This window comes from Heptranchias perlo, chromosome 9, assembly GCF_035084215.1.
Source record: "Heptranchias perlo isolate sHepPer1 chromosome 9, sHepPer1.hap1, whole genome shotgun sequence".
NCBI classification, from domain to species: domain Eukaryota; kingdom Metazoa; phylum Chordata; class Chondrichthyes; order Hexanchiformes; family Hexanchidae; genus Heptranchias; species Heptranchias perlo.
In genome coordinates this window covers 69198529-69342707 of record NC_090333.1, presented here as the reverse complement: position 1 = coordinate 69342707, position 144179 = coordinate 69198529, and the positions used below count along the sequence as shown (strand labels likewise).

Genomic DNA, 144179 nt, shown 5'->3' with positions numbered 1-144179 from the left:
TCGAAAACTGCTTTTGGGGAATCAGAAGAATGGTATAATAGTTGTGGGTTTTCGTGCATCTCCACTTGCTGGTTTGGACTGCCAAAGAGTGGTCTGTGAAAAGTCTTTGATTGTAATATATTGGCAAAGGGACAGTTATTTTTGTACACTATAATTTTTGGAACTTTTTAAGTATGGTGTGAGTCAAGTATTACATTGGTGTTTACCTGTCGTTTTCTCTTACTTCTGTATAATTACATTTCTTCTAAATAAATATAATTATTAGCTTTAGCCTGTGATATGGCCTGGTAGCAAAGCTCCCCCACCCCCCACCCCCTCTTTTTTTGGACTGGACGGGAGAGCATGGTAGAGAAACCATGTAAACTGCAGAGAGAAATAACAAGGTAATAGGATAATTTTCAGTCCTGTTATTTCCATTCACATCACATATCTCAGCTCACATGGAAATTGCATTTTCCTACGAACCCATGCTTAAAGTGTTGGAAGATAGTCTGAATTGTAACTGTGAACTTGAATGAGGCAAAATCTTACTCAAGTATTGTTTTTGAATTTGCAAGTGGGTAGAGTTGACTTTTCTTGGCCACATTGACTGAAGTTGATGATATGCATCAAGCGGTCCTTTAAGTATGCACGCAAACAGATAATTACAAGTCAGAACTGGTAACTGATGAGCATCAGGCAGATGAGAGAGGGCCCATATAAGATTGCTACCATTCCTTATCTACGCTGAACCACACGTAGTTTTAACACTCTTAGTTTATTTTTTGTGGCGAGCTGTTGCTGTGCAGTGTCACACAAGATGTTGTGCTTCAGGCATATGTCAGAAGAATGAAAAGGTCCCGCCTGCTCTGAATACAAGTCGTCTCCTCGAGTGCTTGAATCCCACCCAGCACTGCAACTCTCGATGCTTTTGTATGGTCATTGATGCTGCTGAAGGCAATGGGGTTAATGAGTTGTTGAACACAAGTGATGGAAAGTCGCAGAGAGAATAGCCTCATCTATATTTTTGGCGAAGAAAGAGAAGAGATAGGAGAGGGCAATGTTTAGTATTAAGTTTATGCATCCCAGCAGTTGTACTGAATTAATATATGTCTACACCGAGGCACCGATCTAAACTGGTAGCCATGCCTCAATCCAACCCCTGCTCACAGCTCACACACTCACCTGAATGAACATCGCCTGACAAAATTTAGCCACAAGTTCATTTGTTCAAGTCCGTGTGGGATTAGAGGAGGCGGGTGGGGAGAAGAGAGAGACACTAAAGAGAGAATTTGTACTGCTATAATTCTTATTTGGACAGTTTTGTTAATTGAAAATAGTCATGGTAGTGAGATCACAACATTGAGGGAGCAGAAAAGCTTTAAACAGTGCTGTAAACTGAACAGTTTTGCTATTTTTCTTATCTGGGGCTACCGAGGCGATAAAATATTTGAAGTACTATTTTCTGCTGTGTCACGTTGCCGTATATGGCTATCGTACCGCTTCATTTGCGACAGCAAATGTTGCAAACTTAGAATTTGGCCAACAACTATAGATATTCTCGATAGAATTTTGACAAAAACTTCCTGTTGCAATGTCGTTCTGTTTTGATTAGATTAGTTTTCAAATGGATGTTTGCCTACCTAGCTTTGCATTTCAGAATTTTTCTGTTTTGATTGAGGTAGGCTGGAAAATATCCTATCGTTTAATCATTATCCTCTCTGTGCCCAAGAATAAAGCAGTGTTTTAAAATGGTGTCATATAACAACAACAACTTGCATTTATATAGCGCCTTTAAACTTAGCAAAACGTCGCAAGGTGCTTCACAGGAACGATTTTCAATCAAAATTTGACACTCAGCCATGTAAGGAGATATTAGGACAGGTGACCAAAAGCTTGGTCAAAGAGGTAGGTTTTAAGGAGCGTCTTAAAGGTGGAGAGAGAAGTAGAGGGATGAAGAGGTTTAGGGAGGAAATTTCAGAGCTTAGGGCCTAGGCAGCTGAAGGCACGGCCGCCAATGGAGGAGTGATTAAAATCTGAGATGCGCAAGAGGCAAGAGTTGGAGGAGCGCAGAGATCTCGGAGGGCTGTAGGGTTGGATGAGGTTACAGAGGTAGGGAGGGTCGAGGCCATAGAGAGATTTGAAAACAAGGATAAGAATTTTAGAATTGAGGCGTTCCCGGACCGGGAGCTAATGTACGTCAGCAAGCACAGGGTGATGAGTGAACATGACTTGGTGGGAGTTAGGATACGAGCAGCAGAGTTTTGGATGAGCTCAAGTTTATGGAGGGTGGAAGATAGGAGGCCAGGAGAGCATTGGAATAGTCAAGTCTAGAGGTAACAAAGGCATGGATGAAGGTTTTAGCAGCAGATGAGCTGAGGCAGGGGCGGAGACGTTATGGAGGTGGAAGTAGGCGGTCTTGGTGATGGAGCGGATACGCGGTTGGAAGCTCATTTCAGGGTCAGATAGGACGCCGAGGTTGGGAACAGTCTGTTTCAGTCTCAGACAGTGGCCAGGGAGAGGGATGGCGTTGGTGACTAGGGAATGGAATTTGTGGCGGGGACCGAATACCATGACTTCGGCCTTCTCAATATTTAGTTGGAGGAAATTTTTGCTCATCCAGTACCGGACAAGCAGTGTGACAAATCAGAGACAGTGGAGGGGTCGAGGGAGGTGGTGGTGAGGTAGAGCTGGGTGTCATCAGCGCACATGTGGAACCTGTCATTGTGTTTTCAGATGATAGCAGCATGTAGATAAGAAATAGGAGGGGGTCAAGAATCGGTCCTTGGGGGACTCCAGAGGTAACGGTGACGGAGTGGGAAGAGAAGCCATTGCAGGCGATTCTCTGGTTACGACTGGATAGGTAAGAATGGAACCAGGTAAGCGCAGTCCCACCCAGCTGGATGACGGAGGAGAGGGGTTGGAGGAGGATGGTGCGGTCAACCATGTCAAAGGCTGCAGACAGGTCAAGAAGGATGAGGAGGGATAGTGCACCACAGTCACAGTCACATAGGATGTCATTTGTGACTTTGATAAGGACCATTTCAGTACTGTGGCAGAGGCGGAAACCTGATTGGTTTCCATTGGTGGCCCCACCTCCCCTTATCCCGCTGTGGTAAGGCTGTACAGGTTGCCCTGTGGTACCCTTGTCCCAGTGTCCATTCTTCATGTATGAGGCTGGACACTGAGTGCTAGTATGCTGGTTGACTGTGGTGTCTATCAAGGTGGGCCCACTCCTGGTCTTCAACCTGATTTCAACATTCACACTGTTCCAGTGGGAGTCATTTGATCAGAAGCAGGAATGCTGGTTATTAATTTAGAGCATTCCTAACTGGGGAACGTAGAGCCTCTCAGGCGGAATCAGCTAACTCGCGAAGCACTGAACCAGGAACCTTCACAGTGACTCAAAACCAAACCCCATCAGTGCATTTGCCCACTGAGCCACTTTCTTAACGCTTTAAACAACAGTGATGCGGAGATACCGGTGATGGACTGGGGTGGACAAATGTAAGGAGTCTTACAACATCAGGACGAAGGAGGAAGCCTCCGAAAGCTTGTGATTTCAAATAAAACTGTTGGACTATAACCTGGTGTTGTAAGACTCCTTACATTAAACGACAGTGTGAGTGCGACCAAGTCCACCATCGCTGTGTGACTTGCTGGTGGACAAACTTTTCATTCAAGGGAAGGTATCAATGAGGCCTACCCGAAGTAAAAATTTTTTTATATATATATCGGGCCAAAATTTGCCGGAGTTTAATGCGCACGCCGTTATTATTGCACAAATCATCCTGCAATTAGTGATGGGGAAGAGATATCCCTGGGTTGCGAATCGCCACAAGTTGCTGGACAATTTGCTCCACTCCGCCATTAGCCTCTCAAAAGCTGCAGCTCACCCTAAACCGCCCCGTGAATTTCAAGAACTTGCTGCATTTGCACATTGATTAGCAATTAAACTCACCGCTGAAAGTTAGGGATAGTATGTAACAGCATAAGTATCTTTTTAATGACATGATAATTGGTAGTGACTGCCAATCAACCTCTCCAGCCCAGAAAGTGAACAATTTAAACTGTGACATCTCGTTCCTTCGGGTAGTCAATTGTTTTAGGAGATGTTAAAAATGTCAAATTTTTAATTTTTTTCTTACTTTTCCTTTCTGTTTCTTTTTTCTCTCTCTCTTTTAATCCAATCTTTCCTTCCCTTTCTTTATTTCTCTTTCTGTACCTGATTTGACTCGAATTCACCCTCCTTATCAGTCCTTCCTCTGTTTCATTCTCAGTCCTTAAATCTCCTTGGTTGAGGAGATACACTGTTGGTCCCGTCGTTCACCAAGATCCCAGATGCCCCTGTTAACAGCTCGCACTTCCAGCATTTTGCGATGCAAAAAATTTTTGAACTGCAGGGTGAGGGGAAAAAGTCTAACTAACGGGGCACACCGCAAGATACCCCACTCCAGCAAACCCTGGGCCATTGTTTCTGGAATTCCCTACTAGGTATGTCACTCACTTATATAAATCCAGATCTATACAGCACTGAGTAGAATTCTTTGGCTACCTTATAACATTATGTCCTCTGTCAAAACTTAATGTGATGAGCTGAGGAATATTTAAGGATTAATGTAGATTAATCAAGGTGTAAGATAAGAGATGGTCTTGCATTTTACATTTTCCTCAGACAGTTTTTCATCTTGTACTCCCACTACTGTGCAATCATAAATCATTTGATCATGTGGATTAGCATGGCCTCTGTGTTGGGCTGAACAGAATAAGACTATTAGAAAACTGTTCACTGATTTGATTTCTTGGTTCCTTTGATTGAATTCTAGTTCTTTCAAAAAATTAGGTTTCTGTGGTTTATAAAATGTTTCGTTGATTTGATCTTGTATTATAAATATTCCCAGCATTCCTGGGCAGTTGAAAAGAGCACAACATCTCTTCCGTCTCTTTGCCCATTGGATATCAGTGTGTTAATTTGATTCAGTTCTTCTTTCTTACCTCAGCTTGATGCAATTCTAAATCTTTCAAGCTGCTTTATCCATCTTGGCCATTCGGCTGGCTTATTGAAATCAAACATGAATGTGGAAAGAAGCCAATTTTATGTGCCTTTAACTCTCTTCCTTATCTATTCATTAGTTTTATCTTTCCCAATACCATTCTCCTGGTCTTCAAACCTGGCAACTCATTTTCTGTTTCTTATAGTTTGTGGCCAATTTTGTTTTAAAATATGGAACAACTAACATGCGCCTGTGATGTGTTAAGGGGTTCTTCTTGAATGGATTCAGATGCAAGAGATCTACAGAACACAGCTTTATTTACTTGTTTCTCAGGAGCCTTCTGGCTTCCAGATAGGTCATAAAAACTCTACAACTGCACTCCTCCCCAAGCTGGATTATACCCATTTTATCTTTACAGCGACTCAGCAGTCCTGCTTACCTTAATTCGCATTACACATACAAAACATACTACAGACATGCATGGAGCAGCTTGCAATACTCAGTGCATTGTTTTTTTTTGAAGAGTTGTTGGAAAACCAGACTTTTAGTATCCTGTTCTAATGAACTTACTGGACAGTCAGTAACCCTGAGTGGGCTACTTGGGGTGCTCATTTTAATTGTCTGGAGATCCATGATCTGATCAGAATAGCAGCTAACTATCGTCACATGGTAAAACAAAGCTGATAGATGACATTAATGGCTTTAGAAGTGCAGACTAAGGAAAATAGAAGGATTAAATGGACAATAATCTGGGACACAGGATATATTTTAACCTCTCCACCATCTACAAGGTTTAAATCAGGAGTGTGATGGAATACTCTCCACTTACCTGGATGGGTGCAGCTGCAACAATACTCAAGAAGTTCAACACCATCCAGGACAAAATAGTCCACTTGATTTGCAACCCATCCACCACCTTAAATACTAACTCCCTCCACCACCGGCGCACACCATGGCTGCAGTGTGCACCATCTACAGGATGCATTGCAGCAATTCGCCAAGGCTTCTTCAACAGCACCTCCCAAACACACGACCTCCAGCACCTAAAAGGACAAAGGTAGCAGGTTCATGGGAACACCACGTTCCCCTCCAAATCACATACCATCCGAACTTGGAAACAGATCGCCGTTCCTTCATCGTCGCTGGGTCAAAATCCTGTAACTCCCTACCTAACAGCACTGTGGGAGAACCTTCACCACACGGACTGCAGTGGTTCAAGAAGGTGGCTCACCACCACCTTCTCAAGGGCAATTAGGGATGGGCAATAAATGCTGGCCTTGCTCGTGACGCCCACATCTCAAGAATGAATTTTTAAAAAAAATCAGAAGGCTACCAAATCTAAATGAGCAGACAGGGTGATTAGCTCCCAAGGCAAATGATCAATTATCTTGACCTTGAGTTCTGACGGAAGGTCATCGACCTGAAACGTTAACACTGTTTCTTTCTCCACAGATGCTGCCTGACTTGCTGAGCTTTTCCAGCATTTTCTGTTTATATCATGATCGATTATTACTTGTGCTTCAATGGCCACCTTTACATGGCGGTTGCCATTGTCTTTACCCGGTGAACAGTGTGACTTGCCCTGCTTTAGCAGTGTGTGGGTTTCCTTTACATGGCGGTTGCCATTGTCTTTACCCGGTGAACAGTGTGACTTGCCCTGCTTTAGCAGTGTGTGGGTTGCCTTTACATGGCGGTTGCCATTGTCTTTACCCGGTGAACAGTGTGACTTGCCCTGCTTTAGCAGTGTGTGGGTTTCCTTTACATGGCGGTTGCCATTGTCTTTACCCGGTGAACAGTGTGACTTGCCCTGCTTTAGCAGTGTGTGGGTTTCCTTTACTACATCACAACCTTCGTTTTCACAGCTGAAAATGCCCAAATTCTACTGACAATGTTACAAAATAGAGGCCCAAAATGACAAGTTTAAAGGAACCAACAAGATGAAAAGAGAGACTTCAAAGCATCTTAAACCTTTGACCTCCTCGGTTAGACCGCCAAAGGTGTCAGCAGAAGAAAAAAAAATTCAAGAAGAATATTTGATTATTATTGACTTCTTTAGTCCCTCAATGGCTATTTTAGTCAACGAATCTTTCCACTTTTTTTTACTGGGACACAGGATATTTTTTAACCTTTGAATAGTGCTTAATCTGATTTCTCTCTCATCAGTAGTTCCCCAGTGTGAATCCCATTGACAGCTCTAGAAGTGATCATTATGCCATTGAACCTAAAGTGAAATGCATTTGAACCTTTAATAACTGCGCTATAAACTGATTAAGGATTTTAAAATAACCTTTTAAAGTCACCGCCATCAAAGTAAGTTTTATACAACTCCATCTTTGTTTCTGGATGACAATGACCCAGGGTTAAATGTAGTCACAGAAAATACTGGAAATACTCAGCAGGTCAGGCAGCATCTGTGGAGAGAGAAACTGTTTCTTTTTCCACAGATGCTGCCTGACCTGCTGAGCTTCTCCAGCATTTTCTGTTTTTATTTCAGATTTCCAGCATCCGCAGTATTTTGCTTTTGATTCAATGCAGTCATGCGGGATAAGGTGAACAGATAGTCTCAAGTATTTCCAGTGATATTATAAATCAAGCTTTCTGGGAAAAGGATTCAATATCTCTCAGAAATATTTCCACTGAAAAGAATTTGAGATAAACTGCTCACTTTGTCTTTAAGTAAATGCTCTTCCATCATTTGTTTACATTGTGTGTGAGTCATGCTGTAGTTATTTTGTTCAGTGAGGGCAGCGAGATGAGCAAGTTATTTCACTAACAGTCATTGAGAAATTACAAGGAAACTTAATCTAGTTTTGCAGGAGATATTCAGTCGCACAATTCTATTGGACCTGGATTTGGCCTGGAAAGTCAAGCTATCTTACTCGGGTAAGCGTTTTTTCAAAAGGCAACATGCTCATTCTCTGATAGATTATGGTGGGAAAAGCATCAGCAAGATATATGGTACATTGAACACCCTGTCAAGCAGGAGAAGGTAGAAAGAAATGGAACGAGTCTCAGCCACTAGACAATGCTGCATTCTCTAACTGATCGATACAGAGGATTATGTAAATGGCGCACTATATAAATATTTGAATGAATGCTTAACATTATAGATTTTAGGCTCACAAAAACATTATACCACGCCCAATTAAACAGTCATGTCTGGGGAATGAGAACAGGTGTGTTTTTGTCGCACTGACAATTTTTGTGATCTCGTTCTGAGATTGTGGCCCTGTATTTGGCAAACATTTTTTTTTTGGTGAGCGCAATGAAGAGAAAGCTTTTGAAAGTAGCAATGAACAAGATGATAGCATTTATTAATGGGAATAAATTGGTAGACTGATGTCAAAATGCATAACTCTGCAAGAGAGTGATAGATGCTTGGAATAAGTTGCCAGGCGGGTAGAACAGATAAAAACTTTAGGGAAATTAGGGGTGGGTGTATTTTATGCACAATGGGCTAATGAACATGGTACATATCACTGGCAGTCTAATCAAGAAACTTGGTGTATGTGAGCATAAGCATTTAGTCCGAAACAACTAACTGGAGAGTGGATGTGGGAGGGAGAATTGGGAGTTGAATCCTTAGTGTGCTGAAGGGCAAGTATTAGTTATTTCCCACTGTTAGTGTCAGGATATGTTGTCTAGTGATAGAGTATGGATCTGGCCCCTGGTGCGGTGGGGTAAGTATCGTGCCCCTGGTGTGTTGGAGTTTGTAACGTGTCCCTGGTGTGGTAGGGCATGTATTGTGTCCCTGGTGCAGTGGGGTATGTAACGTGCCCTGGGTGTGGTGGGGTATGTAACGTGCCCTGGGTGTGGTGGGGCATGTAACGTGCCCCTGGTGCGGTGGGGCATGTAACGTGCCCCTGGTGCGGTGGGGTATGTATCGTGTCCCTGGTGCGGTGGGGTATGTAACGTGTCCCCGGTGCAGTGGGGTATGTAACGTGCCCCTGGTGCGGTGGGGTATGTAACGTGCCCTGGGTGTGGTGGGGCATGTAACGTGCCCCTGGTGCAGTGGGGTATGTAACGTGCCCCTGGTGCGGTGGGGCATGTAACGTGCCCCTGGTGCGGTGGGGCATGTAACGTGTCCCTGGTGCGGTGGGGCATGTAACGTGTCCCTGGTGCGGTGGGGCATGTAACGTGCCCCTGGTGCGGTGGGGCATGTAACGTGTCCCTGGTGCGGTGGGGCATGTAACGTGTCCCTGGTGCGGTGGGGTATGTAACGTGTCCCTGGTGCGGTGGGGCATGTAACATGTCCCTGGTGCGGTGGGGCATGTAACGTGTCCCTGGTGCGGTGGGGCATGTAACGTGTCCCTGGTGCGGTGGGGCATGTAACGTGTCCCTGGTGCGGTGGGGCATGTAACGTGTCCCTGGTGCGGTGTGGCATGTAACGTGTCCCTGGTGCGGTGGGGCATGTAACGTGTCCCTGGTGCGGTGGGGCATGTAACGTGTCCCTGGTGCGGTGGGGCATGTAACGTGTCCCTGGTGCGGTGGGGCATGTAACGTGTCCCTGGTGCGGTGGGGCATGTAACGTGTCCCTGGTGCGGTGGGGCATGTAACGTGTCCCTGGTGCGGTGGGGTATGTAACGTGTCCCTGGTGCGGTGGGGCATGTAACGTATGTATCTGGGTCATTGTTGGTGTGATGTATATATAAAAGGTGAGGAAACATTTATCCTTCAACCAGCATCACCAAAACAGATTAACTGGCCACTTATAAGAACATAAGAAATAGGAGCAGGAGTAGGCCAATCGGCCCCTCGAGCCTGCTCCGCCATTCAATAAGATCATGGCTGATCTGATCCTAACCTCAAATTTAAATTCATGTCCAATTTCCTGCCCGCTCCCCGTAACTCCTAATTCCCTTTACTTCTAGGAAACTGTCTATTTCTGTTTTAAATTTATTTAATGATGTAGCTTCCACAGCTTCCTGGGGCAGCAAATTCCACAGAACTACTACCCTCTGAGTGAAGAAGTTTCTCCTCATCTCAGTTTTGAAGGAGCAGCCCCTTATTCTAAGATTATGCCCCCTGGTTCTAGTTTCACCCATCCTTGGGAACATCCTTATCTCATTGTTGTGGGCAAATTGGCTCCGTCTTTGCTTACATTCCAATCGACTACACTTCAAATTTGATTCACTGGCTGGGACATCCTGAGGAATGTTAACTATATAAACGCAAGTTTGTTCTTTATTTAGTTAATTATTTTTTTAATAGCAGGCTCGGTCATTTACTAATGCCTAGCTACTGAGTTGCAGCTGTGAAATTAGATGAAATAAGGCAATAAAAAGATACTAACATCTTAATATTTTCAATATATTTGCTAAACATCCTTGCTGCGGAGAGTCTGTATCTCTCTGTTACTAGTTCATGGTAAGTAAACATGGTAAGTAAAGTTAATTTATTTTAACATAGTAGGGACAAAGTACTGCTTCCATTGTGCCAGTGCCAATCAAGCACTTTTCTTTAAATCTGCAGATCAGCACAATTCAATGAGGTTACATGCTGAGCCGTAGAAAGTACCTCACTGCTACGACCTCCAGTACCCTCTCCATTCTCTCGTATTGAATCAATATGCTGTGGTGTTTTGAGTGAAATATAATGACATGCAGGTTCATTGTGCAACTGCAATTTAAATGCAAAATAACATCAGGCTTTCGAGCAGAAGGAAATATGTCCTCCTGATTGAGCTATAAAAATAGCTGGGGCACTTTTATTTCCACATGAAACCCACAATACTTTGGGGAATTTTAGATCAAAGAATTTAAGCTGTGGTGATTTTAAAAAATATTCAATTCTGCGGAAGACTTGGTTAATCTGCAGTAGCTCAAGCACCCAAAACGTTTTAAGTAACAACATCTTGCATAGCTGTTACTGAATTGAATGGATTTTGTTGGTGTGCGGTATATCACATCATGGAGGTTTCTATGATGATAGTGAGACATTTCAACGGATGTCACACTTTAGGGAAGTTTAGAAGATTCAACAGGCATAGACTACCTCCCCCACTCCCCAATCACATTATCACATTCCTCGCACTATCATCCGTTTTGTCATTTAATCACTCCTGCCCTCCACCTTATCAGAAACCTTCCCTTTTGTTCTTTCCTCCCCTTTCCCTCACTCTGTACTTGCTTTAAAAACTGTTAAATCTTCAACTTCTTCCAGTTCTGACGAAGGGTCACAACCTGAAATGTTAAACTCTTGTTTCTTTCTCCACAGATGCTGCCTGACTTGCTGAGTATTTCCAGCATTTTCTGTTTTTATTATAGACTACCCTACGACTGGTTTCTCAAGATTTGAGTATCAGATTTGAGAGGTTCAAAAAAGTTATTTGTATTCTGTAACCTTCGCCTCTCTTGGGGGAGGGGAATTTTAACTCCCCAGGATGGGCGGGAGAGAGGGGGCTGGGGGAGATTAAAAATTCAAAAATGGGCAATCCGACCCCAACCCACCTTCACTTCCTGTTTTAACAAGGGTGGGCGACTAACCTGCTCTCCAGAGGCGGGTCCGTCATTTAAATATTTCAATGAGGCTGCGTGCATTAAATTTTAGCACAGATTTACATTTAACGGTTGCGGGCCGGGATTCCCAAGGTTTGAGAAACCTGGCAGCCGAAGGGAGCCGAAAACAGCTGGACCCAGCAGGTAAGTGCTTTTCCAGCACTGCTTGTGGGCCATGAGGAGCAGGAGTACTTCCCCCCGGCCCCTTGAGCAAACCTGTCGCGATCGAACCCCTGTGATCCAATGCCCCCCGCCCCGATCTCCCCCCAACCCGCGATCTCCTCCCCTGCCCCCCCCACCATGTCCCCCTCCGACCTACGGTCTCTCCCTCCCTCCTGTCCGCTCCCCAGCTGCGGCCCAGTGCCGCAGGTCTTCCCACCCTCTCGATCTGGCTGGCTGCCGGTCGGCAAACGGAGACAAAAAATTTAAATGAGGTCCTGCCTTTAAATTCGGCAGAACCTCCGGGTTACCCGCGGCTCCTGGTCCGCTATGATTCCCCCAGCCTGCTCCCTTCCCGCCTCCCCGTAAATATTGGGGCCACGGTTTAACTCTGCCATTGGTCAGCGAAGGCTGCTAAAGCCCTTCTGTAACTTGGTGTCGAGGGATCCACGAGACTTGCCCTCCAATATTCTTTCCCTGTTGGGGGATGCCAGCTGCCCTATGCTTGACACCTCCCCACACAGACACAGCTCAGATTGGGAATTTGCCACATGGCTTATTGTGACATGAAATTGAGTCTGACCACTTTGTGGCACAATATGTTGGTCTCCTGAATCACCCTAGATTGTCCGTTTAGAAAATATATGGAGTTGACCTGTTGTCATCCGTTCGATAACATTGCCATTATATGGCACAAAGCGATGGCCATTTTCTTTGAAAATCATGCCTAAAGTTTCTAAGCTTAAATTCAAACACAATATGGCACAATGCATTCAGAATGGTCTCCTTTACAATTGTACTTGTAGATGGACAGCATTGTATACCAAAACAAAAAAAATCCTGCGGATGCTGGAAATCTGAAATTAAATACAGAAAATGCTGGAGACACTCAGCAGGTCAGGCAGCATCTGTGGAGAGAGAAACAGAGTTAATATTTCAGGTTGATGACCTTTCATCAGAACTGTATACTATTTTGATTTCACTTGGCTTTCTATGAAAACAAATAGAGCCATCGAAGTCTATTTTCACTCATTTCAGATCTACATTCCAAATCCTACTGCTGCCAAGTCTGCAATTGTATTTACATTATATTTACATTACATGTTTATTCATTCAAAAGTAAAAAAAAAATTATTCTAACTTTACCTTAGTAATATCGGTGATGATTGTGACCCACAGGGATTGTGTAACATTCTAGAGTTGGTTTGAAAGTGGTTACATCCAAAAGAAATATTAAAATGGTCAGATTTAAAGTTTAGTCATAATCATTAAGTTAAAGAAAAAACAAGATTCAGGAGCTAGACCATTCTTGAGAGAATGTAATCAAAATATCACCATAAAGTCCAATATATGAATTAGAGAGTTTAAGACGTATGTAAAGTGCAGGTACAAACTTCACTTCCATATTGTTTGAGACCTACAGTACAGAATGGAGGGCACGAGTCCCTATGGAACTTCAAACAAGGAATAAGTTGATATAATAGCCCATTTCTCAGACAGCAGGTGCTGGTAATGGTTCTGCTGTTGCCATTTAACCTCCTCTGGTCCCCTCTTTTGATTCTGAAACTATCCCATTACCACCCGCTTTTGCCTTGCACCATCATCCCTTTTATCATTTAATCACCCCTGCCCTCCACCCTATCACAGACCTTTATTCTTTCCTCCCCCCTCCACCCAACTTTCCCTGACTCTGCACTTGATGATAAACTGTTCAATCTGTAACTTCTTCCAGTTCGGATGAAAGGTCACCGACCTGAAACGTTAACTCTGTTTCTCTCTCCACAGATGCTGCCTGACCTGCTGAGTGTTTCCAGCATTTTCTGTTTTTATTATGTTAATATATGTTATGGGGAAAATGGTCCACGGGTGAATTGCGAGAATTAAATTCACTGGGAGAGTTCAGCACATTCAAGGGGAAGGAAAGAGCCTCTTGAAAATGATTGAATTGAGCATTGATCACACTAAGTCCTTTTTACCATATTCATTCCCCTCCTCCTTGAGTCCTAGTATTACATCTTTGAAGTCACAAGTTATACCCTTTTCTGAATAGCAAAAGAAAAACACAGCGGTGGTGCAATTGATTGTACACTCTGTTTCTGAACAGCTCGCAGTTTCAGTCTTAGTGTCTGCAGGTTTTAAAGGGCTGTTATTTTGTAAATTTTTTTACCTGAATTAGCAGCGATGGAGAATTTTAAAAAAAATCTTAATCACAAGTTACCAGAGAGCTCCCAGCTTCAAACAGCCTATTTGCTGAGTTTACTGGTTTAAAGTAGGGCAGTCTTAAGGCCTTTAAAATTGGCCTCTGTGCGAAAGGGGGCGAGGGGGGAATGAAATCAGCCAGCGCTCCTGCTTCTCACTGCGGCCCAGTGACTCCCTGCTGGAAAGTGCAGGTAAGTGGGGGAGTTTGGGTAAGGGCGCGATCTGGCTTGGCTGTGCTGTCCTCCTTAATCAATTCGCCAGTCAACGCTCACTCCCATATAAAGAATGCGCACTTAGTTAGACAAGGTACCGGGGGATAACTGATCACCTGTGGACTCATACACCAGCAAAATTCAGAGGTGGGAAGAAAATTAGTTAAGGGAGCAATAATAGTAATAATTTAAACTGAAGTCGACCTTTGACCTATCTAGCTTACCCATCCAACTTCCCACAGGATTATATTGATGCATTTCTAATTCTAATAATTGCTGATTCCGATATGCTGACAGGGATTTGTTTAATCCCTTTCTGAACCCAGTCACCCTTTCTGTCCCTTGTTGGTAATCTGTTCCGTATGCTTATTACACATTTTTTTAAAAAAACGATGACTGAATTTCCCATTTTTTTTTGTCTTCCTTAATTCGAAACCATCACCCCTTCTTCTTGAATTTCATAAATGTATATTTAACGGCTGCGGGCTGGGTTTCCCAGGGCTCGGGAAACCCAGCAGTTGAAGGGAGGCGGGAATGGCTGGATCCAGCAGGTAAGTGCCTTTCCAGCACTGCTTGTGGGCCACGAGGAGCAGGAGTGCTTCACCCCGGACCCCCAAGCAAACCCGTCGTGATCGGCCTGCTTCCCCCGCGATCCGAAGCCCCCCCCCCCCCCCCCCCCCCCGCTTCGCCCCCGACCCGCGATCTCCCCCCGACCTGCCATCTCTTCAAACCTCCCGTGAGCTTTCCCTCCCTCTGTCCTTCCTCTCTGCTCCCTGGCAGCGGCTTTCCAGCGCAGTCTGGCTGGCCGCCGGCCAGAAAATGGAGATAAAAAAAATTCGAATGAGGTCCTGCCGTTAAATTCAGCAGGACCTCCGCATTACCCACATTTCCAGCTTTCCCGGCCGCGAAGGAACCCCCCTCCGCTCCCTCTCCCTCTCCATCACCCCGTAAGCATCAGGGCCGTGGTGTTACTAAGGCCAGGTATAATTTTAGAATTGCCTCTCGCTACTTATAAGTTATGCCTCTAGCTCTACATCCCACCATTTCTGTTCACTTTCCTAACTGCCTGCGACCACTGTACCAATAGTTATAGTGCCTTTGCAAGGAAGATCTGGAGAGAGATGCAGTGGTATCTGTCCAGGTTCATCCCGAGCAGTTCCGTAACACAGGATTCTGTGCTCTATGGGCTGTTCCCGGGGACGCACACCGAGACGGACATCAACTGCTGCTGGAAGACCATCAACTCGGTGAAAGACGCCCTCTGGTCTGCCCGAAACTTGCTGGTCTTCCAGTGCAAGGAGCTGTCCTCGACCGAGTGTTATAGACTGGCACATTCCAAGGTCCAGGACTACGTGCTCAGGGACGCACTGAGGATGGGTGTGGCCGCCGCAAAGGCTCTGTGGGGAAAGGCAACCATTTAGAACCTTCCCACATTGTATACCGAGGGGCTGCAATCAGGGAAAACCCCCTCGGGCAGAATGTAAAATTCAAATTGATGTAATGAATCTGTAATCAATAATCTGTATTGACTGTAATGCAATGAGACACCCTAGAGTGTCATGAACTGTAATTATGTACGATGTGTTCATTGAACTGTACTTGATGTAACCTGCAAATTGTATAATCTGTATTGTGTATGTTTGGAATGTGATATGACAACTGTATTGTATGTTTTGCTGCAAATTTTATAAATAAAGTATATTTTATGAAAAAAAGACCGAAGCAGCACTTCACCTCAGGTAGGATATATTGACCTTGAAGAGGGTGCAGCACAGATTCACCAGAATGATACCAGGGTTAAAATGTGAGGACAGGTTGTGTAAACTTTGCTTGTATTCCCTTGAGTATAGAAGATTGAGGGGTGATCTGATTGAGGTGTTTAAAATGTTAAAAGGATTTGATAGGGTAGATACGGAAAAACTATTTCCTCTGGAGGGGGAATAAAGAATGAGGGGACGTAATCTTGGAATTAGAGCCAGGCCATTTAGGAGTGAAATCAGGAAGCACTTTTTCCACACAAAGGGTAGTAGAAATCTGGAACTCTCTCCCCAAAGGCTGCAGATGCTCGGGTACAATTGGAGCTTTCAAGCCTGAGAAAGACAGATTTTTGTTAGGTTAGGGTATCAAAGGAAATAGAGCTAAGACAGGAAAATGGAGTTGATGTACAGATCAGCCATGATCGAATTGAATGGTGGAACAGGCCCGAGGGGCTGAATGGCCTACTTCTGTTCCTATGACCTGTCCACTCAAACCCCAAATCTTTTTCTTTTTTCATTGTACGACGCTGCGTGCACATTTCTGTTTACCACACTATCCTTTTCTCCGCTGAATCTCATAACTTTACACTTCCCTCTATTAAATTGCACCTGTCACCTCTCTGCCCCGCACTTAGCCTCTCGAGATCCTTTTTAAATTTGTGCACATTGATAATCATCGTTTGCCACTGTTCCCAATTTGGTGTCATCTGTAAACTTAGATGCTTTGAAAACAGTTCCACCCTCCAAATCATTTATAAAAATTATAAACAACAGCGGTCCCAACACCTCTGTGCCAACAACCAGTTACCCCCCACATGCCTCCCCATACACCACAACGAACTGCTGCCTACCAACACAAACCAACCCAATACATTGTCATCTATCCCAAAGGCCCAAACTTTATGTAGTAATCTATTGTGTGGGACAGTGTTAAATATCTTTATGAAATCTAAGTATACAGCATCCACTGCCTGACCTCTATCCACTAGATCCATAACCTCCTCCAACTGGTTAAACACAACCTTCCACTCCTAAAAGTATTCTGATGAAAGGTCATCGACCTGAAACGTTAACTCTGTTTGTCTCTCCACAGATGCTGCCTGACCTGCTGAGTGTTTCCCGCATTTTCTGATTTTATTTCTGACTCCTTAAACTAAGTTGGCTTTCTCTAATTCACCCCTGCCTCATTATAGTTCCAAGCAATTTCCCCACAACCGAGGTAAGCCTTATCATAATAGGTACAGCACATAATATAATTTAACAGTTCCTTAGCCCCTTTTTTGAAAATAGGGATCACATTCGCTGCTTTCTAAACCTCTGGGATGTGATCCAAGTCCAGAGTTCTCCTGAAAATATCGATGAGGGGATTCCCAAACTCCTGAGTCAGTTCCTTCAGTTGAAACGTGACAGCATCTGTATCTCCACCTTCAGCATGTCCTCCCTCCACTTGGGACTCTAGAGGTTTCTAGCCTACACTCAGTTAATTTTTGGCATTTCTCCCCCTATTTAATTTGTGAATGCTACTGCCAAGTTTAGTGTTCTGGCAGCTTCCCTGTCCTCCGTCACCATCTCTCTCAGAAGCCCAGTGTCTCTCTATACTCTGCTTGCTTTTGACATATTTGAAGAAGACATTTCTGTTTTCCTTTGTTTTCAGCCTTGCTTTGCTTATGTTCACCTCAAATTTCTTGACATTTCTCTGCCTGTCTTTATGGATTTCCTTGTCCTGTTCCTTTCCTGAATATCTTAAAATTAATGTGAACTTTGTCCTTCTCCCTAATCCCTTCTTTAACTTTCTTAATTAACCACTCTGGCTTAACTTTTATTTTGCCCACAACTTATTTCAGAGATCGGTAGGTTGCTTTTGCATCTTAAAGAACTATCTGTTTAAAACTCTCCAACTTTGCTTTCGCGTCGTAACCTCTGAATACTGCCTGCTATTTTAATGTTTTCATTTATTCCATCATACGCTCAAACTTAGTGGGGTCCATTCTTACCCCCAGGCAGGAACACAGCCTATTGAATGACCAGCTCCTGTGGGAGCAGCAGCAGGGAGGATCGGTGGATTTTAACAGCTGGACCTCCTCAGCAAGCCCCTTGCTGATTTTCTGGCCAAAGCGGCCAGGGAGTGGGCGGGAAGCAGCTGTCCAGCCATTAAAATCAAGCGACTCGAAGGCCCCCCACCAGGGACCTGAGGGAAGGATCCCTAGCATAAAGTAAGTGCATTGGAGGGCTCAGGGAGGGGAATCGTGGGGAGGGGAGGGTGGGCAAGCCTAGGGTAGGGGAGGACCAAGGTTTCCTTGTGGAGCCTGGAGGAGCTCACCTGGCCCACGAGGAAACCTGTTAATAAATAAAAATGTAAACTGTTTACACTTATCTAGATCCAGATCCCAACAGCATTCTCCTGGTGGGTAAACCACCACTGAGCTCCCCCGCTCAGGCCTCGGGTAAAAATAGACGTCAGTGCCCAATGATGCCATCGGAACCCAATCTGCATATTTAAAGAAGATGCTCGCTGGCTTTGGACAGGTGTCCTTGCCGACTACGGTTTAACATTGCAGCCGGTCAGTTCGGGGCTGGCACGGAGTGGGTAAATACCCCTGCTCCATTTTAGCTGTTATAATCAACACCAGCTTGTCTAAATAGGCGTTCTTTAATGTTCTGTCCTCATCTCTACTCAGAGATTAATGACGTTAGAGTTACCTGATGCTCCCTTACTATTCAAAAGCAAAATCCTGCGGATGCTGGAAATCTGAAATAAAATCAGAAAATGCTGGAAATACTCAGCAAGTCAGGGAGCATCTGTGGAAAAAGAAACAGAGTTAACGTTTCAGGTCGATGACCTTTTAGAACTGGGAGAAGTTAAAGATTTAACAGTTTTTAAGCAAGTACAGAGCCTGGGAAAGCAGGGGAGGAAGGAACAAAAGGGAAGGTCTGTGATAGGGTGGAGGGCAGGAGTAACAGTAAGTGCTCCCTTACTATTATTTCGCTTTTCACACACTCCTTATTAGATAAAGCCATTTCCCATGTTGCAACCTCCATTGTAGGTTTATCTCACGTGCTGTTTTAGGCAGGAACTAGCACTCATCTATTTTAACGAGTGTTCTGAATTTTCTTGAGCGTATCGTCCCAAAACCATCCCAAATGTTTTATTACTGTTAGTTTTCTAACTAAATATTATTAGGAGCAGACGGATAGGCATCTGGGGAACATTATGTACTGTTGTGGCTGCTGGAGTTAAAGGAAGTCACAGCATACAATTAAGTACTCAAAGTGGGTTCAACCAGTTCTACGTTTGCAGTGTTTTAGGTTGTGTTTTTTTGGCGAAGCATTGTTCAGAAATAGACACACCGAGCAATAAGGAGCTGACTAAATATTCTGCAATTCATACATCCACCTTCAAATGATGTGTGGATATTAATACATGAGCACTTAACACGGACATAAGGGAATTCTTCTATCTGCTATTTTAACATGTTAAAATTGCAGACAAAGAAATTTTATATGAACTGATTGGGGTAGATTTTGACTTTGTGCCATTGTGTAAAACGGGTGATAGCGAGTCGGCAGCCCATTTTACATTTCTCCCCATTTTTATTTCTATTGAAGTCAAAGGGGAGAGATGTACAGCGGGCTGTCGATTCACTGTCACCTATTTTACACTATCATTCAAAGTCAAGATCTACCCCATTAAGTGTTTGTATGCTAATATTTGCACAGTGTAATTTCAAGGTATCATTACAGTGTTGGTGCATTTCAGTTTCATATAGTTGTGAGAGTCAAACAGCCAAGAACCCCCTCTACAACAATATAAAACCATCAGAGAATACCACGAGCACTATCATAATATCCTTTCCAAAAGGGCTCTCTTGGATTGCTGCAATTATTTAATTTCTTTGCCATTAATGAATGACAGCTGCAATCAAGTAAAATTCTCATGACTAAAAGTTCACAGGAAATTGAAAGAGAAACAGAATCTGCCGTTGTGGACTGCCTGCGACCCCACACGCATTGCTTACTTTACCTCCGTCACTCCCATCCCCTCGTTCCTTCCGAGGTTTCCCTGAGGCCTCTTCATAGCTCCGTCTTCTAGGTAATTTAAAATTAATCTACCCTTCTCCTGGTGTGCGAGATACTGAGACACAGAAGAACGTGCATCAGTGATGAAGGAAAGACACTGAAGAAAAGGCCTGTATCCCTCATGGTTTGTCTTCCATCGCTTGCTCGCTCTGATTCTTCCTTTCTTCCACAATGTCATCGATGAATGGAGAACCAGCAATTGGATCTTCTTTCATTTCCATATCGCAGCAGTGCTAGGCATGTATTTTTATACTCTAGTGCAAAAATTGCTATTTCACATTGATTGGGGGGCCAATTATCACTTTGGTAAGGACCTAAAAATGGGGTCGGTATCCTTACCACCCCATTAACATTGTCAATCAGCCTGCCACCATTTTGCATGGGGCCTACTGCCGGGCGAACATCGGGCGGTAGGCTCCTTTCAGTATGCAAATCAGAGTCCTTTGACATATATAGGACCACTGATTGCCATTTTAGGAGAGAACTGATCGGACTGAGCATGCTCCGTACACTCTCCCATCAGTTCCACAGAGAAGATGAGGCCCATTAAAGGTAAGTTTGAAATTATTTTTGTGGGGCAAGGAGGAGCAGGAGTGCCCCCCTCTGTGCTTGCACTCCCCACCCCCCCAATTACCTTGCTGGTGGCCCGATATAGGCCAGCCTTAATCCAGCCAGGTGCATCGGAATGCCAGTTTGGTGCCCTGCAGCTCGCCAGTCCGATGTAAATGACCCTGGGTCCGCAAAATCGTGGATACCAGGACAGGCAGCCAACAGGCCACCCAAAGCTCAAAATCGAGCCTCTTGTTTTCAGATTCCTATTCTTTGATACCATGGTTTCTGATGTGCTTCTGAGCAGAGGCTGCTGTTTTTAGCTAAACTAACACTTTGAGCCAAGGTGGCCATTGTTCCCCAAAACACACAACCCGACATTGAGTTTTTTTTCCAAATAAAAAAATTGGCATTTTATTTCCAAAAGTGTTAGGCCACAGGAAATAAAAGTCTTCTATGCACAATGATATTTAACGTAACACAGTGAATAATAAGCCAGGATTATTTGCACTTTTGACGCAACGTCATTATGACATCAAGGAAGACATCAAATTACTTTAGGGACAGGAGGTGGCATCAACAGGTCCAGTTTTTCAAAAGAGCTCTTTAGGGGAAGGGAAAGAACGTACCTACGTGGAAAGTTGAATGTTAAACATATTCTTTTCCTTTTGATGACAAGCCATTCTTTCGATTAAGAAAGTTCCCTATTACTGTCAGGCCATTTCTTTTAAAAGAAAAAGAAAGGACTTGCATTTAGCATCTTTCACAATCTCAGGACATCCCAAAGCTCTTCACAGCCAATGATGTACTTTTGAGGTGGAGTCACTGTTGAAATGTAGAAAACATGGCAGCCAATTTGTGCACAGCAAGGTCCCACAAACAGCAATTAAATAAATGGCCAAATCATCTATTTTAGGTTTTGGTTGAGGGATAAATTTTGGCCAGGACACCTCCCCTTCTGTTCTTCAAATAATGCCGTGACATCTCTTACGTCCACTTTAGACGGCAGACTGGGTGTCGGTTTAACATCTCATCCGAAAGACAGCACCTCTGACAGTGCAGCACTCCCTCAGTACTGCACTGGAGTATTAGCCTAGATTTTGTGCTCAAGTCTCTGGAGTGGGACTTGAAGCCGCATTCTTCATGACTTAGATGCAAGAGGGCTACCCACTGAGCCACAGCTGACACTTAACCTTTTCCAGGTTGCTATGGTTCTCTTGACCAGTCAGGATCGCTGTCACAAGTGCCTCACTGGGTGGAGAAGGGGGGCTGGTGGCCAAAGTGGCTTTAACCAGGTTATATTTCAATCCCATGCCACTTCCTAATAGTTCTGTGTATATTTCTTTTTTTGGTCGGAACTTTGATTCATGTCACTTGAAAGTAGCTTGTGGAGAGTGCCTTAGCCAGGGTGCCTCAACTGCAGAAGAACTGCTTGATCACCACCTTGAAGCTCCAAAGCGTGCGATGGAATCATGCAAAGGTGTTTGACGAGTAACGGTATTGGGTACGGTAGCATAGTGGTTATGTAGAGGGCTGGATGAATAATCCAGAGTTATGAATTCAAATCTCACCATAGCAGCTGGAGAATTTAAATTCAATTAATTGAATAAAAAAAAACTAGTATCAATAATAGTGGCTATGAAACTACCAGATTGTTGTAAAAACCCATCTGGTCCACTAATGTCCTTTTGGGAAGGAAACCTGCCATCCTTACCCAGTCTGGCCTATATGTGACTCCAGACCCACAGCAATGTGGCTGATTCTTAATCACCCTCTGAAATGGCCTAGCAAGTCACCCAGTTGTCAAGAAGGTGGCTCACCACCACATTCTCAAAGGGGCAATTAAGGGATGGGCAATAAATGCTGGCCCTGCCAGTGGCGCCCACACCCCATGAACAAATTTTTAAAAATTTGCTCCCAGTGCCCCCATAAACATTATAAATGGAACGGTACATCATTCCATTCTGAGTTTGAAGCTGTTACTACAGCCCTTTTGCTGAGTGTTGACAGTGCTGGTGCAGTTTGTACAAAATTATAAATGGAACTGCATCCTGAGTCTAACATGTTACAGACCCACCATTGGGTGTTGACAGTAGTGGCAGCTTGTACATTCCCCATCAGGGATGGTATCATTTACTGTTTGCACTGCAATTTCAGCTGTGGGAATGTATTAATTTCTTTTTCTCCACTTAACTTGAGAATCAAAGCAATGTGTCCTCAATTTTGTTGTAAAGTGCTGTGGCATTAAATTCATTCAGTTAGTGAGCAAATTGAAATGGATTTTATGGTCATGAAGATTGGGAAGGGAACAAAGTGTGTTACTGTGCTTGAGAAAGCGAGAACTTGCATTTACACAGCACCTTTCATGACCCCAGGACGTCCTAAAGCGCCTTACAGCCAATTAAGTACTTTTTGAAGAACTGTTATAAGGTAGGAAATGCGTCAGCCAATTTGCACACAGCAAGGTCCCACAAACAGTAACGTGATAATGACCAGATAATCTGTTTCAGTGATGTTGGCCTGGACACCGGGGAGAGATCCCCTGCTCTTCGATCTTTTATGTTCACCTCAGAAGGCAGACCGGGGCCTCGGTTTAACCTCTCATCCAAAAGACGGCACCTCTGACAGTGCAGTACTCCCTCAGTACTGCCCTGGAATGTCAGCCTAGATTTTGCACTCTAGTCTCAAATGGGGCTAAAACCCATAACCTTTTGTCTCAGAGGCAAGAGTGATACCAACTGTGCCACGGTTGACACCCTATGCTGTGAGATATGGCAAAAGAGGATTGGGTGAGTGGAATAAATCAGCTACAGTAAAAGGAGACTGACTGCAGGAGAGATTAAAAACCTCTCCCTCTACCCCCCAGACAATTGTTTCTACATTTTTCTCCCCTCCTCTTCCAGTGCTATGATACAGTTTGCTGCATGCTGACGACTCACGCAAGTGGGCCAGGCAGTGAGTGGCTACAGGCTGCTTGGTCACAGAAGGCATCACAGCTGAGGCCTGATCTTGTTCTCAACCAACCTCTGCAAATGTTTACTTTTGAGAAAGGGTTGTTGATAATAATCAGGAGTGGGAATTCTGGCTGATTAATTCCCTTCCTTAGCCCAAGAATATCCTGAAGCCACCGTCATTCCAACTGAGATGGAAGGCCAAGGATCTTGAGGTGCTTTTAGGCTTGTTTGTTTATTTTTATAGGTCAGGTAGCAGGATGCAAGCAGGAGACAACTGCATAAAGGACGGATGTCTCATGAATTTGACCACGGTGGTTGCTAGAAGCACAAAAGAAATTGGAGAAATTATACCGGGATAATGATGGACAAATCATTGATTTCCCATAACTCAATGTGTGGTTTAACCTTCTCCTTGCCTGCATAACAACAGTGACTATACTTCAAAAAGTAATTCAGTGGCTAGAATGTGCTGAGGGTTTTAAAGACATGATATAAATTCAAGTTTTTTCTTTCTTAAGGAGCTGCGTACTTGAGACAGGCAATGGCACTGACTGGGAGAGAGTTTCACCAGCAGAAGAAGTCCTGTGCGAAGCTTTGCTGCTGGTATTCAGCGGAGACATTGGGAATTGATACAGAAATTGGAGGTTCAGCTCTACATCAGCTCTGGAGTGACTTGCATAAACTTTGTAAGTCTGGCTTAAACTTAGAAGCTCTCCTGGTGCTACTTCAGTCGTAAACTTGTCGAAGTTTTATTCATTCACCGATCCTGTCCTTATCCACCCATTTGCAGGTCCAGCAAAAGCAAGAAAATTGGATGATTTTCCCCTTCTTAAATCTGGGAAGGCTGAGTGACACCCCAGTGATATCCTCCCACTGAGCCGCATAGGCTAAGGAATGAACCTTGGATCTTGAACCTTTAAGATCGCGGATGATTTAAATGAATTTTATTTCTTTTTTTTTATTCGTTCACGGGATGTGGGCGTCGCTGGCAAGGCTGGCATTTATTGCCCATCCCTAATTGCCCTCGAGAAGGTGGTGGTGAGCCGCCTTCTTGAACCGCTGCAGTCCGTGTGGTGATGGTTCTCCCACAGTGCTGTTAGGAAGGGAGTTCCAGGATTTTGACCCAGCGACAATGAAGGAACGGCGATATATTTCCAAGTCGGGATGGTGTGTGACTTGGAGGGGAACGTGCAGGTGGTGTTGTTCCCATGCGCCTGCTGCCCTTGTCCTTCTAGGTGGTAGAGGTCGCGGGTTTGGGAGGTGCTGTCGAAGAAGCCTTGGCGAGTTGCTGCAGTGCATCCTGTGGATGGTGCACACTGCAGCCACAGTGCGCCGGTGGTGAAGGGAGTGAATGTTTAGGGTGGTGGATGGGGTGCCAATCAAGCGGGCTGCTTTATCTTGGATGGTGTCGAGCTTCTTGAGTGTTGTTGGAGCTGCACTCATCCAGGCAAGTGGAGAGTATTCCATCACACTCCTGACTTGTGCCTTGTAGATGGTGGAAAGGCTTTGGGGAGTCAGGAGGTGAGTCACTCGCCGCAGAATACCCAGCCTCTGACCTGCTCTCGTAGCCACAGTATTTATATGGCTGGTCCAGTTAAGTTTCTGGTCAATGGTGACCCCCAGGATGTTGATGGTGGGGGATTCGGCAATGGTAATGCCGTTGAATGTCAAGGGGAGGTGGTTAGACTCTCTCTTGTTGGAGATGGTCATTGCCTGGCACTTATCTGGCGCGAATGTTACTTGCCACAGATGTGAAGGGCTAGGTATTAGATGGTGCTTTACTTTCTGAACAACTAGGTTTGCACAAATGCATGTCCCTAAACCCCTCCTCCTCCGCACTTCCATTTCCTCCTTTAGGCTTTTACCCACGCCCCCTCCCCCAATAGATCCTTCTTTGGCTTGGTCAATTTTTGTCTGATTACACCTCCGTGAAATGCCTTCGGACGTTTACTTACATTAATGATGCTACAGTATATAAATGTAAGTTGTTATATTAGGAAGGGTGACTTACAGTGTGGCACTAAGTCAAACAAACCAGGCTTGAAATTCAATCGCTGTTCTCTGCTGAGTTAGCGGAGGCAGCGATACAGATGCTAAAGTCAGCTTGAGTTGGCTAGAGAAGAAAAAAAGAAAATCAGCTAGGTCCTTGCTTCTGATCGCTGACGTGTGCTGGAAGATGCATTCCGTGAGGATGTTGGGTAAGAAATGTATCTGAGCACAATTCAGCACCTTCAGGACAAGAGGGGAGAAGTTGAGGGTAAAATTAAAAGAAGAAACCCTCTTGGGATTCACCAGCTCACGGTTGTGTACCACTAAATTGCTAAATATAAGTATTTACGACATTGTATAGTGACGATTTTACAAGAGTCCAAATGTGTCACTTGTTGGCTGTTTGTTCATCAGGAAAAGTGATTTGAAGCCTTATGGAACAAAATTGATTGATTCATGCTCCAGATGTACAAGGAATGCAGAATGTTCTTTAATGATATGCACACAGGGATGGAGAGTGAGAAAGGGGAATAAAATTATTATTTTTCCCTCTATATATGAAGTAGACTCCTATCAATGCTAATTAATGCTATGCCAATTAACTCCTTTAAAAATAAATTGGACAAGTATTTGGTTATGAAAGGGACTGGATTCCAGGGGGAAAGATATAGACTATGGCTGCCAACCCTCCAGAATTGTCCTGGAGTCTCCAGGATTGAAAGATTAATCTCCTGGACACTGCTGCGAGCTACCCAAGAGAAACATCACAGGAGAAATAAAAATAAATGTGTTTTTTACATTTTCTTTGAACGCTTTTGTTTATTATTTCTAAAAATATTAGAGATGGGGGAAAATAGGTTGTTTGACTGGGTCGAGGCGGGAGGGTCATGTGATGAAACCTCCAGGAATATGTCCAACCAGAGTTGGCAACCCTAATATAGACAGATGTGCAGAATGTATATGAAGCATTATGGTTCCAGGTCTGTGCTGACCACAGGAATGCCCCCATGGAAAGCAACAGGTTGGACTTGATGTTATGGCCTACTTGTGTTGCAGAACTACTTCTTAAAGCCAGTGAGCCTAAGCTTCCAGTGCTGTGGAATCCATTTACACTGCAGGTTAGGTTCCACAGCATGAATACTGCTTGAGAGCCTTCTCCAATGGTTGGGGAGGGCTGTACAGGCCACTGAGCTAAAAAAAAATGTATTGTTGCCCTTATACAGGTGAGCTGAACTGCCAGCAGTCAGTAAAGAAGGCGATGTCTCCCTCTAGCAACAGCATTTATATTACTTGATGCTGCCTCTTAAGGTGCTGGCCAAAACCACATCTTATGGAGGATCTCGACATCTCTGAAGATGGCAGGACCTTTGTACCCCTGATGCTCAAGTCAGGCCTGGTATCAACATCAGCACCCGTAAAGCAGAGGGAGCATTAACTTGCCATGTTAGAATTTTCTTTTAATTTTATTCTTTTGGAGCTGGGATTGGATTTCATAGAACTTTCTTGTGTTGAAAACGTTAGTGGTTACTTGCCTTCCTGATGAGATTAATTAATTTGGCGACAGGCCTTTGCTTTATAAGTTGTGCGTCTTCTGTTAGAAGAATCAAGCTTGATGGCCCAAGTTTCCTTTTTTTGTGCTGTATTTTTTTATATTCTCAATGGGTTAGCATGCAATTCATGTATATCTTTTTTAAATTGATAAGTAATTTTCCATTTTTTTTTCTCCCTTTCACGCCCTTGTAGGCCTTTCGCATCACACACCAGCTCCAGTTGAGAGTGTGAGGACACTTGTGTTTACCATATTATAACAAAATACCGCATATCTAAGCTTAAAGGCAATGTGCAGTTTTCAAATTTTAAAAGAACAGTGCAATTTAAGATATTTTGTTATATCTGCTCCATCACCTAAACTTACACTGTCAGCTTGGTTCAGTTGGTAGTACTCACGTCTCTGAGTCAGAAGGCTGTGGACTGAATTCCTAAGACTTCTAGTACATAATCCAAGCTGACACTGAGCAAATACTACATTGCTGGTGGTACCATCTTCCAGATGAGGCATTAAACCAAGGCCCTATTCAGGTGGCCATAAATGATCCCATGGCACTATTTGAAGAGGAGCAGGGAGTTCTCCAGATGCCCTGACCAATATTCCTCCTCAATTAACACTGCCAAAAACAGATTAACCGGTCACTCGTCTAAATTGCAGCTTACGGGACCTTGCTGTGCGCAAATTGGCTGCAGCATATATCTACATAACAACAGTGATTACACTTCAAAAGTCATTTTTTGGATGTGAAGCCCTTGCTCTACTCACAATCTGCCTCCTTTCATATTTTGGAGTTGGCAAAAGATGGCATGTTGTAGGAACAGGGAAAGACTTTGCAGTCCATCTTGCTGGTCTGGAAACTAATACTTCTCAATGATCTCTCCCCTCAAATATTTATTCAATTTGCCCTTAAAATTTCTGCTCTATCTCCAATCACCCTTTAAATTTTGACACTATTTCTCTCCAGTGCCTCCCATTCCACATATTCACCATTCTCTGTCAAGTAGTTCAATCTGAACTCTCTGAAAACCTTACCTTTTTGTATCCTTTGCTCTAGAGTTTGTGCCAGTCTTGAACACGTTATTGGAGTTCAATTGGTCTTTTCCCGTAAGAATCTTGAATATAGAAACTGGAGTAGGCCATTCAGTCCCTCGAGCTTGTTCTGTCATCCAGTTAGATCGTGGCTGATCAGTACCTTAACTCCATTTACCCGCCTTTGCTCCATATCCCTTACCCACAAAAATCTATCGATCTCAGTCTTGAAAATCTACCTCAGAAATGAAAAATAAGTTCCATTATATGGATTTTGTAAAAGCTTTGTTCTGCTGTATGAACAGAATGAAACCAATCATTTGAAGAATCTCTCCCTTCAGCTTTCTCTTTGCCAGAATAAACAATCCCCCTAGGTCTTTCAATCTCTTGTCGTAACTCTGTGCCTTAAGCTAGATTTCTGTTTGGTTGCCCTTTTCTGCACTGCTCCCAATATCTGGATAGCCCTGCTGCAATACAGTGACCAGAATTGTACACAGTGCTCCAGGTTTTAGTGTACCAGTACCTTGGACAGACTCGTTATCACCATCTGGGATTTGTGCTGTACCCTCTGCCTATACATCCAAAGATCAGGATGACGTTCCTTGCTACCTGCCAATACACTACAATCCCCCTCCTGTGTTGCGTCCTGTAGCCTAGAGCTATTTGGTTTTTATCCAATATATTTCCCTTCCCTAGTCTCATTAAGTTGCTGTTGCCCACATTGAATGGTTGAATGGCAAATGGCTTTCAGGGCAAGGGTGACTGACCTCTTCGTGGTACTAGTAAAAGTTTTATGTCAATATGAGAGTTCAGATTTAACTACTTGACAGAGAATGGTGAATATGTGGAATGGGAAGCACAGGAGAGAAATAGTGTGTCAAAATTTAAGGGGTGATTGGAGATAGAGCAGAAATTTTAAGGGCAAATTGAATAAATATTTGAGGGGAGAGATCATTGAGAAGTATTAGTTTCCAGACAAGCAAGATGGACTGATAAGTCTTTCCCTGTTCCTCCTGACTTTCTGATTGGTCCCTGCTAACTACATGACCAGGTATCATTTGCTTAGCAGGGACCAATCAGATCACAGAACCATAAGAAGCCAGCAGGGCCATGAAGCTGTGATTCCAAACTCTTCCCAACTCTGGAACAAAAGCCTTCACCACCCATGAACGCAATGGAAATAAAACTCGGGAGACATGTAGAACGGGCTGCCGACTTGCTATCACCTGTTTTACACTATCGCACAAAGTCAAAATTGATCCCCCACCTCTCTGGTTAGAGAATCAATGAAAGGTTCACTTAACTATTAAGTATAGTATGAAAGTAAACAAAGGAATGAGCTACAATGGTATAAAGAATGTTTCCTATGTAATACACTGCTGATGTTGATAATATAAACCGACTGTCACTGACAACTGTAGACAATGATTGTACCTGTTCAACAGCCTTGGACGAAGTAACAAAGCATTTCCTCCTCCGTTGGCCAGTGATGCTAAACTAGGTAATAGCGAGGTGGTCCAGAATTAATACAAATATGAAACAGGGGATGAAGTAATTCACCACATCTTGCAACAGGGAAGGGTCTGTGCTCTCTGAATATCGTAATTTATGTCTGAAACAAAGGTTAGGTTGGGACTGTCCTACAAAGCTGTAAGGAAGGTCGTGTCTGACTAACTTGATTGAATTATTCGAGGAGGTGACAAGGAGGATTGATGAGGGTAGTGCAATTGATGTAGTGTACATGGATTTTAGCAAGGCTTTTGACAAGGTCCCACATGGCAGATTGGTCAAAAAAGTAAAGGCCCATGGATTCCAAGGGTAATGTGGCAAATTGGATCCAAAATTGGCTCGGTGGCAGGAAGCAAAGGGTAATGGTCGACGGGTGTATTTGCGACTGGAAGGCTGTTTCCAGTGGGGTGCCGCAGGGCTCAGTACTAGGTTCCTTTGCTTTTTGTGGTATCCATTAACGACTTGGACTTAAACATAGGGGGCATGATTAAGAAATTTGCAGATGACACAAAGATAGACCATGTGGTTGATAGTGAGGAGGAAAGCTGTAGACTGCAGGAAGATATCAATGGACTGGTCAGGTGGGCAGAAAAGTGGCAAATGGAGTTCAATCCGGAGGTAATGCATTTGGGGAGAGCAAACAAAGCAAGGGAATACACAATAAATGGGAGGATACTGAGAGGTATAGAGGAACAAAGGGACCTTGGAGTGCATGTCCACAGATCCCTGAAGGTAGCAGGACAGGTAGATAAGGTGGTTAAGAAGGCATTTGGAATGCTCTCCTTTATTAGCCGAGGCATAGAATATAAAAGCAGGGATGTTATGCTGGAACTGTATAAAAGACTAGTTAGGCCACAGCTTGAGTACTGCGCACAGTTCTGGTCACCACATTACAGGAAGGATGTAATTGCACTGGAGTGGGTGCAGAGGAGATTTACGAGGATGTTGCCAGGACTAGAGAATTTTATGATGACAGATTGGATAGGCTGGGGTTGTTTTCCTTGGAACAGAGGAGGCTGAGGGGTGATTTGATTGAGGTGTACAAAATTATGAGGGGCCTAGATAGAGTGGATAGGAAGGACCTATTTCCCCTTAGCAGAGAGTTCAATAACCAGGGGGCATAGATTTAAAGTGATTGGTAGAAGGATTAGAGCGGAAATGAGGAAAAAATTTTTCACCCAGAGGGTGATGGGGGTCTGGAACTCACTGCCTGAGAGGGTGGTAGAGGCCGAAACCCTCAACCCATTTTAAAAATACCTGGATATGCACCTGAAGAGCCATGACCTGCTGGGCTATGGACCAAATGCAGGAAAGTGGGATTAGGCTTGGTGGCTCGTTTCTCAGCTGGCGCGGACACGATGGGCCGAATGGCCTCCTTCTGTGCCGTAAATTTGCTATGATTCTATGAACACAGTTAAGGAACTCCACTGACATCTTAAACCATGAGAACGGTTTATATGCAATCCTCAAAACTCCAAAGCTACAACATAGCACAGTTTGGGTATTACTTTACATACTGTAACTTAAAATACTGTTTAGATCCATGTCTGAATTCTCAGTATATCCTCTCGAGGCTACCATTGGAAGTGTCAGACCACACCTGTACATTATTAACGTGTTGTGCAAATCATTAGACTGAAGCATTATTGACAAACCCTCCTATTAACGTGATTCAGCACTTCAGTCGGCTTTCTTTCCTAATTCTATCTCTGTAACCTTCTCCAATCCTAAAACCCTCCGAGAACTCTGCTTTCCTCCAAAGCTGGCCTCTTGTTCCTCCCTGATTTTCATTGCTCCACCATTGGTTGACGTGCCTTCAGTTGCCTCGGCCCTAAGCTCTGGAATTTCCTCCCTAAACCTCTCCACCTCTCTACCTCTCCTCCCTTAAGATGCTCCTTAAAACCTACCACTTAGATTAAGTTTTGGTCACCTGTCCTAATATTGCCTTATGTTGCTCAGTGTCAAATTTTGTGTGATAACGTTCCTGTGAAGCGCCTTGGGATGTTCTACTATGATAAAGAAGCTATATAAATGCAAGTTGTTGTTGCAATGTGAGGATATCTCACTTGCAAAAATGTACCTCCTATCATTCTCTTTAAAATGCTGCTAATTTGTAGAAGGAACAGGGAATATATCAAAGGTTATATAAAAAAAAGTCTTCAAGTGTTTGTTATTGAAACTGTAGGAGCCACTAATGTAGGAATTATTACTTTGTAATTTGTTACTGAGAAACTGAATATAAGTTGTATTTTCTCTCCCTTTAAGGGCATAGCCCTTTTATTTTTGTCATTCCAAAAACATGATGCAATGTTGTGTTTCTTCCACTGGGTAGTGGTGTTGCTCTATAGGACACAGTACAACACCACTGCTCCCTTAAAGACAACGCTACATCTGGTCCATTTACATTCTGGGTTCTCATTCAGAGGTCTGAGGATCAAGTTCCAAACTGGATTGTTGTTCAGGTTTTCCTGGTTTTTATTTAACTGTTGAACGGAATACAGTTCAGGGAGGGGTTTGGTTGGAAAAACTAACAGGAGCAGTCTCGCCCAACTGAAGAACGTTTCCTCTTAGCTCCTCATGAAGTAGTATAGACAGTAGCCACGGGGAAATCGATGGCCCCAACCCATGAAGTATAGTGAGGCCTATTCATCAGAACTAAAACATGTGCCAGCCAATTATAGAGCAGCGTTGATCGTGAGCATGGACAATTTCAAGGATCAGGTCATTCTTCTTGCCCAATGGAAAAAGCAAGCATTAGGGAATAGAGTCAAATTCAAAAGTTGATGCTACAAATTCAGGTCTGCTGTAGATGCCTTCTCTGGTACGCTGGTGTAATTTGCTCCCATAAACAATCAACGCATCTTACTTTTATACGAACGTACAAGATTGACGGGCAGGAAAAGACCAGCTGGTCCATCAAGCCTGCCCCACTGTTGACGCTCACTGCCCTATATCTACTTGTACATATAGGGATCTGGGAATGTAACAATGAAACTCCCTTACGATTTGGGCCAGATACTAGATGAGGTGAAGTTTGGTTTGATTCAGAACCTGCTTTATTTCACAGATGGGTGAAACACGGGGAGTAATGAGAATGGATAGAGTCCTGGGGCCCAATATTAGGAGGGTGGCGGGTTCACAGCGGGGGGTCGACTGGGCGCGTGGGTAACGCGCCCAGTGAAATCGGGGTGCTCCGCACGGAATCGCAGGCTAATTGAATCCACTTACCTTTGCTTCCGGGTTTCGCGCTGGAAAGCTGCGCAGCGGGTGGACTGCGCATGCGCAGCATAGGCTGTCAGCTGGAGGAGCCCTATTTAAAGGGGCAGTTCTCCACTGACTGATGCTGCAGGAAATAGGAAAAATTACAACATGGAGCAGGTTTAATGATGCCTCACTCCAGGTATTATTGGATGGGGTGAGGAGGAGGGGGAGGTCAGAGATCTTCCCCACGGCGGGCAGGAGGAAGCGGCCTGCCTCTGCCACCAAGAAGGCCTGGCTCGAGGTGGCAGAGGAGATCACCAGCACCACCAACATATCGCCCACCTGCATACAGTGCAGGAGGCGCTTCAATCACCTAAGTAGGTCAGCCGAAATGAGTACACTTACTCATTCCCCTACACTCCGTCTGCCACATCACCGCCCTCACCCCACATCTCCTTCTGCATTGCCAACACTACTCTATCACATCACTCTCACATCCACTCAAAGCTCATCCTCATCTTACCTGCACTTACTCACCTCGCCAGTACTCATCCTGCCACTACCACTCAACCCAATCCTCATACAATCTCATGGCTCTATCTAACACTCACCCTCTCATGCATCTCTTTCACGGTCAGCCTCACTCAACCTGCCACTGCCTGTGCTACAGCCACGGGGCATGCATCACATATGTGCAGTAGGAAGCATAAGGCAAATGTGTCGTGAGCATGAAGGGGATGCACAAGGGTGTTTGAGGGTTTGTCATGGTTTTTACCTATATTTAATTTCTGATCAACTCACATAACATGTTATATTGTCACCACTACTGCCACGTCTTTGAGAAACTTGTCTGGTTTGTGCAATAATGCCCTTTCCTGAGGATCACAATGAAGACCCACACCTGATGCCATCCATTGTGTCACTGCAGAGTGGGTGTAGGTGTATTTGCAGGGCTCTTTTGTGCAGACGACTGGGAGACGTCGGCGATGTCTCCGGTGGCACCCTGGAAGGATGCGGAGGAGAAGTTGTTGAGGGCAGTGGTGACTTTGACAGTGACAGGTAAGAAGATGGTACTCGGGTCAGCCGGGAGCAGCTCGGTATGAAGGAGGCTGCAGATGTCCACGACGACATGTCGAGTGACTCTGAGCCTCCATGTGCACTGCTGCTCAGAGAGGTCCAGGAAGCTGAACCACGGTCTGTAGACCCTGTGGCGAGGGTAGTGCCTTCTGCGACACATCTCTCTCTGCCGTTGCCCTCCCTCCTGCTGTGCAGGTGGATGTGTCACAGCACTGTGTGGTGGGGCTCCACGTGTCAGAGGTGGACGGCGAGGCTGGTGATGCTGTTCGTCCTCCGAGGAGGTCATGACTGCAGCTATGGTAGCCCCCGTAAGATGTACATTTGAGAGGGTCCGCAAGGTAGGTACATGTGTCTGGACACCGCGGTAAGTGTGCAAGTTGGTGAATTTTATTGTTAGGAGGAGGGTGGTGGAGGCCAAACTTTGTCCAAAGTGACAGAGTGGCCTCCTGCAATGAGTGAGGGTCTCCCCCCCCAACCTGTCAAATGGACCTTTGCAGCTGCCACAGGCTGATGGCTGCAACACGTCCATTTGAACTGGGAGTGTTTCCCCCAGTACAGGAAACAGTCCCAGTTGTTTGCAAAATCCCACCCCTCCTAAAATGTTATGTTAATCAGGTCTGTAAACGACCTGAAATACCTTAATGAGTACTTTAATTGGCACCCTGCCGGCTTTAATTGCCAGCGGGAGTCCCACATGCGGGGGCTGTGCGCGCATGTCAGCGCGTCACTGGGGAACCCAGAAGTGGGCGGGTTGGAGCCGGGCTCCGGACCCGCCCCATGAATCCCTGATTTTCGCAGCCCCCCCGCCACGAACGTACCCACTCGGGGGTGCAAAAATCGAGCCCCTGTGTCCTGGCGAAATGAATAACTAGGGCTTTAAACTAAAAAGTGGGGGGGGGGTCAAGTGAGGGAAAATTTAGAAATCTAATGAGAAAAGTTAAGACAATAGAACAGTGCAGTGACTTAGGTAAAGATAAGCAGAGTGTGGCAGGAAGGGACAGAGAGTTTACCAATAATAGTGCAACAACAAGTAAGGTCAAAGAAAAATATGGTAAAAAGTCAAAATTTAAGGCTGTTTATCTGATGCGTTAAACAAATATTTTGTATCTGTCTTCACAGTAGAAGACACAAAAAGCATACCAGAAATAATGGAGAACCAAGGGGATAATGAGAATGAGGAACTTAAAACAATTAATATCAGTAAAGAAAAAGTTCTGGACAAACTAATGGGTCCAAAAGTCAATTAATCCCCTGGGCCTGATGGCCTACCTCCTAGGGTTCTAAAAGAGGTGGCTGCAGAGATAGTGGATGCATTGGTTATGATCTTCCAAATTTTTCTGGATTCTGGAACGTAGCAAATGTTACCCCGCTATACAAGAGAGGAGAGAGAGAGAAAACAGGGAACTACAGGCCAGTTAGCCTGACATCGGTTGTTGGGAAAATGCTGGAATCCATTATTAAGGGCTTGGTAACATAACACTTAGAAAATCATAATATGATTAGGCAGAGTCAACATGGTTTTATGAAAGGAAAATCGTGTTTGACAAATTTCTTAGCGTTTTTTGAGGATGTAACTAGCAGGGTAGATAAAGGAGTACCAGTGGATGTAGTATATTTGGATTTTCAAAAGGCATTCAATAAGGTGCCACATAAAAGGTTGTTACACAAGGTAAGGGCTCATGGGGTTGGGGGTAATATATTAGCATGGATAGAGGATTGGTTGACGGACAGAAAGCAGAGAGTAGGGATAAACGGGTCATTCTCAGGTTGGCAGGCTGTAACTAGTGGGGTGCTGCAAGGATCAGTGCTTGGGCCTCAGCTATTTACAATCTATATTAATGATTCAGATGAAGGGACCAAGTGTAATGTATTCAAGTTTGCTGGTGATACAAAGCTAGATGGGAAAGTAAGCTGTGAGGAGGACTTAAAGAGTCTGTAAAGGGATATAGACAGGTTAAGTGAGTGGGCAAAAAGGTGGCAGTTGGAGTATAACGTGGGGAAATGTGAGGTTATTCACTTTGATAGGAAGAGTAGAAAAACAGAATATTTTTTAAATGGTGAGAAACTATTAACTGTTGGTGTTGAGAGAAATTTGGGTGTCCTCGTACAAGAAACACAAGAAATTAGTATGCAGGTACAGCAAGCAATTAGGAAGGCAAATGGCATGATGGCCTTTATTGCAAGGAGATTGGAGTACAAGAGTAAGGAAGTCTTACTACAGTTGTACAGGGCTTTGGTGAGACCTCACCTGGAGTACTGTGTACAGTTTTGGTCTCCTTATCGAAAGAAGGATATACTTGCCTTAGAGGGGGTGCAACAAAGGTTCACTAGATTAATTCCTGGGATGAGAGGGTTGTCCCCTGAAGAGAGATTAAATAGAATGGGCCTATACTCTCTGGAATTGAGAAGAATGAGAAACTCATTGAAACATATAAGATTATGAGGGGGCTTGACAGAGAGATTGTTTCCCCTGGCTGGAGAGTCTGGAAATAGGGGGCATAATCGCAGGATACGGGGTCGGCCATTCAAGACTGAGATGAGGAGGAATTTCTTCATTCAGAGGGTTGTGAATCTTTGGAATTCTCTACCCCAGAGGGCTGTGGATGCTGAGTCATTGAGTATATTCAAGATGTGGAGATGCCGGTGATGGACTGGGGTTGACAATTGTAAACAATTTTACAACACCAAGTTATAGTCCAGCAATTTTATTTTAAATTCACAAGCTTTCGGAGATTTTCTCCTTCCTCAGGCAAATGTTTCAAGATCTCCTTGAAGCCTACGCATTTATACATATTGAACAATAATACATGGTGTTTACAGACTGCCCCTGCAACTGCCCGTTGCCAAGGCAATCACCGTGTTCAGACAGAGAGGTGTTACCTGCAGAACCTCCGAATACACATTCAACAAAAAAACAAACAGGGAAAAAAAAAACAGAGAAAAAAAACACAGAGAGAGGCAGAAACATCCGGAAGGCAGAGAGAGCCAGCAAATGACCCATTATATTAAAAACAGATAACATTTGTTCGCTGGTGGGGTAACGTGTAGCGTGACATGAACCCAAGATCCCGGTTGAGGCCGTCCTCATGGGTGCGGAACTTGGCTATCAATTTCTGCTCGACCCCACCAGCGAACAAATGTTATCTGTTTTTAATATAATGGGTCATTTGCTGGCTCTCTCTGCCTTCCGGATGTTTCTGCCTCTCTCTGTGTTTTTTTTCTCTGTTTTTTTTTCCCTGTTTGTTTTTTTGTTGAATGTGTATTCGGAGGTTCTGCAGGTAACACCTCTCTGTCTGAACACGGTGATTGCCTTGGCAACGGGCAGTTGCAGGGGCAGTCTGTAAACACCATGTATTATTGTTCAATATGTATAAATGCGTAGGCTTCAAGGAGATCTTGAAACATTTGCCTGAGGAAGGAGAAAATCTCCGAAAGCTTGTGAATTTAAAATAAAATTGCTGGACTATAACTTGGTGTTGTAAAATTGAGTATATTCAAGGCTGAGATGGATAGATTTTTGGACTCTAAGGGAATCAAGGGATATGGGGATTGGGCGGGTAAGTGGAGTTGAGGTCAAAGATCAGCCATGATCTGATTAAATGGCGGAGCAGCCTCAAGGGGCCATGTGGTCTACTCCTGCTCCTATTTCTTATGTTCTTAGTTCAATCCATGCAACTAATGTTTGGGTAATGATACAAAATTAAAAAAACACTTGGATTTGGTGGGTCGTCTTACTTAACTTAAACAGTGTAACTTCTCTGTATTGTGTCCTACACTCCGTGGGCAGATCCACTCTCTTTCCATGGGCTTTTGTTGTCTGCCATTATGCAGCCCTGTTTTTAAAGGCCAGATTGTCTTCCTTGGTGTCTGTGTTGTCTCAGTGTTTAGCTTTATTCCTGACTGGTCACAGCCAGGAAGAAATCACAACTCACCCAATGCAATGGATGCAAAGTGTTCATTTCTTATGGAAACAAACCACCAAATTACATATTGTTTGATCTCTGGGAAAAATAACTGCCAATTAGCATATCAATCACCGTTCTTCTGACTTTGGATTCACAACCCATTCTAGGTTTCTCTTGAGAAAGTAACCGAACTCAAAACACATTTTAAAATAACTCATCGTCACTAATAAATCCAATATGTAATTCAGGAGAAACTTCTTTACTCAGAGAATGGTGAGAATGTGGAACTTGCTACCACATGGAGTATTTGAGGTGATTCGCATAGATGCATTTAAGGGGAAGCTAGATAAATATGAGGGAATAGAAGGATATGTTGATAGGATGAGATGAAGTAGGGAGGGAGGAGGCTTGTGTGGAGCATAAACACCGGCATAGATCTGTTGGGCTGAATCTGTGCTGTAAATTCTATGTAATACCTAGATCTTTTCCATGGATAAATGGCCTAAGAATTCTGAAACGTAACAGTGGGCATTCAATCTTTGCAAGCCTCTGTGGAGAAGAGGGTAAGGTAAGGGTCACTATAAAACCTGATTGCCTAGCATAGTATCATAGTAGGTTCAGCACAGGAAGAAGCCATTTGGCCCATTATACATGTGCCGGCTCTTTGAAAGAGCTACCCAGTTAGGCCCATTCCCCACTCTTTTCCCATAGCATTATAATTTTTTTCCCTTCAAGTATTTATCCAATTCCCTTTTGTTAGTTACTATTGAATCTGCTTCCACCACCCTTTCAGGCAGTGCATTCCAGATCATTACAACTTGCTGCGTGAAAAATTTTTTCTTCATGTCACCTCTGACTCTTTTGCTGATCACCTCAAATCTGTGTCCTCTGGTTACCGACCCTTCTGCCACTGGAAACAATTTCTCCTTATTTACTCTATCAAAACAGTTCATGATTTTGAACACCTCTATCAAATCTCCCCTTAACCTTCTCTGTTCTAAGGAGAACAGCCACAGTTTCTCCAGTCTCTCCACATAACTGAAGTCCCTCATCCCTGGCACCATTCTAGTAAATCTCTTCTGCACCCACTCTAAGGTCTTCACATCCTTCCTAAAGTGTGGTGCCCAGAATTGAACACAATACTGCAGTTGAGGCGCAACCAGTGTTTTATAAAGATTTAGCATAACTTTCTTGATTTTGTACTCTATGCCTCTATCCAGGATCCCATATGCTTTTTTAACAGCCATGTCAACTTGTGTATGTGCATCCTCAAGCCTCTCTGTTCCTGCACCCCCTTTAAAATTGTGCCATTTAGTTTATATTGCCTCTTCTCATTCTTCCTACCAAAATGTATCACTTCACACTTCTCTGCGTTAAATTTCATCTGCCACGTGTCTGCCATTTCACCAGACTGTCTCTGTCCTCCTGAAGTCTGTTACTATCCTTCACATTGTTTATCACATTAGTATGGTGGTAGAGTATGAAGTATATATTAAATTCCTAGAGAACTGGGGAAGGGACTCATTAGTCTGACCTTAATTTAAAATTTAGATTTAGAGGATTTAAAATTCACTTCCCTTAATGTGAATTTGTTCAGTCAACTCTAAGAAATAGGCCAGGGCGAAAAAGGAGCAATACCACAAAACCCAAAAGAATGGGAGGGAGAGCATGACGAAAATGAAAATTTGTCAAAATATCGCACCACGGAGAAGCACTTTCAGCAGAAAATAGTGCTGCTTCAGACTTCTGCTTAGAGAGGGGGAAAAAATCTAAGGTGAACCTTAAAGTAACCACATCAAAAGGTTTGCCACTTACAGGCCCAAGCATCATCCAAACAGTCTGCATATTCTCACAATTTTTTTTCAAACCCGTTGACTTTTCTGGGAATTAATCATCTAGGATCCAATTACAGAAACTGTGGGGTGATTGTGGGGCTTTCCGAATGTACCTCCCTGCGTATGGCAACATGCTGAGTTTAAGGGAGTTCAAGTGTAGTGAATGCCCATTTCATTCACAACAGGAAGCTGACACCCACATCCACTGGCCATCTGTAATAACAGTAGTTGGCAGTGCCTGAAGTATTATGCCACAATGTATAATGTGGGTACTCTCCACTCTGTTACGAGGCAGCATTTTACTGAATTTTGTCAGTGACATTTTATTTTTGATAGGGTAATGAAGCTTGTGGATTTGGAACCCAATTGGGTCAAACTTGTACCAGTTTTATTGCAGTTTAGAAAATGCCAGTCAAAAAAAAAATTGCCAGCCCTATTGAATGTAAAGGGAAGCAGTTTATAGCCTACATCAGACTTAATTCAATGTGCTATATCTTACTGTGGAGTTTAGAATTAGTATTTAGTAATGCATTAGAATTAGCTTATAAATGTTTTAGTAGTTCTTAATAATCGATGGAAGTTTGAAATTTTGAAAAAAATTGAAAATGATTCTAATTTGGGTTATGTCTTCTTTTAATCAGTCCCAGATGTGAATGAAAACCTTATCACTCTAAACAGCGCTTGATGCAGCAACAATAAAGGTCGGACTCCAGGAATAATAGGAGTGCAAGGGGAGAAGGCTACCAGCCAGTCACTGTTTTGGACTGTGGCAAAGTTAGAACATATGAACACACAAAATTGACGGGCCGGAAAAGACCAGCTGGTCCACCAAACTTGCCCCATGATGGCTGGAGCACCATAACTAGACACAATGAGCACAGAAATCCAGGAAGGAAAAGGCACACTGCCTTAGTAAAAACCGTAATATTTATCTAGGCCTGGAGTTTCCTCCTTGGGCACAACTTAGACCTGAAAATGCGTCCATTTTGCTAAAATCAATATGCCCAATTATCCTCCCAATCTCATTAGAATATGCCTGAACTTAAAACGGGTGTAAATGGGCATAGATCAACATGAACAATCGTAACTCAAGGAAGGCGCCGAACCTACATCATAGATTTCTTCTTTAAGTATGAAAATTAAGGTTTCAACTCATTTAATAATCATTCATGCACATCAGGCACAGCGTGATTAAGAACAGGCAATCAGAGAAGCTTTTCAATTTTTAACATGACATACTTTGCCATAAAAATCCATTGCATTCCTCTAATTTAAGGCACCTTAACTTTATTTTTGTAGGAGATATTTTTGTTCAAGGCGTCCGTTTTGTCTCCTGCTGTTTTAGGTCAATGCTTGCACTTGGCCTTGCTCCAATGACTTACGGTGGAGGCTGCAACCATAGCAGCTCCAGTTAGTAACATAGATGTGCCGTGAAATCTGGGTAAATACCTCGGTGGGGTAGGGGATCTCCCAATGGGCCACAATACCTTTGGTGGAAGATCGGCAGAAACTTGGTTAACATAAGGAAATTCCCAGTGTTGGTGTCTAGTTTGGGCAGATCAACCAGAAGAACAGGGCAGAGGCAATAAGGAATATGAGGCTAGAGGGATTTTCTGCTTGGCGTGACAATTCAGTGATCTATTTGTGGCATGGAACTCTTTCCTGATTAACAATATTTCTTGTCCTGGCGTGTCAACTAAGCATTAAAAACAAGTATTGACATAAGACTGGGAGGGAGAGGAGATTTTTAATCTAAACTGCTCCTCCCGTTAAGCCTGTTTAGATAAAGCCAGCAATGTGTGATGACACAGTGTGCGCGATTCCTCCATTCTGCTGGAGCATGAGTGGAAGGGAGGAAAATTACATGAGGAGCCTCCGGCAGGCTGCTATTGTGTGCAATTCATAGGCCGGCCAAAAGCAATGTTGGCAGGAGTCCGAGAACAGGATGGACAACCACCCTCTCGGCTGTAGGAGGCCTATCACCCACCCACCTACCCCCCTGGGGGAGGGAGGAAGCGTGACAAGCGAGGAGAGAAAATCAAAAGGAGGAAAAAAAGAGGGATCACGACCTCTTCGTGAGGTATACACGTATAACATAGACATGTTTGTGTTTGTGTGGGTTTATCTGGTAAGGAGTGAAGCTGACCTTGACTTTTGGCAAAGGCTGTGCACTTTGTTCCGGCTAATGTTCAATCTAGGTCATGCGTCAAGTCAAATCTTAGTGATAATGAGGACACACTGGCTTTTGCTTCATTGGTTTGTGAATTCTCCCCTCCCCCAGTTAAATGGCATGTAAACATTGCAGCAACGTTTGTTGCACATGTTTTATCCCATTAGAGGTCTACGCCAACTCCTACAGATAGAATAATCGTCTGTCATAGTGACTACAAAATAATAACGCAATGTTTTACAGACCCCTGCTCAGACAAGGCACTGATATTAGGAAACTCTGGGAGTAAAGCTTAGGACTTTAACCCATGGCCAAGAACAGTAAGTACTGATACTCATAGGTTACTGGGCCATTCAGTGCTGTGTATTCAGTGGCACATGGAGTTCATTGTAGTTGAAGTGTGAGGTCATCCACTTTGGATCTGATAAAGACAAATCGGAATATTTTCTTAATGGTAAGACTAGGAGTTGTGGAGGAGCAAAGGGATTTGAGGCCTTTATCTCAAGGTGGCTGGAATACAAAGAGGAGGAAATTGTGTTTAATTTGTACAGAGCCTTGGTCAGACCCCATCTGGAGTACTGGAGCACTTAACCTCAGGAAAGATATATTAGCCTTGGAGGTGGTATAGTGTAGATTGATCAGAATCTGGGTGTAAAGAGTTAAATTAGGTGGGCTTGACTTGTACTCCCTTCAGTTTAGAAGGTTAAAGAGTGATCAAGAGGTTTAAAATGATAGGGTAGATACAGAGAAAGTATTCCCTCTGGTGGGGGAATCTAGAATAAGAGGGCATAATCTTAAAATTAGAGCTAGGCCATTTAGTAGGGATATCAGGAAGCATTTTTTCAGGCAAAGAGCAGTGGAAATCTGGAATTCTGTCCCTCAACAGGTGGTGGATCCTAGGACAACTGACATCTTCAAGACTAAGATCGAAAGCATTTTGTTAGGTAAGGTATCAATGGATTATGGAACGAAGGCGGGAAAATGGAGTTGATGGAGATCAGCTGTGATTTAATTGAATGGTGGAGCAGGCTCAAGGGGCTGAATGGCCGTCTCCTGTTCCTATGTTCCCATGTTCCCGGTAATGCTGTAAAGAAAAAGATTTTATAAAAGATGGAATTTATTGTATGCTTATTACATGGGAAATACACGTGTTCAAACTCAGCTATCAAGGGCTGAGAAACAATGCCATAGAATTCTTGTTCTCCTTACCATCCTATCTGAAGGTCCTACTTTATTCGAAATTATCACTCTGTTACAATTTTTCTTCCTTTTAATTCCCTGCTCACATCTCATTTGTCCCGCCTATGACCAGGTGTTTATGTCCATTAGGTTTGTCTGAAAGAACACTATCCATATGTAACCATTGTGAAGAAACAAAGAACACAGAAAGTAGAGAAAAAGAGAAGGGGCAACACAGTATAGTTTTATATTCTTTGTCTGTATTTTATTAATGTTTAATATTACACCAATAAAGTTGCTGCTGACAGCTCAGTAATATTGGGGTGTTTTTCAGGCTCGTGATGCAAGAGCATGAAATCTATGGCTAGAGTTCGCTGCAGTTTATTGGCCTTTTCACATGTTAGCCGTGGCCCAGAGGTAGCTCTCTCACCTCTGAGTCAGTAGGTTGTGGGTTCAAGTTCCAATCCAGAGAATTGAGCACGTAATCTAGGCCGACATTTCCGTGCAGTACTGAGCGGGTGCAGCACTGCCGGAGGTGCCGTCTTTCAGATTAGACGTTAAACCGAGGCCCTGTCTGCCCTCTTAAGTGGACATAAAAGATCCCCTGGCCCTTTTTCGAAGCAGAGCAGGGCAATTCTCTCCGGTGTCCTGGGCCAATATTTATCCCTCAACCTCAACTAACATCACTAAAAAAACAGATTATCTGGTCATTTATTTCATTGCTGTTTGTGGGAGCTTGCTGTGCACAAATTGGCCACCGCGTTTCCTATATTACAACAGTGACTATACTTCAAAAGTACTTCATTGATTGTAAAGTGCTTTGGGATGTCCAGAGATCATGAATCACACCATATAAATGCAAGTTCTTTCTTTTCTTTTATAGGTGTAATATATCACAGACTGCCAGTAGAACCACAAATTAAGAGATTAAACCAAATGGCCTTTCCTCCACCTCCCCACACATTACATCACAATAATTTTTATTATGTAATTATAGAGAGATAAAGGAATTGAGTTCAAGTCTGTAATCAAGTCTTGGTCCCTTTAATTTATGATGTCACCTGAACCCCTTGATTAAATTAAGAGCCTTAATTTAATTTCCCTGCAGGTAGCTATTATTTATTTAAACACACTGTTCATGCCAAAAGTGCACTATCCCTTTCTTGTTGCAGCAGTCACATACAGCTGCCTTTGGTGCTCAAGGCTGTATTAAGCTACAACTTTAGCATTGCTGTGAAGTGGTTTTGCTTCACACTAATCCTAAATTGTAGTGTAAATCTGGAGTCCGGGCTTGACCTGACTCCACAGCAAATCAGAGCGAAACTCTCTAGAGGAGAAAGTGCCACTTCAGAATCCGATTGACTCTGGAATTACACTTCTTAGCAGCGTTGTGAAACAAAACTACATTGGAGCAATTCTACAGTTATAATGCAAATGCAGCCTTAAACTAAACGGGCAGCTTAGTCTGATAAAATTGGGGTCAATTCATTTCATTTCAGGATGAGATTGCAGAATATTGATTTAACAACAATGAAGGGGATATATGTCCAAGTCAAGGTGGTGTGCAACTTGGCTGGTCCTGATATGATGCTGGGATCATTGCCGATAGGTCCTTCAGATTTATTCCATATTTTTGAACATTGGAACGATTTTTTACAAATTGGTAGCTTGCCAGGCGACATGAGAGGCCATTAAGAATCAATCACGTGGTGTTCGACTGGAGTCACGTATGGGCTAGATTGCGATGGCAAGCTCCCTTCCCTGACGAACGTTAGTGAACCAGTTGAGTTTTTACGACAAGCCAGAAGCTTTCACGGGTTTTCTTCGGTGCTTTACTGAGCTATTCAACAACAACAACAACAACAACTACTACTACTACTACTACTACTACTACTACTACTACTACGACTACTACTTGCATTAATATAGCGCCTTTAACGTAGTAAAATGTCCCAAGGTGCTTCACAGGAGCATTATCAGACAAAATAAATTGACACTGAGCCAAAGAAGGAGGCATTAGGACAGGTGACCGAAAGCTTGGTTAAAGAGTAGGTTTTTAGGAGCGTCTCTTCCTCCATTCCCTTCACCAGTTAGCAGAGGGACTCTACCTCTTTCTGCTGTTTCTATGGTGACAGACAGAAGTTTATTATCTAAGAAAGATTTACTGTGACTTTGTAAATTCAGCATGATGTTTGTGTCCGAGCAGTGCGTTAATTAGTATAAAGGGTGCCTGCCACTGAGGTACACTTATATCCTGATATTACTTGATCAGGGGTCTGTGCAGTGGGTGAGAATTCCCACTTGCAGGGAAAATTCTGGGTTCCGGAACAAAACAGCATTGGGTGGTGCGAGCTGCAGCTGCTCTCCTGGCTGGCCTTCCGTCTTCCATCCTCCATAAACTTGAGCTCATCCAAAGCTCTGCTGCCTGTATCCTAAATCACACCAAGTCCCATTCACCCATCACCCTGTGCTCGCTGACTGACATTGACTCCCGGTCTGGCAACGCCTCGATTTTAAAATTCTCATCCTTGTTTTCAAATCCCTCCATGGCCCCTCGTCTCTCTCTATCTCTGCAACCTTCTGCGATCTCTGGGCTCCTTCAATTCTTGCCTCTTGTGCATCCCCGATTTTCATCGCTCCACCATTGGCAGCTGTGCCTTCAGCTGCCCAGGCCCTCAGCTCTGGAATTCACTCCCAAAACCTCTCTGCCTCTCTACAGGGTATGGTAGCATAGTGGTTATGTTACTGGACTAGTAATCCAGAGGCCTCGACTAATAATCCAGAGTCACGAGTTCAAGCAGTTCGGCAGCTGGGGAATTCAAATTCAATTAAATAAATAAAATCTAGAAAAAAAAACAGTATCAGTAATGGTGGCCATGAAACTACTGGACTGTCATAAAAACCCATCTGGTTCACTACTGTCCTTTAGGGAAGGAAACCTGCCGTCCTTACCTGGTCTGGCCTATATGTGACTCCAGATCCACAGCAATGTGGTTGATTCTTAATCGCCCTCTGAAGTGGCCGAGCAAGCCACTCAGTTGTACAATCCCGCTACAAAAAGTCATATAAGAATAAAACTAGACGGACCACCGGACACGACAAAGGCAAAACAAGCCCAGTCGACCCTGCAAAGTCCTCCTCACTAACATCTGGGGACATATGCCAAAATTGGGAGAGATGTCCCAAAGACTAGTCAAGCGACAGCCCGACATAGCCATACTCACAGAATCATATCTTTCAGCCAATGTCCCAGACTCTTCCATCACCAGGACAGACCCACCAGAGGTGGCGGTACAGTGATATACAGTCAGGAGGGAGTGGCCCTGGGAGTCCTCAACATTGACTCTGGACCCCATGAAATCTCATGGCATCAAGTCAAACATGGACAAGGAAACATCCTGCTGATTACCACCTACCGCCCTCCCTCAGCTGATGAATCAGTCCTCCTCCATGTTGAGCATCACTTGGAGGAAGCACTGAGGGTAGCAAGGGCACAGAATGTACTCTGGGTGGGGGACTTCAATATCCATCACCAAGAGTGGCTCGGTAGCACCACTACTGACTGAACTGGCCAAGTCCTGAAGGATATAGCTGCCAGACTGGGCCTGCGGCAGGTGGTGAGCGAACCAACATGAGGGAAAAACTTACTTGACCTCATCCTCACCAATCTACCTGTCGCAGATGCATCTGTCCATGACCGTATTGGTAGGAGTGACCATCACACAGTCCTTGTGGAGACGAAGTCCCATCTTCGCACTGAGGACACCATCCAACGTGTTGTGTGGCACTACCACCGTGCTAAATGGGATAGATTCAGAACAGATCTAGCAGCTCAAAACTGGGCATCCATGAGGGCCATCAGCATCAGCAGAATTGTATTCCAGCACAATCTGTAACCCCATGGCCCGGCATATTCCTCACTCTACCATTCCCAACAAGTCAGGGGATCAACCCTGGTTCAATGAGGAGTGTAGAAGAGCATGCCAGGAGCAGCACCAGGCGTACCTAAAAATGAGGTGCCAACCTGGTGAAGCTACAACACAGGACTACATGCATGCTAAACAGCGGAAGCAACATGCTATAGACAGAGCTAAGCGATTTCACATCCAGCGAATCAGATGAAAGCTCTGCAGTCCTGCCACATCCAGTCGTGAATGGTGGTGGACAATTAAACAACTAACGGGAGGAGGAGGCTCTGTGAACATCCCCATCCTCAATGATGGCAGATTCTAGCACATGAGTGCGAAAAGACAAGCCTTCTCCCAATATCCTCACCATCACAGAAGCCAGTCATCAGCCAATTTGATTCACTCCACATAATATCAAGAAACGGCTGAGTGCACTGGATATAACAAAGGCTATGGGCCCTGAAAACATCCCGGCTGTAGTGGTGAAGACTTGTGCTCCAGAACTAGCCGCGCCTCTAGCCAAACTGGTCCTGTACAGCAACGACACTGGCATCTACCCGACAATATGGAAAATTGCCCAGGTATGTCCTGTCCACAAAAAGCAGGACAAATCCAATCCAGCCAATTACCGCCCCATCAGTCCATTCTCAATCATCAGTAAGGTGTCATCGAAAGTGTTATCAAGCGGCACTTACTCACCAATGAGCTGCTCACTGATGCTCAGTTTGGGTTCTGCGAGGACCACTCAGCTCCAGCCTTGGTCCAAACATGGACAAAAGAGCTGAATTCCAGAGGTGAGGTGAGAGTGACTGCCCTTGACGTCAAGGCAGCATTTGACCGAACGTGGCACCAAAGAGTCCTAGTAAAATTGAAGTCAATGGGAATCAGGGGGAAAACTCTCCAGTGGCTGGAGTCATACCTAGCACAAAGGAAGATGGTAGTGGTTGTTGGAGGCCAATCATCTCACCCCAGGACATTGCTGCAGGAGTTCCTCAGGGCAGTGTCCTTGGTCCAACTATTTTCAGCTGCTTCATCAATGACCTTCCCTCCATCATAAGGTCAGAAATGGGGATGTTCGCTGATGATTGCACAGTGTTCAGTTCCATTCGCAACCCCTCAGATAATGAAGCAGTCCGTGCCCGCATGCAGCTAGACCTGGACAACATCCAGGCTTGGGCTGATGAGTGGCAAGTAACATTCGTGCCAGACAAGTGCCAGGCAATGACCATCTCCAAAAAGAGAGAGTCTAACCACCTCCCCTTGACATTCAACGGCATTATCATCGCCGAATCCCCCACCATCAATATCCTGGAGGGTCACCATTGACCAGAAACTTAACTGGACCAGCCATATAAATACTGTGGCTACAAGAGCAGGTCAGAGGCTGGGTATTCTGCAGCGAGTGACTCACCTCCTGATTCCCCAAAGCCTTTCCACCATCTACAAGGCACAAATCAGGAGTGTGGTGGAATAATCTCCACTTGTCTGGATGAGTGCACTCCAACAACACTCAAGAAGCTCGACACCATCCAGGACAAAGCAGCCCGCTTGATTGGTACCCCATCCACCACCCTAAACATTCACTCCCTTCACCACCGGCGCACTGTGGCTGCAGTGTGTACCATCCACAGGATGCACTGCAGCAACTCGCCAAGGCTTCTTCGACAGCACCTCCCAAACCCGCGACCTCTACCACCTAGAAGGACAAGGGCAGCAGGCACATGGGAACAACACCACCTGCACGTTCCCCTCCAAGTCACACACCGACTTGGAAATATATCGCTGTTCCTTCATCGTCGCTGAGTCAAAATCCTGGAACTCCCTTCCTAACAGCACTGTGGGAGAACCTTCACCACACGGATTGCAGTGGTTCAAGAAGGCAGCTCACCACCACCTTCTCAAGGGCAATTAGGGATGGGCGATAAATGCTGGCCTTGCCAGCGACGCCCATATCCCATGAACGAATAAAAAAAAACCTCTCTCTCCTCCTTTAACACGCTCCTTAAAACCTACCTCTTTGACCAAGCTTTTGGTCACCTGTCCTAATCTCCTCATGTGGCTCAGTGTCAAATTTTGTCTGATAACACTCCTGTGAAGCGCCTTGGGACGCTTTATTACGTTAAAGGCGCTATATAAATGCAAGCAGAACATATGTGAATGGATCTGCATCACTTTCCGGGTAGGTCTATTGGGCAGCAGAACAATTGCTGCTGTGCAGTTTTGTAAGTCCACTGCTGATTTGCTGGCCCAGGTACATATTTTTTATACACTGCCTGTGCCTGTCTTTACCGCTGGGCTGTGGAGCACACTGCACTGAGCAATGCTCTTTCAAATAATCTAAAAGTTTAAGTATTTTATTTTTACATTTCAAGCAATATTATCTAAATCACACAAGACCGTTGCCTTTCTTTCTCCATCTCCCTTTCGTTTCCTTTACTTGTTTTGCTCTCCTAAGTTTAAGTGTTTACCGCTGGTTGTCCGATCAGGAGCCACTGAAAGTAATCGCTGAAAAAAAAGTAGCCAGCTTATTTATTATTATGGTGATTTTATGGCAAAATGTTTCACCCACAACCTCCGAGGAAAAGCTCCATGTCAGGTTAAATTCCTGTTGTATTACTACAATAAAAAGTAACAATGGACCAATGGTACTTGCCTCTGACAGAGCTTCTAATAATAAAGAGCTTGCATTTATGTAGCGCCTTTCATGACCTCAGGACATCCCAATGCGCTTTACAGCCAATTACGTACTTTTAAACTGTAGTTGTAATGTAGGAAACACGGCAGACAATTTGTGTATAGTAAGTTCCCACAAACAGCAACGAGATAGATGACCAGATATTTTGTTTTTTTTTAGTGATGTTGATTGAGGGATAAATATTGGCCAGGACACTGGGGAGAACTCCGCTGCTCTTCTTCAAAATAGTGCCCTGCGATCTTTTACGTCCACCTGAGAGGGCAGATGGGGCCTCGGTTAAATGTCTCATCTGAAAGACGGCACTCCCTCAGCACTGCACTGTAATGTCAGCCCAGATTTTGTGCTCAAGTGTCTGGAGTGGGACTTAAACCTACAATCTTCTGCGTCAGATGTGAGAATGCTATCACTGAGCCAAGGCGGACCCTTTTATATTTCAGTGCTACCCCCTTGGCAGCCCCAGCCTTAACAGTAATGCGATTGAGAAAATGAGCATGGCACTGCTACCTGTGGTTATGCCAAGACTCTCTTTTGGCTGCAGTTATAAACACTGACACTAGAGGGAGAAATGCTTTCATTTATGCTGCATCTCATCACATCCCAATGCGTTTCATATAAAATGAATTACTTTTGAAATTAGAGTGACTGTTGTTACAAAGGCAAATGTAGCAGTCAGTCTGCACACAGCAACATCCCATAATAGTAAATGATGAGTAACCAGGGCCTTGATTTTGCACACACTCAGTGGTACACTCCCGGCATAATGGGTGGGAAATTGGCCAGGACCTGGATATGCCAGGACCTGGCCTGGAATACCAGTTCGTCCAGGGGCCTGGTAGAACCTCCGTCTGCCACAAACACGGCCTCTGATGTTGGGAAGCGAGCCAGGGGGGTGAGGGAATTCCCATGTCTGAAATTTCCTCGGCCCCTACCTCTCTAACGTTGAGTAGCCCTTGACGCCGGGATGAACAGGCTCTTTAAGTGATGCATGTAGGGGCCACCTGGAGGCCCAGGTATCGGGCTTGCCCTGAACCGCCAAACAAAATGTAAGCCTCTGCTTGATATCAGCCTCCTTATAAAGGGGCCAAATGGACGAATGAATATTTTTTTTTGCCGATGATGCTGGCAGCTTCACTCTCCATTGGCCGCTGCCACATTCCCACTCCCTCCTCTGGCAGGTGCCCCATAGTGAAATGGGTACCAGCCAGATATTTAAATGAGGTGATCTTCCCCTGATCTCAGGTACTCGGGAGACTGGGGGGGCGGGGGGAGGGTCAGGAGCGAAGGTCACTCGTGCCCATTCCGCCCCACTTCAGCCAGCGGAGTTGGCCCACGCATTTTCACAGGCTAGTTGTTTTTGGTGGAGACACGAATTTTGGCCAGGAAATTGGGAGAACTTGCTGCTCCTCTTCAAATAGTACCACAAGATCTTTAACATCTATGGGAATAGGCAGATAGGGTCTCAGCTTGACATCCTATCCAAAGGATACCTTGAGGACTGCACTAGTTTATGTGCTCAAGTCGTTCTTGAATCCTAAACCTTATGGCACCAATTAAGATTACTGCCACTTCAGGGAAAGGATGCCATTTTTCCTATTCAGGGTAATGATGCAATTTCCATATGTTGCCCTGTAAGATTCGGTCACACAGGAAAGTCTGTCACGTAAAAAATGACGTTACAAATCATGACTTTCAAACACACGCAAATATTGCTCAATTTATTGGGCTAGTCCACGTTTCCCCTCAAGAAAATCAGAGTGATTGGAGAACATTGCACCTCTTATCCATTGGGCATCTCAGTGGGTAATTGTTTTGGTTGGTTTGACCTACAAAAAACCAGATGGTGAGTGATTTAATCCCAAACGTGTCCACTATTAGTTCTTGTAACAAAGAAACAAATGGTAAATTTAGATACTGAGTTCATTGATCCCAATTGATTTTTTTTTTAATTTTGGGGATTTTTCATCAGTCCATTGTCAAGACTTCCTTTTATAATTACTCCCAAAAGCTTTTTGTATTTTTGGGAGTGACTCTGTTCTCTTTTCTTTGACCTCAGTTGTAGCCAGACCATCTCCAGCAATGGCTTCTCTCCCCGTGCCTGCACTGTCATCCATGCCTTTGTCACCTCCAGACTTGACTATTCCAATGTTCTCCTGGCCAGCCTCCCAAGCTCCATCCTTTGTAAACTTCAACTCGTCCAAAACTCTATTGCCCATATCGTATCTCACACCAAGTCCCATTCGTCCATCACTCCATCCTCACTGACCTACATTGGCTCCTAATCCCCCTAACCACAAATTTTAAAATTCTTATCCTCGTGTTTAACTCCCTTCAAAGCCTTCCTCCTTTCTATATCTGTAATATCCTCCAACGTTACAACACCTCCCCCGTGCCCCCACCCCAAACTCTCTGTTCCTCTGACTTTGGCCTCTTGTGCATCCTCCTTCCCTTTGTCCCACCATTGGCAGCTGTGCGTTCATCCACCTAGGCCCCACGTTCTGAAATACCCTTACTAAACTCCACTGCCACTCTACCTCCCTCTCTTCCTTTGAGATACTCTTTAAAACTTATCTCTTTGACCAAACTTTTGGTTACCCTTCCCAATATCTCCTTCTTTATGTCAGCAATCATTTTATTTCCCTTATGCCTGTGTGATGCACCTTGGATCAATTTTCTGCACTACATAAATAAAAGTTGTTGTTGATTGCTCCATTTTCACCTTTCAGATTGCAAGCCGAAAAGTTTGAGCATTGTCTCAAGCCAATAAAAAAGAATACACATTATGCCTCTAACAGAGACAATTGCCTTCCAAGATTTCGAGGCAGGTATTGTAATGATTAATTATCTAGTCTAAGCATAATGGGCCCCTTTATAATCGATGACTCAAACTAAGGATTGTAAGCAGGATTTAATGTAATATTTATAAACCCAGCAGCACTTTCAATCACGACGTGGGTGGCATGTAGTTTCTAATCATAAGGAAAGGAAGTGACAAAATCAAAAAGGTAATTTGTGACATAGTTTATTATACCCAGGCGTATTCTGCACGACTGCTGTTAAATATTACTTAAGTTCTGAGAGATTAATGGAAGCATATTTCAACATTGTAGTGATACAATCTTCTAAACCTATGAAATGTTTATTCCATTGCTGTTTTTAACATATTATCGTCATCTTCAGAGTTTATATATCTGGATGATTCCTGGTACATACAAAGTTGAACAACACCTCCACATATACACAAGCAGATGGTCCAGATGGGTAGCACTGAGTGTACACAGGATTAGTGTCTGTTTTCTGGCGGGTGGCTGTAGGGTTAGCTCCCAGTGCAGGTCATGTGTTACTCATTGTAATGACATATGTTCCCCCCACCCACCCCCACGTTTGTCCATGTGTTTAGTTTTTCACAGATTTTCTATTTAGTGGAATATTTCTAAGTCAATACTATGGTTAATTCAGGTTTTAACAGTATCAGAATGCAGCTTTCGCCCATTGTCTTGTGATTCCATAATCGTGCATTCCATTATTTCTCGTCCCCGAGGAGAACAAACGTTCCTTTATTTTCCGACTGTATCTGAGCGATCCTTCAGTTGAAAGTCAAATACTCGTTCAGATTAAACTTTAACTTACTGGTGCCCTCATGACGGCTGCATATAGTGACACCACTAGTCCTAGCCAGAATTGAGATGATCGTTAGTAGACTCTTTTTAAATAGACCTTGTTCGCTTTGCTGTTTGCTCAGTAAATAAACTTTGTTTGCTTTGCTGTTTGATTTCTTTGCTGTAAAATTCACTGTTTGGCTGCAAATCCTGCCAGCCAAAGTTCCACCCTGTCTCCAACTCGTTGGCTGACACAGTGGTGTCAATGGACACGCTGAGCTCGTCTATGGATGCACATACACATCTCAACATTCGATTTGCCTGTAATTGCTACCAAACGCTGATAATATTTGATCAACTATTACGTTTACATTTTTCTAGACTGACTTTACCTTTCATTGTGTAATTGTGTACGCCATTTTCTGTATCTCCATTATTAGAGAACCAATGGACAAGACCTCTGTGGAGCAGTGACTACACTTTACTTTTGGAAAACCAGCCAAGCTGGTATAAAAGTAGGAGGGCAATAAATTGGGCTTATAGCGCCAGTTGTTTTGGCGCAATGTGGCCTCATGGAGTTCCAACATGGCCATTTAGATGCACACGCAAGCTTCTAAACTGACTTGCGCCGGACGCCATCTTGGCAAAGGGTTTAGCGCAGCGCATCATGGAGGTCGATGCCCGCTACCCTGGGAGCAGTCACAATGCCTTCGTTATGCGGCAGTCCAACGTGCCAGATACCTTTCATCCGGCTCGACAAGTGAAAGGCTGACGACTGGATGACAAGGGCTATCCCCTCATGCGGTGGCTCATGACTCCGGTCAGGCACGCACACTCACGTGCAGAGCAGGCCCACAATGAGAGCCATGCTGCCACACAAAGTGTCATCGAGCACACCATAGGCCCCCTAAAGCAGTGCTACTGCTGCCTGGACGGTTCTGGTGGAGCCCTGCAGTACTTTGCTGAGCAGGTGTCAAGGTTTGTTGTTGTCTGCTGCATGCTGCACAACCTCACCCTTACCGATTATCCGGCAAGACCCTGAGCTGGAGGAAGAGGTTGAGGAGGAGGAAGAGGAGGAGGAAAAAGGGAAGGAACCAGAGGAGCAAGTGGAGGAAGACGCAAGGGGGCAACAAGGAACACACACCTTGTCTTCAAGGGCTCTGCGTGCTCACATGATCTGTGAGCTAAATCAATAATGTGAACGACATCTCCCCATTCACCAACAGTCCTGCACTCCCCACCTGTCCGCTTCCATTTGACCATCAAATCGCCCTCCATCTGATTACCCATTGCTTGCTCCCTCAGCTCATCGCAGAAATAAAAAGCACCACCAAATGCAAATTCAAAGTCACATTTATAAATAACAAATTAAATTATGTAAATAAAAGGAGACAATTCACCCTTGTGCATTCCCTTAGTGCCTTATTCGTGTGCCTTTACCTATCCTAGTGCTCCTACGAGGTGCATCCCCAGTGGCTGGAGCGTGGGTGGTGGAAGGCTGCTGACCTTCAATTGAGGAGAGTGCAGATGGCCTTGGAGGACGACCTCGAGCAGCTCTGGGCCTAGAGGGCCCGGCTTCAGACTGCACCATCTCGGCCTGGGCTGCAGCAGTCTGGCCTGGCTGGCTGACAGGCAACAGCAAGGGTACCGGTGGAGTGGCAGGGGTGGGAGCAGGAATGCTGTCGTCGTGAGAAAGGATAGCAGGTCCGGCTGTCATGGCCCTACTGCCACTCGCACGAGGCGGCGCCTCAGCAATCCTGGTGATCAGCTGGAGAATGGATTACTGGAGTGCTGTGATGCCCTGGGAGCCCTGTTCCACAGTGGTTCCCAGAGCCATGATAGCAGCAGTCTGAGCTTCCATAGCAGCAGTCTGAGCTTCAACTGAAGCTTTCAGACCTATCATCACATTGGTTTGTGTTGCAATGGAAGCCGCAACATCGGCCATCAGACGCTGCATCATGGTGGGTTCCACAGGTGCGCTGATGGAGGTGACCACCTATTCCATGTGGGAAAGGATGGGCTCCAAGCTCTGCGCATAGCCCTGTACCAAGTTGGAGCTTGACTCCTCCATGCCCCTTGACATTTTGCTTAGGCTTTCTGGCAGGCTTTCCAGTGCCCCAGGCATTTGGTGGTGTACGCCCATCAGCCGTCTTCTGTAGCCTGGCCCATCGAAGTCCTCATCTGACTCCTCTGCAGCAGAACTAGTGAGCAACCTCGCCCTCCGGCAAGCTGGCACCTGTGGTATTCATTCTCTCCGCCCCAGCTCCTGTACACTTGTGCTCGGTGTCTCACCACGTGCAGATCCCTCCTCTAACCTAACCTCTAAAGGACGCGCAGTGTCAGTTTCTGAGCTGGTAGAAGCAAGTGTCAGATCGAGTGACGGTGTGGCTTCAGCGTCCTCCTCCTCCTCCTCAGATGGTGCTGGCTCCAGTTCTTGGGTATCTGCAATGTTAAAGGGAAACAGGTTGAGATGTGCAGCGTGGAGGGGAGTAGATAAGATGTGTGTGCTGACAGCATCTGCAGCACGTGCGTCAGAAAAGGTTGTGGGAGGAGGGGGATGTGGGAAACGGGAAGGAGCATTAGGTATGCAGAGACCCCCTTCGCTGGCACCTCCAGTGCTGCCAGTGGTCACGGCCACAGCGACGGCCCGTCCCTAGACCTCCTCCAAGCGGGTGAGGACGTCTAGGCGTTTGATGTTCTACTTAAAGAGCAGTAGCATAATAATGATCTTGGCTGATTTACGTGATATTTAAACTGCACCGCTTCACTTAATCAGAGCACCAGTGCAGGTGAAGGTTCCTTCCCCCACTCACCAATGCTTGCATGCAGACATTTTAGCACAGAAAGAGGCCATTTGGCCCATCATGCCTAGCTTACATTGGAGTGATCAATTCTAATTCCATTTCCCAGCTTTTTCTCCACAGCCCTTGATATTTTCATCTTCTGTTTACCTCATTCCCTTTTAATTGTCCCAGCTTCAATAACCATTCCTATATTTTATTAACCCTTTGCATGAACACATTTCTTTTAACCTCCTCCTTTATGTTTCTCGTATTAATCCTAAATTTATGCCCCCTATTTAACAAATTAATCAGCCAGTGGAAATAATCATTCACTATTTAACCTCTCAATGTTTCTCAATACTTGTTAGACCGCTTAACCTTATCGGCTCCAGTGAATATAGCCCTGCATTTAAGTCTGTCTTCATAACAGCGACTTCTCATCCTTGGTATCATTCTGGTGAATCCCCATTATATTTTTTCCAAGACACCAATATTCTTTTTATAAAGAGGCACGCAATACTCCAACTGTGGCCTAACCAATGACTTAGAAAAAGAACTTCCATTGATATAGTGTCTTTCACGACCTCAGGATGTTCCATAGTGTCAATGAAGGGTAGTCACTGGTGTCATGTAGGAAACGTGGCAGCCAATTTGTGCTCACAAACGGCAATGAGATAAATGACCAGATAATCTGTTCTAGTGATGTTGCATGAAGGATAAATGTTGGCCAGGACACCGAGGAGAACTTGCCTGCTGTTATCAGATTCACCATCACGTCTTCACTTTTATCATCCGATGTGTAAAACCGAGAATTCCATTGGCTTTTTACAGCTTTTCTCCACCTGCAGTCCTGCTCTTTAAGATCTGCAACCTTAGATTTCACTGTTCCTTCACTTCCTGGAGGATTTTACAATTTATGAACAATGTTTAATCGTTATTCGGTCAGGGAATGTGTTGGTCAGTTGCCGGACGCAGCCAGCATTTAAAAATGAGTTTATTGTGAAAGTATTGACGGGGGGTGGTAATAAGGTCCATTAGAAGATTTGCATATTTTATTTTGCCTTTTTACCACAAAGCATTATCCACAGTCAGTAAAGGTGTGAACCTGCAGCAATGCACATTTCAAATCAGGGTCACATGGGTTCATCTCTGCCCAGTGATCCAATGGCTTAAATGGGGAGAATGAGTAAATTATTTGCATTTCTTTAGCCCACATAGCAGTCACCGCACCTCAAGAGTAGCTAGTTGTGGTTGGAGATATATTTCTGAGCTGCGTTAAAGGCGTGATGAAATTGCCAGTCTTTATTATTTCATCACATTTGTTTCAAAATGCTCCCCATAATTATGTTTTGGAATGCAGTGACTTTTGTAGCTGAACATCTGCCTGCAGAAAATCACAAGCCTCAGGGCTGCCCAACAGTCCAATCATAGAACCATAGAAAAGATACAGCACAGAAGGGGGCCATTCGGCCCATCATGACCACGCCGGGCCATTCTAATCCCACCTTCCAGCACCCGGTCCGTAGCCCTGCAGCTTACAGCACTTTAGGTGCAGGTCCAGGTACTTTTTAAAGAGAGTTGAGGGTCCCTGCCTCTACCACCAATTCGGGCAGCGAATTCCATACACCCACCACCCTCTGGATAAAAAAGTTTTTCCTCATGTCCCCTCTAATCCTTCCGCCAATCAGCTTAAATCTATGTCCTCTAGTTCTTGAACTCTCCGCTAGGGGAAACAGGTATTTTCTGTCTACTCTATCTGGGCCCCTCATAATTTTGTACTTCTCAATCAAGTCACCCCTCAGCCTTCTCTGCTCCAAGGAAAACAACCCCAGCCTATCCAATCTCTCCGCGTAGCTGCAATTTTCAAGCCCTGGCAACATTCTTGTAAATCTTCTCTGCACTCTCTCCAGAGCAATTACGTCCTTCCTGTAATGTGGTGACCAGAACTGCGTACAATATTCCAGCTGTGGCCTTACCAGCGTTTTATACAGTTCCATCATTACATCCCTGCTTTTGTATTCTATACCTTGGCTATTAACAGAGAGCATTCCGTATGCCTTCTTCACAACCTTGTCTACCTGTACTGCCATCTTCAGGGACCTGTGCACATGCACTCCAAGGTCTCTCACTTCCTCTACCCCTCTCAATGTATCCCCGTTTACTGCGTATTCCCTTTTACTGCTTGCCCTCCCTAAGTGCATTACCTCACACTTCTCCGGGTTGAACTCCATTTGCCACTTTTCCGCCCACTCCACCAACCCATTGATATCTTCTTGGAGTCTCCAGCTATCCTCTTCACTATCAACTGCACGGCCAATTTTTGTGTCATCTGCAAATTTGCCAATCATGCCCCCTCCGTTCAAGTCCAAATCATTAATATATACCACAAACAGCAAGGGACCCAACACTGAGCCCTGTGGCACACCACTGGAAATGGATTTCCATTCGCAAAGACATCCATCGACTTTTACCCTTTGTTTCCTGTTACTGAGCCAATTTTGGATCCTATTCGCCACATTTCCCTGTATCCCATGGGCTTTTACCTTTCTGACCAGTCTGCCATGTGGGACCTTGTCAAATGCCTTACTAAAATCCATGTAGACAACAACCACTGCACTACCCTCATCAATCCTCCTTTTCACTTCCTCAAATAATTCAATCAGATTTGTAAGGAAGACCTTCCCTGAACAAATCCATGCTGACTATCCCTGATTAAACCAGGCCTTTCCAAGTGACAGTTTATCCTATCCCTCAGTATTGATTCTAATAGTTTGCCCACCATCGGGGTAAGACTGAATGGCCTATAATTGTTCGGCCTTTCCCTCGTACCTTTTTTAAACAATGGTATCATTTTTACAGTCAGTTTTATTGTGTCTTCTTGTAGGTGGTTTACAATGCAATTAAGTTCACTACAGCCTCTGCTTAACCGGAGTGGAATTAAAATTACTCTTGAGAAACGCAACATTCCAGTAAATTACACAACTTTATTAGAAAGGTTACATCAAAGAAAAGTTATTATAATGAAAGGCTTTAGAATATGATTCCCATTTGTCCATGTTCAGTAACCTTTGAATGCAGGACAGGCACAAAAGTGGTGATTGGTGTCGCTGTGAACAGTCTGCAGCATCTCAGGGTTGGGGGGTGTAACGCAAGTAGTTTTTGGAGGATGGGAGCTTTTCAGTGCGAATTCCATTTGGGAAGAGCTTGTTTGCCTCCTCTTCAGGAATGTTGGGAAGAACCATGCACTCCGCACCAACCTGTGGAGAAAAGAAGTGGGGGGGGGGGGGATTTTTTTGGAGAAATTAAACTTGCCATCAATGCAGTTTTAAAAAAAAACTTCAAAAACCACCTCTGCTAATATTAGACAGAGGCCTCCCCATGTCAGTGAATGGCTTTGAACGGGTGCATAAAGTTTTTTTCCCCTCCTACCCCAGCCCCTTTCACACCTCTTCCCATTTTCTCTTTCATTGAATTCAACAGAAAAGAAAATCGGGGAGGTGTAAAACGAGGTACTGATTCGCTATCACCTGTTTTTCTGCCTGGTGATAAAAGTTAAAATTCCTCCCCACGAGTCTCTTGTGCGCCTTCTGTTTTAACTTGTGTTCTTACTAGTTCTTATTTGTCTAGTTGTTTGCTAACTAGAAAGATATGTACAGCCCAGTAATTACAAGAACAACATCAACTTGCATTTAAATTAGTAATTGGATTGCTCTTACAAAGAGCCGGCACGGGCTTGATGGGCCGAATTGCCTCCTTCTGTGATGTAACCATTCTATGATTCTAAAACGTCCCAAGGCGCTTCACAGGAGCGATTATCAAACACAATTTGACACCAAGCCACATAAGGAGAAATTAGGACAGAAGGCCGAAAGCTTGGTCAAAGAGGTAAGCTTTAAGGAACCTCTTAAAAGGAGGAAAGAGAGGCAGCGAGGTTTCGGGAGGGAATTCCAGAGCTTAGGGCCTAGGCAGCAGAAGGCACGACTGCCAATGGTGGAGCAATAAAAATCGGGGACGCACAAGAGGCCAGAAGTGGAGGAGTGCAGAGGTCTCGGAGGGTTGTAGGGCTGGAGGAGGTTACAGAGATAGGGAGGGGCGATGTCATGGGAATTAAGGGAAAATCGAGTACATATATAGCTGCGTTGGGCATGTCATTTATCCTCACCTTCCAATCGACAGGTGTGGCCACCTTCTTGTAAGCTGTCAGCTGCAGGGAATCAATAACTCTTAGGATTTCATCAAAGTTCCTCCCAGTGGTGGCTGGGTAAAGGATGGACAGCTTTAGTGTCTTATCGGGGCCAATTACAAACACCTGAAGAAAAAGGAAATAATCACTGAAGATAAGCATGACCAGTATGACAGTTGGCTCTGTAGCTTACCCATGAAATCCTTGAAAAGATACAAAACTTTGCTTTGGTCAGTGATCTGTCCCCAGCAGTTAAAATCCATCCACAAAAATATAGTGATGATGTGGAGATGCCGGTGATGGACTGGGGTGGACAAATGTAAGGAACCTTACAACACCAGGTTATAGTCCAACTGTTTTATTTGAAAATCACAAGCTTTCGGAGGCTTTCTCCTTCGTCAGGTGAGTGTCACCGGACGAAGGAGAAAGCCTCCGAAAGCTTGTGATTTTCAAATAAAACAGTTGGACTATAACCTGGTGTTGTAAGATTCCTTACATTTAAAAATATAGTGAGCAGTTGGAGAGAAGCTAATGCGATTTGTACTTTGCTAAGGAAAGCAAAGATGAAATATAACTAGCAGTTATGGAAGAACTCGAGTAAGTAACTTTAACAAGAGGCCAGCTACCTCCTGAAGCACTAAGGTTATTGCAACAACAGGGGCAGGTGACAGCTTAAGTTCAAAGAAGGATGTACTTGATAGGCTTCCAACAGCACCAGCCCGCACCATAACATAAAGAAGCATTGTAGTCCCTTCACTAACAGCACTAGAGTATGAAGGAGGTGAACTTGGCACCTGAACCTAACACATTTCAGGTCCCAAGTGTAGAGGACAAGAAAACAAATCTCCTACCTTTCCCGGCCTAGCGCTCAATCACTTGCTGAGGCAAGTAAAAAGGGGTGTTCAAAAGTTGGCTGTGTCTGCTTTTGTGCCGTTTTCCCGGAGCCCAAGGAGAAATATGAGAGTCCCCTACGTAAGCTACCGATTCAAAAACTGAACTTAAAGAAATAAATAGGTCATGGTGCAACTTACCTCTTTAACAAAGTACTGCAGCCCAAGGAGGGTGATTGCCACGAGAGTAACAGGTTGAGCAACAATGCATTAGTCTTTGTATAGTGGAACTTACAGCACGAGCAGTCAGTGGTAGGCCCTCCTTGTTCCTTTCAGCAGGATCGAGCATTCCCAGTTGCACAGCCAGCTCTCTCTTTTCATCGGCAATGATGGGGAATGGCAGCATTTGAACGAGCGGCTCGCCAATGTATGCATTGATATCCTGCACATGGAAAGCAGAAGTCAGCACATGTATCTACAGTTACTTTATCACACACCATACCAGCTGCTCAGTGGAAATCTGCGGAAGTCTGCAACTAGGTCTCCTGGCAAGCTGAGCACTGCCCCTAACAGAATGACAAAGGACTGGATGACCAATCTATACCTGGCTTACATAATGCACCAACTCAGCTGAAGACTTTATATTACACACTCACTTACACGTTTCATTTCTACTCCACCAAGATATTTACCAACAATTTCATTCCATCCCTCATTCTCAGAACCCACCTTTAGTCAGAATGAAGTGATTGAATTGCAATTACTTAGGTGGGCATATGCAGCAGCCATTTTGCACACAGCAGCATACCAAAAACATTTACAAAATGACTGAGCAGTTAATCTGTTTGCTTTGATCGAAGGAGGAATGTAGACCAGTAGAACTCGCTACTCTTCTTTTGAAATCATGTCATGGGATCTCAATTGTAACATCTCATCCAAAGAATGGTACCTTCAACTGTGCAGTCCTACTTCAATACCGCATTGGTGTGTAAGGCTAGGTTGTGTACAGAGGTCTTGGAGTGGATTTAAGAACCTCAGATCATTACATAAACACACCTCAGTTCTCAAAAGAAAAGATATTTTTCCTGTTCTTGTTTTTAAAACAGACATGTCCCGAAACAAGTATTACTAGTCGTTTAATGCAAATTAAGGTCAATTAAGTAGGAATGCAACAAGGATTACTTTCGAGAACTTTGTATAGCCAGGTGTTCACTTTTAATGCTACATCTCCTTAGAACAACTGTAATACATAAAATAGACTGGTGAAATGCAAACGTGACTAAACATCCCGGATTGTATCTTTCACCAAAAACAAATTAGGGGAGAAAGAGAAAAAAAAGGCACAAGACTGTCTTTGAGATGTAGCAGGGTGCATTGTTCAGAAGCTGACTGTTGTTCTTTAACGTAAGGCATGTCAGATCATGGTTTGTATACTGCATTTTGCTTTAGGGCTTTAAGAAGATTCTTATCATTAACATCCTGTATTTTGTTTTGTATGCACAATTTTTAAATTAGAACCTGGAGGAGAATGGCATATATGAAGTCTTAGGGTGCCAAGTGTGAAGTGATGCATTTTGGAAGGAAAAATGAGGAAAGGAAATATAAATTAAATGTCACAATTTCAAAGGGGTGCAGGAACAGAGAGACCTGGGGGTTCACATAAACAAATCTTTGAAGGTGGCAGGACAAGTGGACAATGCTGTTAAAAAAGCAAATGGGATTCTTGGCTTTATAAATAGAGGCATAGGGTACAAAAGCAAGGAAGTTATGATAAACCTTTATAAAACACCACTCGGAGGAAGCACTGAGGGTAGCAAGGGCACAGAATGTACTCTAGGTGGGGGACTTCAATATCCATCACGAAGAGTGGCTCGGTAGCACCATTACTGACTGAGCTGGCCAAGAGCTGAAGGATACAGCTGCCAGACTGGACCTGCGGCAGGTGGTGAGCGAACCAACATGAGGGAAAAGCCTACTTGACCTGTCACAGATGCATCTGTCCGTGACAGTATTGGTAGGAGTGACACCGCACAGCCCTCGTGGAGACGAAGTCCCGTCTTCACATTGAGGACACCATCCAACGTGTTGAGTGGCACTATCACTGTGCTAAATGGGATAGATTTGGAACAGATCTAGCAGCTCAAAACTGGGCATCCATGAGGCGCTGTGGGCCATCAGCAGCAGAATTGTATTCCAGCACAATCTCCACCATTACCAACAAGCCAGGGGATCAACTCTGGTTCAATGAGAAGTGCATGCCAGGAGCAGCATCAGTCCTAAAAATGAGGTGCCAACCTGGTGAAGCTACAACACAGGACTACATGCATGCTAAACAGCGGAAGCAACATGCTATAGACAGAGCTAAGCGATTCCACAACCAACAGATCAGATGAAAGCTCTGCAGTCCTGCCACATCCAGTCGTGAATGGTGGTGGACAATTAAACAGCTAACGGGAGGAGGAGGCTCTGTAAACATCTCCATCCTTAATGATGGCAGAGTCCAGCACGTGAGTGCAAAAGATAAGGCTGAAGTGTTTGCAACCATCTTCAGCCATAAGTGCCGAGTGGATGATCCATCTCGGCCTCCTCCCGATATCCCCACCATCACAGAAGCCAGTCTTCAGCCAATTCGATTCACTCCATGTGATATCAAGAAATGCATTGGATACAACAAAAGCTATGGGCCCTGAAAACATCCCGGCTGTAGTGCTGAAGACTTGTACTCCAGAACTAACCGCACCCCTAGCCAAGCTGTTCCAGTACAGCTACAACACTGGCATCTACCCGACAATGTGGAAAATTGCCCAGGTATGTCCTGTCCACAAAAATCAGGACAAATCCAATCCAGCCAATTACCGCCCCATCAGTCTGCTCTCAGTCATCAGCAAAGTGATGGAAGGTGTCGTCGACAGTGCTATCAAGCATCATTTACTCACCAATAACCTGCTCACCGATGCTTAGTTTGGGTTCGACCAGGACCACTCGGCTCCAGACCTCATTACAGCCTTGGTCCAAATATGGACAAAAGAGCTGAATTCCAGAGATGAGGTGAGAGTGACTGCCCTTGACATCAAGGCAGCATTTGACCGAGTGTGGCACCAAGGGGCCCTAGTAAAATTGAAGTCAATGGGAATCAGGGGGAAAACTCTCCAGTGGCTGGAGTCATGCCTAGCACAAAGGACGATGGTAGTGGTTGTTGGAGGCCAATCATCTCAGCCCTAGGACATTGCTGCAGGAGTTCCTCAGGGCAGTGTCCTAGGCCCAACTATCTTCAGCTGCTTCATCAATGACCTTCCCTCCATCATAAGGTCAGAAATGGGGATGTTCGCTGATGATTGCACAGTGTTCAGTTCCATTCGCAACCTCTCAGATAATGAAGCAGTCCGAGCCCGCATGCAGCAAGATCTGGACAACATCCAGGCTTGGGCTGATAAGTGGCAAGTAACATTCGTGCCAGGCATTCCATCTCCAACAAGGCAGAGTCTAACCACCTCCCCATGACATTCAACGACATTACCATCGCCAAATCCCCCACCATCAACATCCTGGGGGGGTCACCGTTGACCAGAAACTTAACTGGACCAGCCATATAAATACTGTGGCTACAAGAGCAGGTCAGAGGTTGGGTATTCTGCAGCGAGTGACTCACCTCCTGACTCCCCAAAGCCTTTCCACCATCTACAAGGCACAAGTCAGGAGTGTGATGGAATACTCTCCACTTGCCTGGATGAGTGCAGCTCCAACAGCACTCAAGAAGCTCGACACCATCCAGGACAAAGCAGCCTGCTTAATTGGCACCCCATCCACTACCCTAAACATTCATTCCCTTCAACACCGGCGAACCATGGCTTCAGTGTGTACCATCCACAGGATGCACTGCAGCAACTCGCCAAGGCTTCTTCAACAGCACCTTCCAAACCCGCGACCTCTACCACCTAGAAGGACAAGGGCAGCAGACACGTGGGAACAACAACACCTGCACGTTCCCCTCTAAGTCACACACCATCCCGCTTTGGAAATATATCGCCGCTGGAACAAAATCCTGGAACTCCCTTCCTAACAGCACTGTGGGAGAACCTTCACCACACCGCCTGCAGAGGTTCAAGGAGGCGCCTCACCACCACCTTCTCAAGGGCAATTAGGGATGGGCAATAAATGCTGGCCTTGCCAGCGACGCCCACATCCCATGAACGAATAATTAAAAAAACATTCTTAGTTAGTTACGGAACGCGGACAGCACTGCAGTGACACAGTTACTACAGAGTCATTGTTACCAATTTGGGTCTGCCGTCGACAACTTCCCTGGTTCAGTGGCCTCAGTTGCTCCCATAAGCAGTTTGAGCATTTTACTTTTATTCAGTAGACTGGCTATTGAATGCTGTTAGCTTGTCAGCTATCTAAGGAGCCCAATCCTAAACTAATCACACCAATATATATATCAATCTTAGACCGTGATCTCAACTGTAAATTTATAATCATCACGCAGTTAATGTTATATTACTATGATATAACTGAGCTTACTTTGTAACCTTGGTTATTCATTACGTCAATTAACCCTATCTACTAATTATTTGGATACTCAATGTTTACGTGCTGCTAACTATAATTCTAAGGTTAATAAATAATTGTTAGTTCATCACTTTTGAGGTCTGGCTTCTTTGACAATTTGCAAGAAAGGGTTAATTCATTCACATGGCAGCTTGTGCAGATCCTGACGGGAGTTTGGTAGTGTAAATGCTAATATAATCTGAAGTTATTGATGTAAAACAGTTCAGCAAGGCAAATTTAGGCATCATTAACGTCTAGGCATAAACTGGTCAGTAAACCCCAGATGGGTCCCTGATGAGAAGTTAAGGTGAAAGGCCTACAGATTTTTCTGGTGCTCTTGATAAATATTCTTTACAGTATAATAATCCCAGTGCTCTTGCAAGAACCTCCACAGAAATTAAACCCCATGGCTTCTAGGAAGGATTGTATGTTTTTTTCCAAAACAAAGAGATAATATGGGAGGCAGAGCCCTGGGAAGATATTGTAAGATATACAAGGATCCAGCAGAATAAATCCATATCAGGGATACAAATAAAGTGTAGATATATGAATTTGTGGATTTTTAAAAAAAACACAAGTATTATAGTGATGATAAAGAATGTTTGTTTTAAAAAAAAGCTTCAGCTTTGCATAAAACTTCAATCGTGTTAAGTCACTCATATATATTCTGGAAGCCAAAGAAGGAATAGGAATTATAATGGGGAATCAGGAAATGGCAGATGCATTAAACAAATATTATGTATCTGTCTTCACAGTAGAAGTCACAAAAAGCAAACCAGAAATAGTGGGAAACCAAGGGGTAAATGAGAGTGAGGAACTTAAAGTAATTATCAGTAAAGAAAAAGTACTTGAGAAACTAATGGGACTAAAAGCCGATAAATCCCCTGGGCCTGATGGCCCAGATCCAAGGGTTCTAAAAGAGGCGGCTGCAGAGATAGTGGATGCATTGGTTTTGATCTTCCAAAATTCCCTAGATTCTAGAACGGTCCCAGTGGATTGGAAGGTAGCAAATATAATCCCGCTATTCAAGAAAGGAGGGAGAGAGAAAACAGGGAACTACAGGCCAGTTGGCCTGACATCAATCATCAGGAAATTGCTGGAATCCATTATTAAGGGCATGATAACAGGACACGTAGAAAATCATAATATGATTAGGCAGAGTCAACATGGTTTTATCAAAGGGAAGTCGTGTTTGACAAATTTATTAGCGTTTTTTTGAGGATGTAACTAGCAGGGTAGATGAAGGGGAACCAGTGGATGTAGTATATTTGGATTTTCAAAAGGCATTTGATAAGGTGCCACATAAAAGGTTGTTGCGCAAGATAAGGGCTCATGGGGTTGGGGGTAACATATTAGCATGGATAGAGGATTGATTAACGGACAGAAAGCAGAAAGTAGGGATAAACGGGTCATTTTCAGGTTGGCAGGCTGTAACTAGTGGGGTACGGCAAGGATCGGTGCTTGGGCCTCAGCTATTTACAATTTATATTAATGATTTGGATGATGGGACCGAGTGCAGTCTATCCAAGTTTGCAGACAGTATAAAGCTTGGTGGGAAAGTAAGCTGTGAGGAGGACACAGAGTTCAAAAGGGATATAGACAAGTTAAGTGAGTGGACAAAAAGGTGGCAGATGGAGTATAATGTGGGGAAATGTGAGGTTATTCATTTTCGTAGAAAGAATAGAAAAACAGAGAATCCTCATACAAGAAACACAAAAAGTTAGTATGCAGGTACAGCAAGCAATTAGGAAGGCAAATGGCATGTTAGCCTTTATTGCAAGGGAGTTGGAGTACAAGAGTAATGAAGTCTTACTACAGTTGTACAGGGTAATGATGAGACCATACCTGGAGTACTGCGTACAGTTTTGGTCTCCTTATCGAAGGGAGGATATACTTGCCTTAGAGGGGGTGCAACGGAGGTTCACAAGATTAATTCCTGGAATGAAAGGGTTGTCCTATGAAGAGAGGTCGAATAGCATGGGCCTATACTCTCTGGAGTTTAGAATATCTCATTGAAACATATAAGATTCTGAGAGGGCTTGACAGGGTAGAGGCTGAGAGGTTGCTTCCCCTGGCTGGAGAGTCTAGAACTAGAGGACATAGTCTCAGGATAAGGGGTCGGCCATTTAAGATTGAAATGAGGAGGCATTTCTTCACTCAGAGGGTTGTGAATCTTTGGAATTCTGTACCCCAGAGGGCTGTGGATGCACAGTCGTTGAGTATATTCAAGGCCGAGACAGATAAATTTTTGGACTCTAGGGGAATCAAGGGATAAGGGGATCGGGCAGGAAAGTGGAGTTGAGGTTGAAGATCAGCCATGACCTGATTGAATGGCGGAGCAGGCTCGAGGGGCCATGTGGCCCACTCCTGCTCCTATTTCTTATGTTCTTATGAGAGGATTAACACTTTAGTTTATTATTTTACACTAATGCTACCGCAATGTTTCAGTATAAGTAGCAATTGTGGCAGACACTGTAACATAAAAAATTAAATTGGATAAGTATTTGAAAATTAATGTAATACAATACAGGAAGGTGGCAGTGAAATGGAGTTGGACTAGACAGTTCCAATTGGAGAGCTATCACAGAAGCGATGGTCCAATTGGATGCCTTCTGTGCTGTAAATTCTATGGTTCTATGAATATATTATTGCTACATGGACAGAAAGAACTTGCATTTATATAGTGCCTTTCATGACGTCAGGACGTCCCAAAGCGCTTTACAGCCAATGAAGTATTTTTGAAGTGTAGTCACTGTTGCAATGTAAGAAATGTGGCAGCCAATGTAAGCAAAGCAAGGTCCCACAAACAACAAATGTGATAATGACGAGATCATCTTTTTTTTAGTGACGTTGGTTGAGAGATAAATATTGGTCAGGACACCGGGGAGAACTCCCCTGCTCTTCTTCAAAATAGTGCCATGGGATCTTTTACTTCCACCTGAGAGGGCAGATGGGGCCTTGGTTTAACGTCGCATCTAAAAGACAGCACCTCAGACAGTGCAGTGCTCCCTCAGTACTGCACTGAAGTGTCAGCCTGGATTTTATGCTCAAGACTCTGGAGTGGGACTTGAACCCACTTGACTGAGAGATGAGCGTACAACAAGGTACTGGGAGTTCTACAAAGGTACTGCCAAACAAGTGTACTTGGGCATTTGATAGTTAAATTATGTGAACCCAGCATTAAGTACAAACGTTCTGCAATTCCTGGCCAGTTGCAGTTGGCTGGACACCAGCACTTTTCAGAATACAGACACACAAAGGAACTATTCAGTGGCTTTTTCTTTTAATAAAAAAAAGTTCATATTCTGATCAGCTCAGTTACATTGCAAGCAGCATTTTGACGATCGTGCTGATCTTAATTAGGTCAGGCAGTGGGAATGTTGATGAAAGACTTACAAAAAAAAAATGAACAAAAGCATCTACTAAGCAGGCAGCTTTAAAGAATGCCACATTGTAAGTGAAGTAATAATGGGTATAATGGCTGTTTATAATATCAGCTCAAGAATAGGAAGGTTTAAGTTGCTGTGTCGCTGAAAGCCCTTTACAATTTTTTGTTGATTTATAGCAAGTTTTACCCATGTTGGATACCTTAGACTATAAACAGAAGGGTGGGGAATACATTAACAGCTGGGCAGGTTCATATATGAACTACGGCAATCCATTGTTAATTTACACAACAACCACTGTAGCAACCAGATTTTAAGATTCCACTAGGTCTGCAGGTTAAAATATTGAAATCTGGGATGGAGATGTGCTGTCCTTTATGCTTGAAAACAAACTCCTGGATAACCCTCATCATCAAAACACCATCTCCCCAAATCCATATTTACTCACATATTGGCAAGTGGTAAAACAAAACCAATTTAGAGTTAGTTACTAATGTTTTAAGTCAGTAAGCCAATTAAAATAGGGTTTCCATTATTTTTGGATTCTTTCCCACCCTGTCCAGTTCTCATGCTATTGAAGCCATCATGTGAAGTCAGTACAAATTTTGAAAAGGTAATGGAGTTGGTCGGCAACAATTTGCATTTATATAACGCCTTTAACATAATGAAACGTCCCAAGGCACTTCACAGGAGCATTGTTAGACAAAATTTGACACCGAGCCACATGAGATTAGGACAGGTGACCAAACGTTTGGTCAAAGAGGTAGGTTTTAAAGAGCGCCTTAAAGGAGGAGAGAGAGGTAGAGAGGCGGAGAGGTTTAGGGAGGGAATTCCCAGAAGAAGGCACAGCCACCAATGGTGGAGCGATGGAAATCGGGGATGCACAAGAGGCCAGAATTGGAGGAACACAGAGTTCTCGGAGGGTTGTAAGGCTTGAGGAGGTTACAGAGATAGGGAGGGGTGAGGCCATGGAGGGATTTGAAAACAAGGATGAGAATTTTAAATTCCAGACGTTGCCGAACCAGGGGCCTATGTAGGTCAGCGAGCATGGGGGTGATGAGTGAACGGGACTTGGTGCAAGTTAAGATGGGGGCAGCAGAATTTTGGACATTCTGGGAATCTAAAATTCAAGCATTTCTGCATCTTGCCTATTATCACATCACATTGTTTCAGTGTTGCAAGTTGATGAGTTGTTGCTTTAAAAGTTATCTGACCTTTACCTTCAAATATAAAGCTGCCTACATTTCATTTCTGCTGTCGGCAAATCAGAATGAGAACTTTTCTCCAAAGCACGTCAGTCAAATTCACAATTCATCATTGAATTGCATATATGGAAATTCTACAGCAACCTCATTCCACTATGAACAGGCTATGCTGCATGTAAATGGAAAGGAGGGGTAAAGACATGTATCACCGAAAATTAAAGGAGAAAAAAAAACATGAAGCTGATGCCACAGGACTTGCTGCTACAACGGCTGTATATTGCCATGTTTTTATTATAGAAGAGGTTCCACAATGTGTTCAAAATGTTGGTGCTCGGAATCCTTACACCCTCCCCCCATCCCTTCACTTATATGTGGGTTAATTCCAAGCACTACATCATTAAGGAACTCCATATCTGTCATTGCTCAAATGCCATACTTGGGACTTTTGGTTCCTCCTTAGGACTATCCTTGATATCAGTGAAGGTCCGTACAGGCTAGCAATATAAAAAAGAGACGTATATTGCTCATGGTCAAAAAGAAATGGCAGCCAGCAGTGGTTTGTGCCACTGGAGTGGCATTTGAATTTGTTGGCATCACTTTGCCTCCAGATACCCTTATAGATAAATTGCAGTGGACTTACTGGTCACAAATTGCCCTTGTCAAGAGTAGGTTTGTTTCCTTTTTAAATGGCCTTCAACAGTTAAGCGGTTGAAAAAGAACAAGCTGACACAGTTGTCCTACACATGCAATAACTTTGGAGGCTAAGTTTACCTCTCATAAAAGATCTTCAGCATACATAACATAGGTACAGGAGTAGGCCATTCAGCCCCTCAAGCCTGTTCCACCATTCAGTGAGATTGTGGCTGATCTGTATCCTAACTCCATCCACTCGTCTTGGCTCCATATCCCTTAATACCCTTGGCTAGCAAAAAATGTATTGATTAATTGAGCTAGCATCTACTGCTTTTTGTGGAAGAGAGTTCCACACTTCTACCTTTGCGTGAAGAAGTGTTTCCTAACTGCTCTCCTGAATGGCCTGGCTCTGATTTTAATGTTATGTCCCCTTGTCCTAGATTCCCTCACCAGCGGAAAAAGTTTCTCTCTATCTACCCTATCAATTCCTTTCAAAAACCTCAATCAAATCACTCCTTAATCTTCTATATTCCAGGGAATACAAGCCTAGTTTATGTAATCTCTCCTCATAATCTAACCCTTGGAGCCCTGCTAACATTCTATATCCTTTCTAAGGTCCGGTGCCCTGAACTGTACACAGTACCCCAGGTGTGGTCTAACTTTTCAGGCTTTGTATAGCTGCAGCAAAATGTTCTAGCCCTCTAGTTATAAAGGCTAACATTCCATTAGCTTTTTTGATTATACTTTGTAGCTGACTACTACATTTTAGTGATCCATGTACATGGACCCCTAAATCTCTTTAGACATCTACCATTCCTAGCTTTTCACCATTTAAAAAATACTCTGATCGATTGTTTTTGGTCCAAATGGATGACCTCCCACTTAACTGTGTTGAAATCCATCTGCTACAGTTTTGCCCACTCACTTAATCTATCAATGTCTCTTTGTAATTTTGTACTTCTGTCTACACTACTTACTATGCCACCAATCTTTGTGTCATTGGCAAACTTGGATATATGGTTTTCTCCTGTTATCTAAAACATTAGTAAATATGGTGAATAGTTGAGGCCCCAACACAGTTCCTTGTGCGACACCACTAGTCACTTCCTTCCAATTCGAGTATATACCCTTATCCCTATTCTCTGTCTTCTACCGTCTAACCAATCTCCTAACCAGGTCAATAATTTGCCTTCAATTCCATGAGCTTTTATTTTACCTAACAATTTCTTATGTGGAACCTTATCAAATGCTTTCTGGAAGTCCATATAAACTACATCCATAGACATTCCCCTGTCTACTTTTTTAGTTGCTGCTTCAAAAAATTCAATTAGGTTTGTTAGACATGACCTACTCTTTACAAATCCATGTTGGTTCTCTCTAATCAGCTCAAATTTCTCTAAGTGCTCAGTCACCCTTTCCTTAATTATAGATTCCAATAACTTCCCCACAACAGATGTTAGACTAACAGGTCTACAATTTCCTGGTTTCTCTCTCTCACCTTTCTTAAATAATGGAGTTACATTTGCAATTTTCCAATCTAAAGGGATAATTCCTGAATCGAGAGCTTTGGAAGATCATGGCTAAAGCATCTGCAATTTCCTCACCTACTTCCTTTAAAACCCTGGGGTGGAAACCATCAGGTCCTGAGGATTTGTCAGTCTTTAGTGCCATTAATTTTTCTAATACTGTTTTCTTGCTTATGTTAACTTTAGTGAGTTCCAGTCCTTGATTTATTATTAGTTTCCCTGGAATGTCAGGTATATTATCCTCTTCCTCTACTGTGAGGACTGACACAAAGTAATTATTCAACAAGTCTGCCATTTCCTTATTTTCATTTGCAATATTACCTGCATCTATTTTTAAAGGGCCCACATTACCCTTGACTACCCTTTTCTTCTAATATAATTGTAAATACTTTTTGTGTTAATCTTGATATCCCTCTCAAGTTTCTTTACATATTCCCTTTTTGCAGCTCTTACTACCTTTTTTGTCTTCCTTAACTGATCTTTATAATTCTCCCGGTCCACTGGATCTACTATATTCTTTGCACTTTTGAAAGCTCTTTCCTTTCGTTATATGTTATCTTTCACCTCTTTTGTCAACCATGGCTCTTTTATTCGGTAACCAACCCGACATAAGAAGCTCATCTACAGCATTCCAGAATGCCCCACATAGAATACATATCACTGAAACCATTTCTCTAATATTGCTCAAAAGTGACTCCCTACAAACTTATTTTCACAACTTTGCAATTCTAAGCTAAGAATTGCAAAGTTGTGCCGCTAACTAAGAATCTTCTGGTTCACTGACACTCCTCTATTTTGCTTTGTTGTTTAGAAAGTTGAACTGATCCCAATGACATTAGTATTCATTTCAATGCAAGTAAGTGCCCAGTGGGTTATGTTCAATAAAGCAGACTGTACCTGGCTCCATCCATGGTGATCCTGAACACTGTCAATTGACAGAGCTATCATTTTCACTTTGCGTTTTTGAAACTCCGGAGCCATCTTTGCCGCACGGCCCAGCTCTGTGGTGCAGACAGGGGTGTAGTCTGCTGGGTGAGAGAACAAGATGCCCCATCTGTAGAACAAACGAGGACCATCAGAATGCCATCTCATTTTTACAAAGCATCAAATGTTTAAAAAAAACTGTAGGCAGTAGGTGTAGAGACAAGCAGACGTCCACCTACCCCATAGAAAGAAAGACTTGCATTTATACAGTGCCTTTCATGACCTCAGAACATCCTAAAGCACTTTACAGCCAATGAAGTACTTTTGAAGTTAGTCACTGTTGTAATGTAGGAAAAGTAGCAGACAATTTGCACATAGCAAGGTCCCACAAACAGCAATGAGATGATGACAGATAATCTGTTTTAATAATGTTGGTTGAGGGATAAATATTGGCCAGGACACCAGGGAGAACTCATCTGCTCTCCTTCTAAATAGTGCCATGGGATCTTTTACGACCACCTAAGAGGACAGATGGTTTTGAAGGCTCATCCGAAAGACGGCACCTCCGATAGTGAAGCACTCCCTCAGTACTACACTGGAGTGATAGCCTAGATTATAATGTAGAGAATATCTATAAACAGGTCAGCTAATTACTCACTGAATATTTAGTGTTTTATTCTAGTGTCTTCTATAGTAGGGATTTGTGATCCATAATAGAAGGTCCATGTCAGCATTCTGTGTCAGCATTGTTGTGTAGAGCGTCGGTCAGACCCCATCTGGAATACTGCATTCAGTTTTGGGCACCATCCCACAGCAAGGATACATTGGCCTCGGAGGGGGTGCAGTGCAGATTCACCAGAATTATACCGGGGCTTAGAGGGTTAAATTATGAGGGCAGGTTGCATAAACTTGGCTTGTATTCACTTGAGCATAGAAGAGTGAGGGGTGATCTGATCCAGGTGTTTAAAATGTTAAAAGGATTCGATAGGGTAGATACAGAGAAACTATGTCCTCTGGTGGGAGAATCAAGAACAAGGGCACATGCTGCCTGATGACTTCTATGATTGCTGCGTGTAGCCAGCGCTGCCTGCGCTGTTGAGTGGCTGCACGCAGCAGCAGGGGACCCCGATATCGGGAGCACCAGTTAAAGGCAGCCAGCACCTCTTAAAGGGGAGGTGCACTGTGGCTGCAGGAAGTGCTGGAAGTCCATTGGGAAGTAAACCTGTGCTGGACTATAGTGAAGAATGGTGATGATGGGAACTCTGGAATTTTTAATGAGCAACAACTTGGCAGCTCAAAGTTTGCGGGACTCTTATATTTTCAAAATATAAGGAACGGGTCTGAATAGAGATCAGAAATCGCACACATAAAACACAGATGCAGGTCTTGTCCCTATATTTAAAAACTGTTTTATTTTAAAATATTGAATAAATGTTTCACAAAACTACATCCCATATCCTCCAATCTCCATGCCAGACCCCACCAATCTGTCGATCTGAGATTGTACCGGGCCTGCGAGATGAGCATGCACCAAGGTTCTCTGATGATGCACTAGAGGCCTTGGTGCAAGAGGTGGAAAGAAACAGGGACATCCTATATCCGCAGTGGGGCAAGAGGCCCTCCAGACATATGCTCCGGAGGCAGTGGGAGACAGTAGCGGACGAGGTCAAGCCAGACGCATAGCACCACGAACAGAATGCAGTGCAGGAAGAAGTTCAATGATTTAACAAGAGTGATCAAGGTGAGTCAGTTCAACTGTCAAGTGGCATCTCCTACCAACTGCACCATTAGCCGCATCCACTACTCCAAGCACTACATCCCCCATCACCCACCTACCAACAAACCTTTTCAATCAGTATGCAACTCTTTGAGTACAGGAGCGAGGATGTCTTACTGCAGTTATACAGGGCCTTGGTGAGACCACACCTGGAGTATTGTGTGCAGTTTTGGTCTCCTTACCTAAGAAAGGATATACTTGCCATAGAGGGAGTGCAGCGGAGGTTCACCAGACTGATCCCTGGGATGGCAGGACTGTCGCATGAGGAGAGATTGGGTCGACTCGGCCTGTATTCACTCGAGTTTAGAAGAATGAGAGGGGATCTCATTGAAACATATAAAACTCTGACAGGCCTAGACAGACTGGATGCAGGGAGGATGTTTCCCCTGGCTGGGGAGTCCAGAATAAGGGGTCACAGTCTCAGGATACTGGGTAGGGCATTTAGGACTGAGATGAGGAGCAATTTCTTCAATCAGAGGGTGGTGAACCTGTGGAATTCTCTACCATAAAAGGCTGTGGAGGCCAAGTCACTCAATATATTTAAGAAGGAGCTAGATAGATTTCTAGACACAAAAGGCATCAAGGGGTATGGAGAGAGAGCAGGAATATAGTATTGAGATAGAGGATCAGCCATCTTCATATTGAATGGCGGAGGAGGCTCGAAGGGCCTACTCCTGCTCCTATTTTCTATGTTTCTATGTTTCCTCTCACCCCTACATATTACCACTGTTGTAAGCCGCACACCCACAACTGACAGGTCACACACACTGGCAGCTATTCAACCATGATAGTCACATCACCCAAACACCTTGCAGGACACTCATCGACACACTTTGCGCTTTCTTGCAGGAGAAAGTGGCGCATAACAGAAGGCGCAAATAGCAGTGGCTCCCTGGAACATGAACCTGCTGTCCTCTCTCAGGATGACATCGTTCCTCTCCCACCTCTGCCACTCCGCCAGTGCCCTTGCTGTTTCCTGTCAGCTAGCCAGCCCACTCCCTGTAGAATACTGAAACTTTATTATAAGAATATAGGAACAGGAGTAGACCATTTAGCCCCTCGAGCCTGTTCCGCCATTCAATAAGATCACGGCTGATCTGTGACCTAACTCCATATACCCACCTTAGCCCCATATCCCTTAATACCTTTGGTTAACAAAAATCTATCAATCTCAGATTTAAAATGAACAATTGAGCTAGCATCAACTGCCGTTTGCAGAAGAGAGTTCCAACCTTCTACCACCCTTTGCGTGTAGAAGTGTTTCCTAACTTCACTCCTGAAAGTCCTGGCTCTAATTTTTAGGCTATATCCCCTCGTTCTAGTATTCAAATATAGGAGACCTCCAAAAGCAGTTACAAATGTATCGGCAGCCAGAAGCAATAATCCAGCAACTAACCTGTAACTGCTGCATCATCCCTTTGAGTAGCGCTGGTGGGGGGGGGTCCTCCATGCCATTTAAGATCTGTTCAGTTGTGCGAGGTTAAGACAGTGTGTTGGCTGGAGCGTAGAGTTCGAAAATAGTAGTGGTCCCTTTAAATCAGCATTGCACACTGATTTAGCTCATAATCTCCCTGTTCTACATGCCGCTGACGTTTGTTAGGTGCACGCGTGTGTGGAAACGCCTTTACCAAGATGGCGCCCTGCACACGTCACGCTGGAAGTGTGCACGCGTATCTCGGACGCCACTTTCGGGGCTTAGATGTCATCGTAGTGCCTATATAACGGGCGCTACACGGCCCATAATCTTAAAATTAGAGCCAGGCCATTTAGGAGGGAAATCAAAAATCAATTTTCACACAAAGGGTAGTAGAAATCTAAAATTCTCTCGCCCCAAAAGGCTGTGGATGCTGGGACAATTGGAGCTTTCAAGACTGAGATTAATAGATTTTTGTTAGGTAAGGGTATCAAGGGATATGGAACTATAGCGGGTAAATAGATTTGAGATACAGATGAGCCATAATTTAACTGAATGGCAGAACAGGCTCGAGGGGCTGTATGGCCTACTCCTGTTCCTGTTCCCAAATTCAATTTATTTGATAGTCTACTCTAAACAATCAGTTATGCCTATAAGTTCCAAGTGAAAATGCAGACTTCGCATAGATTTTGCTCACTCAATCCAATGATAACCGCTGTATCTCTAGCGCTGCTCAGCCATGCAAAATTACATGTTTCAAAAAAATGGTGGGTACCATCATTCAGCCCAAGATAATCACCAGGAACAATCTAAACAGAGGTATTCTTAGTGTGGAGAGGATGACAACGACAACAAATCTAGAATCTATAACAGTAAGATGTCTCGAGGCATCTTCCAAGGTGAGTCCAAGCAAGAGTGGAGGGGGGGGGGAGTGTAGGAGGAGTGAAGTTTAGGAAAGTTGGCTGAAGGTGCTGGTGAGGTGTAGGTTTTAAGGGGGCTTTTGAAGGTGGCGAGGAAAAGAAGCACAGTAAAATGGGTTTCCAGATTGTGAAGACAGACAGCTCAGTCACAGATGATAAAGTGGAGGGAGAGGGGGGAAAAACCTAGTTTGTAACTCGATTTGACCCACAATAACATTACCGACAGTTAATGACCAAGCATTCCAACTGTTGAAACATTAGCCAAACTTTTGCTTCTTCAAAACTAAAAAATGGGATTAACGACAATTCCACCTATTTCTATCAGCATTTATGCGAAGATTATTTAATATTGGTACTTCCAAGCTTTGTCACCTGTCCAAATCCCTTTTGGATCTTGCATAGAATTTACAGAACCGAAAAAGGCCATTCGACCCAAATGGTCTGTGCCGGTGATTATGCTCCACATGAGCCTCCTCCCACCCTACCTCATCTCACCCTATCAGTATATCTTTTCTCTATCTTTTCCCTCCCCTCCTGTAGGCATTTACTCCTTACTGAGGTACGATCCCACAGGTGTTGAACAGCATCCAGCATCTCACTCAAATGGTCATTCACGGGCAAACTTTGACAATGAGTGTTGGGAGGGTATTCAACCACATGGGACATCAAAGCCACATCTGATGCTGTCGTCACCGGACATCCATATACATCCACTTCCAGCACAGGTTGGTTGGGGAAGAGGGAGAACAGTGGATAGCAAATCAGGAATGGAACATGGGCCAATTTCATGTTGTACCTCTCCCAACCTATTTGCTGGATAAACTTGCTGAGCTATTAGGTAGCAATCTGTTTTCCCTTTTTTTTGTATATGTGAATCTAAGCTCCAGTGCAGAATTATGTTCAAAGCACAGCAAAACAATAAGTTAAAGGAAGACAAAATACACAATTTTTGGTAAAGTGCAGCTGAAAAATCTCTAGTTCTGAGACAGTAGGGACCTTTTCTAAACTCTCCATAGCAAGGTTTCTTTAACTTGTGGAACATAGGAATTGCTAGACGATAAAAGACCAAGGTCCACCTGGTTCGCCTTCTATCATCCTGATAGTCACATGATACCACGATAATGGAGTTGTTGACTAATTATAGCAATCGCTCTATCAACTAGTCTACAACAGACCCAGACATGAGGTGAGGACAATCCCAGTGGTGGAGAGTTTTGGGAACCATCGGTCCAAAGTCACCTGTTCCTCCCAGGCATGCTACACTTACCACATCATGGCTCAAATTACTCATATACTGTATCCCAAAATATTATTTTCTGAAATAAATCTATGCGATTTGCATTTGAATGAATCAATACTATCTGTTCCAACATCTCCCTAGAGAACCTGTCCCACAGATTAACCACTCGCTCACTGAAATATTGTTTCCGCAGATTAGTTTTGAATTTACCCCCCTTCAAGCACAGGCCACGTCCTCTGGTTCTACTGTTCTGGGCGAGGTGAAACAGCTTGTCATGGTCTACATTATCTAGTTATGTCACATGCAAAGAATTCTGCAATCATTAATGCAAGTACTCATATTTTGCATGGCTAGCTTGAAAGATATAACTAAAGGCAAAAACCTCAAGTACCCCACTACAGTATTTGAAGACCAAATACCACGAGCAGATTGGATGTTGAATAAACTTTCTAGTGGCAACAGGAAGGTCAAGGTGTATCATTTTAATAATTTAAGCTGCTTTTATATTGGCCTAGTTTTAAATTTAGATTTTGGGAGACTGGCATCCATGAGCCAACTCTCCCCATTTACACTACTAAATGCAGCTACCATAGCAGCCGACTCATAGACGCAGTTTTTCAGGGATCCACTCTGCCACCGGAATGAGAGAGCTGGATTTGGTAGTGCAAACATTAGGAGTTGGCTTGCACACTCCTATCTCCAAGAAATGTCAATGAAAAGAAGGCCAGTATAGAAGCAAGATACTGTGATGTGTTAATTCATCACATCATGCATTTTCTGCTGTTAAAGCTACCCCAGCAAGGATCCAATGTTCTTGGGAGAGGTTGAGCAAGAGGGGAAGGAGAAACTTTTGTTTTCAAAAGGCTTCAATAAGTTGGTTGAAGTTTTCATGAAGTGAAACCCAGAACAACCTTAGGTACTGCAGCCAATCTGGTAGGTGCTCTCGTTTTTATTAACAAGCATTAATTTAACCAGGGTACAGACGTGTGAGGAAAAAGAGTCAATAGTCATGCCATCTAGACCTTTGTGCCCTTAGGGAATGGACTGATAGCGCATGGCACTATCTCACTCTTAACACAGTGCTGGAAGATCTCTGGAGCGACAGATTGCAAACCGACTCTCGAAAGCAGAGATCCACAGGGAGTACTGGGTTACTTGTATGTATTCAGAAACAGGTTCCCAGATCGAATCCCGTCCTTTTCTTATCAGACCACATTCCAAAAGCTTTATTTCTCCATAACCACACATACTGCAGAGCAAAGTCATTGCGACTGCGCACTGCTCTCCTTCGCCGTGCCTGCAGAGTCGCAAGCTCGCTTCCGCTCCAACAGTATGACACGGCATTTCTAAAATTATATTTTCGTTCACATTGGTCATTGCCTTTGAAGACTAAAATGTCACAAAATCACACGGTTTGTCCAGATTGTCTTTTTTTTCCCTTTAGGATCGTGCCAGCGAAATTTCTAAGCTTGCTGAAATGATGTTAAACAGCCGCTCTTGCACCCAAAAAAAAATGCAGTTTAAAACAAAGGATTTTGCCTACGTGATTTTGCTACACATTAATATACAACATACACATAGTAACACTGCGGGCTCCGCGCAGGCAGCGCATCTCACCACCTTCTACACGCCTGAAACTTACGAGCTGTTAGAGCAATTCAATTTCATAACTTACGAGTCTCCCAGCCAATCGTGGAATTTTATCTTTCCCACAGTCGTCTCAGCTTCAAAATTCGGGAACGTGTCGCCGAGATTGATTCCCATTACTGTCTATTTGGGGGGGGTGGGGGGGAAATTACAAAGAATAATGATCAGTACCTGCAATGGACAGGGAGAAACTGCATATAAAAGGGGGCGGAGAGTACGGCAGTCTGCACCAATAGGTTAAGTGAGAACACGGATGTGCACCTCATAGCAGTTTGATGTCTGTAAGATTTAGGCGAACGACGTAAAAGTGTATCACCAAGCTCACTTGCAGCTAGATTAGCAAGAGCCACGAATGAACGTCAACTGAGAGCTTTGCAAAATTATTAATGTCAAGTCAATGGTAGTGGTTGTTGGAGGCCAATCATCTCAGCCCCAGGGCATTGCTGCAGGAGTTCCTCAGGGCAGTGTCCTTGGCCCAACCATCTTCAGCTGCTTCATCAGTGACCTTCCCTCCATCATAAGGTCAGAAATGGGGATGTTCGCTGATGATTGCAGTGTTCAGTTCCATTCGCAACCCCTCAAACAATGAAGCAGTCCGAGCCCGCATGCAGCAAGACCTGGACAACATCCAGGCTTGGGCTGGTAAGTGGTAAGTAACATTTGCGCCAGACAAGTGCCAGGCAATGACCATCTCCAACAAGAGAGTCTAACCACCTCCCCTTGACATTCAACAGCATTACCATCGCCGAATCCCCCACCATCAACGTCCTGGGGGTCACCATTGACCAGAAACTTAACTGGACCAGCCACATAAATACTATGGCTACAAGAGCAGGTCAAAGGCTGGGTATTCTGCGGCGAGTGACTCACCTCCTGACTTCCCAAAGCCTTTCCACCATCTACAAGGCACAAGTCAGGAGTGTGATGGAATACTCTCCACTTGCCTGGATGAGTGCAGCTCCAACAACACTCAAGAAGCTCGACACCATCCAGGACAAAGCAGACCACTTGATTGGCACCCCATCCACCACCCTAAACATTCACTCCCTTCACCACCGGCGCACAGTGGCTGCAGTGTGTACTATCCACAGGATGCACTGCAGCAACTCGCCAAAACTTCTTCGACAGCACCTCCCAAACCCGCGACCTCTACCACCTAGAAGGACAACAGCAGCAGGCACATGGGAACAACACCACCTGCACGTTCCCCTCCAAGTCACACACCATCCCAACTTGGAAATATATTGCCATTCCTTCATTGTCGCTGGGTCAAAATCCTGGAACTCCCTTCCTAACAGCACTGTGGGAGAACCTTCACCACACGGACTGCAGCGATTCAAGAAGGCGGCTCACCACCACCTTCTCAAGGGCAATTAGGGATGGGCAATAAATGCGGCCTCGCCAGCGAAGCCCACATCCCATGAACGAGTAAAAAAAAAAGTCGACTGGTAGGAGACCGTGGGCAGATGTGTGGTGATCATAGGAGGCCATTCGGTCCATTGTGCCTCTCTGGAACAGCTATCCAATTGGTCCCACTCCCCTGCTCTTTCTCCATAGCTCTGCAAATTTTTCCGTTTCCTCTTCTCTTGCTTTGGAGTCTGACCTTTCACTTTTCCAGCTTGAGCAATGGATACATGGCCCTTACTACACAACATTCGAGCAACTACTTCTACAGTGCAGTGCTGTAAGAATTAACCCAATAACAGATATAATTTAGTATAATTATAATCAATAGTAGAAGTAGAATGAAACGTACTATGAATCTATGTATCTTTAAATGTAAACTGTACTGTGTATTAATATAGTATGAACCATGTAACGTGTATTCAATAAAAAAGTGCGGGTGAGCCGAGAAAGGTGCATGATGGTTATTATAGTTGAGTTTGCAGCTAAAACTAAGAGAATGCTGACAATATTAAAGTGGGAATTAACAGACCTTGGGGAAATCACAGGCACTAAGGGAGGAATTTTCTGGAATAGCATAATGTCTAAAAGACATGTAGATAAAGGGACTGAAGGTTAATTAAATCAAGGAGTCATGCAGGCTTCGGCCTCCCTATCTCGAGCCTCCGCAAGCTAGTGAATAGAAGTCTATTTATACAAACAGTTCTGTGAAGGCTGGCAATGTAAACTCTAAGATAAGGTACCGTTAAGTCTGTAACAAGGCACGGATGGTACCAGGAGTTGTGCTTGGAATGTAACTTCTGAAGGTTGAGAGACATGACTAATGGTAAGGCTGAGAGATGTGGATGTGATAGTGAACTGCCACATAGACTGAAAATCGGTGAAGAAGAGACCTCAAAAGGCTGAGGAAGGCGCGCAAGATTCTGGCAAGGAAGAAGAGAACTCTTCAGTCAACAGAACACAGCAAGAGAGAGAGAGAGAGACCGCACCGCAGTGACTTGGAGGGATACTTCCAAGGTTTCAAGGAACAGACTGTGACTATTTCTCTTTGTTAAGTATCACTTTTTTTGTACTAATTGTGATGTGCTTAATAAATCTGTTTTGCCTTTAACTTTAAACCAGTACCGTGGTGGTTTTGTTGTTGTCACGAACCAGTCCTTAGATTGGATTAAATTATAATCCTGAAAGTAGGGGTTTAAATCCTACAGTGCTCACTGATACCACATTGGCAAATTACGGCATCATCATCTAAGGGAGTGCCAGCCAAAAGGATCACTCAGTCAAGTATTTATCCAATTCCCTTTTGAGAGTTAATATTGAATCTGTTTCCTCCACCCTTTAATGTGGAGATGCCGGTGATGGACTGGGGTGGACAAATGTAAAGAATCTTACAACACCAGGTTATAGTCCAACAGTTTTATTTGAAAATCACAAGCTTTCGGAGCTTACCTCCTTCGTCAGGTGAGTGAGTGAAGGGTTTTAAAATCGCATAGCATATATTAGGCTGGGAGACAATCACAGCAATCAAAGGTGTCATTGGTGTTCAGACAGGTTAGCGAAGGAAAACATTACATCCCAGTATACTGAATACACAATGGGTCAGATTACACAGACAGAGAGAGAAAGAGACCCGAAAGGCAGAGAGTGAGAGAGAGAATGTCCAGTTGTATTAAAAACAGATAATTTTTTTTTCCCGCTGGTGGGGTTCTCCACCCTTTCAGGCAGTGCATTCCAGATCATAACAACTAGCTGCGTAAAAAATTTTCTTCTCATCTTCCCTCTGGTGCTTTTGCCAATTATTTTAAATCTGTGTCCTCTGGTTACCGACCCTCGTGCCAGTGGGAACAGTTTCTCCTTATTTACTCTATCAAAATGATAGATGGTAGATGTGATTGCACTAGAGAGGGTACAGGGGGATTTACAAGGATGTTGCCAGGACTGAAGAATTTTAGCTATGAGGAAAGATTGGATAGGTTGGGGTTGTTTTCCTTGGAACAGAGGAGACTCAGGGGAGAAACTTAGAAACATAGAAAATAGGAGCAGGAGTAGACCATTTGGCCCTTCGAGCCCACTCCGCCATTCAATATGATCATGGCTGATCCTCTATCTCAAAACCATATTTCCTCTCTCTCCCCATACCCCTTGATGCCTTTTGTGACTAGAAATCTATCTAGCTCCTTCTTAAATATATTCAGTGACTTGGCCTCCACAGCCTTCTGTGGTAGAGAATTCCACAGGTTCACCACCCTCTGAGTGAAGAAACTTCTCCCCATCTCAGTCCTAAATGTCCTACCCCGTATCCTGAGACTGTGACCCCTTGTTCTGAACCCCCAACCAGGGGAAACATCCTCCTTGCATCCAGTCTGTCTAGCCTTGTCAGTATTTTATATGTTTCAATGAGGTCCCCTCTCATTCTTCTAAACTCGAGTGAATACAGGCCGAGTCGACCCAATCTCTCCTCATACGACAGTCCTGCCATCCCAGGAATCAGTCTGGTGAACCTTTGCTGCACTCCCTCCATGGCAAGTATATCCTTTCTTAGGTAAGGAGACCAAAACTGCACACAATACTCCAGGTGTGGTCTCACCAAGGCCCTGTATAACTGCAGTAAGACATCCTTGCTCCTGTACTCAAATCCTCTTGCAATGAAAAACAACGTACCATATACCTTTCTAACTGTTTGCTGCACCTGCATGTTTACTTTCATTGACTGGTGTACAAGGACACCCAGGTCCCTTTGTACATCAACATTTCCCAATCTACCACCATTTAAATAATACTCTGCCTTTCTGTTTTTCCTTCCGAAGTGGATAACTTCACATTTATCCACATTATACTACATCTGCCATGTATTTGCCCACTCACTCAACTTGTCTAAATTGCCTTGAAGCCTCTTTGCATCCTCCTCACAACTCACGATCCCGTCTAGCTTTGTGTCATCAGCAAACTTGGAAATATTATATTTGGTTCCCTCATCCAAATCATTGATATATATTGAGAATAGCTGGGGCCCGAGCACTGATCCCTGCGATACTCCACTAGTCACTGCCTGCCACCCCGAAAAAGACCCATTTATTCCTACTCTCTGTTTTCTGTCTGTTGGCCAATTTTCAATCCATGCCAGTATATTACCCCCAATCCCATGTGCTTTAATTTTGCACACTAACCTCTTATGTGGGACTTATCAAAGGCCTTCTGAAGATTTAAGGAGATTTAATTGAGGTATATAAAATTATGAAGGGCCTAGATAGAGTGGACAGGAAGGATCTGTTTTCCTTAGCAAGAGGTCAATAACCAGGGGGCATAGATTAAAAGTGATTGGTAGAAGGATTAGAGAGGAGTTGAGGAGAATTTTTTCACCCAGGGGGTGGTGGGGGTCTGGAACTCACTCCTGAAAATGTAGTAGAGGCAGAAACCCTCATCGCATTTAAAGGTACTTGGATGTGCACTTGAGGTGCCACAACCTACAGGGCTATGGACCAAGAGCTGGAAAGTGGGAATAGGCTGGATAGCTCTTTTTCGGCTGGTACAGACACAAAGGGCCGAATGACCTCGTTCTGTGCCATAAATTTCTATGAAAACCCCTCATAATTTTGAGCACCTCCATTAAACCTCCCCTTAACCGTCTCTGCTCTCAGGTGGGAACAGCCTGTGTTAGTTAGGTTCGCAGGACCACTCCTTTAAACTGGTTGAATAAGTCAAATTCTATTTTAGTTACATGGGATTTTCTGGTATTCCTAGAGTGTTTTGGGGGATTCCGTCCAATTTTGTTCACGAAAACTGCAAATCGGTGGCCTTGCCCATGAAGGCTGGTGATTTGGGATGAAATGTCATTGAACATGGAGCCTTATCTCAGCATGAATCACTGAGGAGAAAAAGTGCAGGAAAAGGATAAAATGATTTATTAACAGCAGATCATTGCTGCTTCATGTTATTACTAGTTCCTACTGCTTTGAAAAATAATCATAATAGATCCAAATCTCATGGTGCTACTCACATACTTGTTTGGATTGGACTCTTCTCTTTGTCCTGCCCATTGCTGATGGCCAGTGCTCTACCCTGTGAAAGAATGTGACGCCAAAGCTAAAACATTAGACACAAAATATATTAAACAAGTATAAAAATAACAGGTCTTGATCTGTGCATTCAATGCAAAAGATATTGAATCCATTAGGAAAATTGATTTTATTTATTGTAATCCGAGAACAGTGTCAAACTTCACAAGACTCTCCCATATTGCTTCAGACACACTCATGCTACATAAGAACATAAGAAATAAGAGCAGGAGTAGGCCATATGGCCCCTCGTGCCTGTTCCACCATTCAATCAAATCATGGCTGATCTTCGACCTCAACTCCACTTTTTTGCCCGATCCCCATAGCCCTTGATTCCCCTAGAGTCCAAAAATCTATCTATCTCAGCCTTGAATATACTCAATGACTCAGCATCCACAGCCCTCTAGGGTAGAAAATTCCAAAGATTCACAACCCTCTGAGTTAAGAAATTCCTCCTCATTTCAGTCTTCAATGGCTGACCCCTTATCCTGCGACCATGCCCCCAGTTCTATCTTCCTTTTTTTCACACTGTTTAAAAAGCCAAAACCATAATACACTCTTTCACATCACTTTTTCTTTGGACCCGTGTGGACTCTACGTCACTTGATGTTTTACTTTTATATCCCTAGGACAATTTACTTTGTATTATTTTCTCATGTACTTTTTTTTGGCTGCTTCATTGCCATGTCCATTTTCCGATACTAATTCTTGTCCCACTGCTATATTTTTCACTCCGAAAAGCCCAATCCCAACAACATAGTGTATGGACCTTACACTTTCTTTGCCCCTTTTCTAGCACTGCACACCACTTTACAATTCTTTTATTCAGCTACACAAAATGTATGTGTCCTGTTACAATACAAGGTCCAAGCTATATTGCAAATTGCTTTTTACCATTGCATTTTACTTGTTAACTTCTCAGTAACATGTTTTGCATGACTTCATCTCCTCCCCATCACAAACACCTCCTTACACCTCCGTTACATCGTCCATCTCCGCCCGTGCCTCAGCCCATCTGCTGTTGAAACCCTCATCCATGCTTTTGTTACCTCCAAACTCAATTCATCTCCAATGCTCTCCTGGCCGGCATCTCATCTGCCATCCTCCATAAACTTGAACTCATTCAAAGCTCTGCTGTCCATTTCCTAACTCACACCAAATCCCGTTCACCCATCACCCCTGTGCTCGCTGACCTATACTGGCTCCTGTCCGGCAATACCTTGATTTTAAAATTCTCATTCTCGTGTTCAAATTGCTCCACGGCCTCACCACTCCCTACCTCTTAACCTCCTCCAGCCCTACATCCCTCCAAGAACTCTGTGTTCCTCCAACTATGGCCTCTTGTGCATCTCCCACTTCTTTCATCCCACCATTGGAGGAGGTGCCTTCAGTCATCTAGGCCCTAAACTCTGGAATTCCCTCCTTAAACCTTTCCGCCTCTCCCTCCTCCTTTAAGATGCTCCTTAAAACCTACCTCTTTCACCAAGCTTTTAGTCACTTGTCCTAATATCTCCTTCTTTGGCTCGGTGTCAATTTTTGTCTGATTATGCTCTTGTGAAGCACCTTGGGATGTTTTACTACATTGAAGGTATCAGTCCTTTAAAATCTAATTACAGATAGAAACATACACAAATCTGGTTTGATATGTGCTTATGTGTATATTATAGCAATCGATAATCTAATTGATCTAGTGATGTAATTTTAAGCGTCAGCTTAGCTCAGCAGTAGCCTCTCACTTCCGAGTCAGGTGGTTGTGGGTTGCAGGCCTGGAGCACGTAAAATAGGCCTATGCTGTAGAGAAGCGAGTACTGCATTGCTAGAGGTGCCACCTTTTGGCTGAGATGTCAAACTAAAGCCCCATCTGCCTGATCAGTTGGACGAAAAAGGATTCCATTGCACTATTCAAAGAAGAGCAGGGAGTTCTCTTGGTGTGCAGTTCAATATTCATCCTTGAAACATCCCCTGATACCAGAAAACATCTTCCACATTTGAATGAATTGTCTGAACCAACTCCATCCAAGCAACCTTGATTTTAACATGCGGGTGGGCTTCTGCTCCAGAGAGTATCAGCCTCTTTTGCTGCAGCAGGACATCCAAGGCATCCTCAGTGAATAAGAACATAAGAAATAGGAGCAGGAGTAGGCCATATGGCCCCTCGAGCCTGCTCCGCCATTCAATAAGATCATGGCAGATCTTTGACCTCAACTCCACTTTCCTGCCCGATCCCCATATTCCTTGATTCCCCTAGAGTCCAAAAATCTATCCATCTCAGCCTTGAATATATTCAATGATTCAGCATCCACAGCCCTCTGGGGTTGGGAATTCCAACGATTCACAACCCTCTGCGTGAAGAAATTCCTCCTCATCTCTGTCTTGAATGGCTGACCCCTTATCCTGAGACTATGCCCCCTAGTTCTAGAGACTCTAGCCAGGGGAAACAATCTCTCAGCATCTACCCTGTCAAGCCCCCTCATAATCTTATGTGTTTCAATGAGATCACCTCTCATTCTTCTAAACTCCAGAGATTATAGGCCCATTCTATTCAACAGTGGGACGGGAGAGTTTTCCTCGCAATTCTACTTGCAACTGCAGCAACTTTTTCTAAAGCTTTGAAGATGGCTCTGCACCCAAAATGTTGACTTGTCTGTTCTCCCTGCAGATGCTGCTGTGTATTTCCCTGTTTTTGTTTCCAATTTCCAGCATATGCGGTATTTTGCTTTTTACTTTTTCCAAAGCTTGTCAGAGTTCTTTCACGGAAAGGGGAGCTTTCCTCACATCTGAAAAGAACACCCTTAAATTGTGAACAGCAGACTTTTGAGAGCTCCTGCCTCATGGAATTTCCCACCACCCAGACACCTGTGTTAGGAGCCTATTAAAGTTAGGAGGAGGGGTTAGCCATGCAAAATTCGACAAGCCCAGCCCTCCCATGCCCTCTCCCAGCATAGGTGTGTCATGGGCAGGCAAATCCCCGTTTTGCTCCTATTGCAATTTTGGGGCTGATATTCCACAAGTAGCCTCGCCCATGATCTACACGTAGTTACAATTATTTGTTTTCAGTTTACAGTCAAATCCCTTCAGATATGTCCCAGTATTCGAATAGCTTTGCAAGGTAGCAGTAGGGGTGTGACCTTTCATTTCCCCTGCCCCCCACTCCCTGTCCCAACCCCTCAGCTTATATCTATCTGATGCCCTGCGTGGGTAAATAGCTTGCTAGCATTTACTGTCTCGGCTCACAGATGAAGAATACGGGTGAGTTACTGATGGATGGCTGTCACCTTATTTCAGCAATTGGCAGTGCGTTTAGAAGATGGTAGGGGGTGGCAAGAGGAATAAAGCATAGTGAATGGGCCAGGAGTGAGTTACTCACTGTATTTGAGGATTTCAGATAGCTGATATAGAGCAGGATGCTCTGTGTAATTTCTGTCAGCTGAGATCCACAGTCAATGTTGTTACTGGGTTTATTTAGCACATCAGTACTAAAACACAACAGGATAAATCCCATGCAACCCATTGCAATTTAATGTGTGATAGTCTAAATTATCAGTGGATGTAGTATATTTGGATTTTCAAAAGGCATTCGATAAGGTGCCACACAAGAGGTTGTTACACAAGATTAGGGTCATGGGATTGGGGGTAATATATTAGCATGGATTGAGGATTGGTTAACGGACAGAAAACAGAGAGTAGGAATAAACGGGACATTTTCGGGTTGGCCGGTTGTAACAATTGGGGTGCCGGAAGGATCAGTGCTTGGGCCTCAGCTCTTTACAATATATATCAATGACTTAGATGAGAGGACTGAGTGTAATGTATCCAAGTTTGCTGACGATACAAAGCTAGGTGGGAAAGTAAGCTGTGAGGAGGACGCAAAGAGACTGCAAAGGGATATAGATAGGTTAAGTGAGTGGGCGAGAAGGTGGCAGATGAAGTATAATGTGGGGAAATGTGAAATTATCCACTTTGGTAGGAAGAATAGAAAAGCAGAATACTTTTTAAAAGGTTAGAGACTAAGAAATGTTGGTGTTCAGAGAGATTTGGGTGTTCTTGTACACGAATCACAGAAATTTAACATGCAAGTACAGCAAGCAATTAGGAAGGCCAATGGTATGTTGGCCTTTATTGAAAGGTGGTTGCAGTACAAGAGTAAGGAAGTCTTGCTGCAATTGTACAGGGCTCTGCTGAGACAACACCTGGAGTACTGTGTACAGTTTTGGCCTCCTTACCTAAAGAAAGATATACTTGTCTTAGAGGGGGTGCAATGAAGGTTCACTAGATTGATTCCTGGGATGAGAGGGTTGTCCTATGAGGAGAGATTGAGTAGAATGGGCCTATAACCTCTGGAGATTAGAAGAATGAGAGGTGATCTCATTAAAACGCATAAAATTCTTAGAGGGCTTGACAGGGTAGATGCTGAGAGGCTGTTACCCCTGGCTGGAGAGTCCAGAACTAGGGCTCATAGTCTCAAGATAAGGGGTTAGGACCAAGACGAGAAAAAATGTCTTCACTCAGACGGTTGTGAATCATTGGAATTCTCTACCCCAGAGGGCTGTGAATGCTCAGTTATTGAATATATTCAAGACTGAGATCGATAGATTTTTGGGCACTAGGGAATCAAGGTGTTGACCAGAGGTCACCGGTTACGGTTATTGGCTTAGTACAAAGAGGAGAGAGTTAATTCTCAATTCGCTTTATTAATGTTATTAGATCATGTACATATAGCCTATATGTCTGGTTAGATATAGGCATGCAGTTTACAACAGGTTATACAGTTTTATACCCAAACTCGGATTTAAACGCACACCCACCAGGTTTCTCTGACACTCCCAGAGTGGTCACAGAATAGAAAGGATATTATATTACCTGGAAAGGAGAGCTGACGCTGGCCAGGCGTTCCGTTCTCTCTCTCTTGACGTCGTCTCTACGTCCCTGACATAGTCTCTACGTCCCTGACGTAGGGTCTCCCACTTTCGCGATGGTTAGTCTCCGGAGTTTCGCACACACACTGGCACCAAGCCTGCAATTCTTCAGTCTTATTTCCAAGTCTGTCGTTTCGAATGATGCTGTCTTTCTCCTATTGGCTTAGATTTCCTCGAGTGGTCGATGTCATCCCCTGATTGGCTCTGTTCCAAGGGGTTAGGTAGCATCACCTCATTACTCCTTTTCTAAATAAGGACCGGTGTCTCATCACAGTCCCTTTGTCTCTTAGAAGCGTACCTAATTCAAACCGGTTCCGGCCAGCTCAGACCAGTGACTGAACTCCAGGTCACTTCAGTTCAAAAGTTAGTCTCTTTGCCTGAGTGTTAGCAATTCGAAATAAACTCAGTAGTTTTCTGCAGCCCCTGGCCAACAAAGGGATATGGGGATAGGGTGGAAAAGTGGAGTTGAGGTCAAAGATCAGTCATGATCTGATTGAATGCCGGAGCAGGCTTAAAGGGCCATATGGCCTATTTCTGCTCCTATTTTTTAAGTTCTTATGAATCCCCTCAAATTGCTCCCACCACCAGACATGTAGCCACCAGTACTGCTCTCCTATGTTGTAGTGACAGACCTGTGCACCCCAATCTTATACAGTAATAGACCTACACCACTCAAGATCCTTAAGTACACAATCCAGGCTGATAGTCCAGTGCAGTACTGATGGAGCACTACACTGTCAGAGATGCTGTCTTTCGGATGATTTAATGGAGGTCCCATCTGGCCTTTCAATGAATATGAACGATCCAAGGGGACTATTGAAAGAAGAGCTCTCCTGGTGTCCTGGCCAATATTTATCCAGCAATCAACACAACTAAAACAGATTATTTGATCATCTATCTCATTGCTGTTTGTGGGATCTTTCTGTGCACAAATTGGTGCCATGTTTGCCTTAAATTACAACAGTGACTACACTTCAAAAAGTACTTAATTGGTTGTGAAGTGCTTTGGGATGTCTTGATGATGTGGGAGAAGCTAAATAAACATAAAAACATGAGAAATAGGAGCAGGAGTAGGCCATATGGCCCCTCGAGCCTGCTCCGCCATTCAATCAGATCATGGCTGATCTTCAACCTCAACTCCACTTTCCCACCTGGGGCCCGATTTTACCAGGGGTGCGGGTTCTCGGCAGGTGGGCCAGCGGGTGCGGTGAAATTAGTGGGTTGCCCGCGCGATCGTAGCCACTTACCTGCTCCTCCGGGTTCCCCGCTGCTGATCTGCGCGTCGGGCGGGCTGCGCATGCGCAGTAAGATCTGTCAGCTGGAGGCGCTCTATTTAAAGGGGCAGTCCTCCACTGACAGATGCTGCCACAAACAGCAAAAATTACAGCATGGAGCAGCCCAGGGGGAAGGCTGCTCCCAGTTTAATGATGCCTCACCCCAGGTACCATTAGATGGGGTGAGGAGGAGGGGGAGGACAGAGATTTTCCACCCGGCGGGCGGGAGGAAGCGGCCTGCCTCTGCCACCAAGAAGGCCTGGCTCAAGGTGGCAGAGGGGGGTCACCAGCGCCACCAACATATCGCCCACCTGCATACAGTGCAGGAGGCGCTCCAATGACCTCAGTAGGTCAGCCACAGTGAGAACACGTAGTCTTTCTCCTACACTCCGTCTGCCACAACACTGCCCCCACCCCACATCTCCTTCGGCACTGCCAACACTACTCTGTCACATCACCCCTCATACCCACTCAAACCTCATCCTCATCTTACCTGCACCTACTCACCTCGCGAGTACTCACCCCGCCACTACCACGCAACCCAATCCTCATACAATCTCATGGCTCTATCCCATACTCACCCTCTCGTGCATCTCTCTCACGGCCAGCCTCACTCAACCTGCCACCACCTGTGCTGCAGCCACAGGGCATGCATCACATATGTGCAGTAGGCAACGTAAGGCAAACGTGTCGTGAGCATGAAGGGGATGCACAAGGGTGTTTGAGGGTTTGTCATGGTTCTTACTTCTATTGAATTAAAGAACAACTCACATCACACATTATATTGGCACCACTACTGCCATGTCTTCGCGAATCCTGTCCGGTTTGTGCAATAATGCCCGCTCCTGGGTATCCCTATGAGGACCCACCACTGATGCCACCCAGTGTGTCACTGCAGAGTGGGTGTAGGTGTATTTGCAGGGCTCTTCTGCGCAGACGACTGAGAGACATCGGGGATGTCCCCGGTTGCAGCCTGGAAGGCTGTGGAGCAGAAGTTCGGGAGGGCAGTGGTGACTTTGACAGCGACAGGTAGGAAGATGGTGCACGGGCCAGCCAGGAGCAGCTCGGCATGAAAGAGGCTGCAGATGTCCACGGCTACATGTCGAGTGACTCTGAGCCTCCGTGTGCACTGCTGCTCAGAGAGGTCCAGGAGGCTGAGCCTCGGTCTGTGGACCCTGTGGCGAGGGTAGTGCCCTCTGCGACGCATCTCACTCTGCGGTAGCCCTCCCTCCTGCTGTACAGGTGGATGTGTCACAGCACTCTGTTGTGGAGCTCCACGTGTCAGAGGTGGACGGCGTGGATGGCGAGGCTGGTGATGCTGTTCGCCCTCCGAGGAGGTCATGACTGCAGCTAAGGCGGCCCCCATCCACAAGATGTACATCTGAGGGGGTCCGCAAGGTAGGTACATGTCTCCGGACCCCGGGGTGAGTGTGCAGGTTGGTGACTTCGACCATCAGGAGGAGGGTGGTGGAGGCCAAACTTTGTCCCAAGTGACAGAGCGGCCTCCTGCAATGGGTGAGGGACTCCCCCCCCGCCCCTCACCTGTCAAATGGACCTTTGCAGCTGCCACAGGCTGACAGCTGCAACACGTCCATTTCAACTGGGAGTGTTTCCCCCAGTGTGTGAAACAGTCCCATGTTTATCCAAAATCACACACAGTCCCTTAATCAGGTCAGTTAATGACCTCAACAAGCAAAGTAAATACTCTCAAGTGGCATCCCGCTGGCTTTAATTGCCTGCGGGATTCCCACCAGCAGGGGCTGCGTGCGCACGCCGGCGCGTCATCGGGGAACCTGGAAGTGGGCGGGATCGAGGCGCGATCCGGTCCCGCACCTGGATTTCGGGATTTTCGGGGCCCCCCCGCCGAGAACGCACCCGGTAGCGGGTGCTAAAATCAGGCCCCTGATCTCCATATCCCTTGATTCCCCTAGAGTCCAAAAGTCTATCCATCTTAGCCTTCAATATATTCAATGACTCAGCATTCACAGCCCTCTGGGGCAGAGAATTCCAAAGATTCACAACCCTCTACGTGAAGAAATTCCTCCTCATCTCAGTCTTGAATAGCTGACCCCTTCTCCTGCGACTATGCAGTTCTAGACTCTCTAGCCAGGGGAAACAATCTCTCAGCATCCACCCTGTCAAGCCCCCTAATTATCTTACACGTTTCAATGAGATCACCTCTCATTCTTCTAAACTCCAGAGAGAATAGGCCCATTCTACTCAATCTCTCGTCATAGGACAACCTGCTCATCCCAGGAATTAATCTGGTGAACCTTCGTTGTACCGCCTCTCAGGCAAATATATCCTTCCTTAGATAAGGAGACCAACACTGTACGCAGTACTCCAGGTGAGGTCTCACTAAAGCGCTGTACAACTGTAATAAGACTTCCTTACTATTGTACTCCAACCCCCTTGCAATAAAGGCCAACATGCCATTTGCCTTCCTAATTGCTTGCTGTACCTGCATATTATCTTTTGTGTTTCTTATACCTGGACACCCAAGTCTCTCTGAACAACAACGTTTAATAGTTTCTCACCATTTAAAAAATATTCTGTTTTTTTATTCTTCCTACCAAAGTGAATAACCTCACATTTCCCCACATTATACTCCATTCTGCCACCTTCTTGCCCATTCACTTAATCTGATAACATCCCTTTGCAGACTCTTTGTGTCCTCTTCACAGCTTACTTTCTCACCTAACTTTGTATCATCAGCAAACTTGGATACATTACACTCGGTCCCTTCATCTAAATCATTAATATAGATTGTAAATAGCTGAGGCCCAAGCACCAATGCGGCACCCCACTAGTTACAGCCTGCCAACCTGAGAATGACCCGTTTATCCCTACTCTCTGTTTTCTGTCCTTTAACCAATCCTCTATCCATGTTATTATATTACCCCCAACCCCATGAGCCCATACCTTGTGTAACAACCTTTTATGTGGCACATTATCGAATGCCTTTTGAAAATCCAAATATACTACATCCACTGGTTCCCCTTCATCTACCCTGCTAGTTACATCCTCAAAAAACACTAAAAAATTTGTCAAACATGATTTCCCTTTCATAAAACCATGTTGACTCTGCCTAATCATGTTATGATTTTCTAAGTGCCCTGTTACCACGCCCTTAATAATGGATTCTAGCATTTTCCCGATGTCAGGCTAACTGGCTTGTAGTTCCCTGTTTTCCCTCTCCCTCCCTTCTTGAATAGTGGGGTAACATTTGCTACCTTCTAGTCCACTGGGACCATTCCAGAATCTAGAGAATTTTGTAAGATCATAACCAATGCATCCACTATCTCTGCAGCCACTTCTTTTAGAACCCTAGGAGGTAGGCCATCAGGTCCAGGGGATTTGTTGGCTTTTAGTCCCATTAGTTTGTCCAGTGCTTTTTCTCTAGTGATATTAATTGTTTTAAGTTCCTCACTCTCATTTACCCCTTGGTTCTCCATTATTTCTGGTATGCTTTTTGTGTCTTCTACAGTGAAGACAGATACAAAATATTTGTTTAATTTCTCTTCCATTTCTTTATTCCCCATTATAATTTCTCCTGTCTCAGTCGCTAAGGGACTAATATTTACTTCTGCTATTCTCTTTCTTTTTACATACTTGCAGAAGCTCTTACAATCTGTTTTTATATTTCTTGCTAGTTTACTCTGATATATTCTATTTTCGCCCCTTTAATCAATTTTTTGGTCATCCTTTGTTGGTTTCTAAAACTCTCCCAATCTCCAGACTAATTACTTTTCTTGGCAACATTATAGGCCTCTTCTTTTAATCTAATACTCTCCTTAACTTCTTTAGTTAGCCACGGTGGATCACTTTTCCCGTGGAGTTTTTATTTCTCAATGGAATGTATACTTCTTGAGAATATTGAAATATTTCTTTAAATGTTTGCCATTGATTTTTAACTGTCAAATCCTTTAATTTAATTTCCCAATCAACCTTTGACAACTCGCCCCTCATGCCAATGTAACAGGCTTTATTTATGTTTAAGACTCTAGTTTCTGACTTAAGTACATTACTATCAAACCGAATGTGAAATTCTATCATATTATGATCACTCTTCCCCAGAGGTTCTTTTACTGCGTGATTACTAATTAACCATGTCACATTACATAATACAAGATCTAAAACAGCCTGTTCCATGACATATTGCTCTAGGAAACCGTCTCAAATACATTCCATGAACTTGTCTTCCAAACTACCGTTGCCAATTTGATTTGCCCAGTCTATATGCAGATTAAAGTCTCCCATGATGACTGCATTTCCTTTGTTACAAGCTCCCATTATTTCATGATTAATACTGTCCAACTGTATTGCAACTATTAGGGGGCCTATAAACTACTCCAACCAGTGTTTTCTGCCCCTTGTTATTTCTAATTTCCACCCATATTGATTCTACTTCCTGATCTTCTGAGCCAAGATCCTTTCTCACCACTGTCCTAATGTCATCCTTTATTATTAGGGCTACACCCCCTTCTTTTCCAGTCTGCCTGTCTTTTCTAAATGTCATGTACCCTGGAATATTTAATTCCCAACCTTGGCCATTTCGCAACCATGTCTCTGTAATAACTATTAGGTCAAACCCATTTATCTCTATTTGTGCAATTAAGTCATCTTTCTTGTTACAAATGCTCCTTGCATTGAGATTAAAAAACCTTTAATTTTGACTTTTTACCATTTTTTCCTGCTTTGACTTTACTTGTTGTTGCACTATTATTGGTAAACTCTCTGGCCCTTCCTGCTACACCCTGCTTGTCTTTATCCAAATCACCACCCTGTTCTATTGTCTTAACTTTGCTCATTAGATTTCTAAATTTCCCCTCACTTGACCCCTCCCCCCCTTTTTTTTAGCTGAAAGCCCTATTTACAGCCCTAGTCATTCGATTCACCAGGTCACTGGTCCCAGCCCGGTTTAAGTGGAGCCCATCCCGTCGTAAAAGCTCTCTCTTTCCCCAGTACTGGTGCCAGTGCCCCATGAATCGAAACCCTGGTCTCCCACACCACTCTTTGAGCCACACATTTAACTCTCTGATCTGTTTGTCCTGTGCCAATTTGCACGTGGCTCAGGTAGTAATCCTGAGGTTCTGCTTATTAATTTAGACCCGAGCTTCTCAAACTGTCTCAGCAGAACCTCATTCTTAGTTCTACCTATGTCGTAGGTTCCTATGTGGACCACGAAAACTGGATCCTCCCCTCATGCTCCAAGTTCTTATCCAGCCACGAGGAGACATCCTTAACCCTGGTACCAGGCAGGCAATACAGCCTTCGGGACTCTCGGTCACGGCTGCAGAGAACAGTGTCTAACATAATGTCCTCCTTTGCATACCAGACACCTTGAGATAAAGGCCAACATTCCATTAGTCTTTTGATTACTTTTTGTACCTGTGTGCTAGTTTTTAGTGATTTGTGTACATGGATACCTAAATCCCTTTGCTCCTCCACAACTCCGAGTCTTACCATTAAGAAAATATTCTGATTTGTCTTTATCAGATCCAAAGTGGATGACCTCACACTTCAACTACAATGAACTCCATGTGCCACTGAATACACAGCACTGAATGGCCCAGTAACCTATGAGTATCAGTACTTACTGTTCTTGGCCATGGGTTAAAGTCCTAAGCTTTACTCCCAGAGTTTCCTAATATCAGTGCCTTGTCTGAGCAGTCACTATGACAAGACGATTATTCTACCTGTAGGAGTTGGGGTAGACCTTTAATGGGATAAAACATTTGTAAACAATTTTACAACACCAAGTTATATAGTCCAACAAATTTATTTAAAATTCGTTGGACTATATAACTTGGTGTTGTAAAACCTCCTTCGTCAGGTGAACCTGACGAAGGAGGAAGCCTCCGAAAGCTTGTGGACCTGACGAAGGAGGAAGCCTCCGAAAGCTTGTGGAATTTAAAATAAATTTGTTGGACTATAACTTGGTGTTGTAAAATTGTTTACAATTGTCAACCCCAGTCCATCACCGGCATCTCCACATCAGGGATAAAACATGTGCAACAAACATTGCTGCAATGTTTACATGCCATTTAACTGGGGGAGGGGAGAATTCACGAACCAATGAAGCAAAAGCCAGTGTGTCCTCATTATAACCAAGATTTGACTTGGCGCATGACCTAGATTGAACATTAGCCGGAACAAAGTGCACAGCCTTCGCCAAAAGTCAAGGTCAGCTTCACTCCTTACCAGATAAACCCACACAAACACAAACATGTCTATGTTATACGTGTATACCTCACTAAGAGGTCGCGATCCCTCTTTTTTTTTCTGCTTTTTGGGATTTTTCTCTCCTCACTTGTCACGCTTCCTCCCTCCCTCCCCCGTGGGTGGGTGGGTGATAGGCCTCCTCCAGCCGAGAGGGTTGCAGGTCCAGCCTGTTCTCGGACTCCCAACCAGCGTGGCTTTTTGGCCGGCCTGCGAATCGCACACAATTAGCAGCCTGCCGGAGGCTCCTCGTCTAATCTCTCCCGGTCGGGAGGTTTTTTTTGGCGAGAGTGCGGCCTGTTCCCTCCACGAGTGTCGTCGCCCCCCCACCAGTCCCTCTCCCTATCTGCAGAAGGCGCTGTCGGGGTGAAGCTCGGAGGGGTGGCGCGTTGTGTCTCGGGCGACCGGTCCTCCCGGCCGGCAGGGGGGAGTGGGGGGGGGCGCCGCCGCCGCCGAGCAGCGCCGACCGTTTCGCGCGTTGTATAAAATCCCGATGCGGTAATTTTTTTTTCTCGCTCTCTCTCCTTTCCAGACATGGCGACTCACGTCAGCGAGCTGGAGGCCGCTAAAAAGACCTTGACGGAGGCGTTAGGGGAGAACGTCAAACAGTGAGTTTGGCCTTTGTTTTTTTTTTGGTCGTCGTCGTCGTTGCGCTGACGGTTGGTGTGGAGTTGGAGGCTGAGGCCCCAGGCCTGGCGTCGCTCAGCAGCGCCGTTACCTGAAGCTGGTTTCTATGGATATCTGTGGGCTCAGCAACGCCGTGCGGGGCAAAGTGCCGCTGGAAGGGCGATGAGGCAACTCACTCAAGAACTTTTTTTTTTAAAAAAAAAACAAAAAAAAAATCCCCCGCCATCAGATAGGTGACAAGTCCGCGTCCGACAACCGTGAAGTCAGTGGGTGAATTTAGAGCTGAACCCCTGTGCCTGGTGCCGAGTGACTGTAAATACCTGTACAGTCAGCTGGCGCGATAAACACTCGCTTCCCCTGCCACCATAAACTGTCGTTCAAGATGCACAACGTTGAGGGGGGTTTTTCCCCCCCTCAGATTTCCAGTATTTTACCGTTGTTTTTTTTTCGTTGATTTGAGGGGGGTGTGGAGGAAGAGAGGAAAGGGTTGTATGGATAGTGAATGACACGGATAGGTCGAATAAGGTCAGTATTTATTTCCAATTTTTTTCAAAAAATAGGGTTTTTATTCCACCTTCAACCCCCTCCCAAGTTTTATTTTTAGTTTTAAAATGATTGGGAAAATTTGGACAATAAAATCTTGAGTAGATTTGGAGATTACTAATTTTTTTTAAAGTTTTTACTTTCAACAGTACTAAAACTCAAAATAAAGAAAGGACTTTTAAAAAAAAAAGTTACAGTCAAGCTAAATGACAAGCCACAGTTATTTTCACAGTTTACCAACACCAGTTTTATAGGACTCACCATCAAACTCTCACTTAGCCCCATAGATAGTTTTAAATTGAAGAACCTGTTTATTGTTGTGGCTGTTGCCAATTACCTGTCACTGTGATGGTGGGATATTAAAAAGTGTTGCTGATTATGCACTGGGGAACAGTTCTGATCTTTTAGCAAATAATGTCTTGGTGTGTGACCTGATTCACACCTTGATTCATGAATATCACTGGTAACTTTGTCAGTGCATTACTGAATGAAAGAATAAAATATGCTGTAGATTAAAGTGTATCATCCTTATGACTACCTAAAAGAATATTGTCCTTACTATAGTACCTAAAAGATGATGCAGCCTTTGTTTTGTTTCCTGCTGAGCATTGGGCTCAGAGATGTGTGTGCATCACATCTGTGATGTTAGTATGGGATGAAGAGCACACAATATGTGTGCTAACATCACAAATTAATTTCTGTGCATCTCTACACCTGTTTTCAGAAATTTTTCTTTTTTAAAATTAAATTCAGGAAGTAATTGATATTTACTGATTCACCACCAAAAGTAATAAATTTATTGGTAGAAATTGGTTTTAAAAATGAATTTAAAGGTCCATATACATTAATAATTTACCATGTGATGTCCAGCTGCATAAATTCCAAATCTAAAGGCCAGGTTGGAGTAAGCTATGTAACCTGAGGTTTAATTTTATTGTGTAATACATTGGTTTATGTGTTTGTGTAAAATAGTTTTATCACCCATCACTGTTCCTGCCTCACCCTAACCAGTGCCCTCACACATGTCTTGGTCATCTCCAAGTGCAATTTATGTAATACCCTCCTCACAGGTCTCCTAATTCTACCTTTTTATATGAACTCCAACTCATCCAGGACTTTTCCTTCCCCCCCCCCCCCCCCCCCCTGGTCCTATCATATAATAACCCCGAATCTTCTATCACTGTTTTCGTTCACCTCTACTGGGTCACCATTCCACAGTGCATTGACTTCAAATTTTTCATCCCTGTCTGAATTACAGTTTATCCTCTCCCCTACATCATTCATGATGGAACCTTCAGTCATTAGGCCCCATCTGGAATACTTTTTAAAAACTTCTTCTCTTACTATATCTCTACACCCTCCTCAAAAAGTACCACTTTGGTCACCTTCTCAACTCTTCTCCCAATTCTGACTTAATTTCCAATTTCCTCTCACTCCCTGTGAGGCACCTTGGGTCTTTGCTACGTTAATGTTGCTACGTAAATGTTAAGTTTAATGCAGTTGTTAAACTAATTAAAATAAATAGGTCAATGTCTGCGTTATAAAGGAATTTAATGTGGGTGCAGCAACCAGTACATTGTCAAAAGGAAATTAAACCCCCTGCTCCTGATGTGTGTGTTGCTTGCACTTAACTAATCGGTTTCTTTGTACCACTTTTGTGCCGTTATCCATATGGATAACGACAGAACCTTAATTCAAAGAGTTTTCCGCTGCACTTCTCCGCCTCCTGCCTGTTACTCTTCAAGTATCGTTTGCTAATTTCTGTTTCACATTTTAAAAAAAAAGTATACAGAAACAAAGGCACAAACTTTGTACCCTTGCCAATGACTCCATCTTCCTCCCTGGTCATTATCTCAGCCTGAACCAGATTGTTTGCAACTTCAGCATCATATTCGACCCCGAACTGAGCTTCTGACCCCATATCCTCTCCATCGCAAAAACCACATGCTTCCACCTTGGTAATATAATCTGCCTCTACCTCAGCCCATCTGCCGTTGAAAGTCTCATCCATTTCTGCAATTTCCTCCCTAACCCCTCTGCCTTTCCACCTCCCTCTTCTCCTTTAAAACACTCCTTAAAACCTACCTTTTTCATGAAGCTTTTAGTCATCCTTCCTAATATCTCCGTGTTTGGCTTGACACCATTTTTTTTTGATTCCGCCTCTGTGAAGCACATTTTTCTACATTAAAGGCACAATATAAATGCAAGATGTTGGTATTGGTGTGGCTTTATGTTCCCTGTCTCCAGTTTTCTAATTTTTCTTTCTCAGATATTGGGCAAACTTGAAGCTTTGGTTCAAGCAAAAGATAAGTAAAGAGGAGTTTGATTTGGAAGCAAGGAGACTTCTTACTCATGATAATGGTAAGATTGATGAATGTTTATTTCCCTTACCTCTGATAGATAAACCGATGGATTTTGCAGATGAAAACCCGTGCACTGAATCTCAATCAGGTGGCTCAGCACTCAGCGCGCTCATTTTCGAAGGGACGTTGGTGGTGCAGACGCTAACCTTTCAGTTCTGCAACCTGGATTGTAATCCAGCCTAGATTGATGGGATAAAAGTCTCCTCTGTCTGCTGGCTGTAAGGCTCCTATGTGAAATGCATTTGGGTAGCCTACATCCAGTAACTCATAGTCATAGCACAAAATTATCTCTAATTTGGCACTGAATTGGCAATGTCACTGAGACCACGTGCCTGAAAGGGTGGTGGAAGTAGATTCAATAGTAACTTTCAAAAGGGAATTGGATATATACTTGAAAAGGAAAAATTTGCAGGGCTATGGGGAAAGAGCAGGGGAGTGGGACTAATTGGACAGCTTTTTCAAAGAGCCAGCACAGACAGGATGGGTCAAATGGCCTCATTCTGTGCTGTAAGGTTCTATGATAGCTGGTGTGGGAAATGGAAAATGTGTCATAATAGGGAGTAGAATTATTCTGGACTTTATAAAGTCCAGTAGCTTTACAACTGAAGTCTAAAAAACCTTTTCTAGACATACAGCTATATTGAAAAGACTTACTGTTTTCAGATTCTAGTCTTTTTTTAAAAAAAGTTTATCAGCAACAATTTGCACTTATTTGGTATCTCTAATGTAGCAAAACCTGCCAAGGAGCTTAAAAAAATGAGGGAGAGAATGGGAACTGAGTAGGGGCCAAGAGAGTTAGAAGGAGGTGACTGAAGGCATAATTAAAGAGAGGTTTTCTGGAGATTGTCATGACAGTGGAGTTTAGCATGAGAAATCCAGAGTATAAAGTGGTGGCTTGAGGCAATGGCTCAGATGTAGAGTTGGGTGGTGGGGAGGGAGACACACAGTAAGCAAGTATATGAAGAGTACAAGGGATGAGTTGGGATGTGGTGCTGGAGGATGCCGCAGGGGTAGGATGGGGTGAGGCAATGCCAGGATTTCTGTTGACCATTGCTGACTAGGCTCAGTATTAAAAATTGACCGCTTGGGCGCAGTGCTCGATGGCTGTTGTCTAGTATAAATCACCACCTTGGGGCTAGGTAGAAAGAACATCGATGGAAAAGAAGGCACAATGGAAGATGCCCGAATCTATGTAATTAAAAGTCTTGCATGTAGCATGTGTCCATTATATCGCACCTCAAACTTTGGAACTCAGAATCATCACACCTTAAGACACCATGCTGCAAAGCATTAGATGTATGTAGGTTACAAAATTGGGATTGGCTCAATTAATCACAGTCAAATATCGATCAAAAACTTAATGTGAATGAAAAGGTAGCAAAAAGTGCCAATGAGGGATGAGTAACCAGGATGAAACTGTAATTAAATTCCCCATTTAAAAAAAAAATCAAATCTACCATTCATGTGCCAACATGCACAAATGCGACCAATCTAATTGTTCAAATAATTTCTTTACGTTATTTTGGATTACTATTTCCTCCTTCACTCAGGTTAATTTGTACAGCTAAAAATAAAGTTTAGATCTGACAGATAAATTACACAATTCTGACAAAAAAAATTAAACTTGTCCATAAAATTGGTCATTTGATTTTAGAATTGCTGGAAAGAAGTTTCCCCCCTCATTGGCCTGCACTTCTGACTGGATCCAGGGGCTTGAGTTGGAAATTTTGCCTGGACCTTGGGTACATCTAAGGACAAATTCTGTGCACGCAAGAGATGTATCCATAGAGTTGTGGTTCTTACCCTGTTCATTGGAATTGTGGTACCCAGGGTACACCATGACAACACACATCACGTGACAACCAAGTAGCAAAAGCACTGAGGAGTTATAACTTCTGATCATAGATTCTGGAAGTGGGAGGAGAAAGTTGTAGTTTACATCCTGCTGCTGTGGAACTCAGATACCCAGAGTATGTTGTGACATCCAGGCAGAAAATAACAATTGTGAGGTCTGAATGGTGCAAATCAAATCAAAAGTAAAATTTCATTTCTTTTCTACAGTTTAAGCCATTAAAGAAAAATTCTGAGCAGCCCATTGTTTGTTTAGCTGAGGGGGATTTGGCACATTGCCAGGGCAAGGGGGCATTGTTTGAGGCATTATGATGCTGACCATGGCCAGAATCAGTGGTCAGCTGGGCCAGGACCAAGTGCTATTGGAGACTCAACAGTGGGTAATGACCTCCCAGGGCAGTGCTGTGCCATGGCAGCTTCAGGAAAACCCACTGTGTGAAGTAAGTGGAAGGAAGTGGAGCAGATTAAACAAACAAATCTGCTGTGAGAAGTAGAGCAAAAATAAATACTTTATAATGTAAATAACTGAATGAGGTTTTGGGAGGAGAAGGCAAAAGATAGTTTTGTGAGAGGTTGAGTAAATAGTATTACAGATATTATACCTGAGGCCTGTATCAGTAATGTGTAATATTTTTATTTCACATCAGTCACGTGATGCATTGCTTCAGTAGATTTGTTGCACTCCATTGATGGATAAACTCCTGTTGCATTTAGGCTGCAGCAGAACCATGGTAAAAATCACAAACTACTTCCCAGGTCTTGGACTACCCCGTGATCAGTGACACAGAATTTAAACAATAATAGTGAATCTCCTGTGACCACTTAGTTTATTCCCTTATGACTTGGCACAAAACCATGGCTGATTCAGTATGGAGTACTAAAGGAAAAAATGATTTTGTTTTCCAGTGCATTCCCATAATGACTTCTTGCTTGCGATCCTCACCAGATGTCAGATCATGGTTTCAGCTCCAGGTAAGTGGGAATGGAAAGGTTTGAACTATGTAGTAGTTTAAAGAGACCTAATGCTTTCTGTTTTATTTGCTCATTGTCAGAGTAGAAGCTTTTACTCATTTGTACAAATCATGTTTCTTCCAATAGATTTAATATGCTAAAATTTATTTTTTGTTTCACAATTCCAGTCAGGTTGCCGAGTAGAATTATTCTGGACTTTATAAATTCAGTACTTTCAACATTTGACTCTAACCAAATGGACTGATTCATATTTTATTTTTAAAAAAATGTTTAATTATAGAAAAAGCACAATTGGGATTTTCCATGGCAGGTCATGGGTGATTTCAAGGATTAATAAAAAATTTACAGCTGTATGTTTGAAAATGGTGGATTTGTAATTTATATTGTGTATATCCAGTAACTATATCCAAAATTCCATGAGGCCAATTCCAGTAATTGCTGCAGTTTTGAGTTTGAATAAGATTTCTGTTTAACTTTTTAACCAGAAAAGCTTAATTTGAGATGAGCAATTTGTGCTGTCTGCAGATTTTGTTTAAACATATGCTTGTAGCATTCATGCTAATTCCAAGAACTGTAGAAGAGTAACACCTGTTCAGATAATAAAAATTCCATCTTAAAATTTTATGAAGGCTGGAATGAACTCTCAACGTCTTTGTATGTTCTGTGTGGCTTCGAAACTGAAAAATCAAATCTGATGCTTCATTCCAACCTGTGTTTTCTATATCTTTAAATAAAATAATGACATTACCCACCCCTGTGACATAAGCAACATCTGGATTTCCATAGAGGGCTTTGTATTATCAAAGTGAAACTGAACTTTGCATTTACACTCTGAAATTAGTACTGTGGATGAACCCAGTTTTGATTCCAGTTTTCTTATCCTGAATAGTAGTCTGGGCATCAGTGTGTGCCCCTTTGCCTCAATTGCCACTTGATAGTTGGGTTCCATGTTTAGGAGGAGTGGAATTGTGGATGAAACAATGGAATCAAAAATGAATCTGGTAATCAAAGTTGTCAAATATTGCAGAGAGCAATATTGAAAGTACTGAATGTTATAATTAGATTTTGTGGACAATGGTTTTATTTAAAGTTTGTCTCTGCTTTTACTCCCCTTTCCCTTTCCCCAATAGAAGGCAGGTGTGTTGAATGTCTGCCGTGCCTGAAAACAACTCTGGGCATAAGGACCATTGAACTGGAGAGGTGCAGGACTTCACAAAGAAGCCCTGATCCCTAGAAATCTTTCTCCATTAGGGTCTTCTATTGGAGAGTGATTCCCTGGAGATGAACAATTGGGACTGAGCTTCTTTCCAGTCTTTATGGCTCCAGCATTCATGCTGAGCCCTTGTTCCCAGTGGGTGGAATGATTTGCAGGGTGGAAATTTCAACCTTTTTTGTTTTCAAAAACACTTATTTGTTGCACAAAAACACTTGTTTGTTGCACCAGTAGGAAGCATGCTTAGCAAAACAAAACCGGAAACTCATCCTGGACACTTATCTCCCTTCCCTAAATGTTTTGGCCAAAGAAGGAAAAGCAACAGATAAAAGAAAATGTTTGAGAACAGGGGAATAATCAAGAGGGAGAGGTGCAGCAGAAGTTTTCTTGCAATGTAATAAATCGTGAGGGGAAAGTGCATGTTTTATACACTACTCTTCCTCTTTAAATTGCCTTGATCTGATATTAAAATATTGACAGTAACTCATTACATTTCCTGTGTGATCTGCAAGATAGGTTGAGTCACTTGCATTCAACAATGGCAGCTGAGCTTTCTTCCTATAGTATCTTTGTACTGTTCCTGTTCCAGAAGGTGGTACTTCTTTACTTTGGACCAGTCCATCTGCTGCCAAATCTGGAAAACCTAAAAGCAAAAAAAAGTTTCCATCTCTACGGGCAAAATTTGAAGTGAGTTATTTTTAATCCTGATAATTTTTTTTTTCCTTTTTGGTCTGCTGGGTGTTTGACATAAATCTTGCTGAGAATAGTTCTGTGTGGAAGGTACTTTGGGATAGTTATTTTATTTTGTGTAGATCATTTTCTTACCTATTCTTTCATCTGTTGGAAGACGAGCTAGAGCAAGGCAAGGTAATGGCTAATTCGGGGCAGCAGAACGAGAATCTAGCAGTGAATTGGACCAAGCAGGAAATGGCAACGTGACATGTGTGGAGGTGTGGTCCTGGCTGCAATATCTGTTTTTCTGTCATGTTTCTTTGTGTGAACCATGATTTATCACACACACAGTTTCACCTCTTTGGATAAACTTTTATTATATAATCTGTTTTTAAAAACTTTTATTGTTATATCGAGTCTACAGCACAGAAACAGACCATGCAGCCCAACTGGTCTGAGCCAGCGTTTATGCTCCACACGAGCCTCCTCCGTCTCTACTTCATCTAACCCTACCAGCGTGACCTTCTATTCCTTTCTCCCTCATCTGCTTATCTGGCTTCCCCTTAAAAGCTATTTGCCTCAACTACTCATTGTGGTAGCGAGTTTCACATAGTTACCATTCTTTGGGTCAAGATGTTTCTCCTGAATTCCCTATTGGATTGATTAGTGACTATCTTATATTTATGACCTCTAGCTTTGCACTGTCTATATCTACCCTATCAAACCCTTTCATTATCTTAAAGACCCCTATCAGGTCACCCCTCAGCCTTCTCTTTTCTAGAGGAAAAAACCCCAGCATGTTCAGCCTTTCCTCATAAATATATCCTCTCACTTCTGGCATCATCCTTATGAATCTTTTTTGCACCTTCTCCAATGCCTCTATATCCTTTCTACAATGCAGAGACCAAAACTGTGAACAGTACTTCAAATGTGGTCTAACCAAGGTTCTATACAAGTTTAACATAACTTCTCTGCTTTTCAATTCTATCCCTCTAGAAATGAACCTTTGTTTGCCTTTTTTATGGCATTATTAACTTGCGTCGCTACTTTTAGTGATTTGTGTATCTGTACCCCTTGGTCTCTTTGCTCCTCTACCCCATTTAGACACTTATTTTCCAAGGAGTATGTGGCCTCCTTATTCTTTCCATCAAAATGCACAACCTCACACTTATCTATGTCGAATTTCATTTGCCAATTATATGCACTTTTTTTATTCATGGGATGTGGGCGCCGCAGGCAAGGCCAGCATTTATTGCCCATCTCTAATTGCCCTTGAGAAGGTGGCGGTGAACCGCCTTGAACTGCTGCAGTCTGTGTGGTGAAGATACTCTCACAGTGCTGTTAGGTAGGGAGTTCCAGGATTTTGACCCAGCTCCAATGAAGAAACGGCAATATATTTCCAGGTCAGGATGGTGTGTGACTTAGAGGGGAACATGCAGGTGGTGGTGTTCCCATGTGCCTGCTGCCCTTGTCCTTCTAGGTGATAGAGTCCGCAGGTTTGGGAAGTTCTGTCGAAGAAGCCTTAGTGAGTTGCTGCAGTGCATCTTGTAGATGGTACACACTGCAGCCACGATGTGCCAGTGGTGGAGGGAGTGAATGTTTATGGTGGTGGATGGGGTGTCAATCAAGTGGGCTGCTTTGTCCTGGACGATGTCAAGCTTCTTGAGGGTTGTTGGAGCTGCACTCATCCAGGCAAGTGGAAAGTATTCCATCACCCTCCTGACTTGTGCCTTGTAGATGCAAGTTTATTAATGTTGTCTTGCATTTTTACACATTCTTCCTTTGTATTAGCTACACCTCCCAATTTGATGTCTTCTGCAAATTTTGAAATTGTACTTCCGATTCCTGAGTCCAAATCGTTAATATAAATTGTGAACAACAGTGGTTCCAGCACCGATCCCTGTGGAACGCCACTTCCCACCTTCGTCAGTCCGAATAGCTACCCTTAGCCCCTACTCTGTTTTCTGTTTTATAGCCAGCTTGCTATTCATTCTGCTACCTGTCCCTGACTCCACATGCTTCGACCGTAGTCATGAGTCTACAATGTGGCACCTTTTTGAAAATCCAAATGTATTGCATCGAGCTGTAAAAAATGGTTATTTAAAAAAAAACACTTTCTGGTCTAAGATTAATTAAAAGCTTGCGGTTTTAATTATATCAACTGTACTGAATTACATTGTTCCTTCTACAGTTGGGAATTTTATAATGGATTTTGAAAGTACATAAGTGAAACAGTTTTGTGTATGCCATTTTAAGACTACATTGAACTTGAGCATGCAAGTTCTTTGAAATACCCTCAAGTATTAATGTAACAGTAGAAGGTCCAGATTCCATTTCTTATCAGTAAATTAGAGGTGGATAAAAACTTTGAAAATGTTACAAACATTTATCAAGATTAAGACCATGAATAAAATGATCTCTACGACTATGGTGGCCAAAGAATTCAATCTTAAATTTTTGTGTGTCTGTGTGGAAAAAATGCTTTTTAATTGACATTTTTGTATGCTTTATAAATCCTACAGTAAGTGTTTAATTTATGTGACATTGTGCAGTTTGGCTTATAAGATGTGTGTTTTTTTTTCTCCAGCATCGTTTTCAAGCACAGAATCCTTTATCGGGGGCACAACACTTTGTGGCAAAGGATCCCCAAGAGGAGGATGATGTGAAGTTTTGCACTCATACGATGGTGCTCCCTACACGAGGCCAGCTAGAAGGCCGGATGATAGTAACGGCTTATGAATGTGGACTGGACAATGTATCTGAAGATGCGGTGACTGCAGTGGTGCATGCAGTGGAGGTATTGTGATGAAGTCGGCTCTCGTTTGCTTGCAAACAAAATTAGATTCACATCACTTTTTATAAAACCTAAATCGTTACAATGATTTTTAATCATGGTTATTTATAAATGTTTATGCTTTTTTCTTTTTCTCTTCTGCCCCAAAACATTAATATCTCACTGGTGTGGGTCCTCTGCACCCACATCACCCTCTGCCTGTGAGAGCAGGCACTATTCCTAAGCTTCTACTGCTCTTGAATTGGTTGCCATGATGCTTACTAGGATGGTACAAATTGATATGCTCTCCATCAAATGGTTAAAGCACAGAAGGAGGCAATTTGGCCTATCGAGCCCGTGCCGGCTCTTTGTAAGAACAATCCATATAGTCCCATTCCCCCGCTCTTTCCCCATAGCCCAGCAAATTTTTTCCCTTTGAATATTTTTCCAATTCATTTTTGAGAGCCACAATTGAATCTGCTTCCACCACCCTTTCAGGCAGCGCATTCCAGATCATAACTACTCGCTTTGTAAAAAAAGGTTTTCCTCGTGTTGCCCTTGGTTCTTTTACCAATCACCTTAAATCTGAGTCCTCTGCTTCTCGACCCTTCTGCCAATGGGAATAGTTTCTCTTTATTTACTTTATCTAAACCTTCATGATTTTGAACTCTTCTATCACATCTCCTCTTAACCTTCTCTGCTCTAAGGAAAACAACTCCAGCTTCTCCAGTCTGTCCATGTAACTGAAGTCCCTCATCCCTGGAACCCTTCAAGTACATTTTTTTTCTGCACCTTCTAAGGCCTTCACATCCTTCCTGAAGTGCAGTGCCCAGAATTGGACACAATACTCCGGTTGCGGCCAAACCAGTGTTTTATAAAGGTTCAACATAACTTCCTTGCTTTTGCACTCTATGCCTCTTTATAAAGCCCAGGAGTCCGTATGCTTTTATAACCGCTTTCTCAACCTGTCCTGCCACCTTCAAAGATTTGTGCACATCTCTGCCCCTGCACCCCTTTTAGAATTATACCATTTTATTTATATTGCCTCTCCTCATTCTTCCAGCCAAAATGTATTACTTCCCACTTCTCTGTGTTAAATTTCATCTGCCATGTGACTGCCCATTCCACCAACCTGCCCACGTCCTTTTGAAACTATAACTATCCTTCTCACTGTTTACTACACGTCCAAGTTTTGTCATCTGCAAATTTTGAAATTATGCCCTGTACACTCATTAATGTCCAAATCATTAATATATATATCAAAAAAGCAGTGGTCCTAGTACCGACCCCTGGGCAACACCACTGCATACCTCACTCCAGTCTGAAAAACACTGTGTGTACCAATACTCTGTTTCCTGTCACTTAGCCATCTTTGTATCTATGCTGCCACTGTCCCTTTTATTCAATGGGCTTCAGTTTTGCTGACAAGCCTATTGTGTGGCACTTTAGCAAATGCCTTTTGAAAGTTCACCAGTACACAACATCAACCACATTGCCCTCATCAACCCTCTCTCATACCTCATCAAAAACCTCAATCAAGTTAGTTAAACACAATTTGCCGTTAACAAATCCCTTCCTTTATTAATCCACGCTTGTCCGAGTGACTGTTAATTTTGTCTTGGAATAGCATTTCCAAAAGCTTCCCCAGCACCGAGGTTAAACTGACTGGCTTATAGTTGCTGGGTTTATCCTTACAGCCTTTTTTGAACGAGGGTGTAACGTTTGCAATTATCCAGTCCTCTGGCATCACCCTCATATCTAAGGAGGATTGGAAGATTATGGCCAGCACCTCTGCAATTTCCACCCTTTCTTCCCTCAGCAACCTAGGATGCTTCCCATCTAGGCCGGGTGACTTATCTACTTTAAGTACAGCTAACCTTTCTAATACCTCGTCTTTATCAATTTTTAGCCCATCCAGTATCTCAACTGCCTCTTTTACTGTGACTTTGGCAGCATTTTCTTCCTTGGTAAAGACAGATGCAAAGTACTCATTTAGTACCTCGGCCTTGCCCTCTGCCTCCATGAGTAGATCTCCTTTTTGGTCCCTAATCGACCCCACCCCTCCTCTTACTGTCCGTTTACTATTTATATGCCTATAGAAGATTTTTGGATTCCCTTTTATGTTAGTTGCCAGTCTATTCTCATACTCTCTCTTTGCCCCTCTTATTTCCTTTTTCACTTCCCCTTTAAACTTTCTACATTCAGCCTGGTTCTCACTTGTATTATCAACCTGACATCTGTCATACACCCCCTTTTTCTGCTTTATCTTACTCTCTATCTCTTCTGTCATCCAGGAAGCTCTGGCTTTGGTTGCCCTACCTTACTCCATCGTGGGACTGTACCTAGACTGTATGCAAACTATCTCCTCTTTAAAGGCCGCCCATTGTTTGATTACAGTTTTGCCTGCCAATCTTTGATTCCAATTTACCCGGGCCAGAGCCGTTCTCAACCCACTGAAATTGGCCCTCCTCCAATTAAGTATTTTTACTCTAGATTGCTCCTTGTCCTTTTCCATAACTAATCTAAACCTTATGATACTATGATCACTGTTCCCTGAATGTTCCCCCACTGACACTTGCTCCACTTGACCCACTTCATTCCCCAGAACTAGATCCAGCAATGCCTCCTTCCTCATTGGACCAGAAACATACTGATCAAGAAAGTTCACCTGAACATACTTCAGAAATTCCTCCCCTTCTTTGCCCTTTACACTACTACTATCCCAGTCTGTATTAGGATAGTTTAAGTCCCCCATTATCACTACTCTATAGTTCTTGCATTTCTCTGTAATTTCCCTGCAAATTTGTTCCTCTATATCCTTCCCACTAGTTGGTGGCCTATAGATTACACCCAGTAATGTAATAGCATCACTGTTGTTTCTTAACTCTAACCAAATAGATTCTGTCTCTGAAGATTTAATGTGATATATACTTTAATTCTATCACAATACACAAGGGTTAAAAACCAGCTGTATTGATAGAAGATAGTTCTAAGCTGATTTTGCTTGGTTTGTTACTGGCCATAGATGCCCAATGGGAGGTGCCAAATACAAACAAACCAAAGTCAAAGACAAGCATCTTGTATGATTTGTTCAAATATATTTTTAGTTGACCGCTCCTTTTCAAATTTAACAATTATTTCAATTCACCTTTTTGAAGATCTGTTTATTACCCTGTCTTTTTCAGATCAGTGCATCTGCCTGGAATCATTGAAGAGAGTTAGTCAGGTCAGATAGCTTCTCTGAACTGATATGAGAAAAGGGACAGCTTTGTAAGGAAATTACTTGTATCATAGTTTAGCACAGCAGTTGTGAACTATGTTATTTTTCACTGTACAAGGAGCTAGCTAAGTTTAACAACTACTGTAAAAATATATATTAATGCTACTATTTTCTTTTTTAAAAAAAACTGTTCAGTTTGAGTTTAATAAAACCTAAATCAAAGTTTATAGTAGAATTATTCTGCCACTTTCTGAAGACAAAAATAATCCAGTGAAGGTACAGAATAGAACCCATATCTGAAATAATCTGGAATGGGCTCTGTTACCTGAACATACTATGAATTTTATTTGGGCAACCAAAAGCACTCTGACATTATAGGACACACAGCCAAAAATATTTTGAACAAAAAAGATGAAAGAAACACAAAAACATAAGTGAATAATGTCCATAAAGGAACGCGACAGGTTAAACACAGCTCCACCATAGCAAAGTAATACATGCATTATGACTGTGTCCTTCCTCCTATAGAATCATCTGAAGGACATTCTGACAGCTGTGATATCCAGGAGGAGATCGTACCGTTTACGTGATGGCCATTTTAAGTATGCTTTTGGAAGTAGTATTAACCCTCAGCCATATTTAAAGAACAGCATTATTGCCTACAACAACATTATTGACTGCAAGTAAGTACAGCATCAGATGCATATGGACGTTTTCATTTCATTAAGAAGATAGAATTAGTAAGCAACTGAAAGGAGGCTCAGTCATAAAGTTTAAAAGGGGAATCCAGAAAATCTGCAAGCAATTTTAAGTGTAACCAACAGTAGGATTTTGTCTCTGTTGTTGATCTCTGGAATTACTTTGAGCTTTTCATGCCTTTCTTGGTTTAACATCTCATCCAAAAGACGATGAGAATAAAACGATCAGAATCGACCTGAATTATATACCTTATTTTAAAGTTAAAACAGGAAGTAAGAAGGGTTTATTTAAAATCAAATGAGCTTTAACTCCTGGAAAGGAGACAGAGGTTTGTAGTTTGCAAAATGGCTTTGATTTTAAATATATTATTCCTTGGAGGATCTGTTTATCAAGCAAACACTCAAGCCATTGGGAGTGTTATTTTTTTTAATAAAGCGTAAAGGTAGATTTTCAAGTTACTGCCGGGGTGTTAAACTGACGTGGAAATGAGAATTGGGCGGCTTCTTTAACGGGCAGCCGATCCGCAATGCCAGTTTTACACTTGGATAGCAAGTTGAAAATCAACCCCAGAATATTCTATTTAGACTTGAGTGACTGGAACTTGTTAGTCTACATTAGCGAGTCTTGCAAGCAAGCAGGCAGGTAGATTTGAATATGGGGCCATCTGCTAGAGAACAATGCATCGGGAGAAGATAAATGAGTAGCAAAATATAAAGGACATGTTTGCGATCTTGCTATAGAGGAAATCCTCCCTCATTGTGTAGGTATTTGGATTCTGAAATGTGTGTAAAATAATTTGTATCCTGCCCAAGAGGAGCTAACCAAGGAGGGGCACGGGACATTTATTAAACCAACCGGGGTCATTTTTCCTTTGTTGTAAAAATGTTCACTTTTATTGACATCATGAAGCTAGTTCTCTTGGATTTTTTGAGCATGTTCCAAACAGTGCTTCAGTTTGTTTTACAAAGCTATTCAAAAGAATTTTAAAAAGTATAGAGTTAAAAAGTAGAAATCAGACATCAACTATATCTGGAAATTATAAAACAAATGATTTAGTGGAGGCTAATTCTCCGCTCTGAAAATTCCAAATTGTTTAAAAGAAGAAATTCTATTCACCGCAATTTAAAATACCATAAGAATAAGTTCACCAAGATCAAATTTATGAATATCCTAAGGATTCTTGTTGTAAATAGGGGCATTGAATGCAAAAACAAGGAAGTCATGCTAAACCGTTACAAATCACTGGTTAGGCCTCAGCTGGAGTATTGTGTACAATTCTGGGCACCACACTTTAGGAAGGATGTCAAGGCCTTGGAGAGGGTAGAGAGGAGGTTTACCAGGGATGAGGGACTTAAGTTAGGTGGAGAGAATGGAGAAGCTGAGATTGTTCTCTTTAGAGCAGAGAAGGTTAAGGGGAGATTTAATACAGCTATTCAAAATTGAGGGGTTTTGATAGAGCAAGTGGGGAGAAACTGTTTCCTCTGGTAAGTGGGTCAGTAAACAGAGGTCCTAGATTTAAAATAATTAACAAAAGAATAAGAGTGGAAATAAGTAGAAATTTTTTCGCACAGGAGGATTGTTAAGATCTAGAAAGCATGGCCTGAAAGGGTGGTGAAAGCAGATTCCATAGGAACTTTCAAAAGGCAATTGGACATGTACTTGAAGAGGACTAATTTGCTGGGATGTGGGACTAAATTGGACAGTTCTTTCAAAGAGCCAGCACAGGCACGACGGGCCGAATGGCCTCCTATGCTATAAGATTCTATGATTTGGCATCTGATCATTGCCCCACCTGGGAGACCCATGTTTCTCCTGCGTGTAATAAGAACATAAGAAATAGGAGCAGGAGTAGGCCAATTGGCCCCTCGAGCCTGCTCCGCCATTCAATAAGATCATGGCTGATCTGATCCCAACCACAAATCTAAAGAACACAAGAAGTAGGAGCAGGACCCGGCCACTCAGTCCCTGGGCCCTCTCCGCCACCCATAGGGCCTTGACCGATCTGAACTCAGCTTCATGTCCAATTTCCTGCCCGCTCCCCATAACCCCTAATTCCCTTTACTTCTAGGAAACTGTCTATTTCTGTTTTAAATTTATCTGATGATGTAGCTTCCACAGCTTCCTGGGGAAGCAAATTCCACAGACCTACTACCCTCTGAGTGAAGAAGTTTCTCCTCATCTCAGTTTTGAAAGAGCAGCCCCTTATTCTAAGATTATGCCCCCTAGTTCTAGTTTCACCCATCTTTGGGAACATCCTTACCGCATCCACCCGATCAAGCCCCTTCACAATCTTATATGTTTCAGTAAGATCGCCTCTCATTCTTCTGAACTCCAATGAGTAGGGTCCCAATCTACTCAACCTCTCCTCATATGTCCACCCCTTCATCCCCAGGATTAACCGAGTGAACCTTCTTTGTACTGCCTCAAGAGCAAGTATGTCTTTTCTTAAGTGTGGACACTTGAAGAAAAATATAATGAGCAGTTCAGTCTCAATTCATGAACTGACCCAACATCCATTAGTTGTAATTTTCAGTGTAATGCTCCCACCATTAAAGAACTCAAAGGAAACTAAGGAAAAAACAGTTTGGAACCAAAAAAAAGTTAAAGGCTTGTTTAAATGTGAGAACACACCTTGTTAAAGGCTGATACAGTGATAAAAGCACGATTAATTTCACCGGGAACAATGTTAAAGAAATTTCCTTTGTGAAAGCGTCATGAGACCTGATATTAATATCATAGCATACACAAGGTGCGGAATATTGCCAGAATGTTCTCTGAAGCAGCGCTGATGGCTGCGAGGGGTTGCACCTCTGCTGTTTCTGCACAGAGCTGACTTAATATGCGTGCTTACTGCAATACTTGGAAAATTATAGACTGCGGTGCACATTTGAGCTGCTACAATGATTTATATACTCCACTGTACTTAATACACTTCATCTTTAGTGGCTGTCTGGTCTGGGAGCCAAAGTGGGTCAGTAATGGGAAGTGAGCTAGGCCGGGTCTGGTAGAAGAACTCAGGCCTGTAACTGAAACTTGAGCTCATCCAAAACTCTACTGCTGTATCCCAATTCACTCCTGTGCTCGCTGACTTACGTTGGCTCCCAGTCCGTGAATGCCTCGTTTTTAAAAAAAAAATTCTCGCCCTCGTTTTCAAAATCCTCCATGGCCTTGCCCCTCCCTATCTCTGTAACCTCCTCCAGCCCTACAACCCTCCGAGATCTCTGCGCTCCTCCAATTCTGGCCTCTTGTGCATCCTCAATTTTAACCGCTCCACCATTGCCGGCTGTGCCTTCAGCTGCCTCGGCCCTAAGCTCTGGAATTCCCTCCCTAAATCTCTCTACCTCTCTCTCCTCCTTTAAGATGATCCTTAAAACCTACCTCTTTGACCAAGCTTTTGATCACCTGTTCTAATATCTCCTTATGTGGCTTGGTGTCAAATTTTGTTTGAAAACACTCCTGAAGCGCCTTGGGACGTTTTACTACGTTAAAGGTGCTATATAAATATAATTTGTTGTAACTTATATAGGCAGCTTTGCAGAAAACTCAGTTTACCACCTCGACAGCTGAATTTACCCTTTTGTGATTTAAGCTTGTCAGTTGCCTCATTTAGCTGCGTGACAAATGCAAGGCTAGAAAAATAAGGTACATCCTCATCAACCAGTTTTTTCATTCATTATCATCCTCCACTCCACAGAATTCTGCTCATTAAAAACTCTGCTGTCTGTATCCTCTCACCCATCAACCGTGTCCTTGCTGACCTACATTGGCTCCCAGTCTCTCAATGCCTCAGATTTAAAATTTTCATTTATGTGTTCAAATCCCTCCATGGCCTCGTCCCTCCCTATCTCTAATTTCCTGCAGCATTCCAACTGCCCCCCCCCCCCCACATTCTCCGTTGCTCTGACTCCAGCCTCTTGTGCATCCCCCCTTCGCTTTGCCCCATTATTGGTAGATGTACCTTCAGCTGCGTAGGCTGCGTGCTCTGTAATTTGCTCTTATAAATGCTTTTGTTTTCACCTCCCTCTGTTCCTTTTAGATCCTGCTTTAAACCCACCCCTTTAAGCATTTAAACACTTCCCCTAATATCTCCCTCTTTGGTTTGGCATCCAATTTTTTTCTTTACACTTTGAAGCATCTTGGGACATGTTTCTACATTTGAAAGTACTATATAAGTGTACTTATATGTTGCTGTTATGCTGCTTCTGTTCTCAACTGACCAAGTGGAAGTACTGAGTTTTACCATGTGAGGGAGCTGAAGTAACAGAGTTCAAATGATGAAGTCGCTGAGTGACTTCTAGGTTCGTGATTATATTTACAGATGTAAATTTAACTGTTGAGTGCAGTAACTACTCCCAGCCACTTTCTGATGTCAGCACTCACCAATTGAACAAAGAAAGGAAGTCGATTGTTGTTTGATCCATCCCATGTCACACTCCAAGCGATCGGGTGTTTGTGTACTCGGCTGTGATTTTTCCCTACAAGCATTTTATCCACTGTGGCAGTGTCTGAGATGCTGGTTGGCCTCTTGTGCTATAGCTTTATGTAATTTAAACTGACTTGAAGTAATGATTGCTTTAATTAATATTCACTTGAATTTTCTGCAGAAAAACATTTTGAAACTCACAAAGAAGCAATCCTTTATATGACGCAGAGCATCATTATTTCAGTTGTTTATGTGGCAATATTTTGTGAAGCTTGCATCCTGTGTAGCAGTGGGAATATTTTTGTGCAAAGGAATATGGATTTTATTTACCATCTTTTCCTCTGACTTAGTCCTCCTACTGGAATACCCCTAGCTGCTGGACAGAATCCAAGTTCCCACATCTCATCTGATGATGCAGAGCAACAGGCAGCTCTTCTTCTGGCCTGTTCTGGTGAAGACATGCTAGCTTCCCTTCCACCTGTCAACATGTATGACCTTCTTGGAGCCCTACAGGTAATTTGTGTTGAATAAGCCTTGCTCTAGTTTTATGGACATGGTTTTCTCCTTGCATTAAGCAATAAATAACTCGCTGTGAGAAAATATACAGAGCGCACAGTGCATAAGTACATACTGTACTCTGTTACCATGTGACTTACTTTGGCTAGATTTGTCTGTTACCTGAGCTCTTACACTTATACAGTTGAACCTGAACACATTCATACTCCAACATTTGGATATTCTGCCACAGTTCAAAGATATTGCCATTTTCACTTCACAAGGGCTTGCCCATAATCTCTGTTTCTTAGTTTTCTGCAAGATGTGTTTGTTCCATGAACAAATTGAAGTGCCATTGTAGCATTTTCCATTTTTTTTTAATATCACAGGCAAATATTGTGGCATGGTTCATAAATTGGTCATAGTGGATTGTAACATAGACCTGGCTTAAATGTAAGTGTTAGCCTTTTAACGTTAAATGGCAAAGAAAGGGCCACTCTTACAGACTATCATCAAGCAAGCAACCTGGTAGCCAACTATCCATCTGCTGAAAGTTGGGAACTGGAACATTTTAAAGTCATTTTTGTGAAATACAGGGATCTCTTTTTATAGTCTTGTGATGCATCTATTATATATCAAATTGTTATGTGGGGTGCACGTTTTATTGAAAACTTTCTTGGTAAACTTGCCCTTATGAGCAAACCCATTGTGTTACCTGTAGTACCAGTTATGCCTCTAGGTGATGCTGTGATAAAAGTTTTCAATGTCTAGAAGCGTCGTCTTACATTTACCCTGGCATCCTACACAGCATGACTGATATGTACTGGTTGGGTCACAAGTAGTACTTCCTGCTATACAATGTAAAAAAAAGAAGCGAAATAGTGTCAGTTTAATTCTTCTGCACCTGCCGACACAGACCACACGAGCATTTCCCCCCCACATCTGTAATTCTGTGACCTTTGTTGGCTTTCGGTGTCTGAAGTGCCATTGTGGCTGCTTCACACGATGAAATAGTCACTCACCCTCAACTTGCTACGGTCCAATCCCCTTCCTCCCCACACTCACTACCACAATTATTTTGTCTTCAGATCTCTGATCTTAAGCAATTAGATTGTTTGAAATCTCTCTCTTACCCCTTCCCCCCAACCCCAGTGATTGTCTGCCCACAATCAGTGGCTTGATCCTTAGGTGCTCTTTTCTTAAAAAAACATTCTCTTAGCCATGCCTAACCAACTGTTCTGCTCCTAATCCACTCAGTGTGTAAACTGCATTCCTGTCGATTGTGCCTTTTTAATTCCCACAAGGCCTATACTGATGGAGACTCTGCACCACACACGAGCAAATACTAAACATGCACATGCCAAACCCACTGATGTGCAGCAAAATATCTGTACACCAGTCCCCCCCCCCTTAAAATAGAGACGACTCACTGTTCCTGGTACATTATAGTGCATTCCATTCTCCTGTGCAACATTAACAAGCGGCCCAGTACAGCAGTCCAATCTCCTTCCTCTCCCACCTCCCGCCTCCGTTGTCATACGTGTAACTTAGTAAGATCATAAAATAGTAACTCATTCACCACAACTGTTTTAAAAGAAGGCAATTAAACCATAATGAGAGGTGGAAAGGAGGATTCCCAGAAATTTCAAAAGATTGCTTTGGCAAGAGACCAGCAGGAACTATGTTGGTGGTCAACTAATTGTTACAGGAGCACATGCATATCTAGAAGCATTTTATCTGTGTCTCTTTCTTGCTCTAATTTACTCTCTTTCATGTGTGAATGCTCCCCTACCTAGTTTTCACTTCCTGGAATTCATTCGTTAACATTTATGAATCTTGTTGAATATAAACAAAGTATATTTTCTCTCATTTTCTGGTAATGAAAGATTGCTTGACTTTTTACCTCCAGACCTGGGTGTGAGTGTATTTTGGACTGATGTGATGAAAGTTGTCTTTCTGTTAGCTGTCAGAGTCCTACATAAAATTAATTGAATGCCAACTTATATGCCTATCAACCAGACTTGTATGAAATCAAGGATGCTGCTAATGGCCCCGAATGTGGTTTATGGGCACAAATAGAAGCTTCTCAGATATTTCAGCAGATGGTGTGACATGTGTCCTAAAGGTTAATGGACAAATCTAAGCAAATCGTTATTGAGAATAAAAATGACTAGCTATTTACCATTCTATGGTAAGGAACTGAGCCCATTAATTAGTAAGACCTGCAACTGGCTTCAGTGCCCCTGGATTGAGTGGGAAGGAAATTAGCTAGCATTGTCACTCTTGTTTGCTATTCGCTGAACCCACTGTTGAAAAGCGCTTGTGAACTTGGGTGAGGATATTATTGGAGTTGACTGATTTCATCCAGTAGCCTGCCTGCACACACTATGTAGACAAAAGTGTGAAGAATGATCATTTGGGCAAAGTTTTGATGGTTTTAGTGCTTATGGAATCATACTCCTGCATGAGTGACCAATTGGATCGATAACTGGAATGTAATAGATGTGTATGTGGATTTTCAGAAGGTGTTCATGAGTCTTGTTGGAAAAGTTCAGGCATGTGGTATGAGGAAATGCAGCCACATAGGTTGGAGATTGATAGATAGATAGGAAGCAAAGAGTTAGGTCGTTGCTTGGATTGGAGAAGAGTTGGAAGTGGTGTACCCCAGGGATCAGTTTGTTGGTCTGCTTTTGTTCTTGGTAAATACAGATGATTTGGACTTGGGTATAGGGAACACCATCTCAAAATTTACTGGTGACACAAAAGTAAAGGATTTGGCACACATTGAGAAGGACTGTTAATGACTTCAGCAAGACATAGATTAGCTGACCAGTTAGACAGGCAGCTGATGCACTTGAATGTGAATAAATGTGAGGTAATACATTTTGGGAAGGAAAAACAAGAAACTGAAGTATGTACACAATGGAAAGACATTTGAAGGGTGTGGCTAAACAGAGACTTTAGGGGTTCAAATATGTAATTCCCTGAAAGCGAGTGTAGGTAGATAAAGCCAATTTTTTAAAACAGCCAACTGCATTTTGGGTTTTATAATTAGGGGCATAGAGTGCAAGAGTAAACAAGTAATGATAAATTTGTACAAAACGTTGGTTAGGTCATATTTAATATACTGTGTGCAGTTTTGGGCATCCCATATAGAAAGGACGTTAAAGCCATAGGTTCACCAGGATGATGCCAGAAATGGGCAACTATAATTGTTAGATATGAAATAGTAGGATTTTTTTCCCACTGGAGTAGAGAAAGCTAAGAGGATAATTAATAGAGATTTTTAAAATTATGAAGGATTTTGGTAGAGCGAATAGAGAACGACTATTTACTCTGGCTGGGGAATCAGCAGCGAGAAGTCATAAGGACATAAGAAATCACTAATTTCTAATTTAGTTCACTAATTTAAAATTATCAGAGAGAGCTTAGGAGAAATTTCTTTACACAGATGGTTGTTGGAACAGAATATTTTGCCACAAGGGGTGTTTGAGGCAGACACCACTGCATCTTTGAAGGGAAAAATTGGGTAAATATTCAAAGCAGAGGGAGACGGAGGGCTTTGGGGAGAGAGCAGAGTAGTGGGATTAGCTTTGGATTGATCTAACAAAGATATGGCACAGACGTGATGGACCATAGAGCCGCCTTCTGTGCTGCAAACGTCAATGATTCTTTTGTGGTTCCATGTACCTGTGTCTTCAGAAAAGGAATGAAAAAGGTCAACTGTTCTGGGAAAGAACGGAATTGAGAGATGGAAGGTACACGATTGTACAAAAACGGGCAATATTGCAAATATATTTGGAGAGTTGCAGAAACAGAAATTCATTGCATAAATGTTGTCAATATACAAACAACAAATAGTCATAAAGTTGTCCAATTGAAATAATCAGTTAGGAAAATAATCCAGTAGCCTGTCATTTCCCCATGACGAGTCAGGAAAAAAACCTGATTGATGAGGTCAGGCCAGATTTCTTTCTTTTGAAAAAAAGTAATGGGGCAGAAATTGCTCGGAAAAGCTCACCAGCACTTACTGTTGTTAGTGGTGAAATGGACGAGCGAGTTCCGGTGTTCACACGAGCAGTGAAATGCAGAAATCCCGAACTTGCTCCTACTTGTTCGCTGGCGATATGACAGCTTTGAATTAAAGGTACATCACCGTCTGCAATCAGTGAAATCATTGAAAAAGTGCCAACTTGCTCATCTGTCCAGCTAACAAAGCTTATTGTTTTTATCACTTGAGGACAGGCAGAGCCTCTGTTTAACTTCTCATCTGATAAGACAGCACCTCTGACGGTGCAGCACTCCGCCAGTACAGCACTGAAATGTTGACCTAAATTATGCACTCACGTATCTGGAGTATGGCTTGAAACAATGACCTCTTGACTCAGATGAGAGTGCTACCACTGAGCTAAGGCTTTTGAAGATCTTTCTAATGACACTGAGGAACTTAAATTAATTAATATTAGTAAAGAAAAAGTACTGGAGAAATTAATGGGACTAAAAGCTGACAAATCCCCTGATGGCCTACATCCTAGGGTTCTAAAAGAGGTGGCTGCAGAGATAGTGGATGCATTGGTTATGATCTTCCAAAGTTCCCTAGATTCTAGAACGGTCCCAGTGGATTGGAAGGTAGCAAATGTAACACTGCTATTCAAGAAAGGAGGGAGAGAGAAAACAGGGAACTACATGCCAGTTAGCCTGACATCAGTCGTTGGGAAAATGCTAGAATTCAATTGTAAGGACACGGTAATGGGGCACCTAGAAAATCATAATCTGATTTATGCAGAGTCAACATGGTTTTATGAAAGGGGAATTGTGTTTGACAAATCTATTAGTTTTCTGAGGCTGTAACTAGCAGGGTAGATAAAGGTGAACCAGTGGATGTAGTATATTTGGATTTTCAAAAGGCATTCAATAAGGTCTCATGGGGTTGGGGGTAATATATTAGCATAGATAAAGGATTGGTTAATGGACAGCAAACAGAGAGTAGGAATAAAAGGATCATTTTCAGGTTGGCAGGCTGTTACTAGAGGGGTGCTGCAAGGACCAGTGCTTGGACCTCGATTGTTTACAATCTATATTAATGACTTAGATGCAGGGACCGAGTGTAATGTACCCAAGTTGCTGATGATCCAAAGCTAGCTGGGAAAGTAAGCTGTGAGGGAGACACAAATAGTTTGCAAAGGGATATAGACAAGTTTAGTGAGTGGGCAAGAATGTGGCAGATGGAGTACAATGTAGGTTATTCACTTTGGTAGGAATAATAGAAGAACAGAATATTTTTTAAATGGTGAGAAACTGTTAAATGTTGGTGTTCAGAGGGATTTGGGTGTTCTTGTACACGAAACACAAAAAGTTAACATGCAGGCACAGCAAGCAATTAGGAAGGCAAATGATATGTTGGTCTTTATTGCAAGGGGGTTTGAGTACAAGAGTAAGGAAGTCTTGCTACAATTGTACAGGGCTTTGGTGAGACCACACCCAGAGTACTGTGTACAGTTTTGGTCTCCTTATTTAAGGAAGGATCTACTTGCCTTGGAGGTGGTGCAACGAAGGTTAACTAGATTGATTCCTGGGATGAGAAGGTTGCCCTCTGAGGAGAGATTGGGTAGAATGGGCCTATACACTCGAGTTTAGAAGAATGAGAGGTGATCTCATTTAAACATACAAGATTCTGAGAGGCGGGGGTGGGGGGCAGAGCCCAGGCTTTTCACGGTGCTTTAGGAGCCAGCAGGCCATGGGAGGAGGATGGGGTGTGGGGGCAAATCGTTGCTAGAAACCTTTAATGGCTGGGCTTTGCAAATGGCTTCACTTTATGGTGCTGAAGGCAGTGAGGGTCAACACAGGAGCTTCAGGAACGTGCAAACTTGGAAGCAGTCCACCATGCTTACCGTTCAAGATACTGGCGTCACTGAATGATACGATTGCTGCAGGAGTTCCTCAAGGCAGTGTCCTAGGCCCAACCATCTTCAGCTGCTTCATCAATGACCTTCCCTCCATCATAAGGTCAGAAATGGGGATGTTCGCTGATGATTGCACAGCGTTCAGTTCCATTCGCAACCCTTCAGATAATGAAGCAGTCCGAGCCCGCATGCAGCAAGACCGGGACAACATCCATGCTTGGACTCATAAGTGGCAAGTAACATTTGCACCAGACAAGTGCCGGGCAATGACTATCTCCAACAAGAGAGAGTCTAACCACCTCCCCTTGGCATTCAACGGCATTACCATCGCCGCATCCCCCACCATCAACATCCTGGGGGTCACCATTGACCAGAAACTTAACTGGACCGGCCATATAAATACTGTGGTTACAAGAGCAGATCAGAGGCTGGATATTCTGCGGCGAGTGACTCACCTCCTGACTCCCCAAAGCTTTTCCACCATCTACAAGGCACAAGTCAGGAGTGTGATGGGATACTTCTCCACTTACATACCTGGATGAGTACAGCTCCAATACTCAAAGATCAGCACCATCCAGGACAAAGCAGCCCGCTTGATTGGCACCCCATCCACCACCCTAAACATTCACTCCCTTCACCACCGGCGCACTGTGGCTGCAGTATGTACCATCCACAGGATGCACTGCAGCAACTCGCCAAGGCTTCTTCGACAGCACTTCCCAAACCCGCGACCTCTATCACCTAGAAGGACAAGAGCAGCGGGTACATGGGAACAACACCACCTGCACATTCCCCTCCAAGTCTCACACCATCCCGACTTGGAAATATATCGCCGTTCCTTCATCGTCGTTGGGTCAAAATCCTAGAACTCCCTTCCTAACAGCACTGTGGGAGAACCTTCACCACACGGACTGCAGCGGTTCAAGAAGGCGGCTCACCACCACCTTCTCAAGTGCAATTAGGGATGGGCAATAAATGCTGGCCTTGCCAGCGACGCCGACATCCCATGAACAAATATAAAGAAAATTCCAGTTTCAACAAGTAGCTGTGTTGAGCTCCAAATGCAGCATTGCATTGTACAAGTTTCAAATCGCGACTGCACGAAGAGGTTGACTAAGTGTTTTGTCTGGTCTGTGCAACAGGAAGTTGTTGATGTGTTATGGAGGGGGTGGTCCATGAAAATGTAGGTGGAATTTTTCACCGCAACGATTAACAATTCTTAATGGCTGACTTCCTGACATACGAGATTTGGCATTAGAGATGATGCACTTGGAAGAACGAAGACATTTCTTGGCAATGCTGCTGCCTATGTGAAGAAATGGAGCCGGTAGAATTACAACACAGATCAGGATGGCCTGATCTATCTACACTTAACACACAGGCTGCAATACGAGAAAGCTGCTGTGCACATAACATCTGTTCCTTCTAGAGAAGTTTGCAATACCCATTGCTTTTCATTGAGCCAAAGTATCATCCCTGCCTCTGGTGTACAAGAATTCATGAAAACGATGGGTGAACTTTTTATAGATTGGTTCCAGAAGAACTTTGTGCCCTTGGTCCGAGCCCTTGGTCCGAATAACTGCTTGTATCACCTTGAATGCCTTTAGTTCTTAGATAAGAAAATTATACTTGTTTTTCTCCTAAAGAATACAAAATCAAGAATACAGCCTGTGCACGAGGGTGTAAGAGGATCTGTTGATCTGTACATCAGTACAACACGGCTACTGGACCAAAAGAGGAAATATTAGGAGCAGTGACCAAATGCTTGATGAAAGAAGTGGACTAAACTGCTGACCACCCAACTTCCCTTCCTGGCTCCCATGTTAACCCGCTCCTCAGGTACTGTCCCCCTCCTCTTCAAATCTGATATCATCACAACCTTCCTCAAAAAAACCCACTCTTGACCCCCTCTGTCCTTGCAAACTACTGCCCCACCTCCAACCTCGCACCAAGTCCCGTCCTCCCATCACCCCTGTGCTTGCTGACCTACATTGGCTCCTGGTCCGACAACGTCTCGATTTTAAAATTCTCATCCTTGTTTTCAAATCCCTCCTTGGTCTCGCCCCTCCCTATCTATGTAACCTCCTCCAGCCCTACAACCTGCCGAGATCTCTGCGTGCCTCCAATTCATTCCTCTTGGACATCCCCGATTTTGATTGCTCTACAATTGGCGGCTGTGCCTTCAGCTGCCTAGGCCTTAAGCTCTGGAGTTCCCTCCCTAAACCTCTTTGCCTCACTACCTCGCTCTCTTCCTCTTTACGACACTTCTTAAAACCTACCTCTTTGACCAACCATCTCTTTCGTCACCTGTCCTAATACCTCCTTATGTGGCTTGGTGTCGAAATTTTGTTTGGTAAAGCTCCTGTGAAGCGCCTTGGGGCGTTTTACTACATTAAAGGTGCTATATAAATGCAAGTTGGTTGTAGGTTTTAGGTGAGGGAGATGGAGGTGTTTTGGGATGAAATTCCAGAATGTAGAGCCTAAAGTGCAGAAAGCACAGCCTCCAATGGTGGGGCAAAAGGAGGGGGATGCACAAGAGGCCAGAATTGGAGGAACACAGAGTTGTGTGGGAGTTGGAAGGCTGGAAGATGTTAAAGAAAGGGAGGTGCGAGGCCATGAAAGGATTTTAACCAATAAGACAATTTTAAACCTGAGGCATTGAGGGACTGAGAGCAAGTGTAGGTCGGTAAGGACGGGTGATGAGAGGGACTGTGTGGGATAGGATATGGCCAACAGAGTTTTGCATGAGCTGAAGTTTACGGAGGGTGGAGGATGGTATTCTGGCCAGGAGAGCATTGGAAAAGTCGAGCCTGGAGGTGGTAAAGGCCTGAATGAGGGTCTCTGCATAGTGTAGTATGGTACAGCACAGGAGGAGGCCATTCGGCCCATCGTGCCTTTGCCAGCTCTTTGAAAGAGCTATCCAATTAGTCCCAACTCCCCTGTTCTTTCCCCATAGCCCTGTAAATTTTTTCCTTCAAGTATTTACCCAATTCCCTTTTGAAAGTTAGTATTGAATCTGCTTCCATCACCCTTTCAGGCAGTGCATTCCAGATCATCATAACCAGCTGCATTAAAAAAAAATCCTCATGTCGTCTCTGGTTCTTTTGCGAATTACTGTAAATCTGTGTCCTCTGGTTACTGACCCTTCTGACACTGGGAACAGTTTCTCCTTATTTACTCTATCTAAACCGTTCATGATTTTGAACACCTCTATCAAATCTCTCCTTAACCTTCTCTGATCTATGGAGAACCCCAGCTTCTCCAAACTCTCCATATACCTGAAGTCCTTCATCCCTGCTACCAATCTAGTAAATCTCTCTTTACCCCCTCTAAGGCCTTGACATCCTTCCTAAAGTGTGGTGCCCAGAATTGAACACAATGTTTCATCTGAGGCATAACCAGTGTTTTATAAAGGTTTGGCATAGCTCCCTTGCTTTTTTTACTCTATGCCTCAATTAATAAAGCCCAGGATCCCATATGCTTTTTTTAACAGCCTTCTCAACTTGTCCTGCCACCTTCAAAGATTTGTGTATGTACACCTCGAGGTCTCTGTTCCTGCACCCCTTAAAATTGTACCATTTAATTTATATTGGCTCTCCTCATTCTGCCTACCAAAATGTATCATTTCACACTTCTCCATCAAATTTCACCTGTCATGTGCCTGCCCATTTCATCATTCTATCTATGTCCTCCTGAGGTCTGTTACTATCTTCAACATTGTTTACTACATTTCCGAGTTTCATGTCATCTGCAAACTTTGAATGTATACCCAAGTTCAAATCATTAATATATATCAAAAAGAGCAGTAGTTCTATTACTGACCCCTGGACAACACCACTGTATACTTTCCTCCAGTCTGAAAAACAACCGTTCCCCACTATTTTCCCCTTTCTGTCCCTTAGCCAATTTTGTATCCATGCTGCCACTGTCCCTTTAATCCCATGGGCTTTAATTTTGCTAACCAGTCCATTTGGTGGTACTTTATCCAGTGCCTTTTGAAAGTCCATATACACAACATCCACCACACTTCCCTCATCAACCCTCTCCATTACTTCATCAAAGGACTCAAACAAGTTAGTCGAACATGATTTCCCTTTAACAAATCCGTGCAGTTTTTCATTTATTAGCCCATACTTTTAATGTGCCAGTTAATTTTGTCCCGAATTATTGTCTCTAAAAGTTTCCCCACCACCGATGTTCAGGTGACTGGCCTGCAATTGCTGGGTTTATCCCTCTCCCCTTTTTTGAACAGGGGTGTAACATTTGCAATCCTCGAGCCCTCTGGCAATGCCCACATATCTAAGGAGGATTGGAAGATTGTGGCCAGAGCCTCTGCAATTTCCACCCTTACTTCCCTCAGTAACCTAGGATGCATCCCATCTGGACCAGGTGACTTTTCTTCTTTGAGTACTGCCAATCTGTTAAGTATCCCCTTTATCCATTTTTATCCTATTCAATATCGTTACTACCTCCTCCTTTACTGCTACATTGGTAGCATCCTTTTCTCTAGTGAAGACCGATGCAAAGCATTCAATTAGTACCTCAGCCATACCCTCTGCCTCCAAAGATCATCTTTTTTGTCCCTAATCGGCCCCGCCCTTCCTTAGACTACCCTTTTACTATTTGTTAATAAAAGACTTTTGGGTTCCCTTTTATGTTTGCCGCTAATCTATTCCCATACTCTCTCTCTCTTTGCTCCTCTTATTTCCTTTTTTAGATCTCTCTGTATTTAGCTTGGTTCTCTACTGTATTGTGAATCTTACATTTATCATCAGCCTTTTTCTGTTTCATTTTAATATCTATGTCTTCAGTTATCCAGGGAGCTCTAGCTTTGAATGCCATTCCTTTCCCCCACATAGTACTGTGTCTACTGTGTACCCAAACCATCTCCTCCTTGAAGGCCTCCCATTGTTCAATTACTGTTTTGCCCACCATTCCACCTGGGCAAGGTCCCTTTTTAACTCACTGAAGTTAGCCCTCCTCCAGTTAAGTATTTTTACACTTGATTGTTCCTTGTCCTTTTCCATAACTATTCTAAACCTAATGATATTATGATCACTGTTCCCCAAATGCTTCCCCACTGAAACATGATCCACCTGTCCCACTTCATTCTCCAGAACTAGATCTAGCACTGCTTCCTTCCTCGTTGGACTTAAAACACTTTGATCAAGAAAGTTCTCTTGTACCCATTTCAGGAATTCCTCCCCCTCTTTGCCCTTTACACTGTTATTGTCCCAGTCTGTATTGGGATAATTGAAGTCCCCCATTATCACTACTCTATAGTTCTTGCATCTTTCTGTGATTTGCCTGAAATTTGCTCCTCTATCACCTTCCCACTATTTGGTGGCCTATTGTATACACCCAGTAGTGTACTATCTCCTCTTGTTCCTTAATTCTAACCAAATAGATTCTGTCTTTGCCCCCTCAACTACATCATCCCTTTCCACTGCTGTAATAGTTTCTTTGATCAGTACTGCCACCCCCCCCCCCCCCCCCCCCCCCGGCCCCACTTCCCTTTCCTATCTTTCCTGAATATATTGTAGCCAGGAATTTTAAATCCCCAATCCTCCCCTTCTTTGAGCCAGGTCTCTGTTATTGTCATTATATTATAGCGACTTGTGCCTGCAGATCACCAACCTTATTTACCACGCTACGTGTATTTACGCACATACACTCCAAACTCATCTTAGACGGCCTTGCATTTGTCCCTGTCTGATCCTTCCTATTACTGAACTATTCTTTACTCTAGTGCTATTTGTCTCTCCCAGTCTTCTGTGCACCTTGTTCCTCCTCTCTAATGTTTCATCTTGATGCCCACCCCTCTGCTAAATTAGTTTAAACCCTCCCCCACAGCACTGGTTAACCTCCCCATGAGGACATTGGTCCCAGCTCTGTTGAGGTGCAACCCATCCATCTTCAACAGATCCCTCCTGCCCCAGATCTGGTCCCACTGACCAAGGAATCTGAAGCCTTGCCTCCTGCACCATTTCTCCAGCCATGCATTAACCTATTATTCCCATACTCACTATTGCGTGGCACTGGGAGTAATTCAGAGATTACTATCTTTGAGGTCCTGCTTTTTAACTTCCTCCCTAGCTTCTGAAACTCTGAGTGGAGGTGGGGGATATTTATGGAGGTGGAAGTATGTGGTTGCTGTGATGGAGAGGCTATGAGGTCGGAAGATCAGCTCGGGGTTGATTACGTTGCCAAGTTTGGGGAAACTGGTTCACTGGTGAAATAGTGGTCAGAGAGGGGAATGGAATTGGTGCCTAGAGGAAAGAGTCTGGCGGGGTCCGAAGATGATAGCTTTAGTCTTCCCAATGTTTAACTGGAAGAAATTGTGGCTCACCCAAATCTGGATTTGGACCGGTGGTCTGACAGCAGAGGCAGACTCAAACATTTCTGTGCCTGAGTCCGTTACTGATTGATATATTGAAACAATTGATTGTTGATGTAATAACATCAAAGCTTCTACCATTGAGAAATGCTGGGAGAAGGGACTTGAAGCAGCATTTGCCAATGACAATGCAGTAGCAAAAAACAGTAAAACTGATTCATACTTAGCAGTAACTGCTCCATCTCAGGCAATTAATGGAATGAATTAAGTAAAGGGGGGAGTCATCACAAGCTGACTTCATATTTAGGTGGAATGCCCCACCAGCAAGATGCTGACAGCTGAAGAGATAGGGTTCAAGACTGAAGTCAAACAACTCTGAAGGTCAAGATGACGACAGCTGCGGGTTATAGGCAGTGAAGTGTATTCTGTATTTGAACTTTGGAAGGGGCTAGATAGACCTAAATGGTCTTTTCAGCTCTTGTATATTCCTGTGTTTCTGCAATGGGGATGGGTCTGCTGCTGTGCCAGAGGCCTCCTATAATGCAAGCTGCTGAGCATTCTGAAACATTGCTAGCCCATGGATCCGATGAGACATTTATGTGGGTTGAGAGAACGGAAGCAACCATGAGCTGTATGATTCATGTCTGAGTACTTATAAACAATGCAGATAATTTGATGAACAATACATTAACTGAAGTTCAAATGTAGTGCTCTGAACTGTTGCCCAGAGGGGGCAGGAAGAGGAAGAGCAACTCCTCCATAAGTTCCAGGAAGTGGGGGCAGACAAATATTTTGTTTTATTTACATCATTTGCAGACAAGGCTGGACTGGCTATGTGAGAAATCAGTAGATTTCCCGAGTGCCAAAGAATGGTTCCACAGAGCTGTATAATTGGTGCTACCCCTCCCTTTTCTGCAAGAATTGCTCCCCTTTCAGGTGAATCGGGACGCTCCTGTTTGCAGGCCGATTGTACAATTACATTGCTCGATTTCCGAATGCAGCTCATTAATTTCCTCCTAGAAATGCACACGCAAAGCAAGTTGGCATCACTAAAAGATTGTCAGTTCACTGGCAGTGAAAGACCTATTGAGCGATAATCATTTGCAAAAAGCTATTCACACTCTTATGTCCAGTCACGATTTGCTTACCAAGAACAGTGGTTTGATTTCGGGGCTGTTTCTGGTCTTATCAGCAATACCAAGAGCAGTCTTCAAACCTTTGTAACAATGAATCGTGGAGAGTTGTAGAAACAGAAATCCAAGATTTTGTACACAAAATTTCCGACGTTGAAGTTCATGCTCCAGCGAGGAGCAAAAATGAAAGTGATTTTTCAATGAGCTTGTTGTTGATGCACCAGTTACAGACGAGTTTGGGTGACTAAAACTTGACGAGTTGACCTGCTTGTAATGTAATTGAATGATTGCTGCTCTGATCGTTCGCTGTCTATCGACAGGGAACTGGGTCTCTTAATCTGAAACAATCTGCTAAGAAATGAAGAGACAGTAGTGGAGTCTGAGGTCTGAGAGCTGTGTAACTTACAGCCTCGATTCTTCTCTGATTGCTCAGGGGCAATGCACCTTCAAAGAAATGAATGCTGCAGCTCACACAAATATATATTGAAGATCTTGCCTTCAAAACATGGAAAACGGACCATGAACAGGAGGATGATACAGAAGAAACCAAAATTGATGCTTCATTCTCGTGATTGATTGATTTATGGGTTTATCAAACCACTCAGGCTTGTCAATCATCTCTCAGGATTTCCGAACATATTGGTTTGGTATTCTATTTTGTGTTGGATTGCTGTAACAAGCGTTGTTCCAGAACGCACCATCAGCTTTGTCGATATTATAAAGAACAAACTAAGGTTGACCGTGTCAGATAAACTGCGATCAAATCTTTTGGTTCTGTCTTGTGAAAGTGATATTTCAGAATCAATTGCAAATAATAAGATTATGTTGAGTTTTGCATTGACCAGTCCAATGAGAAAGAAACTGCTGATTGGCTGATCGGGATGGATCTTCTTTATCTCGAGGGCTGGAATACAAAGGGGAGGAAGTTATGCTTCAGTTGTATAGAGCCTTGGTCAGACCCCATCTGGAGTACTGCATTTAGTTTTGGGCACTGTACCTCAGGAAGGATATATTGGCTCTGGAGAAGATGCAGTGCAGATTCACCAGAATGATACCGGATCTTAGAGATTTAAATTATGAGGACAGGTTGCATAAAGTTGGTTTGTATTCCCTTGAGTATAGGATATTGAGGGATGATCTGATTGAGGTGTTTAAAATGTTAAAAGGATCTTATAGGGTAGATATAGATTTTTCCCTGGTGGGGGAATTAAGAACAAGGTGACATAATAGAATTTGAGAATTCAAGAGTGAAATCAGGAAGCACATTTTCACAGTAAGGGTAGTAGAAATTTGGAACTTTTTTATTCCCCCTCTCTCCAAAAGGCTGTGGATGCTAGGGGTCAATGGAAGCTTTCGAGACAGATAGATTTTTGTTAAGTAAGGGTATCGTGACATATGGATCAAAGGCTGATAAATGGAGTTGAGATACAGATCAGCCATGATCTAATTGAATGGTGGAGCAAACCAGAGGGGCTGAATGGCTGACTCCTGTTCCTATAATCTGTTTTTGCCATTTTTAGTAACACAAAAGCTTAACATAATTGTCTTAAGCATCCGGTTATATCTACATTAATTTTGTTCTATAGACACTGGTGGGCTCAGAGGAGGTGAACTCTTCCAAGACCTTGAGGGGGACTTTCCTTGGCTCTTGAACATTGTTGTATTGAGGGACAGATTTATGTGTAAGTTTAACTATACTGGACATGGCATTAAGAGGAGCTCCAGATAATTGCAAACAGGTGCTGTGACTACTGGTTCAATGAATCAGCAGCTTTAAGTTCTTTTTGGCTTTTAACAGTAGCAAAATTGAAAGATTTTTGAAATCCACTTAGGCACAACTGGGGAAATAAGCAGAGGTTGAAACTATCAATAGTCTGTTCTCCTAAATTTGAAATAATTCTAATATATCTGTCACCTACTTTTGTACTTATTTACTGCTTGTTTTTCTTTGTAGGTACACAGGGAAGTGATACCAGCACACACAGTCTACGCCTTGAATATAGAAAGGATATTGGCAAGACTCTGGCATCCCAGCCATGAGGAGTTAGAGCAGGATAAGATCCATCGTCAGAGACTGGCAGTCAAGGAGGGACTTGTTTGTTGACTGATTCAGGCTAATTGCTGGAGCTCAGAAGATGCTGTATCCACTACTAATCAAGGAGATAATCACTGGGCTAAACCAGATACCACCTCAATCATCATTTTGAGTCTCTACCATCACAGGGTAGCGTCTATTATCGTGATATTTGACAGTATGTCTTAAGTGTAAGCTGAAACAATGGAAGTTGGTATTTAACTTCAGTCTGACAGTTTTGATAAAATATGCATCATAAATCTCTTAGAAATGAGTTTGTACCTCATCCATTAAGGAATCTACATTGGTAATATGTACCTACAAATGTCAGTTTGGCAGCTGAAGCATCCACACATTTGCCTCAACATGCTCCGCCTTGAAGTTGCCCAGTGCGATATTAATAAGAACATAAGACATAGGAGCAGGAGTAGGCCATACGGCCCCTTGAGCCTGCTCTGCCATTTACTAAGATCATGGCTGATCTTCGACCTCAACTTCACTTTCCTGCCCTATCCCCATATCTGTTGACTTCCTTAGAGTCCAAAAATCCATCGATCTCAGTCTTGAATATACTCAATGACTCGGCATCCACAGCCCTCTGGGATAGAGAATTCCAAAGATTCACAACCCTCTGAGTGAAGAAATTCCTCCTCATCTCAGTCCTAAATGTCTGACCCCTTATCCTGAGACTATATCCCCTAGGTCTAGACCCTCCAGCCATCATCTAAGCATCTAGTCTGTCAAGCCCTCTTAGAATCTTATGTTTCATTCTTCTAAACTCTAGACAGTATAGGCCCATTCTACTCCATCTTTTCTCACAGGACAAACCTCTCATCCCAGGAATTAATCTAGTGAACCTTTGTTACATTGCCTCTAAGGCAAATATATCCTTTCTTGGGTAAGGAGACCAAAACTGCACACAGTACTCCAGGTGTGGTCTCACCAAAGCCTTATACAATTGCAGCAAGACTTCCTTACTCTTGTACTCCAATGCCCTTGCAATAAAGGCCAAATGTTCAATGTGTTCATTTGAAATTTTTTGAAATTCTGCTATTTAGGTGAGGTATCCAGGGCATAATTTGAAAGCCTTTTTTGTTTAATATACTGATAAGACAAAAGGTAACTTTGCTAGTTACTTTCAAATCTCTCTCCCTTTGCTAGTTCCTCAAACATTTGAACTGGATATAAATATCTTTATAAATGAGCAAAATGGTCAAAGGCTTATATGGTTGAAGGTGCAAGATTACCAATGCAGTGTAATAACACCATGGAATAATTTTATTTTTGTACAATAAGAAATTGACAACAATTGACCTGTACAGTGCAGGTGTGTCTTTTTTTACATTTTTTTGTTACGTTTTGAATTGTGTATTTATAATTTTATTTTGTAGTTCATGTGGGGAAAATGCAAGTGTCAATTCATTAAAATGTAAATGTAACAAAACCAGGTGATGCTGAAAAGCTTCCAAACATTAATCTCTGAATTTGGAATGCACAACCATAAAATAATTTCTTTAAAAACTAACGAAAAATTTGTCTATAATTCTTTACCAAGATGTAAGGTAGGGAGGTACAACATAAGTGTGCAAAGCCTGTATCCTCCACTCTTGAATCAACATGATACTTGTTTCTTTCTGAATGCAATCTTGTTTTATAATTTGTAACACTTAAGTACAAAGAAGTTGGTCACGAAATTAGTTTATAACTGTCTCCAGACTCTGTCCCAAAATGTACCTTTTTCTACCCTGCTGATTCATTTCCTGATTTAAGAACTTGAAGTTGAATCATTTCTTTGAATACAAGGCACCTGGAGTAAGGCAGCAGAGTCCTCTGGCCAGAGCCAGGACATGTATCTTCTAATCTGTGTCTCACCTATGTAACCTGAATTCCCTCTGAGGCTATTTGCATGCGCATTTTGGCTGCTTCTCTGGACCTGAGCTCATTACTTCTATCTCCCTTTTTTATCCCCCCCTCTTTTGGCCCGTCTTGGGTCCTTCTCTCCTGACTCCTCCCCTTCTTGTCGCCTGCAGTCATGCCACCTTTCTTTTTTGCCTTCCCTAATTCCTAACCCAACCCATCACTACTCCTCGGCCTTCCTACTCTTCTGCTGCCATTCCAGGCTTGAACCCTCCATGGATAAGACCCTCTTTGCCTTCTCCAAAGGGCCCAACGAGGCACTGTTGCTATCTCCTTATGTGCATCAACCCCAACTGCCCAATCCTCTCTCGCTGCCCTCCTGCCCAGTGCGCCCCCTGGAGGCTAACCTCACCAACCTCATTGCCTTCCCGCTCACTCCACCCACCACTGCTGCCTTGAATTCTTCGAGCAGACCAACAATCGCTGCCCCCCCGCCCGCCAGCATCTCCCTCCAGCATATCTGTTCACTTGCAAACAAGGACCATGCTATCCATGACCTTATTGTGGATGACTGCATTGACATCCTGGCTGTGACCTCAGTGTGTCCCTCATCACTCACATCCCCTAGCCTCTTGCACTGCCCTGAGGAACTCCTGCAGCAATGCCCTGGGGCTGAGATGATTGGCCTCCAACGACCACTACCATCTTCCTTTGTGTTAGGAATGACTCCAGCCACTGGAGAGTTTTCCCCCTGATTCCCATTGACTTCAATTTTACTAGGGCTCATTGGTGCCACACTCGGTCAAATGCTGCCTTGATGTCAAGGGCAGTCACTCTCACCTCACCTCTGGAATTCAGCTCTTTTGTCCATGTTTGGACCAAGGCTGGAACGAGGTCTGGAGCTGAGTGGTCCTGGCGGAACCCAAACTGAGCATCGGTGAGCAGGTTATTGGTGAGTAAGTGCCGCTTGATAGCACTGTCAACGACACCTTCCATCACTTTGCTGATGATTGGGAGTAGACTGATGGGGCGGTAATTGGACGGATTGGATTTGTCCTGCTTTTTGTGGACAGGACATACCTGTGCAATTTTCCACATTGTCGGGTAGATGCCAGTGTTGTAGCTGTACTGGAACAGCTTGGCTTGAGGCGCAGCTAGTTCTGGAGCACAAGTCTTCAGCACTACAGCTGGGATGATGTCAGGGCCCATAGCCTTTGCTGTATCCAGTGCACTCAGCCGTTTCTTGATATCACGTGGAGTGAATCGAATTGGCCGAAGACTGGCTTCCGTGATGGTGGGGATATCGGGAGGAGGCTGAGATGGATCATCCACTCGGCACTTCTGGCTGAAGATGGTTGCAAACGCTTTAGCCTTGTCTTTTGCACTCACGTGCTGGACTCCGCCATCATTGAGAATGGGGATGTTTGCAGAGCCTCCTCCTCCCGTTAATTGTCCACCACCATTCACGACTGGATGTGGCAGGACTGCAGAGCTTTGATCTGATCCGTTGGTTGTGGAATCGCTTAGCTCTGTCTATAGCATGTTGCTTCCGCTGTTTAGCATGCATGTAGTCCTGAATTGTAGCTTCACCAGGTTGGCACCTCATTTTTAGGTACGCCTGGTGCTGCTCCTGGCATGCTCTTCTACACTCCTCATTGAACCAGGGTTGATCCCCTGGCTTGTTGGTAATGGTAGAGTGAGGAATATGCCGGGCCATGAGGTTACAGATTGTGCTGGAATACAATTCTGCTGCTGCTGATGGCCCACAGCACCTCATGGATGCCCAGTTTTGAGCTGCTAGATCTGTTCTGAATCTATCCCATTTAGCACGGTGGTAGTGCCACACAACACGTTGGATGGTGTCCTCAGTGCGAGGACGGGACTTCATCTCCACGAGGACTGTGCGGTGCTCACTCCTACCAATACTGTCATGGACAGATGCATTTGCGACAGGTAGATTGGTGAGGACGAGGTCAAGTAAGTTTTTCCCTCGTGTTGGTTCGCTCACCACCTGCCGCAGGCCCAGTCTAGCAGCTATGTCCTTCAGGACTCGGCCAGCTCGGTCAGTAGTGGTGCTACCGAGCCACTCTTGGTGATGGACATTGAAGTCCCCCACCCAGAGTACATTTTGTGCCCTTGCTACCCTCAGTGCTTCCTCCAAGTGGTGCTCAACATGGAGGAGGACTGATTCATCAGCTGAGGGAGGACGGTCGGTGGTAATCAGCAGGAGGTTTCCTTGCCATGCGCTTTCTAAATCCCTATCACCTACCTTTGGCCCTCCATTTGCCACAATACTAAATGTCTGTTGACAGTATGGCCTACCATTTATGTCAGAGGCAGCTCGTGTGACCAATCCAGCTCCCATGCTTAATTAAAAACCTGGAATGTCAGTTTAATTTTCCTTGTTCAGGTGCGCGCACAGTTTGTTAATGCCCTTTCAGCTAAAGTTTCTTCTACCTTCTTTATAATTCATCATATTCATTCAGTTTTATGCTGAACTTAGTCATGATGTCACAAGATTTCTTAAAGGGAAGTTGTTCTTTATATAAATTTTCCCAGCAAAAATGTGACCCTGTGCTGGACCACTCCACAGGTGTGTGGAAGATGTTCATCAGAAAAGAAAACTCTACAAGTGTGATCTGGAATGCGCTGCCTGAAAGGGTGGTGGAAGCTGATACAACAGTAACTTTCAAAAGGAAATTAGATATATAGAATCATAGACAGTTATGGCACAGAAGGAGGCCATTCGGCCCATCGTGTTCGTGCCGGCCGCAAAAGAACTATCCAACTTAATCCAACCTTCCAGAACTTGGTCCGTAGCCCTGTAGATTACGGCACTTCAAATGCACATCCAAGTACTTTGTAAACGAGTTGAGGGTTTCTGCCTCTACCATCCTTTCAGGCAGTGAGTTCCAGACCCACACCACCCTCTGGGTGAAAAAATTTCTCCTCAGTTCCCCTCTAATCCTTCTACCAATTACTTTAAATCCATGCCCCCCTGGTCACTGTCCCTACTGCTAAGGGAAATAAGAAATAGGAGCAGGAGTAGGCCATACGGCCCCTCGAGCCTGCTCCACCATTCAATCAGATCATGGCTGATCTTCGACCTCACCTCCACTTTCCCGCCCGATCCCCATATCTCTTGATTCCCCTCGAGTCCAAAAATCTATCGATCTCAGCCTTGAATACATTCAATGATCAGACCTCTGGGGTGGAGAATTCCAAAGGTTCGCAACCTCCTGCGTGAAGAAATTCCTCCTCATCTCAGTCTTGAATGGCCGACCCCTTATCCTGTGACTATGCCCCCTACTTCCAGACTCTCGAGCCAGTGGAAACAATCTCTCAGCATCGACAATCTCAATCTCTCCAATCTGGCCAATTACCGCCCCATCAGTCCACTCTCAATCATCAGCAAAGTGATGGAAGGTGTCGTCGACAGTGCTATCAAGCGGCACTTACTGACCAATAACCTGCTCACCGATGCTCAGTTTGGGTTCCGCCAGGACCACTCGGCTCCAGACCTCATTACAGCCTTGGTCCAAACATGGACAAAAGAGCTGAATTCCAAAGGTGAGGTAAGAGTGACTGCCCTTGACATCAAGGCAGCATTTGACCGAGTGTGGCACCAAGGAGCCCTAGTAAAATTGAAGTCAATGGGAATCGGGGAAAACTCTCCAGTGGCTGGAGTCATACCTAGCACAAAGGAAGATGGTAGTGGTTGTTGGAGGCCAATCATCTCAGCCCCAGGACATTGTTGCAGGAGTTCATCAACGCAGTGTCCTAGGCCCAACCATCTTCAGCTGCTTCATCAATGACCTTCCCTCCATCATAAGGTCAGAAATGGGGATGTTTGCTGATGATTGCACAGTGTTCAGTTCCATTCGCAACCCCTCAGATAATGAAGCAGTCCAAGCCCGCATGCAGCAAGACCGGGACAACATCCAGGCTTGGGCTCATAAGTGGCAAGTAACATTCGCGCCAGGTAAGTGCCAGGCAATGACCATCTCCAACAAGAGAGAGTGTAAGCACCTCCCCTTGACATTCAACGGCATTACCATCGCCGAATCCCCCACCATCAACATCCTGGGGGTCACCATTGACCAGAAACTTAACTGGACCAGCCATATAAATACTGTGGCTACAAGAGCAGGTCAGAGGCTGGGTATTCTGCAGCGAGTGACTCACCTCCTGACTCCCCAAAGCCTTTCCACCATCTACAAGGCACAAGTCAGGAGTGTGATGGAATGCTCTCCACTTGCTTGGATGAGTGCAGCTCCAACAACACTCAAGAAGCTTGACACCATCCAAGATAAAGCCGCCCGCTTGATTGGCACCCCATCCACCACCCTAAACATTCACTCCCTTCACCACCGGCGCACAGTGGCTGCAGTGTGTATCATCCACAGGATGCGCTGCAGCAACTCGCCAAGGCTTCTTCGACAGCACCTCCCAAACCCGCGACCTCTACCACCTAGAAGAACAAGAGCAGCAGGCACATGGGTACAACACCACCTGCACGTTCCCCTCCAAGTCACACACCATCCCGACTTGGAAATATATTGCCGTTCCTTCATCATCACTGGGTCAAAATCCTGGAACTCCCTAACAGTACTGTGGGAGAACCGTCACCACACGGACTGCAGCGGTTCAAGAAGGCGGCTCACCACCACCTTCTCGAGGGCAATTAGGGATGGGCAATAAATGCCAGCGACGCCCACATCCCATGAACGAATAAAAAAAAAACACTGTCAAGCCCCCTCATAATTTTACATGTTTCAATGAGATGACCTCATTCTTCTAAACTCCAGAGAGTTTAGGCCCATTCTACTCAACCTCGCTTCATAGGACAATCCTCCCATCCCAGGAATTAATCTAGTGAACCTTTGTTGCACCTCCTCCAAGGCAAGCATAACCTTCCTTAGATAAGGAGATCAAAACTGAATGCAGTACTCCAGGTGAGGTCTCACTAAAGCTCTGTACAACTGTAGTAAGACCTCCTTACTCTTGTACTCCAACCCCTTTGCAATAAAGGCCAACATGCCATTTGCTTTCCTAATTTTCCTGTACCTGCATACTAACTTTTTCTGTTTCTTGTACGAGGACACCCAAGTCTTAGGAAATTGGTCCTCCCTATCCATTCTATCTGGACCAGTCATAATTTTATATACCTCAATTAAATCTCTCCTCAGCCTCCTTTGTTCCAAAGAAAACAACCCCAGCCTATCCAATCTTTTCCCATAGCTAAAATTCTCCAGCCCTGGCAACATCCTTGTAAATCTCCTCTGTTCCTTCTCCAGTGCAATCACATCTTTCCTGTAATGTGGTGACCAGAACTGTACGCAGTACTCAAGCTGTGTCCTAACCAATGTTTTATACAGCTCTAGCATAACCTCCCTGCCCTTATATTCTATGCCTCGGCCAATAAAGGAAAGTATCCCGTATGCCTTTTTAACCACCTTATCTACCTGAACTGCTACCTTCAGGGATCTGTGGACATGTACTCCAAAATTCCTTTGTTCCTCTACACCTCTCAATATCCTCCCATTTATTGTGTACTCCCTTCCCCAATTGAGAACTTTTATTCCTTTCTTTTTCCTTTTCCATAACTATGCTAAATCTAACTGAATTATTATCACAACAGCAAAATGCTGTCCCACTGATACTCCTTCCACCTGTCCACTCCATTCCCTAAAACTATATATATACTTGAAAAGGAAAAAATTGCAGGGCTATGGAGAAAGAGCAGGGGAGTGGGACTAATTGGACAGCTCTTTCAAAGAGCCAGCACAGGCACAATGGACCAAATGGCCTCCTTCTGTGCTGTAATTCAATGGTACTGCATCATCTTTTCTTTCTTGTTACTCTTTGATGCTGCATGTTAACGTTTCCACTTCACTCTGTCACAGCATCCTGAGACTTTGCTTCATACTAAAACTGCCATAAATAATTTAACCACAATTTGATAAGATTTGTGGCAGATTTTTTGGGATTGCCCTGAATGGTTAATAGAATTTGTGAAAACCCTTTTGTCATCGATCTTTCTATTTAGCCAAATTAACAACAACAAAAACTCATCAACTGCCAGAGAATCGTAGAATGTAAATGAGATCCAAAGTGTTGCAGCAAAGGATCCTTTAAAAAAAATATACATTTTCCTTTTTTTAAATGTTCAAATCGTATTGAATTTCTCCTTTCAGGTCCTAGATGTTTGTGACATTTTGTGATGGAAGTGAAAGATGTTAAGAACTACAATTTGTTGAAAGTATAGGTCTGAGTTGGTGAGAGTTAAGTGGGGAATTTAATTCATAGCCAGAGTTAATTTCTCTTTAACCTCGTTCAGCTAACTGTAAGAGAAAAGCTGTGTGTACAACTTGGCCTCAGGCCATTTGTCCTTAAGCCAGCTGCTTGAAAGTAGGAGTGAGCACCCCCAGTCCTTTACTTGATGTTTCCCTGTAAACAAAATGCTCGAGGCAGAGAACTCATCCTGCTGGCATTAATTGTCAATCAATCACTCAGTAGCATCCACATAGTTGAAGCTTTTGGAATCACCACAGTATCCAAGGTGCGGAGAGGGGCCGATATTGAAAGTTTTGAAAAAGAAATGGCACAAGTATAGCGTGTGTTTCAATGATGTACAAACACTTCTTATGACAATTTTGTAGATATAGCAATGTCCCCTTTTTTTAAAATTAAAAATAATCTATTTTAGAAGCAAGTGGAGAGAGGAGTTGGAAACTACATGAATGGTTATAATTATGTGGGAAAGTTTTACAAGCTATTATCTGCTCCAATTGCAATATATTCCTATTGAGTGAGTTTCAGGAAGCCTCCCCCACATGAGCTTAAGGGAGAAAGTGGCATTTTCAAGTTCATATTTTCCCAAGGTAGGGTAATCGGAAGCAATGCACTGATGTAATGCTTGGTGAATTCTTGTGAACCACCCAGTGATGAAATATAGAGCAATTTCACTTTATTGTGTAAAAATGCAGTCATTATGCAATACAATGCAATGCAGTGGGAGGATGGGTTGTGCTCTCTGTAGGTGGATAAAAGGGAAACTAGGAGAATAAAATTAGACAGCATTTTTGGAAATGAACAAATGGAATGAAATGTGAAGAGAAAGGATAATAAATCTCACTACCAAAAGACTTTCTCTCTGCATACAGGAGAAAAGTGTACTGACATAATCATTACTGCTTTATGCCTGTGTGCATGCCATGTAGGGATGAGGAAAACATTCCGAATTAAGAACTTATTTGCACCTTGAAACAAGGCAAAACTACCATGGAGGGTGAAAATCCTTGGGGCGTGATCATGACCGGTTTTATGCCTACTAGTGCTCTCCAGCCGGCTGAAGTTTGTGGGATCAATAGAAGGGCACCTCATTAGCACAAAGTAGGCAGATACCTGCGCCACCACAGGCACATTTCAGGCAGCCGACTCCCCACGCTGCCAGAAACACCACTGCCCACCAACTATTTATTGGGAGTCAGAAGGGGTTGCTGGAAATGAGAAAACATACTTAGAAGATTTTATGGAAGTGGTAACCTTTTCTTTTTCAAAAAATGAAAACAGAAAATGCTGGGAACAGTCAGTAGGTCAGGCGGCATCCGTGGAGAAAGAAACAGTGTTAATGTTTCAGGTCGTGAACAATGGAAGATTACATAGAATTAGGCCATTCGGCCCAACAGGTCCATGCCGGTGTTTATTTTCCACACAAGCCTCCTCCCATCCTTGTTCATATAACCCCATCAACATTTCCTTCTATTCCTTTTTCCCTCATGCACTATTCTAGCTTCCCCTTTACTGCATTTGTGCTGGTTACCTCAACTACTCCTTGTGGTAGAGAGTTCCACATTCTAACCACTATCTGGGTAAAGAAGTTTTTCCTGAATTCCCTATTGGATTTATTAGTGACCACCTTATATTTATGGCCCCTAGTTCTGGTCTCCCCCGCAAGTGGAAGTATCCTTTCTACGTCTACCCTATCAAACCCTTTCATAATCTTAAAGACCTCTATCAGGTCACCCCTCAGTCTTCTCTTTTCTAGAGAAAACAGCCTCAGCCTGTTCAATCTTTCCTGATAGGTATAACCTCTCAGTTTGAGTATCGCCCTAGTAAATCTTCTTTTCACCTCTCCGGTGCCTCTGTATCTTTTCTATAATATGAAGACCAGAACTGGTCACAGTACTCCAGGTGTGGTTTAACCAAGGTTCTATTCAAGTTTAACATAACCTCTCTGCTTTTCAATTCTATCCCTCTAGAAATGAACCTCAGGGCTTTGTTTGCTTTTTTTACGGCCTTATTAACCTGCATCACTACTTTTAATGATTTGTGTATCTGTACCCCCAGATCGTCTGCTCCTCTAGCCCATTTAGGCTCTTATTTTCCAAGCAGTATGTGGCCTCCTTATTCTTCCTACCAAAATGTACCATCGCACATCTACTTATATTGAAATTTCATTTGTCAATTACATGCCCATTCTACAAGTTTATTAATGTCTTCCTGCATTTTGTAGCAGCCCTCCTTGGTATTAACTACACCCCAATTTGGTGTCGTCTGCAAATTTTGAAATTGTACTTCTGATTCCTGAGTCCAAATCATTTATGTAAATAGTAAACAGCAGTGGTCCCAACATCAATCCTATGGAGTACCATTTCCAACCTTTTGTCAGTCTGAGTAACTACCTTTAACTCCGACTCTGTTTTCTGTTTTGTAGCCAGCTTGCTATCTGTTCTGCTACTTGTCCCCTGACTCCACATCCTCTGACCTTAGTCATGAGTCTATTATTCAGTACCTTATCAAAGGCCTTTTGAAAATCTAAATATTTGATATTACCCTTGTTTACTCTTTCTATTACTTCTTCAAAGTATGACCTTCCCTATTGAAATCTGTGCTGACTATTCTTTATTATATTCTCATCCCCTTAAAATCAGTTTTTTTCCAATTTATTACTTTGGCCTTTGTCTTCTTTACATCCTTCTAAATCTTTATCTTAAACCTCGTTATGTTGTGATCGCTATTGCCAAGATGTTCCCCAACACTTACTTCGCTTTTCTGTTCTGATTCATTTCCCATTACTAGATCCAGCAGTGCATCATCTCTTGTTGGGCTTTTT

At 43.6% G+C, this 144179-nt stretch overlaps 2 protein-coding genes across 5 annotated transcripts; one reads left to right on the top strand and one right to left on the bottom strand.

Annotated features, from left to right (window-relative positions):
- Nucleotides 1-58766: 58766 nt before the first annotated feature.
- On the bottom strand, nt 58767-97930 carry prdx6 (peroxiredoxin 6). Of its 2 annotated transcripts, none has more exons than XM_067990722.1 (6): nt 97889-97930; nt 80064-80158; nt 73011-73167; nt 61111-61257; nt 59965-60111; nt 58767-59059 (listed from the first exon to the last, which is right to left on the bottom strand). In XM_067990722.1, exons 1-6 carry the CDS (start codon nt 97913-97915, stop codon nt 58931-58933), a joined length of 702 nt encoding a protein of 233 aa, XP_067846823.1. In that variant the 5' UTR covers nt 97916-97930; the 3' UTR covers nt 58767-58930. The 2 variants fall into 2 exon arrangements, with proteins under 2 accessions (XP_067846823.1, XP_067846822.1); XM_067990721.1 differs by lacking the exon at nt 97889-97930 and adding an exon at nt 85441-85491.
- Nucleotides 97800-134747, top strand: tada1 (transcriptional adaptor 1). 3 transcript variants are annotated; one of them, XM_067990717.1, is made up of 9 exons: nt 97800-97870; nt 98439-98514; nt 101346-101437; nt 104197-104262; nt 106065-106162; nt 108735-108944; nt 112669-112823; nt 117613-117775; nt 133085-134747. In XM_067990717.1, the coding sequence occupies exons 2-9, from the start codon at nt 98441-98443 to the stop codon at nt 133232-133234; spliced, it is 1008 nt and encodes a 335-aa protein (XP_067846818.1). In that variant the 5' UTR covers nt 97800-97870; nt 98439-98440; the 3' UTR covers nt 133235-134747. The 3 variants fall into 3 exon arrangements, with proteins under 3 accessions (XP_067846818.1, XP_067846819.1, XP_067846821.1); XM_067990718.1 differs by lacking the exon at nt 97800-97870 and having other exon boundaries at nt 98319-98514; nt 106068-106162; XM_067990720.1 differs by lacking the exons at nt 97800-97870; nt 98439-98514 and adding an exon at nt 98741-99058.
- The last annotated feature ends 9432 nt before the right edge of the window (nt 134748-144179 follow it).

Excerpts from the sequence above, each read along its gene's own strand:
- prdx6 (XM_067990721.1), bottom strand. The coding sequence starts at position 85,476 with ATGGGCAGGACAAAGAGAAGAGTCCAATCCAAACAA. Across the intron at positions 80,159-85,440 it reads GAAGAGTCCAATCCAAACAA|ACAGTAATGGGAATCAATCT; the intron begins GTATGTGAGTAG and ends CCCCCCAAATAG. Across the intron at positions 73,168-80,063 it reads CACGATTGGCTGGGAGACTC|ATGGGGCATCTTGTTCTCTC; the intron begins GTAAGTTATGAA and ends TTTGTTCTACAG.
- tada1 (XM_067990717.1), top strand. The coding sequence starts at position 98,441 with ATGGCGACTCACGTCAGCGAGCTGGAGGCCGCTAAAAAGACCTTGACG. Across the intron at positions 98,515-101,345 it reads TTAGGGGAGAACGTCAAACA|ATATTGGGCAAACTTGAAGC; the intron begins GTGAGTTTGGCC and ends TTTCTTTCTCAG. Across the intron at positions 101,438-104,196 it reads ACTTCTTACTCATGATAATG|TGCATTCCCATAATGACTTC; the intron begins GTAAGATTGATG and ends TTTGTTTTCCAG.